Below are 144,179 nucleotides of genomic sequence, written 5' to 3'. Positions count from 1 at the left end.
ACCTATGATGACCCCTTGGTGACCCCATAATGACCTTCCAAAAATTTGGCTCTAAATGTTGAATGTACCCACCAAGTTTCAAGCCCATTCTCTTGGTCGGGCTGACGTCACAAAGGGGAAATAGCTTTCTAAAACTAGTGTGCCCATGTGCAGTTCCCCTTTCTCGAGCTGGTTGCTATGCGGACAATGTTCCCGGATGTCTGACCGAGTGAATTGTTTAGTAATTTGACCTCAGATGACCCCTTGGTGACCCCAGATGACCCCAAAATGACCTTCCAAAAATTTGGCTCTAAATATTGAGGTACCAACCAAGTTTCATGCCCATACGACAGTTTTGTAATTTGACCTCAGATTGACCTTTGACCTCAGTACATAACCTTGAACCCCACCCAAAAAAAAGTAGCCAGAGTTTTTGACCATGACCAACCTATCCTGATAATCTGAAGTCAATCCGCCCATCCATGGCCGAAATACGGAAGACTGGACAGCGCAAAAACAGTATGCCTCGCGGTGGAGGCATAAAAAAAGAGTTGAATTTAAGCACGACTTGTGGACTGCCTACCTTACTCGAGAACTCTAGCTTTGAATTTGCACACGATATTTACGCATTCGATGCTAGAGTGCTTTGTTATCTTTTTTTTCGGTCAGACAGCGGTGCAATTTTTTTGCACCAGTGGCTTAGGCCCTTCGCACTTGATTTATTAGTTTCCTGTTAAAGATTTCGAAAAAAGGGACGAGGTGACTTTTAATTATTAATTATCTTTTATTTTCTTTATTTAGTTTGAACTGTTACAAGCAACTATTGACTCGTTTTGACTAGAGGGGGCATTTAATTATTTCACAACAATATTTGATTTTACAAATAAGTGAAGGTGGAGTTTTGTTCATTCATCATTAGCCTATTGTTGATATTATTTAAGGCAGAAAATGGCAAGTAGAAGTAGTTGAAAGTTATTTTAAAGGAGAAAATCAGAAATAAAAATAAAATAATTATTTTGAGATTTTCAATTTTGGATGCGGGCGGTAAACAGGAAACTAATCCACTGCGAAGGGCCTTATTTATTCTTTTAATGTTGAAATCTGGATGAAGTTATTTTGATGAGTCAACTGTATCTTTTGAGCCCGGGGTACTCAGTACAAATGACCATACGGGGCGTGCAAAACATGAGTAGCATTTTCAGCCTTCTGGTATATCAATGACCCCCTTTTCAAAGCCTATTTTGGTATATGAATGGGTCCTTTTTTCAAAATTTTCTCAATTTTTTTCGGAAAACAGCCCAATTTTCCCTTAAGGCACTTGAAACTTGATTCTGAGTTTAGCGTCCACCGCCCGTGTTATGAATTTTGTGCCGCGTTTGAGATCTGAAAATAATTCATTATTTTGCAAATTACTACTAAACCAGAAAGAAAATTTGTTCTGAAAAATTTTTAAACCCCTTTTTTTGTATTTGAACCCTTCAAAAACTATAGAAAGCCTTGAGAACTATCTATGAATCCATCTAAATATTTTAGCATTAAAAATATACAGTTATTTCAATTATACCTTTGGGATACCAGGGTAGACTAGAAGTGAAATCAACCTAGCCAAAATGTATTTACCAGATTGTTGATGTTGTAAATAATTTAACAAGGAAAGACCTAGTTCTTGACATTATTTATATTGCGACTGGCGATACCCAATTAGAATGAACAAAAGCGCATAAGCATTGGTAAAATGCCGCTGATAATGAAACCTTCAAAATAATGAATAATGAAATAGTTGCCTCATTATGAGCTGAAAAAATGGGACGCTAAACTCAACATCAAGTTTCAATAGCTTAATCTAGCCAAAATTTTCCCAAAATTTTGGGAAAATTTGTAAAAACTAAGACAATTTTGGTTAAATTTGGCCGAAAATTTCGACTTTTGGTATAGGATCAAGGATGGGTCCAAATTTCTTGAAAAATTGGTATATTTATGGGTCCACTTCCAAAATCCCAGCGGTACGTCCCTACCAAAACCAAACTTGAGCTGAGTACCCCCCCCCCCTGGGCTTTTTTGAGCAAGATTTGCTTATTTTGGACAGTCTAAAATTTTGCTGAAGTGTAATTTTTAGTAACATTTTTGATGCAATCGCCTATCAGTATCATTGCTTTACACAGTGTCATGCTTTCGCGAATCAAGACTAGATTTAGAATGCAATCAGGGTTGCAATGGTCTCTAGCCTAGAATGTGGCGTAAGCCAGTCCTTACATAGGTACACCGTATATAACATAGGACTGGCAAGCGAGTCTAGCATGTCTAGTCTAGAGTAGACCTTCAGTAAATCAGTCACCCACCTTGCGAAAGAATGAGAAAATAGGCTTATGTCTGCAATGTTTACATGTCTGATGAATCAGGCGATTTGTGTCAACAACAACACAATGCCATTCACTGCACTATATTTATAACCTGTCATGCCTGTGAGCAGTCATGGCAGTGTCAGTCAGTCAGTACTCGGGGGGGGGGGTGTGATGCATGATGAAGTCTTCTGAATCCGATTCAGTGATTGTCAACCAGTCAACTACGCATAAATGATAAAACTGTCATGGTCTTTACCATACTGCCCTCTTCTCAACAACATAAAAACGAGGAAACACAACACACTAGTCTGTGCTAGTTTAACCTACTCTTTTTAGTATTAGTATTACTTTTGATTTTTAACAAAAAGAACAATAGTAACACAAGCATGGCGTCAATTTCAAATGAAAATGGCAGCTTCCCCTTCGGTAACAAAGCAATGTTGCAAACAGCTTACCCGGACCACACAGAATCCGGAAACTTCGCCATAACTGTCTTTATAACACTTACAAACTCTGTATATTACTTACCGGCGGCATCGTCCACATTTTTGCCGTTTTTTTCCTGATCTACTTTTTGTACTTTCGCTGGTGGGGACGACATTTTGTCTTTTCACGAGGTAACACATGCAATGACATGCGCACATGGACAAAGCATAGACCTCTGCTGGTTTCCGTTTAATTTTGTCAACGTGCAAAAAGATAGACAGAATTGTCAAATAAATAAGCTCAATAAAGGCAGGGCACCTAAACTATTTGGCCAAATATAACATGCGGTTCAGCATTCACATGTTAAATAAGATAATTCCTTATTGTTAACATTTCTACATTTTTTCGCCAAATGTGCTCTAATTTATCATAATCATATAAAACTATAACTGCAAAATATCAATTAAGTACAATATCATGAATATTTTACAAAATTAGTTTATTTTTCCAACTAGCTATAAAAACATATTTGTACTCTAACTACACGTTTAAATTTTACCCAATTTGACACCGCAAAGAGGCGCGGAAGATTGAATAAGCAATATGGGATATTAGCCCGGGATAATTCTTAGAGCATGGGATATTGGGAAGCCCCGGGAAATTCAAATAAGAAAATGATTTGTTCACTATAAATGATAAAATTAACGTTTTAAACGCTTCTATAAACATATCAATGTGTTTTCTAGCCGCCAAACCTTACAATACTGCTTTATATGAGCAGGAAAAAGGTACCGTAAAATGGGATAACTCTGCCACTTTTCATAGTTTTTAAACCACTGCTTCCAAACAAAACCAATTATATTTCCAATTAACTCTTTTTTATGACATTAGGGTTCCCTTCTACACCTTGAAGTTGAAAAAGATTTTTCAATCATTTTGTAAGGGAGTTGTTCAGAAATATTTTGGTGGGGGGGGTTGCTGCACTGGTAAAAAGGGAGGGGCCAAAAAGTGTTGGACCTTAAAGAGGGGGACCAAAAAGTTTTATGTGGTAGGAAGTAGACTATGCCATAGTCTATTTTTGATAAATAAAAGCATGTTATTAATGTTAATCATGATGAAAGCATTCAGTTGAACTCGAAATTATACTGATATTTATTACATCAAAATATAGGCCTATACTAGTATAAAATTGTTATGAAAAAGTTTATATAACTTATTAGTGACAGTAAAAGTAAAGTGTATGTAGGCTTATATTATTGAATGCAACATATCATAATGTCATGATTGTATTGGCACTTCACTGAACAATTCTGATTTTAAAATCTGCCAGTTTATTAATCGCGAAATTCCAGGTTAAAAATAGACTATGGACTTTCAATTTAAAACGGGATTTTGAGCGGGCAAAGTCCCTAACACTCACACTGTCAATCATACTTGTTTATCAATCAAATTTAACCGCAAGCAAATACAATACGCGCTCATGCACTTATTGACGCGTTCATGCAATTACACAACACAGTGGCGGCATACTTGTGTACCATGTACCGTAGTTATTAATGGTAATGATAGGTACCCGGAGGATTTAAACCATAACGAGATCTGGGCGACCAATCACAAGCCATATCCATTTAAAGATGCATTAGGCCTACATCATGGCCAATTTTAGTAGGCCAGAAGTTCCGACAATCTCATCCATAGAAGCTCATAGACAGCCGTGTTAAGCATCTCTGACCGCAATCCAATGTCAGTAGTCCACTTGGGGAGCTAACAAACAGAGGGTGTAGGGTGACTGAAAAGATCAGATGTGAAAATCTATCAATTGTACACACATTAATTAAGTTTTAAGCTTTTTAAAAATACAATATCCAGAGTAGGCCTATATGCAGAATGGGCAAGTGGACTACGGGGTAGACTAGTGTATGGCTGGCACTTTCACACTGAGGGGCATTCGGTGAGAGCAAAATGTAAAAAAATATGGGGTCAATGGGCGAGAGCATGATTTTTGGCATTCGGTGAGAGCAAAATGTAAAAACTATGGGGTCATTGGGTGAGAACATGACCTTTTTTTTAAATGGAATCTTTTGGTGAATGGTGAGAGCCGAAACAGCGCCACAGAAACCTCGAAAATCAAATTTCTAGTTCTAAATGGCTTCAACTTCTTTGTTTTTTCAAAATAAGTCAAAATCAGTGATAAATGAAAGTTGCTGTTCAAATTGGACTTGTAAGGGTCTTTGGGTGACAGATCAAATGGGAAAGGGGTCTTTGGGTGACAGAGCATGCGCATGTGTTCGTAAAAAATATGGGGTCTTGGGTGACAGCGAGGCTGACAAAGGGGGTCTTAACAGCCCTACATACGCGTCACCTCCAAAGTGGGAGTGCCCCCCCGGAGTAGGCCTATTACATTCCATGAAGAAAAAAAAAAAAAATCAAAAAAAATGACCTTCGCTGTAAATGATCAAGTTGTTATTTTTTTTGTGACATTTGACCCTTGCAAAAATATCGATTTTTATTTTTCTGAAAAAATGTAAAAAATGCTCATTTTGTTCAAAAATCAAATTGTTTTAGTAGATTTCAAGGAAATTGGACATGAGCGACTATTATTTCTTCCAAATATATTTCGTAACAAATTGACACCAAATATGACTAAAAACAATATTGCTGTACGGATATAAGACCATTTCAAAAAATATATTTGATCGACCATAGTTACCCCGCTGACCGAAGTTACCCCATTTTAAGGTAGTGGCTGCCGGTTTGAAAAATGGTTAGTCCAGGAGAAATAGTTGGTGTCAAACCATTTTAGCTCCATTTGGTCAAACCACATCATATTATTAATTTATTTGCGTAGCAAATAAATTAATTTTATTATTTGCGTCATGCATAACTCATATTATAGAATGGGAATAGATATAAATAACGTGGGTTAAGGTGGTAGGCCTACTACACCCCCTGATCAATTTTGTGACTAATTTAGCATTTTTCTCAAAAAATAACTACACACTGGTAAAAAACGTTAATGCATATTATAGGGACAAGGAATCCAATTACTTCACTGAAATTTCAGTGATTCAAGACAGGTGGTTCATATGTAGAAATGAGGTACATTCTAGGGGTACCTTTTTGCTTCATTACGATCCGCTTGTCTTGAGTCACTGAAATTCAAGTAGTAACTGGATTCCTTGCCCCTATATAATAATGCATAATTTTTGTTACCAGTGTATTATTATTTTTAAGGGGGTACTACACCCCTCGAAAAATGTGTGTCTATTTTTGCATTTTTCTCAAAAACTAATAACACACTGGTAACAAAAGTACATGTATTATAGGGGCAAGGAATCCAATTACTACACTGGAATTTCAGTGACTCAAGACAAGCGATATTCATTTATGATAAGAAATAAGGTATCGCTATATTTCCTCATTTCCAATCATATATACCGAACCGCTTACCTTGATAACTTTTGTTACCAGTGTGTTATTTTTTGGAGAAAAATGCAAAAATACCTCAGGGGTGTAGTAGGCCTACCACATAATTATTTGAAACTAATTCACACAAGCAAAATGAAAACTCACCTTAGGCCAAGTAAAATAAAAAACATGTTTCACGTCCGGATTTTTGATAAAAAGGAGGAGGGGGCTTTTTATTTTGTATTTTTTATCGCAAAATCGGTGTAAATACCCATAATTAGAGCTGTTTTAGCGTACACAAAAAAATGGAAAAATGAGGCCTCTTTTTATTTGTTGTTCTGAGAGGTAGGCCCCTAGCAGCTCTTATTATCTGAAAACATTCCAAAAGTATTTCTTGTGTATTAGCAAGGGTATAGAAAGCATCTTTTTTTTTCATATTTTTTGAAAAGTTATAACTGTAGGCCCTATTTAAAAAAATAAAAAATATTTGAAGAAACCTCACAAACGGAAGCGGGAGGGGACGTGAAACATGTTTATTTTTTTATTTGGCCTTATTATTATTATTTTTTAAGGGTACTACACCCTCGATAAATTTAATGTCTATTTTTGCATTTTTCTCAAAAACTATACACAGTGGTAACAAAAGTTATGTATATTATAGGGGCAAGGAATCCAATTACTACACTGGAATTTCAGTGACCCAAGACAAGCCGTTTGTTATTTATGATCAGAAATAAGGTACCGCTAGGATGTACCTCGTTTCCTATCATATATACTGAACCGCTTGTCTTGAGTCACTGAAATTTCGGTGTAGTAATTGGATTCCTTGCCTATAAATTAATATACATAACTTTTGTTACCAGTGTGTTACTATAGTTTTTGAGAAAAATGCAAAAATAACCACAAATTTACCACAGGGGTGTAGTACCACCTTAACTTTTTTTAATAAGAAAAAAGTATGCAGCGGCTTCAGAGGACTCACTGGGTCTAAACATTAATGAATCGATACCATTTATCATTTTATTGCGTCATCAGTGCAGTGTCTTCCATGGTTTGCGTCAGCATTTCGAAGGACAGTCAATCAACAAAGAAAGAGAATCCCAAATAATAGATAAAAAATAACGAATAGGCCTACCGTTTTATACTTATGAGATGTTTTTCAACAGGCTTGAGCTTTTGATAGCATTTTTTATATGAACCACAACGGCCTCATCCCAATGGCATAGTTCAATAACCCCAATTAAACACCCCTAGTGCAAAATTTGACCTCAAGTTGCAGAGTATGAGTTTGTGTACCCAAATTTTCAAAAGTCATTCAATGAATGTGCAAATGTATTGGGGTTAAAGAACTGTGCCCTAATAGATGAGAATGTTTTGGATCCCAGTGTTACTAGAATTATTTATCATTTAGTAAACACGATCCCTTAACAAAAATGTTTGCCAAAGTTTGGTACCGCACTTGATATATCAACTCAACCAGAACTATTTTATTTATTGACATACGTCACATCTGAAGTTATCGACTTTCCGAGATTATTTAGGTGGTTCCCACTGTAATTTATAACACCGTTGTGGCAAGAGTAAAATTTTCTTCTATTCAGCAAAATACACGCTGAGAACCAGGAATGACGTTTGGTTACGTGCTTACCATGCTTACAGCGTGCTCTTTTCAGATGGTAATTGTACGTCTTGACCAACACACATCCGTCATGCGGTTCATTCTCTAAACTTTTTACCTAATTTTGTAATATATATGAACATTCTTTTTGAAAATATGGGATGTATTGCGTCTGGAATGGTTCAAATGTCTCCTGAAAACACAAATAAAGGTAAGAAAATGATAAGAAAATAATAGGCCTATATAACTTCAATACAGTGTCATTTATTTTGAACGTTTAATAATTAAAATATTTATGATTTCCAAATCATCATCATTATCTAATATTGTTATGATCATCCATGTTATCATTTATATTTTATTAAATTGTCATTATTTTTATTATGCGTATAATTTTTATTAAATTTAAAAAAGTTTTGTTCTCTCCCTCATCAATTTCCAATATTTTTTAGATTTTTTGCAAACATGACTCTGGAATGCTTTAAGAAAACTTTATACATAAATAAGTTTATTGAGAATAATAATCATTCCCAAATCTGTAGTACTACTAATTTGATTTGATTTGATTTAATCATTTCCAAATCTGTAGTAGGCCTACTAGGGTTTATCCCTCAGAATCTCACATTTGAAACAAAGAAAAGAAAAAGGCCCTCCTCTTGTTATACAGTTGAACATTCATTCTCATACAGCTGACCCACCAAACACAAAACGTATACTGTCGGATTATATAAAGGGTATAAAACGTTTTGATAACATTCAAAAACATTTTTGAAAACTTGCTGTAACACATTATAGCAAAATGTTATTTAAGTGTTGCCAAACGATTTTGCAAATGTTTGCCAACAAATATATTGTACAACAATTATGTTGTTGCAGGGTTTTTCATATTTAACGTTTTGAAAACGTGCATGATATAACTCGATATTTATGTTAAACACGATTACCTAAAAACATGTTTTGAATTGAACATCATCATCATCATCATTAACATTATCATCATCATCATCATCATCATCATCTTCATCATCATCATCATCATCATCAATCAATCATCATCAATCATCATCATCATCGACATCATCATCATCATCATCATCATCATCATCATCATTAACATCATCATCATCATCATCATCATCTTCATCATCATCATCATCATCATCAATCAATCATCATCAATCAATCATCATCATCGACATCATCATCATCATCACCATCATCATCATCATCATCATCGACATCATCATCATTCATCATCATCATCATCATCATCATCATCATCATCATCATCATCATCATCATCATCACCACCACCATCATCATCACCGTGACGATCATCATCATCATCATCATCACCACCATTATTATTATTACATTGTTATTATATTCATATTATTAATCTTACAGTTGAACCAATCCCACTCAAAACTGACAAAGTAACCAAAGCTCGTGCGAAGGAGGAGAGGAAAAGTGCTCTTGCAAAACACCGCAGTATCACATCATCACAAAGCTAAGGTGAGGAAAAAAAGAGTATGTTAATTATAGAATAGGCCTATTTGGGACAATTATTTAAACACTTTGTTAACAAACAAAATGATTGTTTTCTTGTTTCTACTTGAATTTTAGTTGTTGTTTTTTTTTTTTTTTTTGGGGGGTGGGTATTTGTTTTTATGGTAGTTTTATTTAGTTTTATGTAGAGACCAACTTATTGCAGCAAAATCAGTGTTATTTTATATTGCTGGTCGAAGCAGCCAAAAAAAAAATCGATTTTCATTATCTTAATCAATATATTATTGAAAAATGACACTTTGATGTGTTGCAATAGGTCATTCTACAAATCATATTATACTTTGAAAACTTCATTGATTTATTGTTGTTAATGAGTTATGTACGTTTTACAAAAGTGTTGTCGTTTCAGCCCTATTTACAAAATAACCCAAGAACCACAGGACCTACAAAACTACATGTATATCTGTGCATGTGATATTTGAATTCTTCTACACACTCGCTATGAAATGATTAATGCAATTTTTGCCAAAGCTCACTACCTGTCGCAAGATGCTGTGAACTACCAAATCGCAACAGTTTAAAATAGTTGTTAACCTTAAACATGCATGTTAAAAAACAATAGTTAAGAATGGCGGGTGACATGAAAATTTTGAGACCCCTCTCTAAAAATAAAATGTGGTTCTTCGTATTTAATCAAAAAGGATATATATGTTTTTCTTTCCCTTTTCAGTCATTATCAGACCGAGTATTAGCTGAAAAGGAGACTTTATCAACAAGCAGCACAGTAAGATCATCGTGGTCTCGAAGTACAGCTCCAACGCAAATCGACTCACTTTATTCGCAGAACACACATGGTAATTGTCCTTCTTCCATACTGCAGGTTCTAAAGCTTGTCATCACTGAGATTATAGTTTGTTCCGTACTTCCTCCTCATACACTGTCAGCAAAAAGGTTCTAAAAGCCTTAAAGAACCTTTTGTGTCCTCTATATGGAACCCTCAAGAAAAAAGGTTCTTTAAACTGAAAGAACCCTTTTATATTCTTTAAAGGGTTCTTTAAAAAACCCTTTGTGTCCTCTATAATTATGGAACCCTCAAGAAAAAAGGTTCTTTAAACTGAAAGAACCCTTTTATGTTCTTTAAAGGGTTTTGTTTCCTCTATAATTATGGAACCTTCAAGAAAAAGGTTCTTTAAACTAAAAGAACCCTTTTATGTTCTTTAAAGGATTCTTTAAAAAAACCTTCATGTCCTCTATATGGAACCCTCAAGAAAAAAGGTTCTTTAAACTGAAAGAACCCTTTTATGTTCTTTAAAGGGTTTTGTGTCCGAATTATGGAACCCTCAAGAAAAAAGGTTATTTAAACTGAAAGAACCCTTTTATGTTCTTTAAAGGATTCTTTAACCTTTTTTAGAACCGTTTTTAGCTTTTTATACACACTAAAAACTACGGGGTTATATTTTCCGTGGTCATTTTGAATTGACCACGTTTGGGGTTGTTTTGACCCTTCAAGGGGTTGTACTGTTTTAATTTGACCACATTCACGAGGTCATTTTAGCCACGACGAACGTGGTCAAAAACTTAGTGGTCATTTTGCCGATACCGTCGCGCATTGATATCAGTTTCAATCTTCCGCTTTGAAAATCTCAATTCATAAATGAGTTTAAACATGAGCTGCAATTATAGTTTGTTGATTAATAAATAAAACTAATTTTTTTTTTTTATTTACCCAATTTGTCAACTTTATAATGACTTGCATTTCGGAACTATTTGCACACACGGTGTGCATCGGCTCACGTGGTCACATCAGCGCCATATTTGTTCTGATTGTGCAGCTCAGTGGATTGTCGTGTGTGCTTGTCTGCATGATGGAATATGAAAAGTTAGTTGAAAAGTGAGACTGCAAGGATGCATAGACCCTTGTCTATGCACGCAGATTCATTCCAATTTCATGCTGTCGTGGCTGGTGTCTTGGCTGCAGTTGTTATAAGCTTATATCATGTAAGCTTATAATACGTGAACTGTCATAGGCGATGACTGACTGTGTGTGAGTGTGATACACAGATGCATTTTGCAGTTTGCTGTTTATGTAGGCCTAATGCTTTCTCTGTGCAGAAACACACTTATGTCCTGGTGGGACCAGCATGACCATAGGCCTACTAAAAAATCCAAACAACCCCTAAATGTGGTTATTGAGTAACCCTATAAAACAACCCTTTCAAATGGGTCATTTCATTTGACCCCGAAATGAGGTCATTAAGTAACCCAATAAGGCAACCCTTTTGAAGGGGTCATTTCATTTGACCCCGAAATGTGGTAATATTTTGACCCCAATGGGGTTACTATTTGACCCAAATACGTAGTCATTGCAATGACCGCGACCAATGGAGTCAAAATGACCCCGTTAGTGGTATGGTGTTTAGTTGATAACTATGCTGGGGTCAAAAATGACCCCGTTTGGGTCATTTTTTGACCCCGTAGTTTTAAGTGTGTAGAACCTTTTTTGTTCGTTATACAGAACAATAATTGAGAGTTCCATATGACAGATATTTGAACACGTTTTGCTGAGAGCCCGGGGCTGAGAGTATACTTAGGCCTATACGTGATGTACGGTATTTTAAGCAAATATAGTTTTAACGGTCTTCAAACCTATACATGACCTATCTGATACCAATTTCAATAGCTTTCAATGTATATACATCGATGAAATCAATTTTTTTGCCAGGTCCCTTCAAATTTTATTATATTCCATAAAATAATCGCCAGGTCCCTAATTTAATATGGCCAAGACCCTTGCAGAGTTTGTTGTCATCGGTAACCATAGTAACTACCAATCACATCAACAATACACTATTGTTAATACAAAATTTGATTCCTTTGTTTTAAACCACACCTGCAAGTGCGCAATATGTTATTCAATTTCATGCGAGTGATTCAAATAGTGGAGTGAAGTTTTCTTGAAAAGTCAATTAAAGACCCATTCAGTGATCCCAACGCAAGGGTGAAAAAAATAAAATTGTTCAGTCATTCAAATTGTCATTTGGTATTTTTGAAATGAAAAATGGGCAAAAAACAGCAGTATTAACGAAGTTGAAGCCCCATTCAATGATATAGCTAATTTATACTGTCAGTATCAAGGGCGTAAATCGGGTGGGGGACAGGGGACACGTCCCCCTCACTTTTTAAAGTGGGGGGGACACAATATCAAATGTCCCCCCCCCACACTTTTTGGTCCCCACCCCTAAAAAAAAAAAAGAGAGAAAGAGAAAGGAGAAAAGAGAAGAGAAAAGGAGAAAAAAGAAGAGAAAGGTTAAATTGCATGTAATTGAGTGTGCCCATCACTGCCCATGCCTACAAAAACCGCACAGTCGGTTATATATAGGTCTGTGGTTATTTTAGGCGTTGTGTGAAGGTGGGTCCACGGCCCGTAAGCGCAAGCGTGTGAAAATTCCTGCGGGCCCGCCTATATGCAGGGCCTGTCACATTTTATCACCAAAAAAATGATTTCAACATCAATCCATGCATGCTTTAGTAATTTTAAATCTCAAATCTCAAGTAAAATTTTGACAAAATGACTTCAATTGGACCTTCATTTTGTAAAATTTTCCAACGTCTGAAGGGGAACATCCCCTCAGACACCCCCCTACCCCTTGTGTGTATAGGCCTATAAACAAGTGGTCGCTTTCACTTCTACACCCGCAGGCACGGATTCAGGGGGGCAGGTCTTGTAGGCCTATTATATCAGTGGCGACCGCACCTCCCCAAATTTGCAAAAGTGTATACAAAAAGCCTTTCTTACGCTTTTTTGGTCAAAAAAGGTCCAAATTTGGGGAAGAAAGTCCACTTTTACAAAATTGCCCCCCGTAAAAAGTCCAAAGGCTTTGTGGACTGTCATTTCACAAATTTTTGGCTTTTTTAAACTAAAATTTTACACATTAATAGTGCCAAAATGGGCCACCAAATTGCTTCAATTAGGTATTCATTTTGCAAAAGTTTCTTACTTCTGAGGGGGGCACATCCCCCTCAGACACCCCCCTGCGTCGCGCAAGCGCATTGCGATGGCCGCTTTGCGCCCATTTTTTAAATTGTATTTATTGATTTTCCCCCACTGTCAGTGTGTCCCCCCCACTTTCAAAAATGGATTTACGCCCCTGGTCAGTATAGGCTACTCAGTAGGGCCTATGTAAAATGCCTAAATTGTCTTAAATATATACATGGCTTTCGGCTGAACCACTAGCAGTAGCAGGCTATGTTAGCACACCTACGACAATGACAAAGGTACCAAAATCTGAATTTTGATGATTTTTACGATCGTCCGGATGAGCAAATCAATGAATGGGCCTTTAAATTTGAACGTGCTATACATGTTGGCCTATGATATCCTCCGTGCCACAATGTTCTTAGGAAAGGTGAAGGTTTGCATCATACCAAACATATAGCTAAACATTTTAGTGTAGCCACACGGGTAAATCTTTTTATTTAACCTCTCTTTGAGCACCTTGGCAACGTATGCACAGTTTGTTTAATGTAGACAATTAAGACCAAGTCAAGAAATATATTAAGCATCATTATGTTTGCTAAGCACACAATATTTCAATTTACAAAAGTCTCCCATGAACCAAATTTAAAAAAGGTTCATGCTTAAGCCTACTTGCACAGGAATAAATCAGATTTGACAGTCGAAACTGCAACAAGTTTGGGTGTTTTTAGCTTTAAATAATAATGCTTTTACATATTTATTTTACAAACTCACAACTATAAACACCAGCGTTCTATTTTAAATATTTTAGGGGAAAGAAATTTATAATATTGTAAACATGGAAAGAAAGAATAATAGAACCATGCTGGAATTAATTTGTATTAAAAAGTACACAAAAGTTTGTTTTCTTGTTAATGCATTGTTTATAAATTATACAAGTTTTAATTAAAAAAAAGAAAGAAAAAAAAAAAGAAACATAAATGACAAACTGTTGAGAATTGTGTTAATTCAAATTACATATTTAAATGTAACTGTTTTAGCTTCAAGTTTCACGCAGTGTTACGCGCGCATTGGTCTTTGACACTGCAACAAATCTATTGTGCGCCAGAAAAGTATCCATATCACAATTTCAAAACGGAACCATATTCGAATCAATTTGTTTTTGAAATAGATGCACTATCTAATCCTGCATATTATGACACCACATTGAATCCAATGTGACCTCAAGAAGTAAATTTACAAGTAATTGAATAGACGAAGGTCCAGTTTTAAAAGTGACAAACTGCACTGGCCTATACACAAGGCGCAAAAAGATTCCAACAAGCACAACAAAGAGACAACACAGTTTCTTCAATAAAGCTTTCTTTAAAGCAGCTTTATTTCAGTTTTTACTTCTCTTTACTTTTCATAACTTTCATTTTATTTGTCAGTTCTTTTGTTTCAGTTTTCTTTTGTTCCTTTTGTTTTAAACTAAAGGTACGCATAAATTAGCCATTCACCACTCTCAAACCAGATGTCTTGTCTGTGGAGTTTTCAATAGGCCAGTTTGTCACTTTTAAACTGGACCTTCGTCAATCAAATGCTTGTAACTTTGCTTCTTGAAGTCACATTGGATTCAATAGGGTGTCATAATGTCCCGGATTAGATAGTGTATCTATTACAAAAATAAATGTATTCCAATATGGTTCAGTTTTGAAATTGTGATTATTTTCCATGTGTAAGGATACTTTTCTGGCGCAGTATATTTTCATTCTTTAATCATCATGATGTTAATGTTGTCTTTTCAGATCGGAAATGTGTCAACAAAGCCGACGTGTCATCAAAATCTGTCCATTTTGAACATCAGGCTGAAACCAGATCGGACTCTGGGCATTTCAGCGATATTCCTGGTTTAACTGAGGAATGTGAAACAAAAAATGAAAATGTTATTGTTATTGCAAACAATAGAACTTCTGAATCTGATGAATTAAAAAACAATGGAAAAGATATTCTTGTGCGGGACGAGTCCCAAGAAATTGGAAATAAAGGGAATGAAGACCCTCACGATGGCGTAAGCGATGATGAAAATGCTAATGTTCACAAGAAAAACGTTTTTACTCATTTAACAAAAGAGAGGATAGAAGAAGTACAACAAGAACTCGAAAGAACTTCGGATTATACACCTGATGATGGAGATCCACTGTTAAATGATTCGAAACACACAGTTGATGGTGATACTGGCGGTGATGAAAAATCACATGAGTCTAAAGACCAGTAGTAATCATGGTGATTATCAACTGTGAGAGAAATATAACGAAAGATTAAAAGTAGCAACTCACATGAGCAAGAAAATAACTGAGTATTGTATCTGATGCCATGGGTGTATTTCCCGGGGGGCACTCAACTTTGGAAGTGACGGTATGTGTCTGTCAATAGGCCCCCTCTTTTGAAGTCGACTATACCCGATGACCCCCTTAGTTTTTAAAAGTCACACCCGATGACCCCCCTTTTTTTTAGTTGCGGCTACCCAATGACCCCCTTTTTTTTTGGTTGCGGCTACCCAATGACCCCCTTTTTTCTAGACTTTCTAGAATAGCTTCATCAAAATGCCAAAAAATAATGCCGAAACTTTCAAATTTTGCTCAATTTTTTGAAAATTTTGCCGCAACTTTCAAAATTTTGCTCCCATTTTTTTACCCGATGACCCTTTTTTTTAAATCGTATACTCAATGACCCCTTTTTTTCAAAATATTTTACCCAGTGACCCCCATTTTTATTTTGTTTGTACCCAATGACCCCCTTTTTTAAAATAACGCTTTGTTCCTGATATGCACCTACTTCGCGACGCCGGTAGGCACATACCCGTCACTTCTAAAGTTGAGTGCCCCCCCCCAGGTGTATTTATGTGCAGAGCTTCAGGAGAGTTATTGCTCCCCGCTCACCTCAAAAGTCTGTTTATTTCACAAGCTGTATCAAAATGTTTGGTACCCGTCAGTTTTGATATTGATTGAAAGGCCTGTCTCTTCGAAATGTAACATTGGATCCTCTCAATATGGGCATAAAAAATGCCGTTTTTGGACTCTTAAGGAAGGGGTATGAACGTTTGGACAGTATTTATTGTGGGACATCAGAGCACATCAGACATATCGAATTGCATTCTGAATACGAATGTCATTCTGATATCAAATAATTTTGATTTTTTGAAATTCGCAATGTAATAGGCCTACACAATTGATGGCAAATCATTAAAAATTGATATTTTTGATATTTAACAGTACTCGAAGTAAACTTTATATATCTGATGATTTATACTTAACGTGTATGTAGGTGGGATGAAAAGCCGACGATCAATTGAAAATTTTGACATTTGGTATTGAAGATATGGATTTTTTCCCCCAAAACACCAAAAATATTAGGTCTTTTGGGGGGAAAAAATTCCATATCTTCAATATGAAAGGTCAAAATTTTCAATTGATCGTCGGCTTTTCCTCCCAGCTAAATATACTTTAAGAATATATCATTAGATTTATAAAATTTACTTCGAGGACTGTTATATATCAAAAATTTGAAAAATATCAAATTTGTATAATTTGTCATAAAATTTGTATTATATCGTGATCTTCAAAAAATGAAAATTATTTGATATCAGAAAGACATTCTTCGTATTCAGAATGCAATTCGATACGTCTGAGGTGCTCTCATGTTCCATAAAAAATTCTGTAGAAACGCTCATTCCAGATCCCTTAATAACGTTTATATACAAATTAGATGGATCTATGTTGTATGTTGATGTATAACATCTTATCCATAATCACTGGAAACTGATGGGTACCAATCATTTTGATACAGGCATTATTGAGACCAATGCAGCTATAGTTAGAAATGTTCATAATAAACATTTTATAACTTTATTTTTTCGATAGTATTATGCTGATAAATAAAGTATCAAAATTGAAAACCAAGATTGTTGATGCATTTCATTCCCTAGTGTGAAAGAGCAATCAGTGCGTGGAATTTAGAGATGGTCGATGGAACCTAGGACCTCTGCCAAGCTCCCAAACTGGGAGCGTTGTGAACTTTATAGACGCATGAGAATTTCCACACATGAAGTATGTGGTCCAATGTCAGGTGTGTGATTAAAATATTGTGACAAATCCAGAAAAAACAGCGTGAAATTGGGCAAAAATCAATAAAATTGGGTAAATTTTGGCCACAAAAAATCCAGAAAATCTGGTAAAATCCAGACAAATCACACCGCTGCAATGTTGATTTTAAGACGTGGTGTTTTGGATTTGACCCTTGGTGACCTCTAGAGTTCAAGAAAGGTCATACAAGCTTGGTATAAAAAATCAAATTAGGGGGCCTACTCGTCTAATAACAAGGATTAAAAAAATGTATAGTTTGAGATATATACGACCTATCATTGGGAGTTATCCTACAAAAAACCTCATTTTTATGTAACATTTTTGGTTGTGTACAGGGGTAAAAATTTCAACATATCTGTACTTTAATTAGTATTTGGTTTAGATCTTACTTCCCTCTTTGTTTTCGACGTGGTTTAAATACACATATCCACGCTTTATTACACGTGTATTTGCATATAATCTGTAGTATCCGATTCTCAAGTCCGGGCTGCTGTTAATGCCACATAGATAAAGAACAGGAGGTTCAAAGTTCACTTTTTTATTGCACCCTGTACAAATAATGAAAATAAATAACATGAATAAATCATGAATTAAATTAACACACACGATGATAGGGACCGCCTTGGAAAAGTTATTTGACAAGTATTAAAAAATGTATTACTTGTGTTGTATTGTTAAACAGTAGCACCAAGCAGGGTGTAAACCCGGGGGGGCACTCCAACTTTGGAGGTGACGCGTATGTAGGGCTGTTAAGACCCCTTTTTCAGCATCGCTGTCACCCAAAGACCCCATATTTTTTACGAACAGATGCTCTATCACCCGAAGACCCTTATTTTTCCATTTGATCTGTCACCCAAAGACCCTTACATGTTCAATTTGAACAGCAATTTTCATTTATCACTGATTTTGTTACTTATTTTGAAAAAAAAAAAAAAAAAAAAAAAAAATTTGAAGCCATTTAGAACTAAAATTTGATTTTCGAGGTTTCTGTGGCGCTATTTCGGCTCTCACCCAAAGATTCCATTAAAAAAAAAGGTTATGTTCTCACCCATATTTTTTACATTTTGCTCTCACCGAATGCCAAAATCATGCTCTCACCCAATGACCCCATATTTTTTACATTTTGCTCTCACCGAATGCCCCTTAGTGCGGAAGTGCCAGCCCTACACCTATATCCATTTCATATTGAAGTGCCCCCCCGGTGTAAATAACACTTTTCAGTCAGTTCTTGTTCAAAAAGACAACATAAGGCCCCTCACAATTGATTTTGAGTTCACTGTTTTCCTCCCGCTTCCCAATTGAGAATTGCAAAAGATTTTATTATTTGCTTTATATTTGACATTTTCTCTGTTAAATGACATTTTAATTACATTAATTTGATACTTTCTTATGTTGATCATCCGAACTATGATGCTGTACAAACAAAGAACACCCCTGCATTATTATCAATGTATAAAATCAACCACAATTGCAATTATAATTAAATCCGCAGTGCCAAAATTTACTGTTGATATTGGCTGTGACCACTCGTTTCAAAATAAAGAAAATAATAATTAATAATTAAAAGTTACTTCGTGCCTTTTTAAAAATCTTAAACAGCAAACTAAGAATTTAATTTGAAGGGCCTAAAATACACTTTCATTACGTTTTTTTTAAATGTTATTGGTCCTGTGTCACAACCTGGGGTACCTTTGTGTTACATAGTAAAAAAATTAAATGGTTCAAACATTTTACCTACACATCTCATTTGAAGTCGTTCATCCTCCTGAGCATTTTGACACCTTTTTTATGGAAATCGGTTAAACAATGAGAGAGTGCGGGCAAAAACAATCACAAAGTAGGGAGGATGTAACCCCACCTCTTTTTTCCACATTTACAATCATTCTGAGCAAGTATTGGTCTTTTAAATGAACTTCTGTATTTATTTACTTGGTTTAGATGTCTGGGAGTCCATTTATGCAATTTTTTACTAGATTCGAATTTTTAATGAGGGTTTTAAATCAAATTTACGATATGAATCCCTCCCCCTAATCCTCCTCCCCCTAATCCTCAGCCACCCTTGGCACATTTCATGCCAAACGTCATAAGAAAATAATTAAAAACTATTTTAAAACAGGATAAAAACGTGAGTAAACTAGAATAAATTAGCCTCAATTTAAGACCTAATTGAATCTTCTAAGTGAAGAAATACTCAAGAGACAGTGTTTTGAAATCCAAGCTGCACATCAAAATGTAACAAAGCCACCTTTTTGTGTACCCCAGTATATGACACAGGATCTATTATACTTATTCAGCTTATGGAACATCATTAAAGGAGTGTTTCGTGATCCTAGCATCCTCATGACATTTTTCAGTACATATCCACGAAAAAAGCCTATTCCCAAAATTTCAGTTGATTCCGATTTTGCGTTTGCGAGTTATGCATGATTATGTGTATTACACGGCTCCATAGACAATGCGTTGTAATTTCATTCTGGTGCACCAGAACGAAATTCAAATTTCACGATATCTTTGCAAAACGAATTAATCTGGAAGAAATATTTTGTGCATAAACATTATGTAGCCAGAGGTTTCCAGTGATATAAAAATCTCAACTTTTTTTGAGAAAAGTGGGGGGATGAGGCTGTGGATCACGAAATACCCCTTTAATAGATCATACCAGTAATCTGACATACTGGACTGATGCACAAAATATAAAATCTGATTCTGATCAAACATCTCTCATTTAGGAGGATATCTCATCATCTTAAATCACATGGCATATAACCAGTGTTTGGAAGACCACAAAGTGCTTGGAAGACCATAAACCTGGACCACAAATCAATTCTACACTCAAAGAGCAATGTCAGCATATTTCAACTCGCTCAATTCTTGTGTTAAAAGCAAACTTTCCCTTGATTGTGTCTCTTTTGGGGGCAAATGATTGAAAAAATATGTTTCCAATTTTACATGGTGCCCAATGTTATTCACACATTTTGATACCAGGGGCTAAAACTAGAATTACACAGTTTGTAATTAAGGTGGCCCCCACACAAAGGTGTGTAAATAACATTAACAGCTCATTAATATTCAGAAATATGCAAATAACATGACACAAAACTATAGTACATTAGGCCACCATATCCAATCCCCATACAATGTTTGAAGTTGATTGGTCTTTGCAATTAAGCTGCAGAGTGGACTAATGAAAATGTAGCTAAAATATGCAAATCAGCTTATTAATATTCATAAATATGCAACTATCTGGCCACCATATTCAATCACTGTTCAAAGTTTGATATAAAATTGGACGGATTGAGCATGATACCTGAATTTATCGGTCGAGCTAGAGTTTTCAAATACCATGCAAGACAAAGTCGAGCGTGATATTTAAAAACTCTAGCGAGAGTATCTGTCCAATTTTATCATTATTATGTCTTCAGAATCTTTTTTGGTTAAAAGCACAATTTTTAGTAAAAAAAACATGATTTTTAGCTTAAAATTGTGATTTCTGCTCAAAATGTGATTTTGGGTAAAAAATTTGATTTGTGGTAAAAAATGTGATTTCTGGTCAAAAATGTGATTTTTGGTCAAAAATATGATTTTGGGTCAAAAATGTGATTTTGGGTCAAAAATGTGATTTTTGGTCACGGTATGGCAAAAAAATCACACCAAAAGAGACATACATGGTGACTTTTGTATATAAAGTATTTGAACTATGCACTCTATGAAGAGGTTACAGACCGATACACAAATTTATCGGACAGCCGATACACAAATTTATCAGACAGCCAGGTTATGTACAAAGTATAGGATGCAAGATTCTGAAGACAAAATAATGAAGTTGATCGGTTATTGTGTTTAAGCTGTAGAATGGATAAATGAAAATGTAGGCAAAATATGCGAAGCTCATTAATATTCATAAATATGCAAATAACATGACATAAAACTATACAGCACATCAGGCCACCATATTCTATCACCATACCAAGTTTGAAGTTGAGTATGTACAGTAAGTTCAGCAACTTCAAGTGGCACCTGAAGTGATAAATGTGTACAACATTTATACATAAATATGCACCATCTACACATCATAACCAATATGAAACTTACCTATGAAAAATGAAATCAGCATGCTGTACATGACAAGCATGCTGTATTTGTACACATAAGTCATGTGTTATTTTGGCAAAGTTTTATTTGACTACTCCAAGTGATATCACTTGGAAGTGGTTAGTTACATGAGTATCTATGTCTGCATAATATGTGACCATCCAGCACAACTGAGCCCAGATGTCGTCAGTGCCACTATTGAGATATGCTCCATTGAACTTAACAATAAACAATAGGAAACAAAGGATTTATTGACTGTTTTATTGATTTTTCACTACTTAAATGTCAAGTACTATAGACATGATATACATCATTTTAAAGCTAATTTCAAGTAGAATATTTTGGTTGAATATCTCAAAAATGATGATTGGCGACTTCAGGGCTCAGTTGTGCTGGATGGTCACATATTATACACAAATGGCATTTGGCACATTATGAGAAGTGATATAAGTAATACTGCTGAAGTTATGAAAATTTAAATTCACAAAAATCTACTAAAGTCAATATACAATGCATAGTTGCAAAATTTACTGTACAGTTTTCAATATCAAGTATAATGTATTTATTACATTGGTACGTATCTTTTCTTCAAATTGCTACATGAATTGCAAGTTATGATATCTAAATACGTACACATCCCAGCAAACACAAAAACGTTTTAAAACGTTTTAAATAAGTTATATTTTGGCTTTTGGTTTAGGTAAAAACGTTTTAATAACATTAAAATGTCGGGTTATATAAAGGTCATGATAACGTTTTAAAACGTTTTGTATGAAAACACACTACAACAATATTTTTTAATGTTTTCAAAAAATGTTATTGTAAACTATTTTTGCAAACATTTTTGCCAAATATTGTGTCAATACTTAAATAACATTATGTTAAAATATTTGAACCCAGCAAACACAGAAATGTTCTTAAAATGTTTTTTCAAAACCTTTTAATAACATTTAAATGTCGGGTTATATAAAGGACATGAAAACATTTTTAAACGTTATTGAAAATATTTTGGGCAAACATTTTTTTAGCTAAATATTTTTCAACCCCAAAATAACATTCTGTTTAGAATGTTTTGTATCAAGTTTTCAAGAATGTTTTTGGAATGTTATTAAAACGTTTTTATAACCTTTATAACCCGACATTTAAACGTTTTCTGTAAAACATTTTTTGTTTGCTGAGCAGTAGATTATCAAAAATGTTTTTAAGGTTATGAAAACGTTTTATACTCTTAATATACCCTTTATATAACCCGACATTTAAACGTTTTCTGACAACCTTTTATAACCTTTTGCGAATGATGTCGAAAACGTTTTGTGTTTGCTGGGATATTTATAAAAGTCCACATTGCAAAATTACATTGCTATGAATGGGAAACCCCCAGTGGCGGTGCCACAATTTTTTTCGGGGGCGCGGGGCATGGGAGGGGGAGGTGAATTTTGCTGCAAAAATTGTAATTTTTTATAATTTTGGGTTTTTACAAGGGGGGGGGCAAGAGTTCTCATGGGGGGCATTTGCCCATGCCCCCATGGTGCCACCACTGAAAAACCCCACAAGCCTCGGCACACTTTACAAGAATCAGCACAGGAGAATTCATTGACCACTGTGGTCAAAGACATACCTTATAAACCATTAGCCTTGATCAAGTCTTTCTCCTTACTTTTTCTCTATTCATGCTATTCTTAGGACCCATGTTCGAAGTATCATAATACTGTAACTGGATTCCCTCAGATTTTTAGTCAGGTCAGAATTTTTGGCTGGCAACATGAGCTAGGGAGGAAGTATACCTTGTGGGCATGGCATGCATTTTGCTCAAACACTACCCCTGCAGTGCACAGTATGCCTGGGGTAAAGTTTGATAAGAAAGTCCACTATCTGGCAATTCAAATGTCAAATAGATTTTCACAAAGTTATGATGGTAAATAATTATTTTGAAAGAATAGATATTAACTTCAAAACTTTGGAAAGAAATAGTCATTTTTGGAAGATGTGGCAAAGCTTCCATGAATTTTACATTCACTAACTATGGACGCCAAAGGACTTGAAACAAGTCTAATAAACCATTAGCAATATTCAAGGATGAATTTACCTTATATTCAAGGATGCAGCTTTATACATGCGCATAACCCAAACCAGCCTACATAAACATCACAGCCAGGATCTTGTCCCCCAAGTTTTGTACGTATTTAGCAGTACGTTCTGTCGAGAAAAATTTCAAGCTAGCAAGATATTTCTACAAGAACAAAATTATTACACTGCAGGGCTCTCCCTTTACTTTTTGCTAAAATCATGTAAAATCATCCATTTAGGGGTCAAAATTGATTGACTGCAATATGCTTGCAACAAAAAAAAATAATTTGCAAAATTTTCAAGCTTTTGGTGATATTTCAGGGTTATTTAAAATAATAATAATAATATACAGTGTATCGCTTTTTTCATACATTCAATTTCTATGTATAACATTAGTTTAAACATATATGGCACAACTAAAACATAATTATTAGAATACAACTGGTACTACGAAATTATGAGGGGTTAGTGCAACAAAAATATCTACAAATTGGGCATTTTGAGGTGATGAGCAAAAACGTTTACAGATAGCCCAGATGCAGATAGTTTGTTGCTCTAAAACACCAGAGACTCCCTGCATTTAATTTTTTTTTTTTTTAAAATGCAAGAGTGAACAATAGCCCATGAAGTCAAGAACTTCTATAGGCACTTATAAAGACAACCACATGGGCCAATCAGTGGTTCACAGCAGCTTAAGAACAATAAGAGTGAAGGGGTATAGTAACTACCCAGCAAACACAAAAACGTTTTAAATAAGTTATATTTTGGCTTTTGGTTTAGGTAAAAACGTTTTAATAACATTAAAATGTCGGGTTATATAAAGGTCATGATAACATTTTAAAACGTTTTGTATGAAAACACACTACAACAATATTTTTAAATGTTTTCAAAAATGTTATTGTAAACTATTTTTGCAAACATTTTTGCCAAATATTGTGTCAATACTTAAATAACATTATGTTAAAACATTTTAACCCAGCAAACACAAAAATGTTCTTCAAATGTTTTTTCAAAACCTTTTAATAACATTTAAATGTCGGGTTATAATAAAGGTCATGAAAATGTTTTTAAAACGTTATTGAAAAAATTTTGGGCAAACATTTTTCGCAAAATATTTTTTCAACCCCAAAATAACATTCTGTTTAGAATGTTTTGTATCAAGTTTTTCAAGAATGTTTTTTGAATGTTATTAAAATGTTTTTATACCCTTTATATAACCCAACATTTAAACGTTTTTTGTAAAACATTTTTGTTTGCTGAGCAGTAGATTATCATAAAATGTTTTTTAAGGTTATGAAAACGTTTTATAACCTTAATATACCCTTTATATAACCCGACATTTAAATGTTTTCTGACAACCTTTTATAACCTTTTGCGAATGATGTCGAAAACGTTTTGTGTTTGCTGGGTAAGCATCAGACACATGAAATGAGATGCTTATGCACTCTGCTCTTGAAGGATGGTGCGCCATTGTCAGTTACTCTATGGAAGCTTTGCAGATAGCCCTTTCTGCACTAAACAAAATGGTACTTTTGCTCAGGAAGTCTGATTTTGAAATAAATGTATGTAATTTAAATACAAATTTCAATGCAGATAGCGGTTTGTATCCAGAATTATTTTGGTAATATCGCCAAAAATGCATATGGCCCTTTGTTGCACTAAACCCTCAAAATATCACATACATTATATTAATATTGTAAATACTGTTCTACGGCTCAAATTTCTCAAAACTGACAAATCTATATTAAATTGCACATATTCTATTAACAAATGAGTGAACTGGGCTATTCCAATTGAAATCCATACACCCCCTGTGGAAGACATGACCTGAATCTTCCACACAGGGAGTGTCAATTTCAAATGGGGTTACCTGAATGGGTGACTCCATTTGAAAATGACACTCCCTCTGTGGTAGAATAAGGTCATGTCTTCCACAAGGGGTGTATGGATTTCAATAGGAATAGCCCAGTTGAAATCCTTATGTCCTTAATCTCCCACACACACAGTATGAATGGGGTGGTGACTCCATTTGAAATGCACACTCCCTCTGTGATAGATTAAGGTCATGACTTCCATAGGGATATATAGATTTCAACAGGAATATCCCAATAAAGGTTACATAGACTTTATATACCAGGGGTGGCCAATGCAGCAGCCCTTGACAACCAGGGTTGCCAAACCCGCGATTTGGTAGCCCAATTGGGCGACTTTTGAAGATTTTCCCTGCGACTTTTGACAATTTCCTGTCCCATAGAAACCAATGGTTAAGAAAAAATTGGGTGACTTTTCCACATTAGCTCCTGCGACTTCCGATAGTTTCCTGCCCCATAGAAACCAACGGTAAAGAGAAAAATTGGGTGACTTTTCGATTATTTGACCCGCGATTGGGGCTGAAATCTTTTGGCAACCCTGTTGACAACTTCCAATGCAAAAATACGAAGCCTCTCCCAATAAAATTTTCTGACAGGTATTTATGACAAAACCCCAATAGACCTAACGGAATCACCTATTGGTCAATTTTTCTTTCTCAAAATAGGAATCATGTCATATCTGTGACAAGAGTCCCTGCCTCTTTTATGTTTCTTGGATGGGCACCCTTTGCAACTACCCACATTTTTGACACCCTCCACTCCCACATTTTTTTTCATTAAGTACCTTGTTATATCATACCTGCCAACATTGTAAACATAAAAATCTGTACAGGGTGCTCGCGATCCGGGGCGCGCGAAGCACGCGCTCACCCATAACGGCACATGCTTGCCAACCTTTGGAACTAAGGTTGGTGTATAATTAGAGTGAAGCAAGAAGGGAAACAAAACTTTGGAAAACGGAAGTTATATACTTGTTATTCAAGGTTGGGAAAAAAGTTTAAAAAATTTTTTTTTTAATTAAATTTTTTTTTCTAATTTTTTTTTTTTTAATTCAAAGTTTTTGGCAACTTAAGAGAACCACTGGACCTATTCTGAAGTGCTAAGATCATTCACAGGTAATTTGAAAAAAATTTGAAAAAAATATTAACTAGTGTTTACCTCTTCATGTATCGCTCCAGGAAGCCCGCTCAGCCCGCCATGCTACACAAAGCCAAATTCCACCAAGCAATACTGATTATGTCTGCCCTGACTGTCAACGACACTGCCGTTCTCCCGCAAGCAGGGATTGGTCAGCCACCGCAGAAAACATCGAACCCTCAACCAGCTTTGAGAGAAAGGAGATCTGTCGGATACGACGGCTCACACCATCATCATCATCATCATTATAGATGCATTGGTTTTGCATGCATTTATAATATGTGTTACATGAAGAGGTAAATATTGGTTAATGGTTTGCATATTAAAAATAACAAACTGTAATTTGTTTGTAATTTTTTCCAATTTTTTTTAAAAATTAACTGTGAATGATACTAATATGATCGTAGCTTTTTTTTTTTTGCATTTTCAAAAATCGGATTCGTTCCGATTTTTGAGGTCAAAGGTCACAAAAATCGGAACGAATCCGATTAAATCGGAACGGTTGGCAGGCATGTTATATGAGCCCCCAGATTAACAACCCTATGAGATGTGCGCAAAGATGGCCGCATCTCCAATGATACCTACATATGAAATATACTGTAAAAGTGGTAATTTTTGTGCATGTCATTTTTCGCGCTTTTCCAATTTGAAACTAAATTGCTTGTTTTAATTTCGCGATTTGGAGTTTTCTTACATAGACCTGTACATCAAAAGACCATATTTGTGTGTTTTTAGTACGCGAAAATTAATGTACCACAAAAATTTATCCAAAATGCCTTCCAAGACATTTGGCTATTCCAGTTGAAATCCATACACCCCCTACGGAAGACATGCCCTTAATCTTTCAATGAGTGTGAATATCAAATAATATTTACTCTCTTCGAAATCTACACCCACTATGTGGGAGAAAGCTCATGTCTTCTATTGGTGGGTGTATGGATTTCAACTGTAATCGCCCATTCACCATTTGGCTCTCTGATAAAAAGGTTTTGGCTACCCCTGTTATATACAATCATTACAAAATGATTCAAAACAAGAGTCACATATGATATGTTTCTATATACAATCAATACACAAAGATATTGTAATATTCACATGAGGCCCTTGAAAGTTGATTCATGTGATTCCTCCCCGTCATTGGGCAGGAAAAACCTCTAGCCCTATGTATCATTGGCCCCAGCACAAAGCAAAACCTCCTATGTAACCTCTTTGCAGTTTTGTTTTAAACATGTTCAAGGGCCATGATTATATAGGAAGTTTTTACAGTCCAACGACGAATTACATTTTGGTGAGTGATGTACCATTGCTAATCTCATTATTTTTTGAAAATAAATTACCACAATATCGGATTTTTTATAGCAACCAAAAAACACAAAGGCAAGAATATGACAAGTCAACGAGCTGATTTAGTATACTGCAAAAGTCATAATTTTCGCACATGTAATTTTTCAAACTTAGTTGATTTCGAACTAATTTACTTGTTTTTAAAATTTGCAATTTTGAGGTTTTGTACATAGACCTATCCATAAAATAAACATATTGGTACTTTTTTTTAAAAACAAGTTCATTAGGAATGTTGGATGATTCAACTTTTAACATGGTTCTTTTTAAATATTCCAGCAAAAAACTCATCACGCCCTCAACGGTGGTTCCTGTTGCCTATAAAAGGAAGCAGCCAGATGTGATGAGTTGCCAGTCTGATGAAACCACTAGTGTAGTGGTGAAACATCACTAAAATATGCAAGTAATCAGCAACATTTTTTACTGGAATTGTTAAAAAAAACCATGTTAACAACATAATAATAATAAGTGGGATTTATAAAGACGCGCCTTACATTGAAAACACAACCCCAACATATTAGTACGTTTGTATTTACGCGATAGCTGTGTCGAGCGGGAAAATCAATGTTCCATGAAAATATCCACTTTTACAGTTTTGTATTGTTTGAAGGAGGTATTTGTTTACAAGACTACCAAAAGTAGAAAAAAATCTAAAATATGCAAAAAGTTTTCAAAACTGCAAAATGGTAATTATTTCTGCAAAAAGATTTTCTTAAGAGGCATATAAACAAGGGGGGTGACAGGAAACTCACAATCATGGCTCGAAAAAGTGGGGAATTTGGGACGCTCATCCCCAGGAAATGTTGGTGTTTGGAGGGAAATTCTGGTATTTGGAGGGAAATTGCATGCTATAAATTGTGGGAAATTTAGCTTGCTTCCCGGGAAATTTTTTTGAGCCCTGCTCATAATCAACTTTCAAGGGTCCAACATTAAAACCTAATATGCCATCAGTGGCATTCTTCAAATTAAAAGTAAAAAAAAACTGTCCAATGACTTTCAACATGTATATAAAATTTTATATAAATTTCTTTGGGCCAAATATATACAGAGGTTAGTAATAAAAGATTACAAGAGAAAAAATGTTTTTGTACATCTATAACATACCTACATATAAACACTTTACAAAAAGTAATTACCCCCTGTATCATGAGAAAGTAACTCAAAACCATGGTGACTCATTGAATGAAAAGGATGCAGATTCAAAAGCTGCACTAAAGTTAGTATAGACCACTTGACATCATTGTTTATCAACAAAGGCGAGGGTCTGGTCTATTGATATGCTTGAACGAACCGCTACACTGTTCAATGGCTTTCTTGTACTATATGAAATGTGGTGGGCGATTTAAAGTGCATGTGCCCCGAGCGAACTATGATGTGTACGCACACTGCAGGGCAAAGAACAATGGAAATTGCCATAATTTGCTCACTTACATGTCAAATGGTCTATACCGTTACATTCTCTACATGACTGAATTGTCAAGGATGACCAGTGGTGACCAGTGATGACCAGGCACTCTAGCAACAAAAACAACATTATCAATGGGTTTAGGTGCAACATTTTAATCTGCATCTTTTTCATTCAAAGACAAATTTTTTAATATGAAAGAAAAGCGCTGATATAATATAGCCTAACATGTTTTCAAAATGTTTACAGTCCTACAAAAAAAAATCATTATTTTATCCTATTTAGCATGACAAACCTACAATGGTGGGGACACCTCGTCAGTCCGAAACATCAATCCGAACACCCGTCAGTCCGAAAACCAACTGTTACCCTAACCCTAACAGTTTTTCGGACTGACAGGGGTTTGGATTGATGGTGTTTTGGACTGATGGGGATCCGGAGACCCCACAATGGTCCAAGACACTGAACTTATTTCAGAATAAACTTGGAATAGATTCTGACGTATTCCAATTTAGAATATATAGCCTAGAAAACTATGAATAGGATGAAACATTTTTTTCAGATTTCTGAAAAATGTAGTCTGTTTACACAATGGGCTATTCCTGTTGAAATCCATACACCCCCTACGGAAGACATGACCTTAATCTCCCACACAAGGAGCACACACAGGAGTGTGAATTTCAAATGGGGTTTAATACCTGATTGGAAGACCCCATTTGACATCTACACCACCTACAGAGGTGTATGAATTTCAACTGGAATAGCCTAATGAAGACTAATAGCTATACGCCGTAGAAGTAACGTAAAAATCGGATTAACTACCATAGCAATAGATGAATACATATATCGCCCTGCACTACAAGCAGGTTGCACTTACTATCTGTGTCTGTCTGCAATCATAAATTTAATACAATACCACTCTTTTCAAAGATACTACCATAATCTTACAGGTGCGAGTGATCAGCATGACATGAATATGTTATAGAATTACGATCAATGACTTTATCCCTGTTCTTTGACATATATGGTTCAATGCAATTGTACCGTGTGAACGTTGTAGTGCAGGGTTATGTATTCAAAATTGTATTCATCTATTGCTATGGTAGGCGAGCGAGAGCGATCGCTCGACTCAAACGGCAAGGCCTGTATTTGGTAATCACTCCGTCATTGATGGTGATGTTCTACATGTATAAACATACAAAGATCTATTCAGGTATTGGGCTATTCCATTTAAAATCCATACTCCCCCTCTAGAAGATTTTAGAAATAGCTGCCACAGGGGGAGTATGAATTTCAAATGGAATTATCACATTAGCAAGCAGCACCATTTGAAACTCACTCTCCCTCAGGGGAAGATTCAGATTCAGGGTGTATGAAATTCAAATGGAGCTGCCTCAATGTGTTATTATTATAACTCAACGTTTGAGCCCTGTCATGTGAGATAAGGCTCTATACAACAGTCAAATACAGTCTGGTTGCCATGCCATTTTGTGTGCTCCACCCCACTGATGTTGTACATCTTTATTGCACCTCGGTTGTACAGTGTCTGCAGACCAAACGAGTCCCTAAGAAATACCTGTAATAAAAAGAAAATGGACACAACTTGTCAATTATATTCTTGCCCGCGAAAAACAATGTCAATGATTATAAGAGGATGTTGAGGTGAGACAACATTCATAGACTTATGCAAGTAATGGGCTATTCCATTTAAAATCCACACTCCCCCTGTGGAAGATTTTGGAAATAGCTGGGACAGAGGGAGTGTATATTTCAAATGGGATGCTCATTCCGAATGAGCACATTAGGCAGCTCCATTTGAATTTCATATACCCTCTGTATCTGAGAAAGATTCATCTTTCCCTGAGGGAAAATGAGTTTCAAATGGCTCTGCTAATGTGTTAATTCCATTTAACATTCACACTCCCTCTGTGGATGATATTTCCAAAAACTCCCCCTGTGGAAGATTTTGGAAATAGCTGGGACAGAGGGAGTGTATATTTCAAATGGAATGCTCATTCCGAATGAGCACATTAGGCAGCTCCATTTGAATTTCATATACCCTCTGTATCTGAGAAAGATTCATCTTTCCCTGAGGGAAAATGAGTTTCAAATGGCTCTGCTAATGTGTTAATTCCATTTAACATTCACACTCCCTCTGTGGATGATATTTCCAAAAACTTCCACAGGGGTTATATGGATTTTAAATAAAATAGAATAGCCCAATGCTGGTCCAGACAACATGTGTTACACACATGTATGTAATCAAGGTCCGACGTAAGTTTCTGTTTTCTAATGGCCCTCTAGGGCATGAGATTGTAAAGCTACTGGCCCAGCAATACAGTTACTAGTCTAGGTTTCTCAATGTTTTCTGCTGCAAAATCAAGTCTGACACCCAAGTAAATTGCATCGCCCCATTTCGTGACCTAGCATTTTAATATTAGAGCGCTTTGTAGTCGCATTGTTCATCACTGGTCTTCTTTGGGAGGATTGGGGCTTACATAATAATAAGACAATACTCTCGTTTTGAATATGTTTCAGGGTGATCAGTGTAGCCAACCCAATTTACCTATCCCTACGCGCACACTACACGCAATGCGCACTACACATGTCGTGCAGCCATGAAATGTCCGGCACGCGTGGCAGGTTTGCAAAAAAGTTGGCACTGATAGAGTACAAAAGAACTGGAAGTACAATTTATGCAGGCCTTTAAAATTATCACCAGCAGTTATTACCTGTACCTTTTAGCGCTATAATTGATTCCATACATTGGAGTGTTGGGAAAAGGTTAAAGGTCATTGGACCTCAACCACTATCCGAAATAGTAACAGAACTAAGTATTGTTGATCTCTTTCTAACTGCATAGTGTGGAGTCCGTGAGTATATGTCAATTAATAAAAAATACCTGCACAAAAATGATGGTTACTCCAAATAGTTGTGGAACATATGATAATTTAAGACCTCATTTGTTAAAATCTGTTGAGATTTAAAGAGCCTGTGATCGAAAACCTCTAAGGAAGGAAAAAAATCAACAGTTGCACTTATGGAAAGCATGTATGACAATGCTTTGTGTACAAATCAATAGAGCATGCAATGGAGCAAACGGCAACTTTTGATTTTGCATCTTCCGTGTGAGTTTGAATCACTGTGTCTTTATCTCTTGACCGATTTTCGGGCCGATTTTACCAAATGAAGTCTTCAATTGGAGCTAAAAGATGCAGCTGCTGGTTCCAATAATGACATATCGGTCTTTGGTTAGAATATACAGGGGTGACAATAACTGGTACCGTAATTCTTTTACGGTCCGTAGTTTCAATACATACCTCCTGTTTGTGCATCTCAATAACATCTTCATTCTCATTGTAGAAGCCAAAATGACTGTAGTCAGACAATAAGACAAATAGAAAGAAATGTAAATATTTTACCAAGTTTGTTAAATGTTTGTAAAATTGAAGGACACTGTGAAATTAAACATATCAAAAAATAAAAAAAAGTCTCTTGAGTGGTCATAAAGTTGAGCACAAATTAAATAAATAAAAGCAGTACTATTGGTATGGACAAGTGGAGAATAAAGCTACAGTATGCATGCACATATTTTGCGGGTGGGGGGGGGCCTAATGGGGGTGCAATCCCCCGGGCTAAAAGCAGGGACAGCAAAAAAGAAGGGGCGGCTAAAGAAAAAGGGGCGGTGAAAAGAATTATTAAAGATAAAAGGGCGGAAAATTATGAACAAGGTTGAAAAAATTGTGAAACCAATGGAACTATACATACAATTTTTTTGCTTTTGGTCGCTAGCGCCTATAATCTTTTGTTTTTTGCTCTTCAAACCATCGGGAAAAAAATTTAGTCAACCTTTTCGGGCTATTGATGAAGGGGGCGGCAAAATTGACATTTTCTGCAGCCCCAGGTTAGGAGCGGCCACGTTACGGTATGATACACCATATGTTTACAACAAATTGGAATGATGGCAAAAGTAATGAATAAACCAAATAATTTGAAAAGTTAACAAATTCAAACAAACTACATATGTGACCATCCAGCACAACTGAGCCCTGAAGTCGCCAATCATCATTTTTGAGATATTCAACCAAAATATTCTGCTTGAAATTAGCTTTAAAATGATGTATATCATGTCTATAGTACTTGACATTTAAGAAGTGAAAAATCAATAAAACATTCAATAAATCCTTTGTTTATTGTTAAGTTCAATGGAGCATATCTCAATAGTGGCACTGGCAACATCCGGGCTCAGTTGTGGTGGATGGTCACATATGGTAGGTAGTATCATAGCCTAACATGTATCTGCTGTTCTATATGAGCGGCGGTGAGCGTGTCTCAGTGATTGTGAAAATTTCACAAAAGTCCCCTTTTTAGCAACATTCAAATGTCAATGTTGGCTTGATCAAAACCAATTACCACATTTACCTTGATTGCCATGGAGTTATTACCCCGTCATCCGGTCCACCTATCAGGATCAGCTTCTTTATTTTCAGGAAATTATCCTTCCATACTGAAAGTAAAACAAAACAAAGTAAAACAAAATTAAACACTATATGCCAAGATGTCACTTAAAGGTAGTTGCAGTTTTGATCACGACACAAAACAGAACAAAAATTTTGTTGGCCAGGCCAAATCTAGGTGAAGACTGTATAAGTTGTAACATCATACTAGGCTTGTTTGCACTCATTTTAATAAAATTTTCATGCTGATTCTAAATATGTGACACGATCAAGGGGAATGAGTCGGATGTTGCTATTATTGATTTTGAGATATTGGCAAAGAAAGTGTTGAAATTCTTTTGTTTTATATTGTTTTCAGCAATTGAAAAATTGATATAACTTCGCAAAGAAAACTTGTATCAACCTGGGGACGGGTTTTCTGTTTCTGAAAACTCTAAATGTCCTCTTTAGAAACGTGTGTAAAACTCATTTTCAACCAGGGCGACATGTGACTCATTCCCCTTGATCATGTCACATATGGTCATGAAACTGTACAATTCTGAAATTTTAGAAACAAATTGGAACTTGTCGTCTGCAGTCGAGACCCGAAATTAAGAGTTAAGAAATACAAGGGAAATTGGCTATCATGGATATGAAATACATTTTTTCCAGCCTTGAAAAACAAATGAAAAGTGTACATTTCCCTTTAATGTTTACATTATGCAACTTGGACTCACTCCAGAGATGACACATACTATTAGGCCCAAAAAAAAAAAGGTTTGTCTCAAAGCTCGCGCCCGCATTTGTAAATTCGTGAGATTTGGAAAAAAAGAAATGCAGTTCCTTATTGACAGAGGTAATGACCCAACACAGAAACTATAACCAGTTTTATGATTTAAAATATTCATTAAAAAATCATACTTCTCATGTTTGCTTCCATATTGATCAGAGATAATGGGCTATTCCATTTAAAATCCACACTACCCCTGTGGAAGATTTAGCTAAAGTCTTCCACAGAGGGAGTATGAGTTTTGAATAGAATAGAAAATTGAAATACTCACTCCAGTTGTGGAAGATATAGGTGCGGAAGATATAGGTAGCCATAATACAGGGGGAGTATGGGTTTCAAAATGATTAACCCTGACCAATTACATTTGATAAACATACTCCCCCTGTGGAAGATATTTCCCAAGTTTTCCACAGGGGTAGTGTGAATTTCAACTGGAATAGCTGAATGAACAAAACAGGAACTAACTCTTATGTGTGGATTGGTTTCATATCCATAAAACCCCCTGAGCACTACCACCTTTCTAAGAACAACTTTGATTGGTTGAAGACAAGAGATAGTCAGTTGAATAGCCATAAGAATACAGTTTTGAAAATATTTCACCCATTCATTTTAAATGATGGCATTATTCTTACAAGATCACTGATTGGTTCAATAAATGAAACAACATCCATTCTGACCTATCGGCAGGTAGATCATGGGGTTAAAAGATCATATTTCTATTTCTCATGTTTCCTTCTATTTCTAGTGAAATGCAACAAAGCCATAGTGAGTGAATTAAAAAAAAATGCATTTTACATAAACAAAAAACAGTTGCAAGTCTTTCTAATTGTTGCCATTGTTTGTTGAATTCTTAAATGTTGAATTCTTTTGACCATTTTGTACAGGCTGTATCAAAACGAATGGTACCAATCAGTTTTGATGGTTGTTGAAAAGTATACATGTACTTTTTCCAAGTGCAACATAGGGTCATCTTGAAATGACCAATACTCATTGTCATATGACTGTTTAAATCTGAATTTTGATGATTTTTACGATTGTCCAGATGAGCAAATCACTGAATGGGCCTTTAATCAACAAATTATGCGTATCCTATGTTGAATTTTGATGTGGTAGTCATGTCCGTATCACTGGAAATTGGTAAGACAGTAAAAAGGTTGTGGCTGCGTAGGTTTGAATAATGATAAGTAAAAGAGTCCAAGAGCAGAAATATTTGGTGTCAAACCACATTTGTATAGATTTATTTATGTAGCAAAATTAAACACAATTTTCGGTCATAGACCTTTGTCAAGTGATGACCTTTTGCGTGCGGAAAACAAAGGAAGAGGAGAGCACAGAAACGCGTGAGGAGTCGCGCGCGGAGTCGTGCGTGAAACCATAGATTGAAATGCGCGAGGTCTATCGCGACGCAAAGGGGGAAGACACGCAAAAGGTCATTTCAAAATCAAAACTGGAAATTGGTGGTTACCAAACATTTTGATACAGCCTGTATATCATAAATCATCAGCTTTCAAACCATAAAAATAAGATGTCATACACTGTGTTACAGCCACAGACTAATACAGACTATTTTCCAACAGTCAAAGTCTCTATGCATTGTATGCTGTGAATTCTCGCATATTCATGAGAGCTGATCATTCAATCATTTGTCTTTAACAATTACGCCAGCATTGTGTGCCTTCACGTATACGTGATAGAGTGTTGCGTGTCTTTGCGTTTACGTGAAACACCGTAAGAATAGAGGCTGTCAGCCTTTCGCCATCTTGTTGGTACAGATGATCTGTGTGTTCATGCGTTGGACACTACGCGCAGGGCGCAGCTTCGCACGCAGCTGTTATCAAGCATTAACGCGTTGATTTTGCTGGTCACGCATGGAGATCGAACGACCATCACAGCGTGTACCCACAATATGGCGGCATATGACGTCACGCTGACGGCCTCTATACATGGTTTATGCGTAGCAGTTTCACCAGTCGCATTTCACGGAACAGTCGGCCCACATTGACGGGTGATGCTGAGACTTTGAATGTTTGGACTTTTTGTCTGTAATCTCTTGAGTCCATGGTTACTGCATGCTTACCTTTGCTTTGGCTATTAAATGTTTCATTATTTAAAACTGGAAGAAATACATTTTCAGCTAAGTACTCTTTTTTATGATGAGGATCTGTAAAAACAAAAACAAAATCAGAGTGAGAGTGACAGTCTGAGAGGATAATTATAATTATTAATTTTTTTACAATTTAAGAGAAATTTTTGCAAGGGTCACAAAAAGTTCAAAAACTTACTCCATTGGTTACTTTTCTGAATTCAAAGTTGATTTATTTTAGAGTTTCTAAAATGAAGGACTTTTATCTAAAAACAAAAACCAACAAGACTTTTCGGATCTTTTAAACATTCTCATTCAAGAAAATGCACATTAGTTGAATGCAATCTTAACCCAGGGATACTTTAACATTATGACCATAACATAGAGCTGGTCCTGTTGGTGGAGTTTTCTTTGGGGTGTATTGTACCGCCTGCACCCCCTGGCTACAAACCTGGAGACAGATCTTGTCACCAGCGGCATACCTGGCTTGAAATATCGGGACAAAATTGACCACAAGTTCTAATGTGCATCTTACTGGCCTAGTTTTAGGCCACAATTGCCCCCCTAGAAGCATTACAATTGTAATTTCTCACACGCATTTATCAGGTAAAGTCATTTTAGTAATGGGCCAGGACAATTTGACAATTTTCCCCCTTGGCTTGATGGCCCAGTGCACCCCTGCTAATTGTCTAATATTTGTCTAGAATTTGAGATTTTGAATAGTGACAGAATTATGTTTTAGAAAGTTATGAACTGGTAACTTTTACCTGCCCAGCTCAAAAGTTACCAGCCCAAACTGTTTCAGAGCTTTTCACAATTAGGTATAATAGTTTGATTGGTGTAACCCAAGGTAGTAACAGGAGTATTTCGTGATCCTAGCATCCTCTTTTTATGACATTTTTCAGTGCATATCCACGAAAAAAGCTTATTCCCAAAATTTCAGTTGATTCCGATTTTGCGTTTGCGAGTTATGCATGATTGATTATGTGTATTACATTGCTCTACAGACAATGTTGTTTAATTTCGTTCTGGTGTACAAGAACAAAATTCAAATTTCAGAATATTTTTGCAAAACGAATTAATCTGCAAGAATTTTTTTATACGTAAGCATTATGTAGCCCGAGTTTTCCAGTGGTATAAAAAAAAGCTCAACTTTTTTTGAGAAAAGTGGGGGGATGATGCTGTGGATCACGAAATGCCCTTTTAAGTTAAGTGCTGCGTGTCTTTATCCCTCCGGTTTTTAGGCACTGCCGAACTACACGATGACAAGGTAGTCATTTTAGTAAATTGTTTGAATGCATAACACGTCACGGAATGCAGTTATTGTAAAGCGTACTTTTAGCTCTGTCACAAGACCCAGTTATTATACTGTTTCAATAACTTGGATTTGCGTTTGTGTATTCAAAATTTATTACCTGCGATTGGCTTAAACACATCGTGTTTAATCATGAGGTTAAGAATACCAGTTTAACCCCAGGAGAACTACCTGCCGATCTAACATTGCCTCTGATTGGTCAATTACATCATATCTTCACTTTAATCACCAATCAATGGAGCTTTGCAAATAATTAACCCTAATTTTTTGTGTGGTGAAATTATTCTAACAATGTTGCTGATTGGGCCAATTGATAATGAAAACTTCTTTTTGGCCAATCGGCAGGTTGTTCTCTTGGGGTTAAACCTGCTCTACATGTGGAAATATAAGCTACATACCATTCCAATAGTTGCACACTGAAATGTGGTCTTGACCAGTTTGGGTATAACAAACTCTGCAAATCAGACAAAGAAAGATATAGTTAACTCAAAAAAGATGAAAAAAAACCCCATCCACGGTTTCAAAAGAGTCATTTGCATGATACATATGTATGAATGAATCAGTGCCTTGGTTTTTATATTTCAAACTTTCCACACTTTCACGCTGTGAATTTCAAAGCAAATGAAATAGATCAAAAACAGTAAACTGGAAATAATTAACTCTATACCGAATACTGATATGACTTACTTCATGCATGCACAATAGGGCATACCGGTTTGGCACTGTAATAGCACTAAATTTTGCAAGGGGTGGTGATTTGCGAAATTAAATACCGGTATATGCGAAACTGACAATTTTACATAGAAAGTCACAGTAAAACTTCCAGTTTTGCGAAATTTAATGCCTGCAAAAATAGCAGTAATTTAATCAAGTTTCCGCCAAATTTAGACTGTTTTACAGTGTGCATAATGTGTACATCCAGATCAAAAGGATGCACTTGTCGGCTGCTATATGTACATGTCGTCGTTCGGCAGGAAAAACATACGTGTCATTGGCCCCTTAACATGTTTAAAGCAAAACCTCCTAAAGGGTTCACAAAAAATAACCCCCCCCCTAAAATGACAAGACGTTTCTTTGCATAACTTGACATACATTTCGTTGATTTGAAAAATCTAAAAACCTGTGAATAAAGAAATCATTTTCATACCCTCCCAAAGTTCTTTTCTTAAAAAATCTGTTTGTTTTGGCCAAAACAAATCACATTTTCCAAAATTGATGCGTTCAGAAAAAGTTGCACTTTTCCACATCCTATACATTTAATGTACAAAACATTCTCGATATCAATGTTTTGATTGATTTAATGGTGTTTTTGTTTTCTTTAAATTTTATGTATACGATTACCCAGTCACCCATGCAATCATCTTGCAGTATAAAACAATGACTAATTGACATGTACGGGGTTTTTCTAGAAGATTTTATTGAGCCGGTGTTTCAAAAATGGTAAAATCAATTTAGGAGTTACAAAACATTTCTTTGCATAACTTAACATTCATTTTGTTGATTTGAAAAATTTAAAAACCTGTGTATAGAGGCATCGTTTTGCTACCCTACCAAAGTTATCCCTTCTCAAAATATTTTTGTTTTGGTCAAAAAGAATCACATTTTTCAAAAATGATGCTTTAAAAAAGCTGCGCTTTTCAACATCCCATATATGTAATGTACAAAACTTTCTCGGTATTAATGTTACGATTTATTTAATTTTTTTCCTTCACCTTTTTGTCTCTGAACTCTTAGTCACCCATGCAACGATCACGTAGTGCAAAAAATGATTTGTTGAAGCTAATTTTGACATAAATGAGGATGTTGAAAAGTGCAACTTTTTCTGAAAGCATCATTTTAAGAAAACGTGATTATTTTTGGCCAAAACAAAAAGATTTTCAGACGAAAGAATGTTGGGAGGGTAGAAAAATAATTCCTTTATTCACAGGTTTTTAATTTTTTCAAATCCACGAAATGTATGTCAAGTTATGCAAAAAAGTGTTTTGTAATTTTAGGGGGGAGTTATTTTTTGTGAACCCTTTATATGTAACCTGCATGTTGACAGTTTTGTTTTAAACATGTTCAGGGGCCACAAGTACATAGGAGGTTTTTCCTGCCCAACGACGATGTATTTGTCTGATTTTACATAATAGCTAGGAATAAATACCATACTTATTTTAAGCTGAGGTCACTTCAAATCATCCCCAAGTCAAATAGTTTCGGAATGTTTTCGGTATTCCTAAACCATGTGACTTAGGGATGATTTGAAGTGACCTCACTGGAGATGAGTCTGGTATTTATTTCTATTATCCATTCCAACTCCTGTGACACCACATGCATATCGAGGGGTCAGTGACACAAAGTCGTAACTCCATTTTGGCCATTTGAGAAAAAATTATTTTAAAGATAATGGTCCACAATGACTTATGTAGTTAAGTCTAGATGTTTCACAAGCCATTGATTTCAATGGGGTGATAAATGGAGTTACTTCTATGTGTTTACTGGAAAGTGCTCATGTATCTGAAAATTTTGATATCAAAATCTAATTTTTGCAAAGAGTTACGTCTTGTGTTTCACTGACTCCTCGATATTTTCCTGGGTATAGGATTAGGCTTTCAATGCATCCAAACGTTCAGGCAAATTAATGAGGTGACACTGGAGCTGGAATATAGATAGCAGTTCCATAAAAAGAGTGACTGTATGTCGGTCAGTATGGTAATACATATGTTAGATATAACATGTTACAATTAATGTACATAGCAAAATGTCTTTGACAATAACAATTGCAGAGAAAACAACATGCATCAATTGACCCTGATACAAAACTGAAAATTCTATTTGGATCTCCCCACCCCCCCACCCCCAAAAAAAAGATTTTTACAATGATCACAATGAATGAAAAATAAAAACATATTAACTGAAAATAGTAAAGAAATAATGAATAATGAAAATAAAACAAAAACCCACTTACTTGTATACATCTTCTTTTAATTGAGGCAAAAATGGAACATAGCTTGTATCTGCAAAGATAATAAAAACGCAAAATAATTGCTACTCAATTCTATCATGCCTACAGATGTAAAATGAAAAAGAATGGTGATGAAAGTTGCCGAAAACAAAAACTGGATTTTAAGGCTATTCCAGTCATGGTTGAAATCCACACTCCTTCCTGAAGACATGACCTTCAGAATTCAAAATGGAGTTAGGAGTTACCCATTCAGGTAACCCCATTTGAAAGTCACACCCCCTGTGTGGAAGGTTAAGTTCATGTCTTCCATAGAGGTGTATGGCTCTCAAAGTCAAAGTCTGGAGTAGCATGTTAGACATGAAACTATGTACAGATGTTTTTTGTCATTTGTAAAGTGCAGTCACCAATATCAGCACATATGTCAATGTTAATATATTTGTTTGTGCGCAGAGCTCAAATCGTGACTGTTCACTGAAAGCGCTATGCGCTCTGTAAAACAACTGCCTCAATACTTTGAATTCACTGACTGCACAAACAGTAATATACGTTGCATGCATTTCAGTTTGCAGAGCAACAAAATTTTACTGCATTTTTATTTTTTATTTGAGAAATCAACAACAACATATACATTTTCAAATCATATGCATGCATGCATAAACTACACCTAAGTTTTGTAGCAAATTTATGAGATGAAATGAATTCTGCTAAATGAGGATGAGTCTATCTATCTATCTATCTAACCACTAACAGCACTAATTTTCATGTTGGAATAATTTTTGAGTACCCTGTGCACTACCCTAACTACACTACAAGATTCCTATTAGGGCCACCTGCTCAGGTACAATGTCACCAAAGTGCTTGGCTGGTACTGTGCAGTAGAAGAGGAGTACCAGTGTATAAATCAGTGCAGTACCCCTGCTGGTGGGTCCTGTGCATAAGCAGCAGTGGTACTATGTAGGTATTCTGTGTGTACCAATCAGATGGTTTACCTGTGCAGGCAGCCCCAATAGGAATCTTGTAATGTATAACCTTAAACCTAACTGTAATAACTTACAAGGTGCGCAGGGTAAACCAGAATATGACTATTCCAGGTGAAATCCATATGCAGACATGATCTTTATATTCCACAGGGAGTGTGACTTTCAAATAGGATGGAAATCTACACTTCATGTATGGAAGATCAAGGTTATGTCTGCCATCTCGGGCAACTAGAATATTTCATTATGCCTTCATATCTGTCTACTTTGTGTACAACATAAATAATTTGAAAAATGAAATCCTGAACAAAAATATAAATAGTATAAAAAACAAAATTTTGCATCTTTGCTTTTCCTACACCTACAAGAAAAATAGTAGGCTTATAACTTACTTATACACGTTGCATATTGGAACAGGTACTTTACTGGGGGCTATAAAAAAATTTGTGGTATTATACTTAGCATTGACATTGCAACTAAAAATATTCAATATCGGTATGAAAAAGTTCATAAGCTGAAATTATTACAAAACAAATCATGTGCATTCATAAAGGTTTGCATTGGACTATATATTCCATCTGAAATCTACACCCCCTATGGAAGACATGACCTTAAAGGAAATCTGTACCATAAACTAATCAATGGCTAATATAGTTATATACCCCTAAATTAAACATACCAGATGCTCTATATGAATTTCTGAATATTCCTAACAAAGAAAAAGCACTTTTAATCCTTCGTTTCTGCGATTCAAGGGAGCCGCCATGATAGCTGCTTGTGAATCCTTTCTGCCACAAACGGTAGTGTAACCTTTCACACAGACCCACGGCGAGCGTGTGTTGCTGTATGGCATTCGCGACCCCTACATGTACAGCGAATTTTGGTTTTTAGTGCTGTTTTTACTTTTCGTTCTCAAAAGACATTGTTGATCATAAATATTACTTAAAATACATTTTTTTGTTCATCTGTAGTTTTATGGGTAGAAATTGTCGCGTTTCTTTTGAACGCGAATGTTGAATCTGAACTTTGGTAGTATTCGCTTCGTGTCACCAAAGTTCATGAGGGACGAGGCCCGTGGCACGGATTTCGCTGGTTTCAAAATCGGGGTGCCGTTACAGCGTAATAAACATACATCGGGTATCAATATGGCAGCCACCATGGATCGCAAACTCAGCGCTAATCGTCGTAAGGAATTGAGAATTTCTCCTTTATTTGGACGTAAGCTTGGGACTTTTTACTGTTTGTCGTTTTATTATTGCTGCAACTATATAGCCATTGATTAGTTTATGGTACAGATTCCCTTTAATATTCCACAAATGGGAGTGTGAATTTCAAATAGGGTTATGAAATGAATGGGTGACTCCATTTGAAATTTCAACACCCCCTGTGTGGGAGATTAAGGTCATGCCTTCTGTGGTGTATGGGTTTTAACTGGAATAGCATTTCCAACTCCATACACCCCTAGGGAAGACATTACCTTAAACTCACACCCAAGGGGTGTACATGTAGATCTCTGATGGAATCACCCATTCAGGTAACCCCATTTGAAATCCACACTCCCTGTGTGGAAGATTAAGGTCATGTCTTCAATAGAGGGTGTATGGATTTCAACTGGAATAGCCTGCTACAACAACAGTAGACCCGGGCAGTAGACATATCACAACATGCCAAAATACAACATGCCAAAATGCACCATGGGATAGCTACAAAAAAATTTGAAGGTCAAAATTGAATAAAAACAGTTACAGTATCATCTATCAGCTATCATATCATAATGTAAAGTTCAATACAATTATGAACTTGAAGTATACATGTACAGTGACCTTCACTACTTTGTTTGCCTTATAATTGGTGAACGAAATCAGACTCGATCATAACATCATGGATTGATATAGAATTGCGTGCACGCACTTGGTTGCAGCACCTATGATAGTTGCGCGTTGCATAACAGCTGACTGGCACATGTTATGTAAATTTACAGCTGTGTATGTTGGGACTTTGTTGACATGCATAGTCACGCAGTAACAAAAGCCAAATAATTTTCGCCAAGTATCATCTGAACAAAGTATACCATGATGAAATAGGTCAAGGGTCATGATCATTGCTTTGAAACTCTTTGTTCTTAAATAAGCAGATAAGCCTTGCTGGTGATATAAACAATAAACATGGTGGGATCAACATTGTGTTATAAATTTGAAATTGTCAATTGGGAGGCTCAAATATTTGAAAACAAAGGGCAAATTTAATTGTATTTGGGGAGTTGGAGCTTCATTTGAGGCAATTTTTCACTTATTTATGGGGGCCGAACATGGGACAATTATGCGCTACCGGTACTAGGATCTGATACTCTCAGCTATGCCTCTTATAAATGGTAAACTTTGACCTGTTATAAATCCTCAAGAAGATCCTAAGTCCATTTTGTATATTATTTTTTTAAAGTGCACTTACAAACTTCTTGAATTTTAATGCTCTGTGTGCTGCTAGCCATAGGCTTCAAAATAAAAAGTCCTAAGTTCTGAGATCTATTTAATTTCTCAAAATATCAAGAGCTATTACTGAACATGTTCTTCAGGACTGTTATTGAAAATAAAGACGAATTTCATAGTTCTAGTCCAATAAAACATCAGTGTTGATAAAGAAATCTGACAGATTTCGAAACGTCCACAGTAAGTTTGTTTTATTGGACTAGAACTATGAAATTCGTCTTTATTTTTTTTATCAAGAGCTATCTTAAGAACACTGAACCAATACTAGGCTTGTTTGTACTCATTTTAATGCATTTTTCATGCCGATTCCAAATATGGTCATGAAAATGTTCAATTCTGAAATTTGTAATTAAAAAAAATTTGAAACTTGTCGTCTGCAGTCAATACCCGCGTGGAGAGAGTTAAGCAATGACATTTCAAATGAGATGACTTACCTCCAAATTGACCCAATTGAGGGGATGATAGTGATATGAAATTAATGACGTTGTGATTTGTCATGTTGGCTAGCAGAGCTCGGCATAAAATGCCTCCTGTTTGGACAAAAAGAAATAATTAAACATTTTGCTTTTAGTATATAATATTTGCAACAGGACATCGATAGCACTATATAGTTTTCAGATGTGTTGATGCCTAAGGAGATTCTTTGTAAATCTACCAATAAAATTGTTAAAATAAATCATTAAATGTTGTGCCCCCTCCCCATCTCAAAGAGTGGGTTACTCGAGTTTGGTTTGGATATGGGGACCCATAAATATACCAATTTTTAAAGAAATTTGGACCCATCGATATACCAATAAGTCAAACATTTTGGCCAAATTTAACAAAATTGTCATAGTTTTTACAAATTTTACACACAAATTTGAAGAAATTTGAAACATTTTGGCTATATAAATTGACTGTCACTGAGCTTTTCCAATAAAATTGAGAAAGACAAAATGACCCATCCATATACCGAAATTGGCCTAGCTATATAGACAAAGGGGTCATCAGGCCTGGAAAAAATAGGGAACTCAGGAACCTGGTTCCCTGGAAATTTTGTGATTTGGAGGGAAATTGTCAAGTTCTAAATAAAGAAATACATAAGAAATAGTAGGAAATCTCAACTATGTTCCTGGGAAATTGTGCACTTTTTCCAGCCGTGGGGGTCATTGATATAAGGAAAAAAATGCCTTGTTTACGGCACATCCATACAATGTATGTGGCGTGATCAAGCAAAATCAGTCTGAAGTCGGGTATACATGTATTAAATTTTAGTTTAATTTTTACGACTGTATGAAGACTTTGAAAACGTACATTTTGAAATCAAACATTTAGTTCCAAAGATATGAACAATTGAAGTGTTTCCAAAACAATAGACAACATATGAAATGTTTTCCTTTGTTTGTCTATCTGGAAATCAAATTTCCAACCTCCAACCGATTTTGCTTGATCACATGTGGTGTGATCAAGCAAAATCAGTCTGAAGTCGGACATATTCAATTTTCAGTTTCCTATAGGATTGTAAACAGCATTTGCAAAAATCCCCATTGAATTTGGACAATCAGTTCAAAAGATGTGAGCAGTCGAAGAGTTTCCAAAACAGTAGGAAACAAAAGGAAGTATTTCCTTTGTTTGGCTATATCTCAAAATCAATATAATTTCCAACTTCGGACTGATTTTGCTTGCTCACATGGAATTTACGGTTATTTGTACCGAGTAACCCCCCCCCCCCCCCCGGGTGATTCCATTCTTGTTTTACCTTGTGAGTAGCATATCAGGTTGATTCCATCTCCGGATGTTGCCATCACCTTCTCTATGGCATCCCGAAATTTTGGTAGTTGAGACCATAATGGTACAATAAGGCTCTCGGCATCAGTGAAGAGGTCTGGTATGGTTACATTCGTGCCTGGATGAGCCTGAAAATGTGACAAAACACAATACCGGTACAAAAATACTTGATCAAATCAATGTACGATTCTGACATACATTTTCCAAACATTTTCTAGATTCCTCATTCACCCCTGAGATGGGTAATGCAGCCATAGGACACACATAAACTTTATGTAAAAGTGGGTGATGTTGACATTTTGGCAAACATTTCTTGGGCACCACCAGGACAGGTCAAGCAGCACTACAGAATAATGTTATTAAAAATCAGCTCCCTGTCTCCCCCCTCACCCCCAACAGGTACATGTATTCTGCAAATGTTACAATATGGCTTTAAGTTAAGGGAGTACTACACCTCTGCCCAATTTTGTGCATATTTTTGCATTTTTGTTAAAAATTATAGCGCATTGGTGACAATTAAGATATATATGTATATTATAGGGGCAAGGACTACAATTACATGTACTGCACTGGAAATTTTATTTCAGCACAGACAACAGTTGTGAAGTTACAGGCAAAAACTTTCCAATGTGAATTGGCATGCTGAACTGGATAATGAAGATGTAAATGATAGTTACAATAAGTTTATACATATTTTCAATAATGTATATGATGAATGTGTGCCTTTGACAAAATGCAAGAGTAATAATAAAAAAGAACCAAAATTTCCTTGGATAAGTAGAAGTCTTCTCAAAAGTATAAAAACTAAGAATAAGATGTATAAGAGGTATATACAAAAGCCATGTGATGAAACGCTTGAGTCATTCAAAACATATAGAAATAAGTTAAACACGTTAATAAAAAAAAAAAAAAGAGAGTATTATAAAAAGAAATTTGAATCTGTTAAATACAATCTACAAAAACTTGGAAAACAATAAATAGTATTATTGGACGTAACAACAAAAGAAATATGCAAGCTAAATTCAAAAAATGATGAAGGCGAAACGGTGTCAGATCCCCAGAAAATTTCAAATGAATTTAATGAATATTTTGTTAACATCGGACCTAAATTAGCTTCCAAGATTACAACGAATGGCAAGAAGTACTATGATTATTTAAAGAGCCCATTAAGCAGTAGCATGTACATGAAACCAATTGTTAATGAAGACGTTATAAAAATAATACATAAATTTAATCAAAACAAGAGTGCTGGTCACGATACTATTGGTAATTACGTGGTAAAAAGGATTGCAAAGGAAATATCGATTCCGTTAACTATCATATTTAACCTGTCTATTACTGCTGGTGTAGTACCAAATGAGTTAAAGATCGCAAAGGTAATTCCCATTTATAAGAAAGAAAATCCAGAAGTTTTCTCCAACTATCGTCCAGTTTCTGTCCTGCCATGCTTTTCAAAAATACTTGAAAGGCTTGTATTCAACAGATGCATACATTACATTGATAAATATGAAATTCTAAATGATAAGCAATTTGGCTTTAGATCTAAACATTCTACCTATATGGCTATCTTGGAATTTATTGCAAAATTAGTAATGCTGTCGAAAACAATGAGACAACTGTTGGGATTTTCTTAGATTTGTCGAAAGCCTTTGACACTATCGACCATAGTATTTTATTACATAAACTGGAACATTATGGTTTTAGAGGAAACATTTTAAAATGGTTTAAAGATTACTTACATAATAGAAAACAGTATGTGTATTACAATTCTTGTAAATCTGAATATAAAGATATAATATGTGGAGTACCTCAAGGCTCCATCCTAGGCCCATTATTGTTCATTTTGTATGTTAATGATATCATAAATACTTCCACCATTCTAAAATTTGTCTTGTTTGCCGATGATACTACTATAACTTATTCACATAAGGACATTGTGTCCAAATACGATCTTATCAACAATGAATTAAAAGAAGTTAATAATTGGTTTAAGGCTAATAAGCTATCAGTGAATGCAAGCAAGACTAATTATATGGTGCTTGGTACAAATCACAAAACATCACGCCAGATTGTACAATGTTACTAATAATATTATATTAGATAATGTAATCCTGGAAAGGTTGAATAAGACCAAATTTCTTGGAGTGACAATTGATGAGAATCTAACTTGAAATTTCATATTACCAACATCTCAAAGAATATATCTAGAGGTGTTGGTGTAATAAACCAACTGAAACATTTTGTTCCCGAGCGAATAATGTATTCACTATATTGTACTTTAATACTTCCTTACATAAACTACGGTATCTTAGCATGGGGAAATACTTGTCAAAAATATTTGGAAAAGATTTTCAAACTTCAAAAAAAAGCCCTTAGAATGATATCGAATAGTCACTTTTTAAGTCACTCAGCTCCTATTTTCAAGAATTACAATTTGCTTAATGTTTATCAGTACGACGGCAACTTCGTGACCTCTTTTGTTCGATAGAAATTTTTTACGGGTTGGTGAACACGGGTTACGTAACTAAATGTTGAAAATTTGGCCGGCAAACATGTTTTAGCGAAATAGCCCCAGAAATGGGAGACACGGGTCGTTTTTTGCTTAAATTGTGTACCATGATCACGGATAAGATACCAAACATTTGTGCAAAGAACAAAAAGCGAGTAAAAGTTGAATAATATTGAAAATAAAGAAGCTTGAACATGTCCAAAGTGGCCGGAAAATGAGAAAAATTGCATGTCACGATCACCAAAATGGTTATATCTACAACTATGAGCAAGCGCCGGTCTTATGCTTTTCTGTAATGATAGATATTAACTAACTTGAGCTTGTATTAAATTTTCAGCGAAAATGATTGGTGGAACAATCGAGTCGTAGGTTGTAAAGTTACTCTCAAAACGGCCCGTGTCTCAATCGTGCGTGTCCCGTTAGTGACAAGTGTCACTAGCAAAATAGCAGCCGGCCTTGTCATTATATCGAATAATAATCGTCAGAATCGTCCAGTTGACTCCAGTGATATTTCTTTATTCAAGTAAAATACTGCATTGACCTACAAAATATTGAAGTCAATATAAAAAGTAATATCACCTCATTTGACTGAACTTAAAAGCAGTTTTAAAAATATTATTGTTGATCGAGTCCCTGAATGAGAAATAAGGTTGCAAAAGATACGAGTAGGCCTATGTTACAGCAGGTTGTGATGGTCTAGTGGTTGACGCCGTGGTTTGAAGTGCGAGAGGTTGAAGGTTCGAATCCTACAGCATTTCGATTTTTTGCTCTCTTGTTCTGTTAGGCCTATGGTGTAGGCCCGTCAGTATTATGATCAATTAAAATATTTCTATGCAACACGTTTGCAATGTTTTTCTTTATCGTGAGGCCTACATATTAAAAAAATAAGATAGTGTCAGCCATAATTTACTTAATTTCAAACCTGATATTTTGGCATAATATTATTTGTAATTTTATACCGTTCTTACACCATACCCAGACATACATAATTGGAATCAGCGTTTAGTTGTCTAGAGTAACTTTAATTATCTTCAATAGAACACCACAAGCGGTCAAGATAAAAAAAATGCTTTCTTTCATTTTACCTCATTATTTCTGCTTCAAATGATCAGAAACCCTTCCTGAAAGTTGTTTACTAATATCATAAATATTTTCAACAAAAAAAAACCGCTATGGTAGGGTTCGAACTTCCAACCTCACGCACTTCAGGCACGGACTTAGCCACTAGACCATCACAACCTGCTAACTTATTCTCGTACCTTTTGCAATGTTATTTCTAATTCAGTGTCTCGTTCAACAATAATCTTTTATAAACTGTTTGTAAGTTCAGTCAAATGGCTTGAAATTACGTTTTATATTGACTCGATATTTTGTATGACAGGGCAGTATTTTGTATGAATAAATAAATATCACTGTAGTCAACTGGACGATCCTGACAATTATTAATCGATTATATGGACAAGGCCGGCTGTTAATTTTCCTGCTGACACTGGTCACTTATGGTCACGCTTACGATTGCGAGGGAAGCCGTTTTGAAAGCAACTTTCCAACCTACGACTCGATTGTTCCACCAATCATTTTCGCTGAAAATTTAATACAAGCTCAAGTTAGCTAATGTCTATCATTACAGAAAAGCATACGACCGGCGTTGGTAGCATAGTTGCAGATATAACCATTTTGGTGATCGTGACATGCATTTTTTCTCATTTTTAGGCTACTTGGCGCACAATAAACATTCATTTTCTCCACAATAATTGGACTTTTACACGTTACTGTTTGCCTTATCCTCATGTTTCATATCTTATCTATGGGCTCAATATGGAAATGAAGGGATAAACCACTCATGTATTCCATTTTTTGAGGTTTTCTGAAAAACTGTATTTGCCACCTGATTTACAACATTACGTTCACGTAACAGCAAAGGTCACGCCCGGTAAAAATTACGGAAGTGAGCTAAGTTGCTGTCGTACTGTTATGATAGTTATGATCTCGAACTAAGCACTTTCATGTACAGGTATAATACCAATCTGTTACCAAAGGCCTTCAATAGTTATTTCGTTGAGCAGAGGAATCACCTCAGGTATCACACAAGAAACGCTGAAGATTACAATATCTGTCTTACAAAAACAGAGTTTGCTAACAAAACAATAAGAACCGCCGGGCCAAGAAAATGGCATTCGATCGACAGATGCGCCAAAACGGTTACATCAGTAAAACTCTTTAGATCCCAAATTAAAACAAACCTTATGGAAATGTACACTTAATACCTCTTAGTTTTGATTTACTTAGTTTTATTTTTCTCCCTTTTAAAACTATATTCACAAAATGTCAGCTTTCTTTTGCGATATACGTGAGCATATGTTATGAAATCCTAATTTGTCTTACACTTATATTCTGCATGTTCTTTATTCATCATTTTTTTCCTGCTTAGTTCGGTCTACATGAATGTATGAAAGAGGGTGGGGGGGGTGTTTGTATGTATGTAATTGTATTTTATTAGACAAATTAAGAAAGCGTAGGCTAAGGTTAAGGGGTGCTTGTTCAGGCCTTTTTGGCCTTCTGAGCATCTCCTCATTCAAATGTGTTGTTTAGCTGTTATTGTATTGTTGTATTTTGAATGAAATAAAAGGAAAACCAATATTTGATCAATAAATCAATAACTACTTGCCTTGAGTTGCTGAATTTTCAGTGCAGTAGTTGTAGTCCTTGCCCTATAATATGCAGATCTCATCATATCTGTAACCAATGCGCTATAATTTTTGAGAAAAATGCAAAAATAGGCACAAAATTGGCCAGGGGTGTAGTACCCCCTTAAGATGTCGCATAGATTCTTGTGAAACAGCTGCCTCAATATAGTGCAACACAGCTATAAGCTCAAATATATATCTAAGCGGGTCAGTCTTATTTATTTGATTTCTAAAGAATGGTTGCGCATTCACCTTTACGGTAAACCCCCGGGTAAATCACATACAATGTAAGCCTTCACATAAGCCAAGTACACATGAGAATTCATGGGCTTAAGCCTTAGCGGCAGCCATACCAGCCGTGTACTCTGTAGGGAGTGTTTTACATGTACCCAAATTTGTAAATACACACCCATTTTTTGCCCAAATAAATAAATAAATAAAAAGAAACCAACAAACATGCAAAGAATGGAGGAAACAAAGCAACACTTTGAACAAAATAAAGAAGCTATAAATGGGAATATTATAAGATGTAGGCCTAGTATTAATGCATGAATGAGGTCGTGTGCCATGAATTGGGGGCCAAATGCGTTACCCGGTACATACTAAAAAATTGAACAATTCATAAACTGTTCAATCAAAACCCTATAAAACTATATATCACTGTCAAGCTTAGAGTACCAGGAATACACACATACAAACAATTGGTCAATATACAGGGTGCCGCAAATGTCATATAGGGTGGAAAAGCTAAATTTTGGTTCAAAAAGTATAAACTTTTGTTCCTATCTTATTTACTAACGTAAAAACTTTTTCTGCTAAAACCTTTTCAGATGTGCTAATAACATTGTAGGCTTTCAAAAAAAGCAAACATGTATAGTCAAATGCAGCAAACCTTTGACGAGCGCGACTACCGTGATGTTGCAAATTCGGCGCTAACAACGCGTACAGTGCACAGTTCATTCATAAATTTCCACTCAGCAACAACATATCGCCTTAGCAGCCAATCAGAGACAAGTCGTCCAACGCAGTAAATACGCTGATGTATCCTTACAATACTGCGCTCAAATCAAAGGTTTACTGCATTTTAGTATAATGATGAGTTATGTTGCCTTACTGAGATACATGTACAGGGTGTTCAAATGTCGTACATAATTTTTATGATTTTTATAACATTATCAATCAAAACTTTTTTCCTCCAGGCCCTACACAAAAAACAGTGCCATATTTGAATTCCTCATCAAATTTCCATCAAGAAAATGCTAACTTTCACAGCAGTAGGGTAACTCCTTCAAGAAATATGATAGTCAGAACATTTGGGAGCATAAATGAATACCTAGTACAGTAATGTATCTAGGAAAAGTCTAGAAACCAGTAACACAGAATGCAGCACACTTGCAATAAATTAACTTTACTTGGAGCAAAACTAGTCACACTACAAACTAGACAGAAATACCAAAACAATGGTACATAATCCATCTCAATACCTTGCTGGGTTATGAATTTACAGTAAAAAATATATTTGAGAGTCGCCAAAAAACAATATTCTTTATAGGCTACTTTAACACATGCCTCATACGTAGGCTCCTCATCCGTAGGCTCTGCCACCCCTGACTTAACATCCTTTGATTGGCAATATCTCACAAAGTACAAATAGTATGAAAGTTTTACCTTCTACAATTTTAGCCAGATAAATTAGCAAGAAAATAAGACCAAAACCAGTTCAGTACCCCTATCCATTCTTGAGATCTGTGACAAAATGTTTGGGAAAAAATAAAAAATGTAATTAACACATACCTTTTACCTATACCCCAATTCATAGCGCATGACCATGAATTAAAATATTAAATGTGTAAACTAAAATAAATTACTTAAGGCATGGACGTACTAAATAATAAGTACGTCCATGCTTAAGGCAAGTAATTATAGCTTGACGGCGGTGGTGACTGCAGAGAGTTCCAGTGCGATGTAGTCACTCTGCCGCCAGGAATTTTGCAGTGTAGCCCTCACTAACTGAGCTGCTAGCTGCCACAATTAAAACATGGACGTACTAAATAAGTACGTCCATGATTAAAACAACACAGTCAGTGAAATTGAAAAAATCAAAATGGTATAATTTTACTACCTTTGTTATCATATCATTCAAGTCCTGCATCTGAACTGACGAATCAAAAATCCCGTGAACAATAACAACAGGCATATAACCCGTTGAAAAACCGCTGCTCATAATCACCAGCAAAAACACTACAGACAATATTGGTATTGCTGCCGAATTTTGCCCCATTTTCAAGATGTTTGGTAAGCTTAAATTAACTTTGAACAAAGCTCTCTCAGCTCCGCTTTCCTTTTACGCAGTAGTGCTAGCGGAATGTCACATTGTGAACAAAATCTTCATTTTCCTGTTTCAGGATATGGGGAAGTAGTTTATAAATATTAATTTCATTCATCACCGAAACTGATCTTCTCGAACATGGTAATCACATGAACTGATCATGTTTACAATCTGCAACCAGCAAGAAAAAGTTTGTTGACCCCTTTGTTTCTAGAAATCAATAGGTCAAATCAATGTTATTATCATTCTAAATAGGCAAAGATATAAATAATGAGTGCTCAGCTCTACTTTTTTATCATTAAGACAAATCTGAATAAAAACCACTGTCATGTATATTGATTATTGTACGTAAAAGAAAATAGAAGTTATATTTATTGAAATCCAAAATATCAAATCACAACAGCAAGTATAGGGTGTAACAAAATACAAATTTTTAAAAAACATCGGGATTTCCTATGGGATTTTCCCTGTCAGTCACGCATCATGTGCGGGCCCCTATACACATCCCAAATGAAATTATTAATTAAAAAACAAAACAACAACATAAGTGCAAAAAAAATAAAAATAAATAAATAAATAAATAAATAAATAATATTAATAGGCCCGAGTGAGTGAGTGAGATAGTGAGTGAGTGAGTGAGTGAGTGAGTGAGTGAGTGAGTGAGTGAGTCAAGTGAGTGAGTGAGTGAGTGAGTCAAGTGAAGTGAGTGAGTGAGTGAGTGAGTCAAGTGAGTGAGTGAGTGAGTGAGTCAAGTGAGTGGGGTGTGAGTGAGTGAGTGAGTGAGTCAAGTGAGTAAGTGAGTGAGTGAGTGAGTGAGTGAGTGAGTTAGTGAGTGAGTGAGTGAGTGAGTGAGTGTGAGTGAGTGAGTGAGTGAGTGAGTGGTGTGCGAGTGAGTGAGTGAGTGAGTGGGTGGGTGAGTTAGTGAGTCAAGTGAGTGAGTGAGTGAGTGAGTGAGTGAGTGAGTGAGTGAGTGAGTGAGTGAGTGAGTGAGTGAGTGAACAAGTAAGCAAACAAGCAATGTATGTGTGCAGAAACAGCATTCCGTAGGCCTACATATGTGCACAACCATTCCTGTTGGCTTCACCCAAATGACTAATTTACATCTGGTTATAAGTACAAAAGGCTGTGTTCATGTGCCGTTACTCAGCCAAACATTGCAGAGTAGGGCACATCGTCATCATCCCTATATCTTCGTATCAAAAATTGCCGTGATAGTACAGCGACTCCTCGTTTTTCAACAGCTACGCATCGCGATTTTGTTCGAGATAGGCCGAGCGACTCAGGCTAAGGGAGTGTTCAGAAATACTTTGGTGGGGGGGCTGGTAAAAAGGGAGGGGGCCAAAAAAGTTTTGGACCTTAAAAGAGGGGGACCAAAAAGTTTTAGGTGGTAGGAAAGGGGGGTCAAAAAGTTTTCCTCTTCAAAACCCAAAATTTAACATGGGCAAGTTTTCGTTTTCAGTGCTTTTGTTTGAAAAAATGATGGCACTTAGTGTACACATATCTATTAATTAATAACATGAAAGATGATCAGCAACATGCAACATCTGGACTGGACTAAGAAATACTGGCACCTTTTATCATAAAATTTTATATCTCTTCAAAGTAGGCTACAAATCAGTATGATTATGTACCAATCTGATCAAATACAACTAAATCAAGAAAATATTGCAAATAAATTGGATTTTTTACATGTAAACTGCACACTTCAGCATGTTCAGTTTACTATTTCTCATTGCAAAATTATTTTGTACACAAAGGCCCATGGGTAGATTTACCATAGGCAGAGTGGGGACAGGCCCAGGTACCACGGTCTTTGGGGCCAAAACTGATACCTGTGTACATTTGCGTGACCAAATTAATCTCATATTTGACCATTTTAGCATTTTGCATAAATTAGTTCTAATTTCAACAATATTTGACCATTCAAGCTTCAATATGGCCAAATTTTTTGGGTGGTTCACGCGCATTTGTAGAGTACTATCAATATCATAATAGCCACGGATCCAAATTATGCACCTATGAACCTCCAAATAAATCCTCTATTTCATTTATCCCTGTTAAATCAGATAAACACCCTGATTTGGGACAAATCTAAATTAAGTATAAAATTAAAATTTCCTTGTGCTTGTATTTCATGCGCAATTGTCCCACCGGGAATGTTTCAAACATTTGCCTCCCTCAATGGCATATGACCCAGATACCACACCGCTGGAAACAACACTAAGTATGTTTGTTATACGATAATGGGGGGGGGGTCAAAAAAGTTTTGTCTGTCAAAAGAGGGGGTCAAAAAAGTTTAGCAGTCCATCGAGGGGGGGTCAAAAAAGTTTTCGAGTGAAAAATTTGAGGTAGACCAGCCCCCCCTACCAAAGTATTAATGAACACTCCCTAAGCATACCATGACTATCATATGAAGCTACTAGCGGAGTATTCTACACATTATTACGATTTGTGCATGCTCTAGTACCCCCGATATGATGTTTCTATTACAAGAAAATCGATTTGTTTTCAGGTAAAACCAGGGTTTTGTTTCCAGTGCACTCACTCGAAAAGCAGTACACTAATTAGCGGGGCCTTGCAGCTTGCTGTGGATATCTTTTACTGATTTTGAAATCCAATGTAAAAATTTTGATATATTTAATTTTGAGAATTACAATTCTACTTTATAGGTATATAAAGGAACACGTTCAGCCCATTCAGTTAAGTTCCAGGTGCAAGCCCTATAACACAATGCATATGTAAACTTAATTTCTTTATCTGTGTCAATAATAGAATATTGATTTCAATGGAGTATTGAGCTGTAGCCTATGGAAAAAATATTTATAATACAGGGTGTTGACACTGTGTAGGGCCCAGATGTCCTATCTTCACAACGTTAATTTTATCAACAAGGAAAGAGATACGAAAGGCGAACGTCTAGCTTCACCTGAAGCGTCTGAGTATAATACTGCTACAGTTACTGGAACTTGCTGTCTTTAAAAACGGTATTATATATATACAGGGTGTCCCAAAAAAAAGAGGCCCCTCATTGCGCTCTCTTTTTCTCCTATTTCTGAAAAGTTGATTAAATATATTTTGGTATGTAAAGACACCTTTAATCGTTAGCTTTAATAAACCAAAACAATTATTTCAATCGGCTCACAAATTTTCAAGATATGCCCCTTTGAATAAAAGTACCCGTTTTCACTCTGTCCACGGATAGCAAACAGAGTGGTTGGGATGGCTCATGCTGTGGAGTGGCCTGCACGATCACCAGACCTCACACCACTTGATTTTTTTCTTTTGTGGCAAAATCCAAGATCTTCGCAAACGTATTACTGAATGCATCCGGCGCACAAGGATGGTACGCAACGCAATTGATACAATGAGGACCAGGGCTGATACCTGTATTCGCCAAGGAGGCAACATAGAGGGCAGAGCAGCACAGTAAACTCACTTCAGAAAAACCAAAGACAAACCAAACAGCCTTTTAGGACTACCTTTTATCCTAAAAAGAGAAATTACTTATGTTGTAAATAAAAAAAGAAAAGAAAGCAAGAAACAACAAGAAATATAATAAAACAAGAAGGCATAAATAACCAAGAAAAATAAGTAATTGCAAGTAAAGCAAAAGAAGTCCCATTCGGCATCCATTTTACCCACAAATTAATGACACTATTAACAAAATCCATTGCCCATAAACCCACCGGTAAAGCCCATTCCATAAATAAAGTTATTTTATAAAGTTATCATTGAGGAATGTTTGATATTCATGCATGGTATGTGTACTCCTTTTCAATCTTTGAAGTAGCCAAACCTTCTCCGTGGACAGAGTGAAAAACGGGTACATTTCTTTAAAAGAGCATATCTTCAAAAGTTGTGAGCCGATTGATATAATTGTTTTGGTTTAGGCCTATTAAAGCTAACGACTCAAGGTTTCTTTACATACTAAAATATATTTGATCAACTTTTCAGAAATAGGAGAAAAAGAGGGCGCAATGAGGGGCCTCTTTTTTTTGGGACACCCTGTATATGTAGTCCCACTTAATATGCAACCCCGTTAGTTCAAAAATTAATAGGCCTACAGGAAGCCTCCGATACGAGCTCCTCCGATAACTTGCTTACCTCTTCAATCATGTGTGCCAATGTAGCATGCAAATTTTGAGCAGGCTGAAACAGTCCATGAAAGATCACAACGGGTTTGTAACTCAACGTCATTGATGGTAACTCGAGTAACGCGAGATAGAAAACAAGTTTGAGACCGGCCATCCAAATCATACTAGGCCTACCAGTAAAGTTAATATACCGTAAATTAATGGTAAAGAACGTTTTAGTTCTAACATAAATTCACCCCACAGGCCCTAACCGTGGCCCTATCAGATACGATAAGAAACTCAGTGGAACTTGAGCAGGATGCACGGAAGGAAGGTCATTAGTTCAAATCCTCCTCCAGGCACGCTCCAGAAGATATGCACCTAGGCCTACCTGCATCAATGGAGTACAGAAAACCAAACACTTAATATGCATAATTCTCAATTGAACGAATGAATTTCCATGCAAACGCATTCTGTTCCGCATGCATGCATGCATGGATCGAAACTTCAAAGTATTCAACTTTTGACACATCATTATTTTTAATGAAAGAACCGGTTCATGCGAAGTTGATTGTAGATTTTGTCACAAAGAAACCTTAATATGCAATCGACCTGGAAAAATATAGCAAAAGCTTGTCACAACAATGCATGCAGAACTTGGAATCTGGAGTGGAAAATGTCAACAGTGGAGTCCGCAGGTTAAAAAAAATGGCGGGGGGCACATGACTCGATTCCACTGACTGTTCATAAAAAGGTAAAAAAATATTTGCTTACTTTCTTTGAGTTTAATGGCGCCTTCAGCTACTATTATTTGCTTACTTCTACTTGTATTCAATTTTAACTGACTAACAGCAGGGCACCAGGCGATTCCACTTTTGATGGGCTAATCTATTTATACCGTAAGGGGTGTTTGAACACGATATATAGTCTAGTACCGAGATGCATCCAGATATTTCTTCGTCATCCTTAAAGTCCCTAGTACGCAAATTTTGTTGTTCTAAAACAAAATATTGTCCCATGTCCGTGGGAAAGATTATTAAACTTTACATGGGGTCAAATTTTAAACTTCATCATTTCTAATGTATTCTGGTCATAGGATTCAGAAAATGTATAGACAAATAATTTTCGTAATTGACCACTTCGTCGCCATTGGCGGCGTTTGGCTCTGCTTAGTCTGTCCAATTTAGCGGAGCAGAAAACTGAAAGCGAGGCCAAATGATTGAATTACATAGTACTCCCAATTATGCAAAGTTATTTGCTAAGTAACTAGAGGTTATCCGTGTTCTATAAGCTGCATATCCTATCAACGACTGCTATAGACGAATCCAAGTAGCCAAGTCATGGTCAGGATTTGGTCGGACATCTTTGGGTAGCCGCTAGCACCAACCTGGTGTTTTGAGCGTCCAATTGTGCAAATAAAAGCCGCCTAACACCTAGAGAAGATGTAAGGACGAGGAGGGTTAATAGAATAATAGCTAATAATGTATATAATGGAGATAATTCCGCAGGTAATCCCGTCGCATCTAGCCTACATAGTCCTTTTGTTCGCAAGTACATCAATGCATAGTTAATCCGATTATTACGTCACTTCAACAGCGAATATACCATGCTGTGTGGACGTGTTTTGTCGTCGGGAACTGTAAATTGTGTTATTCTTTTGTCTACCTGTGTTTTCGCGGAAGGTGTAAAACGGGTGATGGGATGCAGTTTAAAATTGCCGCCAAGGCCGAATCATTTCACATTTTGAGTGCATTGTAGCCGACGGCTACCCAACTAAAGGCTGCTAGTCAGGTATAGGAATGCGTGAATTTAGATTCGTCTATAGGCCTATACCTTGTTTAGGACTTTCAAAAGAAGTCCCTGCATGTGCAACCATCACTGTTTCAAAATAGCCCGCCAAAGTCATGCAGGTAACTCCGAGGTCGTGCATTGAATTGGTTTGAATGAGGAATTCGCTACTTGCACGGTTCCGCCATTATGCACTATGTGCGGGGAGAGCCTCGAACTGGCAGCATACATGAATGGGAATTGAACTAGTCATAACGTTCTGTGTAAGGTTACATAATTCTTCCTTTCATGTAGGCCTATGCTGCCAGTTCGAGGCTCTCCCCGCACATAGTGCATAATGGCGGAACCGTGCAAGTAGCGAATACTACGGGAACCAGCGCCTTTTGTTAGAAGTCACACATGAGTGAAGTGAATAGGCCTAACCTCTATAAGGACATCTATAACGAGCCAAGTCATGGTCAGGATTCTTTAGATTCTTTTGTGTTGTAGACTGTCATCATTCTTTTGTCTACGTGTAACACACTGTGATAGAATGCAGTTTAAAATACCCTCCAAGGCCGCATCATTTCACATTTTAGGTGAGATAGAGCCAACGGGGACCCAGCTAATGGCTGCTATTGAGGTGTAGGAATACGTGAAATTGGATTCGTCTATAGCTGAGACTTGGTACATTATGTAGTACAAGTAAAATAGAAGTCAGTATAGTTTTAATTTGTTGGAATCCAACAATTAAAACTATAGTTTTGACTTCTATAATTAAATGTATGCGACTAGAACCGGGAACTAGATGTGCAAACCTTAAGGTGGCACGCAGGATCACTCAAATTGAGAAATTTTAGAGATTGTTTTGTTTTGTATCTTTAAAAGTAATGATGATATTCCTTGAAAATTTTGGTAAAAATTGAAAAATTAAAGCCAAATTTTGATACGTTTTGACCGCCATAGGCCTATATTTTTAAAACGAAGAAAAAAATTCAAAAATTTGAGAAAACTTTTTCTAGTTTTGTGTCTTTAGAACAGAAATATGAAATTTTCGTCAATTTAGATATTAAGGTATAGGCCTAAGTTGTTATGGCGGACCCCAAAAAATTGGCATGGAAAATCAATTTTTGTGCTTTTTTTTTTAAACTGCTAATTTTGGCAGAAATCTGCCGTGCTACTTGAATTCAATACGCTGGCGAAGTTACGTAATAATCGGATTAACTACCATAGCAATAGGTGAAAACAATTTTTGAATATACCGCGCTGCACTGATACGTTCACGCGATACCGCTGCATTGAACCATATCATGCTGATCACTTACACCTGTAAGATTAGTATCTCTGAAAAGACCAGTAATTGTATTCAATCTATGATTGCAGACATACACAGAAGATAACCTGCTTGTAGTGCAGCGCGATATGTTCAAAATTGTTTTCACCTATTGCTATGGTAATTAATTCGATTAATTACGTAACTTCGCCAGCGTATTAATACATCATTTCCTTTCTGAATTGTATCGTACTTTTAAAGCCATAATGTGTGATTTGCTTCACAGCGACGCCCTCAATTTTACTCGGATTTATACTTATTGCATAATAATGCCTAATGGTTTACTAAAATACCACGTAAAAGACTAAGCCTGAAGTGCTTTAATAACAGTAAAATTGACTTTTTGTATTAAAACCGGGTCGACCCGGTTTTATTCAGAGTTCAATGATCGAATACTTGCTGACATGTACCGTGGATGTCAGCTTGTATGTACACACGTCGAGTGCGATGCTCCGTGCAGTGAAATGTAATTTTCTTCGTTAGGCCGTGTAAAATTAATATTTTGGTTCTCGTCCCCTCCCTCCTCAATTTCTGGGATTTGTCAGATTTTTTTTTTATTTAGATTTTTCAATTTTTTAGACTTTGGAATGATTTATGAAATCTTCATACATATAAATAAGTTTATTAGAGAACAAGCATCACTTCCAAGTCTTTTGTGGTACTCTAGGGGTTTATCCTCAGAATCTCACATTTGAAAAAAAAAAAAAAAAAGGGCCTCATCGTTTCCTCGAGCACTGTTGGAAAGACCGAAAACTACTGACAATGCTAATTTTACATTGAAAAAAAAAAAAAAAAAAAAACACCTCCCTCCTCATCAATTCATGAAAATCCTCTGGACGAGAACCAAAACATTAATTTTATACGGCCTTATACCTCATTTGTTTGGCTCGAAATTAAAAGGGATAATGTGATCAGTGAAAACAAACAATTAAATACGAATCTATTCTTTATGCAAATCACAATTATTGCTTTAAGTGCTTTTGATACTTATAAAGATATACATATTGTACAATACAAAACAATGTGTAAAATTTCCCAGAGCCCGGTCCCAGAGTGATCCTGCCATGTCCCGATCCCTACACACCGGCACACTCACCTTCACAATCATGTGTTTTAAATCATCCAAGCTGGTAATATTATTATTACCATTAACATCAAGTCCATGTACGATGACAACATGTTTAAATCCATGTATTACAATGACTTGGGCCAAAAGTATCATGTATAGGCCTACTAATGTTGCGGCACCAGGCGCTGGTATCGGTGTCATTTTCACCCAATCCGGGCTCACAAACAATGCACCCACTGCTAGGCCGGATATTTAGAAAGTTTTGCACATAGTCCAGTTTTCCTCTGAGATAAAAGTTTTAAGCATCATTATTCGTGCACTCAAGTTTTAACCAAAGGCATACGCAACGCAACACTTCCGAATATAAACAATTGCTATGTAAACTTAAGTTGAGCAAACTTTCTGTTCTGCTTTCTCAAGTCAGTGCATACGGCTATTTCCGAGCTTTTCTGGTATATCTCCATCGACAGGTACAAACATTGAGTAACTTCCACTCTGCCTGTTGAAACTAATGCTTCCTCTGAAGCTCTCTGATATTACACAATTTCCCCAAGTACCGGTATATATAGTTGTAAAAACTATCTGCCTGCAAAGTATCTTGTACTTCTTCTGTAGTATTATATAGCAAACCTATATATGAATATAATGTAAATTCAATTCAATTCATGTATGCATACCAACTTTAAAGTTCCTTTAGCGCGATCCGGTAAGTAAATAAACTTTCTGAATTCAAACCCAGAATGCATCGTGAATCATGATATTCAGCCATGCCCAATGCTGGCGTAATGCTACCATGCAGCCCATCACCCTTAAGGGTTCATACCACTGAATCCGCATGTGAAGCGGTTTCCGGTAAAAGTTTAGTCCCAACTTTGCATAAAAATTAAAGAAAATCGGTACAATATTAACAATTTTAGTGTTAAAAATCGTGTTTTATTAGACTTTGTGAATCTCTGCAAACGGGAAAATCTGGCCTTATAACGCTAATTTTCTCAAAATGTAAACCTAATGTTATGTCATTTTCAGAATATATTATGCAAAATTTTGCTGATATCAAATATATATTTTAAAGTAAGAGGTAACTCGACTTATGGCCTAAAACACGACCCCTATTTTGTGCACGTGCACGTAAAGTCTATGGAAAGCTATTTTGTGTTATGTAAGCTTGGACTGACTATATGATGAAGCAGTTGAAATTAAATATACAGAGCGCTGACATTCGACATTCTATATGCATGTCCGTATTTTTACCTTATAATGGTAGCAAGAAATTGCCGCACATTTTGATAGTATTCAATTTTCATCAAATAATATTTTCTCGTTGTCTACTGGTATATGAATTTTCACTCTTATTATCTTATTAACATATTTGATATTTGGGACCCCCCCCCCCCCATGATTTGGGATGAACCAAAAATTCAAGTATTTTTTTCCTAGGCCTACGTATGGTAAAACTTGGGATTGATTCATTTTCAATATAACAAGTCTTAATTCCTAATTCCATCTTGAAAATGTATGTGTAATGACAAATCGCCGCAAGACCCCCATCCCGGGGGGCACTCAACTTTGGAAGTGACGGTATGTGCCTTTTTTTTAAGTCGACTATACCCGATGCATCCCCCTCTTTTTTTAGTAGCGGCTACCCAATGACCCCCTTTTTTGGTTGCTGCTACCTAATGACCCCTTTTTTCTAGATTTTCTAAAATAGCATCATCAAAATGCCAAAAAATAATGCCGAAACTTTCAAATTTTGCTCAATTTTTTCAAAAATATCATTGTGCCGAAACTTTCAAAATTTTGCTTAATTTTTTCCAAATTTTCTACCCGATGACCCTTTTTTGAAATCTTATACTGAAATAAATGACCCCCCTTTTTTCAAAATATTATACCCAATGATCCCCTTTTTAATTTTGTTTGTACCCAATGACCCCCTATTTTAAAATAACGCTTTGTACCCGTGCTATGATAATTTAATGATTGAAAAAAGGCACGGTCGTTCACGTTATCATCACCAAAAGTTAATCATCGCCGGGCAGGAAAAACCTCTTGTCCTTTTAGTGTCCCCTGAAACAAATATGCCAACAGCCTAGGAGGAAGTTGCTTTAAACATGTTCATGTTATTGTGAATTCCTTTATGATGATCTCTATACTGTAGTTACTGTCCGTTTTCCTATACACAATACACAGTGCTCTCCCCATTGACGCGTGACCTCCACAAATAGTGTATGTTAGAAGTATAGGCAATTGCCTAGTTAACGTCACTGTGTGAAAAATTACCGGCCAATATATTTAAAGTATTCTCTGAAATTCTAGAAAATATAGTTTTGTAACATGTCCTAAATTTTTAGCTAATTTAGGTGTTTGGAAATATTCGCACTTTTGTGTTTTAGGAAGAATATAAAAAACGACATATAACACCAAAAAATATGAAGAAATTATTTTCAAACCGTGTTAAGCCTGCAACCATTATGCTTCTCATTTTCAAGAATGCTGGTTAACAATAAGCAGACTATTGTTTCATTTCGTAAACAAAGGTCCGCACAGTATTATTACCTTGCGTTTGCTTTCCAACTGAAACTATAATACCAGCTCATTGCTCATTGCACAGGTAAAACAGAAACATGGAGAGTGTGGATTTAGCTAGAGAAGATCTGAATTAGTTGAGCTGTTTTCAATGAGTGTTATCTTGATTTAATAGCTTTTAATGGGGTTTAAGTCCTGCAAAGATCGTGGTGAATTCTACTGTAGACATGACTGCATCATGCCGTGTTGAAAGTAACAACATGCAAGCGAAAAGCAGGTTCCGCACGTTGTTACATTGCAGGTCTGGGAAGACATTGAATAATCCTCTGGGTAAATACAAGTTCAACATGCACTTTCTACCAAGTATTTATGTAGGCCTATACAAAACATGGCAGCTCATGGCCAGGGACCGGGTCGTAATTCGGTTCTGGTTGTATTGAAGCATGAACACAATAATATACTCTGCATTGAATGTGCTGCATAAACATAATCCCTGTGCATTTACTTAGGCCCTAAAATAACACGACATGAAGGTGCTAAAACAATCGAACAATATTAAGGGGGTACTACACCCCTGGTCAATTTTGTACCTATTTTTGCATTTTTCTCAAAATTATAGCACATTGGTGACAAGTAAGATATGTATATTATAGGGGCAAGGACTACAACTACTGCACAGAAAATTCAACAACTCAAGGCAAGTATAGTTATTGATTTATTGATCAAACACTGGTTTTCCCTCATTTATGACTGTAACTCCACAACTGTTATCTGTGCTGATATAAAATTTCCAGTGCAAAAATAAATGCAAAAATAGACACAAAATTGGACAGGGGTGTAGTACCCCCTTAAAGGGCTGTGCAAAAGGTGTAGGCCTACCCGGCATGTACCCCTAGGTGGTGATTCTCAAAGTGGTCTGCCAAAAATTGCTTGGCCCCCCCCCCCCTTGTCCGTGCCAAAAATCTCACCCCCATAGGCGTAGATCCCGGGGGATGGAATATTTTACCGGGGATGATGATCCATACAATCACCCCCCCATGTTGACGCCTGTATGTGGGTTTTTGACCAAATTAACCTCATATTTGGCCATTTTAGGCCAAAAAAGAGCCAATTTCTGTGTGCTTCGCGCACATATTTTCAACTTTTGCACCATTTTTTATAATTTTAACCTAAATATGGCAAATTTTTTCGCGCGCTTCGCGCACATATTATACCACAAGCTTTATTTGGTCGCTAAGAGGTGCTGAATTCACCATACTTCAAGAAATGTTTTCCATCCTCATCCGTCATCCCCAATGTCAAAAAGAAATCTACGCCACAACCCCCGTGACGTGCCAAAAAACCTTTACCCCCGCTCTCTTTACACACTAAGATTTTTGGGAACCCGAATTTAAAACCTTTAATTGTCTTATCGTATAATGCGAGCAGAAAATTTTGCATATTTGAACGTGTTCCTAATGTAAAAGGAACGGGGGTGGGACTGGCTGACCCTATTTGTTGAATGGCCGAGCGGATTTGCCACAATTTTTGGAGCAGCGCCACCCCTCCTTTTAGGGGAAAATATAAAGTAGCGAAGGCTGGTTTCTAAAAGACGCAGATTTATGCGAACAGAAATATTGCCACCATCAGGGTAAGTTGGTGTGGCAGAACACACCGAGGTATCCGTCAAAGGAATCCTGGTCAGGCTTATAAAGACAATAAACAATGAATATTATTATTTGTTAACAAGTTTTATTAAAGTTCTAAGATGCCTCTTACTCTACTACATGAATAACAGTTTATGTCACAAATGGCTTACTATACCTGGCTGAAAGGAATGATTTGATTTTAAAATGCACAGCTGTTTAATTAAACAATTAGCAACAGTGTGTTTTTATCTGCTGTTATGACGCAAATGGCCTACCATACTTTATTATGACGCAAATGGCCTGCCATACAAAGTTATGATTAAACGCATTACATCATTTTACATAAAGTTTCACAATTTACATTACAAAGAATACTTTTTTTATGGTTCATCAAAGCATCCTACACAATGACAAGTAATACATGGTACCTTTTTTTAGGATTCATCAAAGCACCTGACACAAGTAAATACATAAACAAAGGTCACTGCACTATTAACTTCATGCACAAACTATTTAAAATGCCAAACCTCACAACCATTGACTTTTTACCTTACTCCTGAACCTTAATGTCTCTACTACAACTGTACACTATTTCTTTCTACTGGTATCACCTGAGCACCTTTTTACCATGAACTCGCCAATTCTCCAACTATTTTAATCTCACACAATCCTGAACCATACACGACTCTAACATTGTACACAAATGTTAACTCGCAATTTGAGCGCCTCAAACCTCCGCGTCCCTAAACTCTCACAAAAGCTCTCTCACAACTCGCCTAATCTGCAACTCCTTAATGCATAAGACACAAAAGTGCAATTGCCAACATTAATATTACATTTACAATTATTTCAAACAAATGACGTTATGAATGCACACTGCGAGCATTATTTTTGAAACCATATTATGCCTACACACATGTTTAACGAATGTCCTCATGGAAATCTATGTTGCACACAACCTTCGGGAGCTGATGCTGGGAGCCACATCAACACATTCTGCACCACTGCGCAGATTTCCACTTGAAAGACAATCTTTTATATAAAAACAAGCTTTTTAATACAATGACACATTATGGCCACCACAGACTTCAAAAGTGCACGAGGAGTCTGCATAGCTCTAAATAGAAGGCAGTGAAACTTCCGCCAGTAATACGCTGTAGCCACCCGTCAGTGTTACTAGTATCTCTACTTCGGTTTCTTCTGTTTTCTACGTGTCTTTAATGAAATACAACCTGTTTACTCATCAACACACATTTTTGAGTTGGTACACAAATCCCGTGTAATTTTATCCAATGCTCAACTTGACAATTTACAATATACACACAAGTACAATATTTCGTCAATAACTGCGTCACTTATTACATTGAAATGATCTATTTTTATCACACACCAATCATCAGTTTCAATGCTAATTTTGTCAACAATGGCTTGCCATACTCAAGATATAAATACACATCTTTATGAAAATAGCTTACTATACATTTCACAAATTGAGCATTTTACATAAACCAAGGACTTTAATTCACAAAATGCACACAGACATACAATTGGATATTAAGGGGTGCTTTACTGGGCTTAAAGGTAACTACCGGCTAGTAAAGCAAGAAGACCTGAAGTTGACAATTTTACTGTACTTTCCAACTAATTAAAGCAAGAGAGACCCAGAAGCACAAGAGTCTCCACCACAACCATTTAAGGTAAGGGAAGGCCTAAAATATGACACCATCACATATCCAATATATAACACTGATAGATTATGCAAATCTTGAATCAAATGATGCACTACATTATATTTTAATATACACAGAGCATTTAGCCTAAACCAAAATATGATTACGCAATCAGCATGCACAAATCTGGTAAATTATGCAACTACATGTTATTTATAGTCACACAATATTTCAACCTGGCCTAATTTTACGCAAAGTGCACAATATCTGAACCATGCTCACAATCGCAATTATGACGCTTTTGGCGCACCATACTTTAGCCACCAAATGTCAATCAACATGATGAAATAGCTTCAAATATTTATTTACACAAAGTTTGACTTTCTGTACGGGTTCTGTACACAAAATGTCATGACAATTTGCAATCATCTGTGCTGCTTGTTCTGCAAAAACATAATATTTTAACCCAATTTACTTTCCACAAGGTTTTGTCCCAATCCCCGCCATACAATGACCTGAACTTGAACTTTGACCCAATTTCAGATATTTTTGACTCATCAAGACAATGTCCAAAACAAATAAAACCAAAAACATTGCTCAAAACACATCCCAATTTGGCAAACATTTATTTTACTCATCCCCCCCCCCTCAAGAAGCACAAATTGTTTGTTTACATTTAGATATGCATCTCAAAATCATAAACTCACATTAAAAATATACACACAATGTCCATTATGCCGTCGCCTGTCGATCTTGCTTGTCTGTCGTTGTCGCGAAAGTGCACTTTTGAAGTAATTAAAATCCGACATTTTGCTGGCCAGCTTTTTAATTGCGAAATGTCCTTTGCAGAAATACATGCGTTGGAAGAAAATGGCGTCTTCGCTAAATCACTTTAAAATATCATGTCCATTGCGTGCGTCATGAGCTGCCAAAACTCCATTGAAGATATAACTTCAATCCAGGCGATAATATCCACTCAAATATAAAGGGAAAATTGGAATCTTTCTCATGCTACGAAGTGAATGTCGTCACAATTAAAACTCGTCAACTTGGTAAATTTGTATCGTCCATTCGCTGCTGTCAATTTACTTGGTCTTCTCCAATTCCACACGAAAATATTGCCAGTAATTTCCATCTCTTCTAAACTCTCGTCTTTCTTTCAGAAAAGCACACAAAGGTAAATATTATCTGTCCACCCGTCGAAATTGTCTTCATCTTGGTCGTCCTCCACTCCCCCATCCATCAGTACTAAAACTAAAGAGCAGTGCAAACTTCTATTATTAATTTGTCTATTTTAACCAATTCAGTTCCTGTTGAATTGAAGTGTGCACGTGTCACCCCACTATTTAAAAAAGGTAGTAGATCAATGGTTGGTAACTATAGGCCCATCAGCATACTAAGTGTAATCTCAAAGATTCTTGAGAAGTCTGTGCACAATCAACTTTACCAGTATTTAACTGACCATCATCTTCTTTATTCCCATCAATCTGGTTTTAGAGGTACTTACTCTACCGACACTTGCCTTATTCACCTCACTGATCACGTGCGTACACAGATTTCTCAAGGCAATTACACTGGTATGGTGATGTTGGACCTACAGAAAGCCTTTGACACGGTCAACCATGATATTTTGTGCAATAAGCTCCGTGCAATGGGGATTGAATCAGTAGATTGGTTTAGGTCTTACCTAAGTGAGAGACAGCAGATAGTCTGTGTTAATAAATCCAACTCCAAACCTATGGCAATTACATGCGGTGTGCCCCAAGGCAGTGTCCTGGGGCCACTTTTATTTCTCTGCTACGTCAACGACATGCCGATTAGTGTTGACTGTAAGCTTTTACTTTATGCAGACGATAGTGCATTGCTTATTGACGGCAAAGCTCCAAAGGAAATGTCTTCCAAGCTCAGCAAGGAATTGGAGTCTTGTCAACAGTGGCTTATTGACAATAAGCTGTCTCTTCACTTGGGTAAGACCGAGGCCATTCTGTTTGGTTCACACAGGAAATTGAAGAAACAATGTGATTTTAATGTCATGTGCAATAATGAACCTATCCAATCTACCCAATCTGTTAAATATTTGGGTATCACATTAGATCAGTACTTATCAGGTGAATCAATTGCTAATATGGTTCTAAAAAGGCTGGTGCAAGACTCAATTTTTTATTCAGACAAGCTCAGTTTCTTGATCAAAAAACTCGCAAAACTTTAGTGTCTGCTTTGATTCAGTGCTATTTTGATTATTCTTGTTCTTCTTGGTTCTCTGGTCTTTCTAAAAAACTCCAAAATAAACTTCAAGTTATGCAAAATAGAATTGTTAGGTTCATTCTTGGTCTGGACTCACGGACACATGTTGGCCAGACTGAACTTGATAGGCTTGAGTTTTTAAATACTGTTGATAGAGTTAAACAATTGAAGCTTAACCATGCTTTTAAAAATTTTAATAACATGTCTCCAGATTATCTGAGTGACCATTTTATAAAAGTAACTGAAAGACACCGGTATAATACCAGGGATAGCCACCTCAATTTTGTTGTTCCAAAGTTTCATGGGCAAATTGGTAGTACCACCTTCCAATACACTACAGTCAAGGCCTGGAACTGTCTCCCAAGCAATATTAAATCCATCAATGGCTATGCCAACTTCAAAAAAAGTAAAAGCTCATCTTGCTACAAAGGCAAGATCACAAGAAGGGGTAGTTCTAGTACTTGACTGTTTCGTTTGTTTCCTTCTTTTGTCATTGATGTTGTCCCCTTTAAAGGACCCCAATGGAAATAAGCCTCCATGGCTTTTTGGGCTATCCTTGGTCTTATCAACGTGCTCTCTATAAATATGTGCTGTTTATATTCTTATTCTGTTTTTATAAAATGTATTTAAGTATTTTCTATATGTGCCTTTTAAAATGTCAATTGTTGTTGTTGATAAGACTAAATAAATATGAAATGAAATGAAATCACGTCACACGGTCTGCACTCAGTCGGTCGGTCTCTCGGTCTGACAAGTTTCTCAAATCGCCCACCTCAAGACCACGCTAAAATCTTGATCAGCTGACTTTTAACCAATCAGCGTCCGCGATTGCTATATCCTCACAAAGGCGAAGCCGCTTCCTGTACAACAGCTTACAACGTTACCAGTACGCGCTGAATACAATGGATAACTTCTAAAAATAACATAAGTATGGTACAAAAAATACCTTGATGTAGCCGCAAAACACGTGATTATTTGGCTTGCAAAATAATGGAAAAACACGCTATTTATAGAGGGGAAATCCCGTTACACTAATCATATGTTTTCCTATAGGCCTACACCCGTAAATTTTCCTATACACCTATACGTAGGCCTATAGGCTATATAGAAACGGTGCCCAAAATATCTGTGCCAAAATCGCTTGCGCCCCACCCCCCTTTCGACCTGCCAAATTAATTTGCTTCCCCCCTTTGATCTGCCAAAAATGCTTGCCAAAAATCTTTGCCCCCCCATAATTCAGCACCCGGGTAAACATAATTATTGCACCACACTAAGTACTTTCTAATCTCTCTATTTTTTATATATTGTTTTGTTTTTCATCATGATTTTGGTTAATGGTTGTTGGAAAAAATATAATAATATATACCCAAAAAAAAACCATAAAAACAAACCGTACGGTAATAAAACAAACCAGAAAACAAACAATTTTTTTAATTTTTTTTAATTTTGGCTAACTTTTCATGTTTATTCAGATATAAATTATCATTGTTTTCACATGTAGTCATGATTTAAATCCGATTTCAATAAAACATACAAAATATAAAATAGGCAAAAAAAATCAGATCATGTCGCGATGTCGTAGTTTATATGTCATGTTGGATATTATCAGCTGATGCTATTATATCAGGTATAATAGTATCAGTAGTTGCTAATTTGCTAATTATATTAGACATATGAACGGTTTAGTATGTTGATGATTTGATTAAAATAGTTGAAAAAACATAATGAACGCGAATGGGACGATCCATATAATTGACACAGGGGAATATTTTTTTTTTATTGTGACAGACTTTCAAGCCACCCTGTAAATAAGAATGACGTCATATTTATGGAATTCTAAAAGTGAACAAATTCCTAAATATGATTTGCAATGTGGTTTAATTAAGTAAGGAACATCGTATCAAGTAGAACAATAACCTCAATAGGTTTTACCATGTTCTAGAAAGTTGCTTTATTTATAATGTCTGTCTAAAAAATGCATTTCAAGTATTAAGTAAATATTTTGGATCTGAACTTAGAAGTAGAAACACTGAGAATAAACATTTCAATATGGCGACTTCCACAACAAACCAAGATCGTTTTGCACGTAGACACACGCATTGAAATGGTTATTTTTGATTAATGTGTGATACTAGTGTTTTATCAGACAGTGCTTATCTTGTTAAATTCAATAAAATTGATTTTGAGAAAGAAGAAGAATCAAAGGAAATAATAAGCTTACCTCAAAATCAGAAATAGTGAAAAATTGTTTTTGTCACAGAACTGAGACTGGCTGGGAAGTGTCAGTGAGAAGAAGTTTTGATCAAGTTCAAAGTTGAAATTCATTCCCGGAGTTCATTTGTTTTGACAGGAGTGAGGAGGTCTATATTCAACAACAGGCACCAGGTCAGAATTTAGCTGGCCAGCACCATAAACTTTGTTATTAGAAAATGTCAGCAACAACAACATTACCGACACGGACAGTAACAAAAACAGAACAAAAATCTGTGAGTAGATGAAAACTATATGATCATGATGATTATGAATTTAAAATGTACACCAACATGACCTGTCTGGGGTGTCAGTCCGTTGACATCACGGTATATATTGGCTAGCATTCAGAGCACTGATTTATGGGGTGGTGCAATAATAATAATAATCATGATAATTATGTGTACCCCGGGATGGTGAATTCTCAAATTGGTCTGCCAAAAATTGCTTGCGCCCCCCCCCCTATGACTGTGCCAAAAAATTGTTGCACCCCCTTTTAAGTTTTGATGTGCCAAAAAAACCTTTGGCCCAGGGTTCGATTTAGAAAATAAAATTTACACGTATGCACAACTCTGGTTTTTTCCTCAAAATAGGCTGAATAACACAAAATTTTGCATGCACAGAAAAAATTCTACATGCACAGAGCCAAAGTTACATGCATTTGTGCATGTAAAACCCCTCTAAATCGAACCCTGCTTTGGCCCCCCTTTTGATGTGCCAAATCTTTGCCCCCCCCCACCCCATATGTAAGATTATGGGGAACCTAAATTTAAAACCCTAAATTGTCTTATCACAATGCGAGCTCAGCGAGCAGGAAATTTTGCATTATTTTTAGGGCGTAAAAATATAGAAACGGTGCCCAAAATATCTGTGCCAAATCACTTGCCCCCCTACCTTTCGACCTGCCAAAAATCGCTTGACCCACCCTTCGACCTGCCAAAAAATGCTTGGCCCCCCCCTTTTGTTCTGCCAAAAAATATTTGCTCCCCCCTATAATTCCCCACCCGGGTACACATACTGTAATTATTGCACCACCCCCTAAGCTTTATGAGAAGCCTATTTTAGAAAAAAGAAAATTATTTAATTTGTGTACATCGTGGATCATTTTTAAACAATGCTTGTCATAATAACGAGCGTACAACGCTACTCTACGCGCCGCATCCATAAGTACAGCCATGCAAAGTGTACGGTACCGTATGTTCCACGATGTACACGATTAACACAAATTAAATAATTGTGACCCATCACATCAAAACCAACCACTTGGCTTCAGAAATGAAAATGGAAATTTAAACAGTCTAGGATTTGTTTTTTAGCTTTAGAATGACACCTTACGTATTAGTCCGAGGGGGGAGACTCCGAATAATCAGACCCAGAACAAAATATTAATTTCGGACATGATCCTGTTCTGGGTCTGAACTGTTTCCATTCGAAAACTTGATGGCAAATTGGACTAAAGAAGCACATGTTCCTACTTCACAGTTTTTTAATCCCCTATTCATGTAGCCCGAAACATCATGGCCCTAGTTGTTCCTTCCTCACCATAAGGGCAAGGCCAGTGGAAATCGTAGTGACGGAGGTGTGAGTACCTCAGGCTACTATTCATGTTGCATGAATCACTTTATTGTGGACCATCCAAGTTTTGATATTCGAGTATTTGGACAAGCGGAACAGTTTTGACAGGCCTTTTGTCTACCTCTCTGTTTGTAAACAAATGAGGAGGTCGAAAATCGTCCTCCTCGCCGAATACGAAAGTCAACGTAATAGTACGGCACTACTTACATGTACTTTGTTGAAATCAGATGCAGTAAAAATGTTTAATGAGGCACAGTGTCATCGCCCCGATATCTTCATGGCAGAAATCGTCATGGTAGGTTGAATCCACAGCCACGCATGGCCATTTTGTTCCGACCTGTTTAGTAGTTTTGAGACACATAATGGGCCGAGGGACATCCGACTAAGGCTATTGACAATAGCCTGGTGACTGACCTCTGTGTGTGTGAGTGAGCATGGTACGGCATACAAAAATGTACGCCATAAGGTCATCTGCTTTTAGACTGCCTACACGAGTGGCCTATGCTGTGCTATAATTCGGCAGAATTTTTGTCAGTTTTTGAGCTCAATACATGTACGCACGGTTCTTTCTCAATACGCAAGCTAACGACTATGATATCCTTTCAACACATTAAAATGAAAGCAAAAAAATATGGCTTCTTTAGAATAAAAAAATTACGGGAGATATTCATCATTTTCTACGGCGGTATCCAAAGATTTATCATCTGAATATCAAATCGTGCATAGCACATTCACGTGTATCGATCCCGGGTATTGATTTTAGTGTATCTGCTGTACAATGTACCAGGCGATGTCGGTGTGTGAGGCAGAACAAGCTCAAATTTCTTTTTATTTTTTAAAATATTTTCTCATCTTCTTTCATTCATTGTTATCTGAAAATAAAGCCAACCGCGAAGTGGTCGGTTTTGATCTGTGATGGGTCACAATTCTATATAGTGCCCAGGTTATCTTTGATCCACATTCTCAATCCCTCATACCAGAGGCTATTAAAATAAAACTATCCCTATAATTTCTCAAAAGATCATGAATTTTACTTTCTTGAAACATGCCGGCGAAACGAACAATCTTTGTTGCGAGACCGATATGAAACCCGATGATGTGATTCCATTCATTCGACAAGGATAAGGAAGGATGACAAAGTTGTCAATGTCATCCTCGCCGTAACTGCCTTGTACACCTAAGATATGATCAGTTCTAGTCCGAACACATCGCTGTTTGTTTTAACTCATTTCGGGCGGGCTCACGGGTACACGCCTGAGATTACATTACCGGGCAGGAAATACCCTGCCCGGTGCCCAAATTAAAAAAAAAAAAAAAAAAATTTAAGGTTTTTTTTTGCTTTTGTAGTGTCCCTGGACCAAGACCTAAAAAAGAAAAAATTTGCACGATGTTTTGTATTTTTAATATGAAAATTGATACTTTGTTTTCATGTCATACATGTACTCTATTTTAAAATGATATCAAAATGCATTGAATTTGAATTTTCATATTAAAAACACAAAACATTGTGCAATTTTTTTTTTTTTTTTTTTTTGGTCAACCATGAATGATCCTAGCATTTAGGTCTAGATCCAGGGACACTACAAAACCGAAAAAATAAATGACTTAAAAAAAAAAATTTTTTTGTTGCAATTTTGCAATTTTGCAGTTTGTTTCATATTAATTTATAAATTGAGAAACTCATTCACTGATTGATTCATTTCTACTTTCAGCCTAATGTAAGATTAAAACTGAAGAAACCAAAAAGTGACAAGAAGGTGAATTGGAAACAAGGAGTTGTTGACAATGAACACATGGGAAAGAAAAAATCTAAATGTAAGTACATGAAGACTGTAAAATTGTATGCAAATGGATCTAGATTAATGCAATGTATAAAAGTCCTATCTGCGCACTCACAGTACTGGTACATAATATTTTCCTATTCATAAATCAATCATCCATGCTGGTTTTGTGCTGAATTATTGCCATTTACAATAATTCAATTAAGTTGGTACCGGTACTACACCCCTGGCCAATTTTTTGCCTATTTTTGCATTTTTCTCAAAAATTATAGCGCGTTGGTGACAAGTAAGATATGTACATATTATAGGGGCAAGGACTACAACTATTGCACTGGAAATTTAGCAACTCAAGGCAAGTAGTTTTCCCTCATTTTTGACTGTAACTCCACAACTGTTGTCTGTGCTGAAATAAAATATCTTACTTGTCACCAATATGCTATAAGTTTTGAGGAAAATGCAAAAATAGGCACAAAATTTGCCAGGGGTGTAGTACCACCTTAAAGGTGCATTAAACTGCATTAACTTTATTGGCTTGTTGAGAGTGAAATTGTACTAAATGCAAGTAGACTGAGATGTCAATGCATCTAGTACACAAGCCCTGCAGTGGGGTGGGGGTAGTGCATTTAGACGCATCAACACCTAGATACTTTGATCAGCTCGTAATCGGTGGGAATTGTTAGGGTTTTATCACTACCCCAAAAAGTAGACCCACGCTAAGAGTGATATAGTTGACCTGTCTGGTCTATATTTTGCGTGTTAAAGAAAGTAGACAAATTATTGGACTTCAAATGTAACTTGTGGTGATGCTTCTGGAGAGATGTCACAATTTTATTCTAAAAATAAAATATATTGATATTAATCCGCGATGTTATTTATAAGGCCCGCTGATTACGAGCTGATCAAAATAGGCACAGGCACAACGCCTGAGCGTTGATCCACAAGCCTCAGCACACTTTACAGGTTGTCGCTGACCACTACGCCCACATCATTCCACAAACCATTAAACAACCAATCAGGGACTTTGCTGCTTCAAGAGCGCACACCCTCAACATTCCACAAATAACCATCGCAACCAGGATCAGCTCCCCGAGTTTCGTACGGGTTACAACGAGACAAATTAGCAGTGAGTTCCTTGTCCAGGGAATTTCAAGCTAACTCAATTTTTCCATGTGGCGTACTAGGCAGTAGGCACCGCCAGAGTTCGAACCCGCAACCTCTACGCACCAGAGTCGAGCATTTATCGATTGAGCTAACTTGACTGCGTAGTGCATGATACACTATGAATGCCATCCGTGTACTTTTTTAACTGCTTTTCCAATTGGCTTAAGGAGTGCATTCCCTGTATAATGAAGCACTGAATGCAGGGAAATAATGTTTACTTCTAAGAAGATTTAAGCAAAATCACTCAAGATCAGTGGCATGCCTAATTGGGGGCTGGGGGGGCATGGGGCCATTGACCCCTGACAACTCAAAATATTTAAATATACACCCACATAAGCATGTTGATTTTGGTATAAAATAGTGTAGTGTAAGACTGAAATTTGTGCGTTATTTCACACAAAATGAATCCAAGCAATATGCATCAACTTTTACTTGGAAATAGCACAAAGCTGAAGTTTTGCATGCTGCGGGTGCATAAAGCCATATGTGACATGATCAAGGGGAATGAGTCACATGTCGACCATGGTCAAAAATGAGTTTTACATATGTTTCTAAAGAGGACATTTAGAGCTTTCAGAAACTGAAAACCCCATGTTGATATGACTTTTCTTTGGGAAGTTAGGTCAACTTATCAATTGTTGAAAACAATATAAAACAAAAGAATTTTAACACTTTCTTTGCTAATATCACAAAATCAATATTGGCGACATCCGACTCATTTCCCTTGATGGTGTCACATATATCCCTGGAAAATTGGGCCAAACTAATGCCCACTGGGCAATTTCTTTTCTTTGCCACCCCTGACAAAAAGGTTCAGGCACACCACTGTCCAAGATAGCAAATATATCCATAATTTCCCTCCAAATGAAGGTGAACCAAAACCATATCAATAAAAGTGGGACATTTTACCTCTTATGGCTGTAATTCGCTGTTGTAGTGCATGTTAGAATATGACCATTGCTAGGTCAACTGGATCACACTTTCTTTGTTACGAACCATTGATCGAAATGATCACAACACAAAGCCTATGGCATCTCAAAATTAGGAACAGGTGTATGAGCCCAGGCTTGGAGCAGTAACCAGTGGTTACTAACGTTCACTACGACAGCGAATAAGCCCCTGATATTTAAGTATTAAAACATATTCTTAATTCTCCATTTTCATATGTTTTGTCCTAGGTTGTTGTATATATGAGAAACCGCGCATGTTCGGGGAGAGTTCCTCCAGTAGCGAAAGTGACTCGGATGATGACTGCAAGATGTGTCGGCACCAACAGAAAGGCAACTACCACAAACATGATGATGAGGGCGCTACACCAGGGGAAGAAGAGGCGGGTGGATCTAGCAGCCAGCAGTCGTAGCCCACACAAAGAAACATTCAGTAAACACTGTTGTTATAAACAAAGTGTACTTTGCAAACAACTGTTCTTAAAAACGATTGATAAAGATACTGTTCAACTTAAACAAGGCACTACGTCAAATTCTGACATAACTGGTGCTCGCTGATATTTGCCGAACTTCATTTTACTGTATACCAACATGTAATTTAAAATAAGACCATCATACAGTGGACAGAGTGGTCACAGCTTTGGCTTTGACTTTCATGTAGGAGAAGTCAAGATGTTTCCCTTTTGTTTGCACTTCTGTGACTGCAACTTATATCCATGACGATTTTCTGTAGCCAATTTAAAGTAAATTATTATTATTGTATGAGACATCAGAAATTTGTATTGCAATTTTGTCTGACAGTCAGGTAAAGTGTAACCAATCTTTGCCTAAATTTAACATGCAAGGTGAAGAATTTCTAATAGTACTATGATAATTTCAGCTGTGCTTGTAAGGGAACTTTTTGTGGTTTACATGTTTGAACTTGTACCGTATGCAAAACAAATCAAAGTGACCCAAAATACACCTCAATATTCAGGAAATCCACCAAGGTCATGACCTCTGTTACCCTTGGACTTGACCTTGGTGACCTTTAATTTCAAAACACTGTATCCATTGACTATACCATTTTTCACCCTGTGTGATAGTGAAGTCAATATATGTTGAAACAGCTGTTTCGCTCGTGCATCTTTAAGCATTTGTGTGTGTACGCCAGCACTTTCTCTAGCAAACTCTAGTGATTTGAGGCTACACCCAATGAAATGCGCACTGACATCAATGGTGTGGGAAAATCCATCATCTGGTAATCATTGTTAACCCCCTGAGCCCTACCTGCCGATCTAACATTGCCTCTGATTGGTTAATTACATGATATCTTTACTTAAATCACCAATCAGAATGGAGCTTTACAAATAATTCATCCCAATTTTTTTGTGTGGTGAAATTATTGTAACAATGTTGCTGATTGGTCCAATTGATAATGACAATTTCTTTTTGGCCAATCGGCAGTTAGTTTTCATGGGGTTAATGAGGGCCAATTGTTCCATGAAGTGCAAGAGACACACATTCTGGGCCTGGCACTTATTTTTCATAAGGCTTGCGTCTTGACATCTTTCATGTTTATGCATAGATAGGTATGCAACAATGTGCGTATGTATAAGGCACAGGCTGTAGTAGATCAACCCTCATGAATATGCGAGAATTTTCATTGCATACAAAGCACAGGAACATTGTATCTTTGCCTATCTGTACCTTTATGGGTACAACCAGAGAAGATACTTTACCCTGCCCATAATCCTTTGCTCATTTCATCAAATTGCACACTTATTTCTTTGTACAGGTTCCATTTGTTTTCATGTTGAAAATATACTGGCTAAACTTGGGTCTATAGTCATGAAATTAACATAATTTGAAAGATCTGGATGTGCTCTGTTCATGGAGGTACCTTTCATCACTATCTATAGACCCATGTTGCACTAGATAGCAAATCAATGCAGAAAATTGAAATGGAAGCAATGCATTGTGGGAGGTGTAGGGTATCTTCTCTGGGGTACACCTGTCTATTAATAGCCTTAAAGATAAAGCCCTGCCAGAGCAGTTCTGGGGTGAACCAAACCTGCCTGGTTATCAATTGAATCAGTGACAAGCTTATCTCTGTATTTGACATTAATATAATAATAATAACATTAAAATATCAATTAGCACCTGTCAAATTCACAGATAACCTTGTCACAGATTAATTTGATAACCAGGCAGGTTTGGTTCACCCCGGAAGAACTGCTTTGGCAAGGGCTTCCTCTTTTAGAGCACAACTTGTGGTTTGGATACCTAGCCAGAATGAAACTGGTTTTGTCATTTGCCTGAGAGTTTAACCTAGGATACATATATGTCATTTACAAATGTAGCTCATGAAATGTAGATCAGGTGATGAGAAGTTTTTGGATTAGAGCAAGTTTAAAAGTATGTTTTAGGAATGTTTTAATGAATTGTGCAGGGACCAAATGGAGAGTGGTTTTCTGAAACTTCAGTTTACATTTCTGGAATACATGAAATCAAAGTTCAGATGCATAAAGCAGTATTTTTTAAATTTTCTTGATTTGAGATATACATTAGGCAAATATAACTTGTCAATGACTTTGATTTAAACTTTTGATCCAAACACAAGGAATTAATTCCTACCTCGGAATTTTCAGATTGTACTCCATCTTTCATCAGTGAGTGAGTGACTGTATCAGGTCGTGATTTTCTTGACCTTTGACCTGATAACAGACTCGTAGACTCCTGAAAGCTTGAACCGGCCCCCGTCTTTGTTGAGAGATGGTTGGTTGGGGCCGGTTCAAGAGGTAGGAATTAATTCCTTGTGTTTGGATCAAAAATTTAAATCAAAATCATGATTTATACCAACACAGATGAACTTTCATGAACATAACTTGTCAATATGTGACACGATCTGGTCCATGGGGGCCAAAGGCGGCAAATTTGAAACTGAGATATAGGTAAAAATAAGGAGTAAAAAACAATAAAATACATAAGAAAATAGACATCAAAAAACTTCATTATTTCATAACCAAGTATGCTTTTCAGTAAATGAAAGCCAATTGCAAGTATAATGTAATAATTATAGTAACTCAATTTTCAAAAATGCCTCCTTTGGCCCCATGGACCAGATCAGTCACATATGTGACCGTGCAACCTGAATGAGCCGTAAATGTCCTCAATTGTATTCAGAGTTACAGTGTAAAATGGGCATGAAGGTCGTTCTCATAGGTATTTCAATTTGGTGCTACGTGTATCTCATTAAATGAGGTACACGTAGCACCAAATTGAGGTACCAATGAATACGACCTTCATGCCCATTTTACACTGTAACTCGGAATACAATTGAGGACATTTACGGCTCAATCGTGCTGTACGGTCACATATAAAGAACATAATAAGAAAAATGTGCTGCTTTGATAGATTCAAAATATCAATTAAAAGCTAACATTATAGGGTAGATGCCCGGGTAGATGCTTAGTGCAAAAAGTTTGAAAATAGTTTGTATCACCATTTTCTTCTGAACTCTCATGTACTTTCAAGAGCAAAAGTTTTGTAATATATATACCCGTCAGTGGAAGTTGATCACTGTGTCTCTGTTCCCGGGATTGGGGTCAGAAGTTTAGCAGCCTCCACATGATCATGGCCAGACCTTTGACACTGGATGGACACAAGTTTTGGAAAGGCACTCTTCAAATGTTGATTTCAGTGCATGTTATATTCTACTAAATTTATTTATTTATTTATTATTTATGAGATTTAAAAGCATGGTTCCTGTTTAGTGTGCTGTAGGTTCTATATATGCATGCTTTTGATTAATTTTAGACATTTAGCTTTAAGACAACCCTAAAAATCAAAATCTATCAAAAAAATAAAACTTTTACTGAAATTTACTAAATTGTTACCATACAGGAATATGTTCTCACTGTTTAAAAATATGGGTCTACATTGTATGGGCCCCCATAGAACAGTTTTTTTTTATTTGGTGGCCAAATGGTCTCATTCCCAGTGGCAGAAGTCGGTAACCTCCATTCAACAAGATAGCTCAGAGAGGTTAACCTGAAGTATGAGTTCATGTACTAGACACATGCAAATGTCATTCTATGAATGCACAAAACATTGAGGAGGTTGAAGTTTTTTTGTGTGTGGGGTGCTTTTTTGTATTATTGTTTCAAAAAGACAAAATGATATTGAACCTGAAATATCTAAGAAAAAGAGCATAAAAAGGTAATGCCAGCCAGACTCGTCTTGCACAGAGATATTTTGTAATCCAATCATATATTAACCTAACCCGCCAGGGGCTTTTTGATGACAGGAAGGGAAAGAAGGAAGGAATAAAGAGAGAAAACAAAGAAAGAAGTTGTTTGCTCTGGGTGGGATTCGAACCTGAGATCCCTTGCATGCCAAGCACTGGGTCGGTGACACTTTGCCACAGGTTTTGGGCTTCGCTGGCCAGCGGATGCATGCACGAACAGCGCATATCAAGTAGTATTTTGTAGTACTCAGGTGTGTTAGGGTTAAGAGAAATCAAGCACTTACTTCTAAAGTGTACAGTTTAAAACATTTTAAAACCTCAAACAAACATGCTATACATCAGGTTAAAATATCATCTTGAAGAATAGAATGTAACCCATAGCAAGGCCTTGGAAAGTAACTTTCCTAACTTGTGTTGCTAAACTTCATTCCATACAACAGTCGTCTTAGGGCATTTAAATGAAGGCACTTAATTAATGACCACGTGACCAGATGGGCGCTGACATTACAATGAATTAGAATCAACAAATTTTGCACAAAATTGCTCTGCAAAAAGTGGATATTTACGTACTTTTTGTGGTTTGCCTCAAAAGTGAGGGGGGGGGGGCAAACTGTGGGGGAAATAAAAATATTTGAAAAATATATGCCCCCCCCACATTGCGCTGCCACTGGTTATTGTACAGTATATGTATGCCTTGTGTATGGGTGGACGTGTGTAGAATTTAAAGATTTATCAAGATTTTTGCATCATACTTTGAAAATTGTGTCACAAGATTGCTTGATACTTTGACATTTGTATTCCATCAGAAACAATTTTTAATGTACCATTTACTTTCAGTCTAAGAATTCGAGGTATTCACAGCTGTGATTAGCAAGTAAAGTGAGTGTGCTTGATGTTTTCTGAAGGGTTATTAGCTCAAAAACCGTTTGAATTAGTTATAAACTCTAACTCTAAGCTTAACCTTAGCCCTAACCCTAACCTATAAGCTAAGGACCAAATCCCAACCCTTAAGGGGGTACTACACCCCTGCAATAGTTGTAGTCCTTGCCCCTATAATATACATATCTTACGTGTCACTAATGCGCTATAATTTTTGAGAAAAATGCAAAAATAGGCACAAAATTGGGCAGGGGTGTAGTACCGCCTTAACATAACCCTAACCAAAAACCTAACCATAGCTCTAATCCTAACAGTAAGCCTAACACTAATGCCAGCCCTAACCCCAACCACATCCCTGATCCTAACATAAAATGCTCCAAACTCTAACTTGAACCCTTTTGGGACTAATGACCATTGGGACTATTATATATAAATGGGACGTTCCCCTCATAATTAACCCTTTTGGCTTACCTGGTCAACTACAAAATGGACAGTTTGTAAAATGTGATATGCAAGTTTAAAAGTCTTTGGAAAGGCTGCAGATAAATAGTAATCTGGTGCCTCATGGACAATATAAAATAAATTGGTATCACAGTTAAAAAAACAACAACCATGCAATATGTGATGCATTTCATTTTTGTGACCGTCGCATTTATAATAGCGACTTTCAATAACTGCAATGTTAGACTTTGAAGTTTGAAATAAACATGGCTTTGCCTTATTGCAAATTTCTTTTGACTTGCCCTGTATAAATTGATGTTTCTACAGCCTGTCTCAAAAAAAAATTGTGCAAGTAAAAAGCGCCCTCTCTGGCAATTAGAAAATACTGTTGTGAAATAATGTTTACATCAACGTCCAGGGTGTAGTCTTAGCTCTCAAATGCCGTTTGTTCTGTTCAATTTGCTTGTTTTAGTCTCGAGATATGTTTAGTTAAAGACGAAAGGGTAAAATCACAATTGTGCCACTTTTACTAGGGAAGAGGGCTTTACATACGCATCAAGTTTTTTGAGAGTTCCTTCGTGACATGAAAAGAATGCATCAATTACACAAGACACACATTTTTTTACTGTTTTTACTGTTTTATCATGATGCAGGAATGATGATTCTCTTTTTCCACTTAAAGAGATTAAAAGATAAATAAATATTTCACATTCTGTTGTAAAAATGGACTTCACGTTCTGCATGTGCGTGTCAATGATTTTATCATGGTAAATACTGTTTAAGACATGTTAAATGACAAACAAATCTTGTGCACTTATACATGTTATAGGTTAATGAAAGGGTATTACTTGTTGGGAGAGATATTAGACAAAAGAATGCACGCGTGCTGATGTTGATGCGTGTAATGCATGCGCCCCGAAAGGGGGAGTGCATTAGACGCATCAATATCGGCTATCATTGATTTACATGTACAGCTCTCTTCCCTAGTAAAAGTGGCACAATTGTGATTTTACCCTTTCGTTGTTAAATAAACATATCTCGAAATTGGAACAAGCAAATTGAACAGAACAAACGGCAGTTGAGAGCTATAAGACTGCGCCCGTGACGTTGATGTAAGCATCATGTCACAACGGTATTTTCTAATTGCCACAGAGGGCTATTTTCACTTGCACAACTTTTTTGAGACAGGCTGTATATAGTTGAGGAGCCTACATGTACACAGAGCCACATGTTTCAGAGTGGTTCTTGATCAAATTGGAGGTGCCGATTCCGAATCTTTTATGTGTACTTTCAAAAGGTATCAGAAGTAACATTTGACATCAACCTTCCGTACCAAACCCCATCAGATTTTTCCGGCATGCTAAAATGTGAACATTTACCGCCAAAAGACTTGGCCCAATTGTGCACTTTAATTTCGTGCTATTCATATGGCAGATTCACAATGTTAAGTTACTTTTGGGACACGCTGTATAATTATACATTTGACGTTTTTAACTCTCATAACGTCAAATGTCAAATATCTCATGCACGTCGCACATAAGGTCAAATGGCATATATCTCATGCACGTTGCACAGAAGCCAAATTTACAAAATGCACCGATGCAATCAAATTTTTTCTTAAATTACCCCTTTCGGCAAGCCAAATATGAAAATAAGTAAATTGAACAATTTATTAGAATGGGATGAAATTTTGGGTCAAATGTTATTCTTGTACACATTTCTATTGGACTTTGGCTGCATGACTTCTGAAGGGGGCCATGACAGTACAAAAATGCACTTAAATTGTAAATTTAGTATATTTTTGAGATTGCTTATGTTAAGGGGAGTAATTTGAGACAAGTTTCTATGAAATTGGACCATTTTTTAAATTTTGACCTCTTGTGTATGAAATGTGTTACATTTGACCTATTCGACCTTAAGGGTAGACGAGGTATTGTTGGTCGAAACAACCCAAAAATCTATTTTCATTAATATCTAGATCAATATGTTATTGAAAATTAACACCTTTCTATTATTTTATTTATTTATTTATTTATTTGGCTTCATACACTGGTTACAATATCAAATAAGATTTTGATATTTTTGAAATTCGCAATGTAAAACACATTTTATGGCAAATCATTAAAAATTGATATTTTTGATATTTAACAGTACTCGAAATAAACTTTATAAAGCTGATGATTTCTACCTAAAGTGTATGTAGGTGGTATGAAAAGCCGACGATCAATTGAAAATTTTGACCTTTCGTATTGAAGATATGGATTTTTTTTCCCAAAACACAAAAAAAAATTAGGTCTTTTTTGGAAAAAAAATCCATATCTTCCATACGAAAGGTCAAAATTTTCAATTCATCGTCGGCTTTTCCTCCCAGCTACATACACTAACTTTAAGACTATATTATTAAATTTATAAAATTTACTTCGAGGACTGTTATATCTCCAAAATGTGAAAAATATCAAATTTTAATAATTTGTCATAAAATTTGTATTATATCGTGAATTTCATAAAATGAAAATTATTTAATATCAGAAAGACATTCTTCGTATTCAGAATGCAATTCGATAGGTCTGATGTGTTCTCATGTCCCACAAAAACGCTGTCGAAACGCTCAAAACGCTCATTCCAGTTCCCTTAATTTATTGTTGTTAATTAGTTATGTACGTTTTACAAAATTGTTGTTGTTTCAGCCCTCTTTACAACGTAACTCAAGAACCGCAGCACCTATAAAAGTATATCTGTGATATTTGAATTCTTCTACACGCTCGCTATGAATTGAGCAATGCAGTTTTTGCCAAAGCTCACTACCATTCGTAAGATGCTGTGAACTACCAAATCACAACAGTTTAAAATAATTAATAACCTTAAACTCCTGAACTAAGCACCGTAGAAAAATATGAAAATTGATTTTTATTCCGTTTTCTAAGAGAGACACATTACAACATGATGGTATCACATCAGCATTCGTCATCGGCCTGGGGTTATTAAAATACGCAAAAAAAACTTATCCACACACTCTCCGGAAAGAACACCAAGCAAAATGTGAAAGTCAAAAAGAGAGATGGCACAGCTCCTTCAAATGATAAAGAACTTCAGTCTCGAGGAGTGGAAAAGTTTCTTCAGTTTATTGCTCAACAATGACAGTGGTTTGGGGTTGTTAGAACTTCATATACCCCCACCAGCGCAAGAAGATCTCCCCATCTGTCCTGACCCTGCTACTCGTGAAGAGACCGTTAAGGCCATTGCCGCCATGCATGAAAGCCAACAAAGCAGCAGCTAGATTGTGCCATTACAGCCGAGGCCCTTCAGGGAGGTGGTGATCAAGTGGTTGATGTCATTCATGCTTTCTGTTCAGAAGTTTACACTACACTATTTCCACACCGCCAATGGATCACCAACGTTATTATAATATTGCTAAAGAAAGGTGACCTTTCCTTGATGACAACTATAGAGGCATATCACTCATGTCCATAGCTGCTAAAGTCTACAACAATTAAGATCCTTTTAAATCGAATCCGGCCTCATGTAGACACCTTGCTGCCAGCAACCAGGCTGGTTTCAGACCAGGACGCAGCTGCGCACAGCAGACCCATATACTGAGAAGAATTATGGAAGTCCCCTTGACAGTTACCTTAGTTGATTTCAAGAAGGCCTTCGATTCCATCAACAGAACAGTAATGTTCTCAATATTGCGTCACTACGGCATTCCAAGCACTTCAAGGTACTTTACAGTAACTCCAGCAGTGCAGTTATGATTGACGGAGGCATTTCTGAACCCTTCGCTGTAACAACAGTCCTCGTTGTCCTGCAACGAGTCCTGCAAGGCGATGTATTGGCTCCCTTTCTCTTTATTATTCTTGTTGACTACCTTCTGGGAAAGGCGTCTGGACCAGACTCCGGAGTTGTGACCTGCCCTCGTCGATCAAGAAGATATCCGGCCAAATTGCTAAATGATCTGGACTTTGCTGATGATATCACTCTTCTTGAGTCTTCCACCCCACGGGCCCAGTGTCAGCTCTCCAGGACCGCAAATGCCGCAGCAGACCTTGGACATATAATCAGCGCACCAAAACAGTGTATGACCATCAACTGTCAACCCCAGCCTCCTCTCCAAGTGTACGGAAACCCCATTAAGTATGTAACCGACTTCAGGTACCTAGGCTCCATGATGGGGTCGAGTGCTAGTGACCTGAAGAGACGGAACGCTCTTCCTTGGACAATCTGGAGGAAATTAGAGCAACTGTCATGACCATGTGTGTGGAAAACTTTCTACCATCCCAATTTAAACTGAGTCACGTAACCTGCGTCACAGTTTTACACGGCTGTGAGTCGTGGGTTATATGGAAAATAAAATCATCTCATTTGGCACATCCTGCTACCGTATTATGCTGAACATCAAGAGAGCAGACAGAGTACCAAATTCTACCATCTACAATCTGACAGCGCCACTTGTTGAGAAAGTCAGAACTGAAATTTGTAAGGCATATACTCCGCTTGCCTGATGATGAGCCAGTAAAAGAGTATGCATTGTATGTCCCAACTCAAGGCAAGAGGAAACCCGGACGGCAACGAACCTTGTTCTGGAAATACATCCAGTGTCTTTTGGGGCATATGGAACGCATGCTGAGTCAAGGTCAACGATCAGCAATGGCTCAAGACCGGTGTAGCTGGAGGAAACTTGTAGTCGCCTGCTCCGCAGCCGAATAATGATACAAACACTATTGTCATGAGTCATGCTTGAAAAATGCTGACGGCCTCTATTGTTGTATTTCTATTCTATGCCCCGCTACTCGCACATACCTGGTTGGAGTTATAACGAATCCAATTTCACGCATTCCTGCTCCTCAATGGCAGCCATTAGCCGCGACGGGTACCCAACTATCCCACCTAAAATGTGGGATGATGCGGCCTTGAGGGGTATTATAAATTGCATTCTATCACCCGTGTAACACGTAGACAAAAGAATGATGACAGTTTACAACACAAAAGACTCTAACATCGAATTTTAACCGGGTTTTATCCACCCAATTGGGCACTCACAACACCTGTTTGATGCATGCGGGTACTCAAATATGGCCGACCAAATCCTGACCATGACTTGGCTCGTTGGATTCGTCTATATCATGTTAAAAATTCAATACGGCCACCAATAAGTCTTGTGGCGCAATGGATTGACGCGCTGAGCTGAATATACCCACGGCGCCCGGTTGTTTGATGGGCTCATTTATTAGTACAACCACATCTTAGGCTTAAACAGCTAAAAGTGATATCATGCTAATGTATACAGAAGCTTTTGAGCCATTCTCAACTTTAATTTCCCCTCTTAAACAAAAATGATTGACTTTATTGTTTTTTTTAAAGCTTTTTTCGGATATAAAATGTATCTATTAATGACAAAATTGGTGGCGCTATTTAGTTACTTGAAATACTCTTTCAAGCTTTTAATACAAATAATTCCTTTTATTGTTTGATAAAATGTGTTTATAAAAGTTCCTTGTTGCTTGTTTCACCTATTCCAGCTGTTTTAATGGCAATATTAATCACCTAAACCATGCAAATAAAGAAATATGATTTAGGATAAATAGCGCCATCTATAGTTTGCATTTAGTTAATAATGAAGCCAATTCTATATACATCAAACAACCGTGCCGGCGTGGGTTCGAAACCCACCTCTTATGATTTCATATTCGGGAAATGGGGCTGTGCGAATTTATGTATGACGTAGGGAGGAATGTGTTGGTATATTGAATTAACTTTCGATCCAAACACAATTTTTTTATTCATCTCCGAATTTTAAAATGGCTGTTCATCTTTCATCACCACTATCACCAAGAGTGAGACTGATTTTTATCATAAAGTCGTGACTGTTTTTTTTTTTTCGACCGTAGATTCACAGTCTCGCAGACTTCTGGAAGTTTGATGTACCTGTACTGCTTAATTTGTGTTTGCACTAGCCCTTGGCGCGGCGCCTCTTTCAAACTATATTATATTCTTCGGCGCCTCTTTCAAACTATATATATTCATGAAATTTCACATGTAGCTATCTGTGTTGGTATATCGAATTAACTTTTGATCCAAAAACACACACAAAATATATAATATCTCCAAATTTTCAAATGACTCTCCATATTTCATCTGCAAGAGTAAGACTGGGATGTTCTTTGACCGCAAACTTGATCACAGTCTCGTAGACTAATGGAAGATTGAACCTGTTCCCGCCTTTGTTGACCCGGATGACATGACCCTAAATGACCCCAAACTGACTCTTTTGTCTCGCTAGAGTGGTCGTTCTAACCAAATTTCATGAGCCTGCTTGACAATCCATGGCCGGCGATTTGACCTTGGATGACCCCAAAAGTTATTGACCCTGACATTGTTCATTGAACCGACGCGACAATCTATGGCGATTTGAGCCATAGATTGTTTGTCTTGCTTGGTCACTCACACCAAATTTCATGTATCTGCAATAATCTATGGCAATTTGATTCCGGATGACCCCAAATTGACCTTGACATTTTTGACTTACTAGAGTGGTCGTTCCCACCAAATTTCATGAGCCTGCAACAGTATATGGGAATTTGACACCGTATGACTTTATTGACCCCAAACTGACCTTGACATGTTTCATCTCGCTTCGGTGGTCGTTCCCATCAAATTTCGTGAACCTGCGTTATCTGTGGCGATTTGACCCCTGCGAAAATCTATGGCGATTTGAACAGGATGACCTCAAATGAGCCCTAAATGACCTTTAAATTTCGTGTCTCGTTTCGGTTATCGTCTTCTAGTTACACCCACCCAGTCAGCGTCTTTTAGTTACACCCACCCAACAAGCATATGCGTTTGTTACTTAATAATAATATAATAATAATAATAATAATAATAATAATAATAATAATAATAATAATAATAATAATAATAATTTTATTCTTATATAGCACATTACAAACAAATATCAATGCGCTTTACAAAGCATACATAAAAGCATAAACACATGGCAACAATATTTAAATATACAGCATTAAGATACGAACTAACATTTTAAAATTATCAAAGAAAATAAGTTGCTGTATATTGCACATATAGCGGTATAGCGGTAAGAGAGAGAATCTCCAGGATGTGGTCCCCGGGTCGTCATCTACTATTATACAAACTTGCTTTGTCACGGACCAAGTCGCACCTATGATCCACCAAGTTTGAGAGGCATGCGACCTGTCGGTTCCGAGAATAAAGACGTACAGACAGACAGCCACCCACACCGACAGGCAAAGAGATAAACTCGCAGACAATATCGATTATAACTATGAAAATCAGTATGATATATACCATTTTATTCATTTTATTTTATGAGATAGAACAAAAAAATCTAAGTATACTGTACATAGCATCCCTGTAAATGCAAACATCTCTTCAGTTTTCTTCGTAACTTTTTTAAGGGCTCACAGAAAACGTTAAAATGTCGACCAGACGGTTATAAAAGGTTTTCACAACATTTTACAATGTTTTCAAGTTTGTGAGAGCAAAATAATGGTCAAGTATTGTATGGGTACGAAGTCTTGTTCTTAACACTAAATTTGTGACCAAAGCTGGAAATTTTGAAAATTGACTTGCTATCATTACTAACCTGCTCTGAGTCCTCAGGTCTCTTAAATGTTGTGATTTTTTATATCCAGACTTTTGGAAATTGGAATGATGTCTATTTTACCAAACTTTAACCAAAGTTTCCACAAGTTTAAACTGACTTTCAGCACAAAAATTCACTAACCTTGAATGTTCGATGTGTGACACACATCGTCATCATGAGAAGTCCCAAGATGTTGTGATGGACTTGCCCTTTTGTTGACCATTGGCGACTTTCGGTCCAATAAGGGCGTTCTTCCTAGAGTTAGGACTCGTTCTGATGAAGATGTGCTGAAAGTCAGTTTAAACTGTTGGAAATTATTTATTACCAGCACGTATGAACTTCAATTTACATTCGAGTTTAACCAAAGTTAGCCCATACTCATATGCATACGGGCAGAAAAAGTGTTTGCCTAACGTAGCCTCTTTCTGAACAAGTTCGGGCGAGACAAAACGACACATAATAATAATTTTAAAATTAAATTTATAACATTTTCTATTGAGTAATTTTATGTTGTTACTTAAGGGTTGGGGTATGAACGTTTGGACAGTATTTATTTTGGGACATTAGAGCACATCAGACATATTGAATTGCATTCTGAATACGAAGAATGTCATTCTGATATCAAATAATTTTGGTTTTTTGAAATTCGCAATTTAATACACATTTTATGGCAAATCATTAAAAAATTTAATGATATTTTTGATATTTAACAGTACTCGAAGTAAACTTTATAAATCTGATGATTTATACTTAACGTGTATGTAGGTGGGATGAAATGCCGACGATCAATTGAAAATTTTGACCTTTCGTATTGAAGATATGGATTTTTTTCCCAAAACACCAAAAAAAATTAGGTCTTTTTGGGAAAAAAATCCATATCTTCAATATGAAAGGTCAATTCAATTGATCGTCGGCTTTTCCTCCCTGCTACATACACTTTAAGAATATATCATTAGATTTATATAATTTACTTCGAGGACTGTTATATATCAAAAATTTGAAAAATATCAAATTTTTATAATTTTGTCATGAAATTTGTATTATATTGTGATTTTCAAAAATGAAAATTATTTGATATCAGAAAGACATGCTTCGTATTCAGAATGCAATTCGATAGGTCTGAGGTGCTCTCATGTCCCACAAAAAATACTGTCGAAACGCAATAAACGCTCATTTTAGATCCCTTAAGGCACACTGAGATTTAGGTATACCGTAAAGACTCGATAGTTAGCATATGTGCTTACTATCGCATTACGATTCACTACCTGGAGAGAATTGATGAATTCCCTCCTGAGGTTCGTATCTGTCAATAAGTTGACCAGATCACAAGGATGTCATTATAGCTAGAGACAGTATACACAAATAGGTCAATGAGTTATATAAAAATGACTTTGTTATTTGGTTCCCAGGAAGTGAGTTTTGCCTGAGGCAGTTTGTGGTTAAATGTTGATTCCTCACTTCAAGAGTAATAGTAGAAGACTATCCTGTAGAGCTCGTGACCAAATCATAGAACAAAGATTTGAAAGTTATTTTGTGATCTTTGATTGATTCTGAATAAATTTAGCTTGGGCTCACCTCCTGAAACTTCCGGGCATTCCGGGGAGGGGTCAATCAAGGTAACATGGGGGTCAAATTTTCAGAATGCTCTAATTATGTCAAGTAATGTATAAAATTACTCGTATGGTCATGAGGATTCCAAAAATGTATAGTTTGTTATGTGTCAGACCTCTCAAGAGGGCGCTATGACAAAAAATGTTCAAAGGTCAACAACCTTTTTAAATTCTGATCATAGTTAACAACGTCTGATTTTGGTGTCTAATTATATGTTTTCTAGCATGAGAAATACAACTAAGCAAATTAAAAAAATATACAATGAACTTATGACCCTCTTTTGCAACATGGCTGCCAAAAGCACCCATATTGCAATTAGGAGGTCAATGGTTCCTTGTACAGTTTTTTAAATTGTGTAATTATATTTCTCATGCAAGAAAACATATAATTAGACACCAAAATTACCAAAATCAGACGTTGTTAACTATGGTCAGTATTCGAAAAGGTTGTTGACCTTTGAACATTTTTCGTCATAGCGCCCTCTTGAGAGGTCTTTCTAGAGTCTATGAGCAGTCCATGTTGATCGATTTTCCTATCCTCTTGAGGAGGTGTTTACAGAACCTTGAAATATTGAATTATGCTAAATATTTGCGACTTCGGAATGCCACAAAGGCATGTTCGAACGTCAATACAGAAAGTTTTACCTGATTTCACAGCCTCGTAGACTACTATTTCTATTTCTCACGTGTTTAATATTTTGTCACTCTAAAAAAGTTCCATTTTTAGGCGCAAAGACGTCTAGAGATACCATCCTTACATGTCTATATTCGATATCCATATTAATGGAAGCCATATTTTTACATTTTAACGAGTTAACGCCAGTTTTGGTACAAATTTGTACAAAAGTTGTTTGTCAGGTTGACCTTATTAGACCATCAGAAGATCATTGCCTCAATATTCTTTAGGTCACCCGTAAGTCCCACACCCAATAATCAATGCTACCAGGTTTGAGTTCACTAGTAGGGATAATTTCCGAAATTGGAATGGCTTCTATTTTACGAAATTTTAACCAAAGTTTGCACATACTCATACGTGGTCTCTTTCTGAACAAGTTCTGGCGACACACATAATTACATAATTATATTTTATAATTACACCGATTACATTTTCTACTGAATAATGTCATGTTGTTACAAGGCACGCTATGAGATTTAATAAATGTATAATTATTGCTATCAGCAATAAGGTAAAAATAATTTAGACTACGGCGTTTCATTGTGGTACCTTTCTTTAGGATATCACGGCGTATTCAAGTCTCATCGTACCACCACCATCCATAGGATCATACATTTTAGTTGGATCGGTCTGTTTGCTGAATGCCACTTCATACCGACAATAATTCACGAAATGCTCACAATTATTAGTCTTAACGTTGTAACCTGGTCGGGTATCCATGAATTTCTGGATTCGTTTGTTTACCTCATCTCTTTTTGCTGGCTTGAAGTACATCGCGTCGTCAGAGTTGTTGATTCTTGCTCTTGAGGTTGCGATTGTTTTGTACATGTCGCTCTGTATTATCTTTACTTTATCCGCCTTCTTTTTGCCGCTGGGGTTCTAAACATCGGTGAAATTGACGACAATATCATTTCCGATGTACAACGCCCAGTGCTGGTAGATGCTTAACCATCGATCCATCTCAATTCGATCTCCATAAACGGGGGAAAGCGTTTTGCCCGGGCGTACCCATTCCGATACCACACCTAATTTAGAAGATAAAAAAGCAAGAAGAAGGAAGAAAGGAAAAGAACGCGAAAGGAAGAAGGGAGAAGTTGAGTGAGAAAAAGAAAAGAAAAGAAAAGAAAAAGAGAGTCCGGGATGTGAGCGAGAGAAAAGACGGGGAAAAGGAAATAGAAAAGAAAAAGAAATAAGAAAGGAAGCGAATAAAAAGAATCAAATAAGCGGAATAGTTCTTAGATTGTTTTACGGGTTGTGTAAAACAATTTTGTGTGCACTGCTTGTGTAGGGTGAATAAACAAAGTACATGTTGCCCAAATGTGGGATGTGTTGTGACCCTTCCCTTTGTGCATGTTTACGTTGTACACATTGAATGGTATTGGTATATAAACGACATGTGTTGATTTTTTTTTTTTAAATTGATCTCTGCCCACAAAGAAACAATATTGCTCCAAAAACAATAGCGATCAAGCTTAAACTAGCCCCCGATAGTGAGCAGGGCCTGAAGAATGAGGGAAATTGAAGGGGTAAAATAATGAAAGGTTACGCATTCACCTTGCGTTTTTGCCCTGCGGGGCCATTGTATAATTGGAACTCCATTAGTTGCAATTCCTCACTATGGGAATTTCTGGCCTCAGCCATACCGGGCTTGTGGCCTTCATGGGTTTTTTTTTTTTGATACCGGCCCTCAGCCCGTCAGGGCTTAAAACATCAATGCCGCAAGCCCTGTATGGCTGAGGCCGGAAACTCTCATAATGAGGACTTGCAAGGTGAATGCGTAACCTTTCATTATTTTTCCCCCTTCACTTTCCCTCATTCGTCAGGTCCTGCCCTCTATTGGGGGCTAATTTATAGCTTGATCGCTATTGTTTTTGGAGCAATTAATGGAGTTCCTATATATAATGGCCCCGCAGGGCATGAAAGCAAGAGTAACCTTAATGTAACGTTGAACAACAGAGGGCGTCAATGTGTAGGCAATTCCAATAGAGAAAATAACAACCTGTATATAGTAGGTACTGTGTGCCTACATACCTTAGGCAAACAGCACATATTGCAAACGTTTGACAAACGCAGTTTGCAAACGTTTATCAAACGTTTATAGCCAAACGGTTTATAAACGAATAAGGAGCAAATGTCATGGATCAAATTGTTTGTCAAATGTTTTATTTTAATCATCTTTTATTTGTTTTACAAATTTTATTTTAGTAACATTTTTGGTCAAAAATGTGATTTATGGTAAAAAAAAATATGAATTTTGGTGAAAATATGATTTTATTTTATGTCAAAAATATAATTCTTGGTCAAAAAAATGTGATTTTTAGTCAAACTCAAAATATGATTTTTAGTCAAAAATGTGACTTTTGGTCAAAAATGTGATTTATAGTCAAAATTTTTGTTTGATGAAACTTTACAAACATCAGTTTGATGATTTTCTTGACAAAACGTAAGATAACTGTTTTAAAAAAGTTACTATTAAACAAATTATTAACAAAACGTATTTATTAAAAGTTTGCCAAACATTTGTTTAATTCATTTAATAAACATTGCTAATAAAACGTTTGTCAAACAATTGCCGATCACAATGTTTGTTAAACATTTATAGTCAAACGGTTTATAAACGGATTAAGGAGCCAAACGTTAAACATTTTCGTAAACGTTTGTGATCGCTAAATGTTTGTCAAACGTTTGGCGAAAACGGCAATGTACGTGTGAATTTCAACATAACTACCAAATATAAAGTTGATATCTCTTGGAAAATTTTACAAGAGCAAAATGAAAATTAGGGATTTTACTGTAGAAACCTATTGTGGGTCTCATTCCTCCATGGCCATTTTTAACTACCTACCTACCCCGGGTAAGGTGCTTGGGTAAAAAAATATTACTGCAGTGAGTGCATAGGGAAAGTCGTTAGGGCGTAAACATGCGCGATTTTTATGCCAAATGAAAAACCTTTTTGGGTTGGTACAACTCCCTTCGTAGAACTAAGGTTATAATATAGCCCCGGGGGAGTCACTCCCATTGAGGCCTGTACACCATCCGCGATAATCAACTTTTGAAAAGCACCCTAAACAAGGATTTAACCCTTGGCTAATACCCTAAACAGGGATTTTATTCCTTGCTTCAATTTTCTTTTCCTAAATTTCATTTCCGCGTATTAGCAATTGCAATTTTGCTACCCTTTTTTCCAATATTTCATATTTTTGACACCCAAAACGCTTTACGCGCGTATCGTGCTTACCCACGAAAAACTACCCTTTTTACGCGTTTTCATTATCGCGGATGGTGTACAGGCCACAATGGGAGTGACCCCCCCCCCGGAATATAGCTACCAACGGAAGAGCAATTTATATGAAAGTCATTTTTTAAATTATTTAAAAACATGAAACCATGTTGATTTGTCTGTTAATGTATATAGATATTAATGCAATTAAACATAAATGCTAATTATGCCATCAGTTAGGCTAAACAAAAAAAATGTTGTCTCAAAGCCCGCGCGCGCGTTCGCGTCCATGTCAGCTGAAACACTGAAAATTAATTTTTTATTTTTTCAAAAAGTTTTTTTTAATAGTTTTTTGCCGTAATATTATGAAATTCTGAGACAATTTGGAAGAAAAGTTACTTGATTCGATACTCGTTTGTTTAGGTATAAAACAATTGATGTTTGTACCTCAATTGTGTTTAATCAACCACAATTTCATACTGTGTACATTTGAACACTCGAAAATGACATCTTAGTTCAGAATTTTGTTTTAAAAAAATCTATAAAAAAAAATCTAAAAAAAACACCTCATTCCGAGGTTTCGTTTCGTTTTTGAAACTGCCATGGACTTTGAGACATACACGCTGTATCAAAATGATTGGTATATAATGTTGATTTGGAAGAGGCGGGATTTTCAAACAAACATCAAAATTGATGGGTACCAATCATTTTGATACACCCTGTAACATTATTTTTTTTAGCCTTATCCCTTTATTGTGACCAGATCGAGTATTACAGTTCAGATCAAAAATTTACTGCACTCTGCTTCCCAGCAGCAAACACGAATTTTTTTTCCGACATTATTCGCAAAGGATTAGAAAGGTTACTAAAAAAACCTTTTTATAACATTCAAAAACATTCTTTTAACTAACTGCAAAATATTCTAACATAATGTTATGTAAGTGATAACGAAATATTTTGCAAAAAATGCTTGCCAAAATATTTTACAATAACATTTTGAATCAAGTTTGGTTTGTGATTGTCAAATCCAAGGATACTCACATAAATTTTGGCTGATGGCTTCTTCAGAATGACCACTGGGGATCCACTTTACGTGAGTATCCTTGGATTTAAACAAAACTTGATTTAAACTTTCAATCCTACAAATGCATCTATTTCATGAATAACATTTTGACAAAAGTGGTGTTGTATAGTGTATTTTTATACCAAACGTTTTAAACGTTTCCATGACCTTCATGTTATTTTAATGTTATTTTAAAAACCTAAAAATATAACCCGTAAAAAATGTTTTGTGCTTGCTAGGAATTACTACGTGTCTCCTCTAACTTACCTTTATGCCCCAATTTCAAGTCCGTTGTTCTGCTTGTCCATGCTGGTCTAGCCATATTGCTATAATACCATAAAAGAGAGAAAGAGAAAATGATTACAACCATGCTTTTATTTTTATGTTTATCCACATCGTCGTCTGCTACCGTTTCTTTCGCCTTTTCGAATTCGACAGCATAACTGGGAACGGTTTTTGGTAGTGGTTCCTGTCCTCGCTTTTCTAAGGTCCAGGGTTCGAAACCCCGCTCCCAATGTGGCTTTATAATGTACTTTGTTTCCAGTCCATACTCGCTCTCGCAGGTTTTCTCCGGACACTATATTAAAGATGTTAATAATTATGCTGAGGAGAGGAACCGAGTCGGACGGGGAGCTGGGAAGAGACAGCTTTTAAATTACTTACCTGTATAGGAACGTCTTAAATGAATTCACAAAGAATTATTTCAAATTAGGTCAGGCGACCACCGTACATTTCCAATAGTTTTGTATTTTAAACCGAATTTATCGTCATGCAAATGCATATCAAATAGGCCTAGTGTGTCTAATGCTGACGTGTTAATGCAAATATGGGAAAATCCCACTCACGCAATGTTCCCGGCATTGTTGACATCGCCAACTCGTCATGTGACAACCCAGATCAATAAACCAGTCACCATCAGTTTGAAAAAGACACAGAGTCGTCGTGTCGAAAGCTCATGTAAGCGAACAAATTTAGTTGTGTGCAACGTTTTTTAAACTCTACCAATTAATTATTTTATGTTAAGCCTTCCAATATCTCAAATTGTGGTAAAAAAAAGTCAAATTTTGATATCTTTTGACCCATATTTTAAAACCGAGGAAAAAATTCTACAATTTGAGAAAAAGGTTAGTAATATTCTGTCTTAAAAACATAAATGAAGTTTTCATCGATTTGGAAATAAATTGGTGGACGAAAACAAATTGCCATGGAAAATCAAATTTGGCGCTTTTCTCAAAAACTGCTCATTTTTCAGAAATATGCTTGGATTCATCATTTCCTTTATGAAAATGTAGGCCTATGATTGTATGTACTTATCTTCATTTTTTAAAGATACAATACAAAACAATGTCTAAAAATTTCCCACTTAGACTGACCCTGCGTGCACCTTTAAAAGAAGAATAACATTAGCATGGTGTATTTTGTGGAAGATGGAACGTCTGAGCAGTGGAGCAAGTTCCAAATTAGTTTGCAAAAGTGAAATTATTCCACACTAATTGTGTGACCATTCTCTGTGATTGTGAATCCTTGGTGTTGTGTTTTCCCCTCGATAACCTATTATAGGTTATCGAGGGAAAATCAACTTAAAGCTTTTCAGTGCTACCTCCTGCTTCATGATGATATGCCAAATATTAAGCATATTATCCAATTGTGTAAGGAATCGTCAGGTGAGATTCCTTTCGACACATCCTTTGTCAACAGAGGAGGAACCTGCTATATTAATAGGCCTACCATTCTCGAACTAGAAGGCAATGCTCTTTTCATAGCCTATCAATCAATGGCAACATACTGCAGTTACTGTCCGTTTTCCTATACACAATACACAGTGCTCTCACCATTGACGCGTGACCTCTACAAATGATGTATGTTGGAAGAATGGGCACTTGACTAGTTAACATCACTGTGTGAAAAATAACCAGCAAATATTTAACTTATTCTCCAAACTTCTAGCAAATATATTTCTCTAACATGACCTAAAATTACAGCTAGGTTAGATGTTCAGAAATAGTCGCACTTTCGTAAAATATGAGTGAGGGCAAGGCATAGCTAGCTCATAGCTAGCCAACTCCCCGTGTTAATTGAATGGAGATTTGACCGAAAAAATTGAGCTATATTGGTAACGGACCGCTCAGTTCTGAAGGATGCCACAAAAAAACGGTGCAAGCTACATTTAAATTATTCTACGAAATTCTAGAAAATATAGTTTTGTAACATGTCCTAAATTTTTAGCTAATTTAGGTGTTTGGAAATAGTCGCACTTTTGTGTTTTTGGAAGGATATGTAAACGACAGATAACACCAAAAATATGAAGAAATTATTTCCAAACCGTGTTAAGTCAACAATCATTATGTTGCTCATTTTCAAGAATGCTGGTTAACAAAAAGCAAGTCATTGTCTCATTTCGTGAACAAAGCTCCACATACCATTGTTTCCTTCCGTTTCCTTTATAATCGGTTACCCAACTGAAGCTATAATACCAGCTTTATTGCGATGTCGCACATGTAAAACAGACACTTGTGCACAACCAGAGAAGATCCGATTTAATCAGTTGAGCTGTTTCAATGAGTGTTATCTTGGTTTAATAGCTTTCAATGGGGTTTAAGTCCTGCAAAGGTCGAGATGAATTCTACTGTAGACATGACTGCATCATGAAAGAAGACAATAACGTCCAGCCCCTCCTAAGGTATATGTAACCTCGGATTACGCTAGGATATGATCCCGGGTATATGGTGAAGGCAATATCCATGCTGATATCCATAAAGATGATATATCCAATGTAGTTGAGATAAAATTAAAAAAAAATAAAAATAACTTAAATACAGAGCAAGATTGGACTTACGATTACGAATCTGGTTTCAACGTCTACTGGATAAGTCGAGTTCTCAGAATTAATTCATTGAACCAAATTTGAAAACCGCCTGAAGAGTAAGAAATGATAACTATCAATATTTGAAACCTTAGTGCAAAGGTCTCTCACGCGCAGACTGCAAATGATTGTTTACACATGGTGCACACAGTCAATAAAATATTGCGATTGCACGAATAAAACAGTCCATTTTAAAAATAACATTATTATATTGCAAGTCTGATATGAAAATATGCCATTTGTTTCAATTGTTGTGTAAAAACCCGCTATGTCGAAAGCAGCTGCAGTAGTACGTGCTGTAAACAAGTCATATATTTCGCAATTCAAAGTGGAAAATACCGATGCAGTCATTCCCATCAAAAATAATTGCAATATTTAAGTCCAGATTTGCCAAAATCCAATTAATTTCAAATGTTTGATTTTAATATTAAATATGAAGGTGATTATGATAATAATATGGTACGCACACTCCCCCCTCCTCATGTCAAACCGAAAAAGTTCATTTTTTTCAAAAGCAAAATCCCTCAATCAGCCCTCTTTTGATGGAAAATTCACGAAACGGGCCCACTTTTTTTCTGTAAAAACGTTTGAATCAGCTGGCCCTTTTTGAATACATTTTATTCATTTTATTTTATGAGGTAAGAACAAAAATTCCAAGTATACTGTACATAGCATCCCAGTAAATACAAATATCTCTTCAGTTTTCTTCGTAACTTTTTAAGGGCTCACAGAGAACGTTAAAATGTCGACCAGGCGGTTATAAAAAAAAGGAAGGTTTTTATTACAAACTCTAATGGTGACCCGGAGGTCAAATTGCTAGAATTGTACATTAAACACACCTAAACAGACACAATGCAATTTGCAGGCAGCAGCTTAATCAGCGTCAATATTGCAACATTGAAACAAACAACTATACAAACATCAAACCAAACCCAACCCCATCCCCCAGTAGGCAATGAGGACAAAGTGCCTTGCCCAAGGACACAACACGTTGGCACGAGCGGGGCTCGAACTCGCAACCTATGGATTATGACTCGGGCGTCTTATCCATTCGGCCACACGTGCTCCCAAAAAGGTTTTCACATCATTTTACAATGTTTTCAAGTTTGTGAGAGCACAATAATGGTCATATGTTGTACGAAGTCTTGTTCTTAACACTAAATTTGTGACCAGATCTGATCACTCAGGCCAAAGTTGGGAATTTTTAAAATTGACTTGCTATCATTACTAAACTCAACCAATAAAGTATCGAAACGATTATAGATGGTCAGATATATCGGGAACTGAAATATATAGCAAAAACGTATTTAATGTATATAAAGCGCAGTTTTCTCCTGCGCATTTTGATACCTCTTTTGTTGCTCTACGATATCATTTGGTCGAGGTATGGGCGCTTGAGTGGCTTCAAGTCGGATTTTGAAAGTTGCACTTAGCTCCTATTCAAGCCAAATGCGTTTGTTGTGTACACACACACCCCCACACACAAAATCAAGATAAAGGACACCGATGTGCTCTGTTTATTTAACCATGAACTTTACTTTATTTTACTCCTTCGACTTCCAACTTCAATACTTGCTACCCTTTACTTATCTCTGACTTATCTCATGAACTATTTCTGCTAACATCCCAATACTTGGTGTGCACACCATCACACATATTCATTTGAATTTGGCGGACAAAAGCAATGGTCATTTATTGGTCACAGTACAACGTATTTGGCTTGAAAAGGAGCTAAGTGCAACTTTCAAAATCCGACTTGAAGCCACTCAAGCGCCCATAACTCGACCAAATGATATCGTAGAGCAACAAAAGAGGTATCAAAATGCGCAGCAGAAAACTGTGCTTTATATACATTAAATACGTTTTTGCTATATATTTCAGTTCCCGATATATCTGACCATCTATAATCGTTTCGATACTTTATTGGTTGAGTTTATAAACCTGCTCAGTACTTAAACTTGAAAAATGTTGAATCCTCAGGTCTCTTAAATACTTGGTTGTAATGTTGTGAACATTTTTTATGTCAATTTTCTTATGTTTTTTATTGTTTTTTCTCCTCACTTTTTGCCTATATCTCAGTTTCATTATTGCCGACTTTAGCCTGATTGGATCAGATCTGCATCTGGTCACATTTGATGATTTGTCTTCCGTTTCCCCTTTAAATCAAAAAACAACTATAGGCCTGTACATCTCAAACGAACAAAACTATTTATATATTTTCTAAAAGCTTATATTTCAAGGAATCCTGGGGTGAAATGATGTTGGTATATACTTTGGTATAAATGAGATGAGTAAAACATCCCAATTGGTGACAATTAATTCCTATTCAAATCGGAGGAATTACAATTTGAACACTAGATGACCCGTGACCTCGGATGGTATCTGCTTGTTTTTTACATACTAGTATCTTCACGCAACCAAATTTAGTAACAGCAAGTATTTGCCCAATCGAGCCATTTCTGGAAATTTCATAAAAATTGTGCAGATGACCCTGTGACCTTTGACCAACCTTGGATATGATCTCTTTCTTCCGGATGACAAAATTAGATTTTAAGTATTCTTGCATCTTATTCGACCTTCAGATGACCCTTGACCTCAACATCCTTTACGTCACCGCAAGTCCCCCAAACAATGATCATTGGTACCAGGTTTGAGTTAACTAGCAGTGCTACTTTTGGAAATTGGAATGATGTCTATTTTACTAAACTTTAATTTTAGCACATACTCATATACATACGAACAGAAAAAGTGTTTGCCTAACGTAGCCTCTTTCTGAACAAGTTCGGGCGAGACAACAAGACACATAATAATAATTCAAAAATTAAATTCATAACATTTTCTATTGAGTAATTTTATGTTGTTACTTAAGGCACACTGGGATTTAGGTATACCGTAAAGACTCGATAGTTATGTGCTTACTATTGAGCGCTTTTGAAAACATGAAATTGTAAAGTCCGGCGCCTTACCAAATGCGCTAGTGGGGCCTGAGATGAGACACACATTTGCAAGTGTACTTGTTCGTATATAACTATGTGTATCGGTTTTAATAGCGCACGGTTGTTTGATGTGGTCATTTATTAATTTTTCTAACAAAACATTATATAATTGTCAATTCTAGACCTAAATAATACCAACAGCTATCGTACTAATAAACTGTATATACACATTATAATTTGTGGCAATTTTTAACATATACTTTCGTTTCTATATCAAATTATTCATTGTTTTCTGGTTTTTTTTTGTGGTAATTTTTATTCTATAAACAGTACATCTGTGTGCAAATTGATGGCGCTATTTTATTTTAAATTCTAATTAGTCAAATAATATGAGTTAAATCTTACATTTTATGATAAAAAGTGTTTTGAAAATTTCCTTGTCATTTGGTAGTGTTTTTGCTGATGTTCTAATACCAGTATACAAGTGTCAACCCCTTGTAAAGATGCAAACAAGATTTAAGATAAATTGCGCCATCAATGTTCAGCTTTTCTTAAAAATAACTCTGTTTTATATGCCATCAAACAACCGTGAGCGCTCGATAGTAAGCCATCATGCAGTTATTGTTAACTACATGTATGCACACAACACAATAAGCAATTGAACCCTACTGGTAGCGCCGTGTTGTAGCTATTGAGGACGAACTAGTTAGTATCATATATCAAAAAGTATAAAAGCTATGATTTTAGTACTTTTTCTCTGTTTCAAATACTTATTCTTTTCCAAATATCTGAATCTTCAACCCGGTACAAGCTTTAATAACGGGGGAACATACATTTTTATTAAAAAGAAATCCTACTATCTATCCAAACTCGCCGTGTTATTCCAATGCACATTTTACTTCACCGGGCAGCCATTTTTTGATCGTATTTTGAATATTGGCGTCATAAAACCGTCATAGGTACAAATTTAGTACTTTCTGTCAATCAATAATAGCTTATTCTCTACATGTCAATCTTTAAATAATTGGCATAGTCCTTATAATAACGGTACTCCGCCTTGATGAGTAAATGACAGCAAATAGCTGCAAACCAGTGAAAAATATCCCAAAACTCGATCAGTGGGGCTCCGTTATCGATTATCGATTGGATTAGTCGTCCGTAGCGGACAATTCGGTCGCTCATTGGATCAATATTATCAGGTGGTAATAAATTTGCATTGGACAATAGATTACTATATAATGGTTTAGTACGGCGGGGTTATGGCTGGAAAGGTCACGGTGAATTCGCCGTGGACGTAAGTGCACTATGCACATATGCTAACTATTGATTTTTAACGGTATTCATTCATATTCATTTATTTTCCATCATGAAAACACAATAAAATTACAAATAAATACAGCAAACAATAGATGGGAGCTGGTGCAGCTAAAAGCATAGTAATGAATGACAATTGTATAGGGGAGCAGCAATGCTCAATAAAACACATAACCAATTCCTGCAACCTTACATCTTGCATCTGCGGAGTCTCACAACGCTATGCGTCGAAAGCATGGGGATAGTTACATTAAGGGGTCTGGTCATTTTCAAGCAATATGAGGGAAAATGCAAGGAATCTAAAATGTTTACTATGAGTTTTTGCCTAAAAAATTATCAAAAGGTGCAAAATTAATGGCGGAAATAAGAGGGAAGTCTTTGGATTAATATTTCGCATTCAATTTTAGCAGATAGGAAATCCTTTGAATAGGCTTGTACACGTAGCGATGTATTTCAGCCCACGCACTTTTAGGAGGGAAGTCATTTCGAGCAGTCCGTGTTGATCAATTTTCCTATCCTTTTGAGGAGCTGTTTACAGAACCTTGAAATATTGAATTATGCTAGATATTTGCGACTTCGGAATTCACGAAGGCATGTTCGAACCTCGTCAATACAGAACATTTTACCTGATTTCGCAGCCTCGTAGAGACTTAGACTACTATTTCTCACTTGTTTAATATTTTGTGACTCTAAATCCAACAAAGTTCCATTTTTAGGCGAAAAGACGTCTAGAGATACCATCCTTACATGTCTATATTCGATTTCTGGTAATACAATAAACCAATTTTGAAATATCAATTTTTTGATACCATATTTTTACATTTTAACGAGTTAACGCCAGTTTTGGTACAAATTTGTCAGTTTTACCGAAGTTGCTTGTCAGGTTGACCTCATTCGACCATCAGAAGATTATTGACTTCAATATCCTTTAGGTCATCCGTAAGTCCCTCACCCAATAATCAATACTACCAGGTTTGAGTACACCAGTAGTGCCATACTTTCCGAAATTGGACTGGCATCTATTTATATTGTAACGAAAGTTAGCACATACTCATACTAACGGACAAAAAAGTTAACCTGTAGTCTCTTTCTGAACAAGTTCTGGCGACACACATTACATAATTATATTTTATAATTACACCGATTACATTTTCTACTGGATAATGTCATGTTGTTACAAGGCACGCTATGAGATTTAATAAATGTATAATTATTGCTATCAGCAATAAAGTAAAACTAATTTAGACTACGGCGTATTCAAGTTTCATTATTGTAGCACCTTTCTTAGGATACCACGGCGTATTCAAGTCTCATCGTACCACCACCGTTGTTAGGATTGTAGAGGGTTACAGCTGGATCGGCCTGTTTGCTGAATGCCACTTCATACCGACAATAGTTCACGAAATGCTCACAATTGTTAGTTTTAACGTTGTAACCTGGTCGGGTATCCATGAATTTCTGGATTCGTTTGTTGACCTCATCTCTATTTGCTGGCTTGAAGTATTTCGCGTCATCCGCGTTGTTGATTCTTGCTGATGAGGTGGCGATTGTTTTGTTCATGTCGCTCTGGATTATCTTCACTTTATCCGCTTTCTTTTTGCCGCTGGGGTTCTCAACATCGGTGAAATTGACGACAATGTCATTTCCAATGTACAACGCCCAGTGTTGGTAGACACCTAGCCAACGATTCATCTCAATTCGATCTCCATAAACCGGTGAAAGCTTTTTGCCCGAGCTTACCCATTCTGATACCACACCTAATTTGGAAAATAAAGAAAGCAAGAAGAATAAAGCAAAAGGAAGAATGAAACAGAAAAGGAAGCGAATAACAATAATCAAACACGCAGAATAGTTCTTAGGTTGTCGTTGTACGACTGGGTTCGGTAGAAGAAATTTGGGTCAATTATAGGGCCTAGACAATTTTGTGTGCACTGCTTGTACAGAGTGACAAAAACAAAGTTCATGTTGCCCAAATGTGACCTGCCACAACGAAATGACTATAAAGTCGCAAGTAGGTAGTGTTGCGAGTCGTACTTGACTCAAGGTCAAAATCACCTTTTACCCAAATTCACACGAATGCACACCACAAATACACTGTTTGATTAAGCTAACAAAAGCTAAGTCTTTAATTGAAAACAGAGTATGATTGGTACATATAATAACAATATCGCATATACAATAAAATCACACAATGACAGGTTTACTCTATCAGTACTTAACCAGCTGTCTTCTTGTTGGTGATCCTAGAGTTCTTGTAATGTTCTGGACGACTGATGTAATATATCCTTATTCACTTGTCCTGCGAAAATCAGCAAAATCCAGTGTACACTTGCGTAACTTATAAATATCCTTGCGTATGAAATCCTCACACAAAAATGGCGTTGCTTTCTCCAAACCGTTATCTCCTTGCGCTGCTTTCTCCAAACTTAACTCCTTGCGCTGCTTTCTCCAAACTTGGTGCTATTCCCAGCTTTCACACAATATCTTCAGGAAGCAGGACTGCGATGCAGTTGTCCCCACTTATGCACATATCAAATGCAACCCCGGCCCCTGGGGACCCGGGGATGGTCCGGGACTTGACATCATGTGACCCGGGATTTGACTCGAAATGTGTCCCGGGGAGCCGGTGTTGGCGGGACTGGTATAAGACTTGACGTCAGCCAAACCCCGGGAAATTGGGCTGGGATTTACCTGGGGAGGCCGGGATTATGTTGTAACTTACCCGGGGTTTTCCAACCAGTAAAATGGGCCGTGAACATGGCCGTGGTTTGCAAGTAAGGATGCCCACATTTATGGGCCGGTGAATCCTATCACTTGGCCGTACTTGAGCCGTGGATGTATATTAATAATCCACTGAGTCGTCACATTAATGTTACTCATATATATAAATCCATTCCAAAAACAAAATCTTGGCTATTGTTTCCATATTTTGCAGTAGGCTATGTATCTGCTATAAAGTTTAGCATGTTTAACCAGACCACACTGGCTTCTTGACATGCACGTGAAAACTGCTAATTGCTATATGCTTATTTATCTAAATGTATTGGTTTCTATTTTTTTACGTTAGTTTTTAACCACCAGCCGAGAGTAAAGTTTTAAATTGTTAGGCCTACACTCAAAAACAACACTGACCGTGATAATAAAAGAATCCATGATACTTTTGTGACATCTGCAATCGACTGCTACATGGCCATAATACTTAATAGAAGGCTATCCAGGTAGTGTACAAGTCATGTTCTTTATAAATTCTAGAGCTGTTTTTTTTTCTTCTTTAAAAAAACAATTATAGGTGTATGATATAAAAATTGAATTCAATGTCTTGTGTTAATATACAGATTTTCAAAACTGCATTATATTTTCATGTTGGAGGGTTTAACAATATCATTATTCCCAAATAGTTGAAAAGAATGTTTTGAATAATATCCGCCCATGGCAACCTCGTGAAACAAAATATTAATAACTAGTGCGCCAAAAGTTTGATAGATGGTCATTTGATTTTAAACAAGATACAAGGTAGGCCTATTTGGATGGGGTATGGGCCTTTACAGAATAGCCTCATTATAATTGAAGTTGCATTTTGGATTGACATCAAAAAAATCATATATAGGCCTATAATATAATGTTTATGCAAAGATCGAACATTCGCCACTCCCGTATCCTGGACAGATATAAATGCAGTGATTTGTTTCGTTCATATCTTTGATGTTTGTAAACATATAGACCTACATGTAGGCCCTATATCAATATGATATTCCTACAAGCATGCATATTGAAGACATACCTGCCGAATTTTGAGCCCGCATGACAAGATTGCCGCGATATTGAAACCATATTAAGATCCAGGCCTATATCCAATGCTCAGGGCCGGGAACTTGGACCGAGGAATACCCGGGGTTTGCATCGGTTTGCATAGGATATTCGCCCCGGGGGGCCGGGGAGTGGCTGAGAGTTTTGCCCGGGTGGGTCCGGGACTGGCCAGGTGTTTACCCGGGACTTGAACTTTTAAACCCAAAATCCACGGCCCACGACCCGGCCATCCCCGGGTCCCCAGGGGCCGGGGTTGCATTTGATATGTGCATTATATTGACAGTTACGTTGAATCAAAACACCAGACTTCAGCAAGTCGACAGAAGAATATATATTCCTTTCTTGGAAGAAGTACGTTCTTTGACGTATTCTAGATCTTATCCGACAACACTGGCAAATAGTAGTACTTTGACTACGTAAAATATTTGCAATTTCCTTTCTTTGAAGTAATTGGACTGTAAGCATGTTAGCTAGCTAGCCCAGATCAACACTATAAACTGTCTCAATAATAAAGGCTATTGCAGCCTGTCAGATATGTATCCAGATGATTATTGAAACCTTTTCCATAAAGTCCGACACAATCCGCAGTAGACCCTATGTCTTACTTTGGTCCATTTTCGTAGCTCCGAAATAATAACCATAATTTCAGTCAAAGCTGAACTTGTAGCCTTGTAGGAATCATCCATGGCCACACTTTGTAATACTCTCTGAGTACCCAGCTTAATTATAATTGCTCTCATTTTTGAGAGGTAACTACACCAACCACATATTACAATCACATCGATACAGGTCTGCCTAGAATTATTACCAGCAAGATGTTTTAAAGGAAACCATTTGGGATTTCCCAAAGTTTACATTACATCACTTCCTGTGGGTTTTTCCCACTATTTCAGTTCACTTTGCTATCTCAGGGGATGTTCCCCTTGGCATAAATAGTCTTCATAAATGATGATGTCATTTCCATTATAGGGGATTTCCAGAAAAGTCATAATAAACAAACTGTTGCATGATTATACAGGTAACTTCCCCTATTTCATGAAATACAATTATACAGGGTACATCACAGTAGTTTCGGTTTGAGACATCCTGGCTGACTGAGTTGATTTTTTTTGTTTGCTGCACACTTAGAGTTTGTTCAAGCTAGAACTATTTCTGTATGTTCTTTGTGAATAACGGAGTAGTGCCTTTCGAATCTACCTACTGCGACTACGCTCATTTCGTGGTAGAAGGTCAACTAATGTACAACCAAATCAAAAGTTGATATCTCTTGGAATAATTTTACAAGAGCAAAATGAAAATTGTGGATCTTACTGTAAACCTATCCCCGGCTATATGATCATTTTTTCATGAGCGGCCCTCTCCCGGGTGCTGGGCTAGAACTTTATATCACTAAAATGAGCGCAAAGGGTGGATCTACGATTAGCTTAAGTCGTTTGGGCGTAAATATGCCCATTTTTTATGCCGGATGATAGGGTTATGAAAGCATTAAAAATATATATTTCTGTTAATGTGTATTAGATATTAATGTAGATAAACATAAATGTATGCTAATTGTGCCCCTTTCCCTTCATTGTTACCAGAGTGTTTTTACTCAGATGAGATGTTTACTATACCAACTCCGCCTACCTCACAGGTCTTCTAACTTACCGTAATTCCCCAATTGCAAGTCCGTTGTTCTGCTTGTATAGGCTGGTCTCGCCATATTGCTGTTGATAGAATAAAAGAGAGAAAGAGAAAAAGAAAATAATTCCAACGATGTCTTTATTTTGATAATGTTTAGATCCAAAAAAATTTCGGGTTCCCCCCTCAAAATGCCCATTTGAGCTATCGGCTCACCTAGTTACTAGATTGACTATTTAATTGTAAGTAATGGTACATTACAACGCACATAGTTTGTAATATATTTTATTAAACTTCTTGGAAAAGGGACAAAACATGGTAAAACCGACAAAACACGGAAAGCCACAAGAAAACAAAGAAACCAACGAACACAACACGGAAAGTGACATTTGATAAAAACGGAATTTTAAAAGTACAGCTCAACTTACCGTACTTTGCCTAACCAGACAGTCCATGCCAAAATTGTTACTACACCTTTACATTTCATCTCTTTTTGATGTCTGTCATTTTGAACATCACACTTGAAAGATGTATGCTATGTAGAAACTTTATTTTGCAATTTCATAATTTGCATATTATTAGCATATTTGCAAGAAAAAACATGAAAATCAATAAATACCTATATTTTTCACAATTTCAATATTTTATTAGAAATTAAGCATGTAGGCCGTTTGTTATGACTTGATGAATGAAGCTGTTAAACAGATTTTGATATTTTTGCTTATTTTTCCTTTTTGCCCCAAAATGTGTAAAAATCAACATTTTTGGATGACCTATATTTTCTTTGAATATTTATCAAATTTCTTAATTTAGGTATAATACAGTGCAGAAAAAGATGTCAACAAAATCTGTTAAAACAGATTTCCAATAAATTGTACCATTTTCCAATTTGGGTTAAATTTTCATGCGCGGGATATTTGAAACATAAAATGAAAACATGTCCATTGCACTTTTTCCTCGAGATGTACTATAATATCAAGGTTACGGATATATTATAATCCCTTCTTATCTTCACTGATCCATCAGATACCTATTGTTATGAATGATCAATGAAAAGGTTCAGAACTGAGCTACTAATGGTCTGTCAAGTATCTATAGTTATTTTCATGACTGTGTCAACTCAAAAATCATGCAAGGTCGAATGTAGGAAAAGTATGATCAGTTGAGCTGTAGAAAACGGAAAACGTATGGCTCTACTTTATATTTATATGCATTTGGTTTCCAGTCCAGGCGCTCTCACAGCTTTTCTCTGACACAATAAATTATAAAGTATTAACAATTTGCCAGCGAAGCGTTACGTGTTGTACTCCGATTATCACCTTGTCCACTGGATCACGCTTTTGAGTTCTGCACCACGATCGAAATGATCGCAACACAAAGTCTATGGCATTAGCATGTACTACCAATTCCAAAAGGTGCGTGATCCAGTTATAGGTCTGTCACACTACGACGGACTGGATCAACGTACATCACCGAATACAAAAATATTTTATTCGGTGGAAAAATCACCAGTCCGGCAGAAGATTCGGTGGGATTTTGGGTCCGATTCCCGTTCGTCTCTCTATGCGTTGTGGCCGCTAATAATCCTGCAGGCGTCTTATATCCGATCGTTCAACGTCCGACAAATGACCGGATTTGGGGGTCCGATTCTCGTTCGTTTCTATATGCGTTGTGGCCGCTAATAATCCTGCAGGCGTCTTATATTCGATCGTTCAACGTCCGACAAATGACCGGAATTGGGGGTCAACGTCCGACAAATGTGCGGATTTGGGGTCCGATTCCCGTTCGTCTCTCTATGCGTTGTGGTCGCTAATAATCCTGCAGGCGTTTTATATTCAATCGTTCAACGTCCGACAAATGACCGGCGAATCCGTGGCATGTGGCACCAACAGGGACGTCCACCCTATCAGAAAAGTGGGGAGGAGAGGGTGTTTGAAAGGGTTTTGACCCCTTAGAGGCAGTGACGTAGCAAGCACTTTTTCAGAGGGTGAAAAAAGTGGGGAAAGAAAACTTTTAAGGGGGAAAACTTTGACGAAAATGGTCAAATATTGGCTAATAAGTACAAAAGGGCTACAAATCTGATATATCAGGGTAACCAGCGTCCGGGGCAATAGAGGTGAGAAACCTTTGGACAATGAAGGCCCAATTGAAGCCATTTGTCATTTTTTGGATCAATTTTAGCACTATTATTGGATACTATTTTAGTTTGAAACAGCCGCAAATTGGTACTGGTGAAACGAAAGCCTAATTGAAGCCATTGAAAAGTTTTCACCATTATTGTATAATATAAACAATTGTTTTAAAAATAACACGTGGATGTCCATAGCAGAAGCAAAAAGGAAGACTTGCCCATTCCAATTGAAGCCATTTGCATGGGGACTGTAGGGCCTATTTACATTATTAGGCCTAGTTTAGTTTCAAAAATGGAAATTTGGAAAATTGTTTTTGGTGCATCATTTTTACACTATTATTGCCTTAAACAAAAAACAAAGAAGGCCCGAACTGAATTTGCAAAATTTAAAATGTTACACTGACACTTAGATATAAGACTTCAGACTCGTAATTTCATGTAAAGCATGCATGGATTGATATGTTAAAGTCAGTAATAGACCTAAGTCCGTCTTAAATACTAGTACTGACTTTGGTGACAAAATGTCACGGGCCCTACATATCGACGGGCCGGCAGTAATTTTCACAGGCTTTTGGGCCAAGGAACCACATTTAAGCACTGCCTATAATAATCACAGGCCTATACTTAGGCTTACTATGTACTATCCTGGGCCTACTCAATAACGTACAATTTAACCTTTTCCATGTTTTCTCTTCTTTTGTCTTTCTTGTCAATCACTAAGAATTTGATATTGCGTCCTCTACCCTTCAGAAAGTGCCCCTCCCTCAATACTACTTACATGCATAGGCCTACTAAATTAGGTGCAATTTAACTTTTCTCTTCTCTTCTCTCTTCAATTTTTCTCACTTTCTTTTCTTTTTTCTCTCCTTTCCCCCTTTTTTCTACTTGTCAGTGAATAAAGTACTGGGGGAAATATGATATTGCGTCACACACCCTTCAGAAAGCCCCCCCCCCCTGATTGATGCACATGTTCGCCATAGGCCTACATCCGGCACAAGCGCCTGCGAAACCTTGCAAATACCTGCGGTATATAAACGAAAGAATAACGAACAAACCCAGGGTATTATACAGAACAGTACGAACACACATCGGACAACTTCCGAACATGTGTATTCGGCACACTCCGTTTCAAGTTTTGTGCATGCACAAAACTTGAAACGTATTGTCGACGGACTAAACAAACATCACCTAACACGAAACGCATTTGGCGGATAATAGCAGGACATATGAAGAACATAAAACGAACATTGACGAACACTAACGGATTTGCTAAAATACCATCCGTTTCTTATACGGAAGACCGATCCGGTGTAGTGTGACACTAACACGGTCTGGGTCAACGTACATCACCGAATGCAAAAATATGCTATCCGGTGATGAAGACCTCACAGGAACGTATTTGCAACGAACACGGGCCGAGTGCAACGAACAAAGAACGAACATGAACGAAAGGAGAGCGAACAAACTCCGGCCATATGCAGCACCATACGAACACACATCGGATAAATACCGAACATGTGTATTCGGTACACCCCGTTTCAAGTTTTGTGCATGCACAAAACTTGCCGACGGACTTAACGAACATCACCTAACACGAAACGCATTTGGCGGATGATAGCAGGACATATAAAGAACATAAAACGATCATTGACGAACAACAACGGATTTACTAAAATATCATCCGTTTCTTGTACGGAAGACCTATTCGGTGTAGTGTGACAGGCGCATTACCAGGGAGTTATGTAACCACTCTGGCGAATTAGCCTGAGAAGATAAGCTGGACAGGGAGCTGGGAAGAGTCAGAGACAGTTTACTATGACATAACATTAAGGGATCTAGAATGAGCGTTTATTGCGTTTCGACAGTATTTTTTGAGGGACATGAGAGCACCTCAGACCTATCGAATTGCATTCTAAATACGAAGCATGTCTTTCTGATATCAAATAATTTTCATTTTTGAAAATCACAATATAATACAAATTTTATGACAAATTATAAAAATTAAATATTTTTCAAATTTTTGATATATAACAGCGCTCGAAATAAGACGCGTCCTTGCGTCAAATACCCGTGAAAATAGCACGGACCCGCAAATTTCCTACGGTACGGGTCTGCGTGACCCGTAAAAATGGAACCAACCGAAGAGCAGAAAGTCCTAGTTTTGTTGTTCCACTGGAAAATCTGATTCACATAATACGTACAGCTCCTTGAGTACGCTTTCATTTTAGTTTACCATCAAGTTTTCAACCCGGATCGCCGTAGCTAATTCTCTCTCTTGAAATTTCAAAGGCAAGGGTCCGTGGACTCTTGGATTTTTGTTCTTATTTTGAGGCCTGTATATAACAGTCCTCGAAGTAATTATATAAATCTAATGATATATTCTTAAAGTGTATGTAGCTGGGAGGAAAAGCCGACGGTCAATTGAAAATTTTGACCTTTCATATTGAAGATATGGATTTTTTCCCAAAAGACCTATTTTTTTTTGGTGTTTTGGGGAAAAAATCCATATCTCCAATACGAAAGGTCAACATTTTCGATTGATCGTCGGCTTTTCATCCCACCTACATACACTTTAAGTATAAATCATCAGATTTGTAAAGTTTACTTCGAGTACTGTTAAATATCAAAAATATCAATTTTAATGATTTGCCATAAAATGTGTATTAAATTGCGAATTTCAAAAATCAAAATTATTTCATATCAGAAGGACATTCTTCGTATTCAGAATGCAATTCGATATGTCTGATGTGCTCTAATGTCCCAAAATAAATACTGTCCAAACGTTCATACCCCAGCCCTTAAAAAGGTGTCAAAATCTGAATTTATTAATTTTACGATCCTCTGGATGAGCAAATCACTGAATAGGCCTCCAAATTACTTACCTGTAATAATGAACTTATTAAAGTGAAGAGCGCAAATGAACTCACAAAGAAATGCAAATTATATAAAATTCGACCAGGCGATCACCGTATATTTCTAATATTTTTTTCTTCTGCTGAATTTATCGTCATGCAAATTGCCTATAAACATGATAAATAGTGTGTCTGGGAAAATCCCACTCACGTAATGTTGAACAATAAGGTCACGAACAGTTCCATTACGTTAATACATATATGTGACCCGGCAGCACAAATGAGCCGTAAATTCCCTAAATTGTATTCTGAGTTACGGTGTAAAATGTGTACGAAGGTCATATTCATCGGTAACTTAAGCTGGCCCGACATCCGTCTCATTTCAATAGTCAAAAACTAATCAATAATCCTATTGTTGAAGTGGATAATAAGCTTCTACCTTAGATGGCTATAGAACTTGTAATAGCTCTGGTCTTTGTTTGCTTATATTGCTAAATCCTGTTCAAGTGGTGGGTTACCAGGCATTGTATTTTGTACAGGTATGCATAACCAACAATTAACAATGAGAGAACTTTCTTAAACCTCGATGATTTGAAATGACCGCCAATTATGACTGTTTGATATTTATTGCCAACAATGTGGAAAAAGAGACACATGTAAAAACGTAAACCGCTATAATTTTGTTGAAGGAGCAAAGTTTAACAAACCATAACCCCGCTTCTGGATATCGTTTGAAGTCAAATGATATACCATTTTAAGTTTATGGTGTTTATTTTTTAAACACGAAATAAAACAAAATTGACCGGGGGAGGAATTTACGGCTCATTCGCCGTGGACGGTCATACGTACGTTTTAGTATAAATATGGCGTTGGAACAGCTCGATCATGCATTACGTCACGTGTAACGTGTAAAGTCATTAATAAGTAATAATTGTCATTTTTCATATCATGTCAAATTGAAACAAGATTGTTTTTCTCCTATGGCCTACATTTAAAAGTTTTCATTTCAGTAGAAAAGTTAGATTCAAATTTTCTAGTAGGCAAGTGTTACCAACAGATGTAACCCTTGGTCTTCTGCTTCTTATGGCCTTGTTGATCAAAGAAAATACTGACCATGTCACGTTTCAATACGGGATTATGGAAACAATAACCACTGGTGAAGATAATTACAATTTTGATTGATCAATTATCATATGTTTTGACCTCTCCATATTCACGAAAAAAAAGACTAATTAAATGAGGGCCGAAAACATGAAAATAAAAAAATTAAGATTTTTTAATGGGCTACCCTCCCATTTGGTACATTATGGTTAAAAAACATCTGATGAAAAAAATATACGTTTTGAACAAATTTTAGAGGCCCCTTACAGAAATGTTGTGTGTGAAGTCAGTGTGATTTTTGAGGTGAATCTTTTACTCTTTGTTTTTACTTTCAAAAACTCAGATGGATGCCACAATGTCACATATTTTGGACATGACAAATTTCTTTTTATAATCATGGATATCTGTAAGAATAAAGTTAAAGATTCGTCAAAAAGCACACACAACTGAAACTCCTTGTTGGGGGAGTGCAGCTTTTAAACACATGTGCTTTTATTCCTGTTACTTGTTTGAATTATTCATTACTATAAATATTCAGTTGACCACTTGCACACCTGAAACCAATTACTGATTCAATAAAATTGAATTGAATTGAATTGATCTGATTCTAACCATTAAGAAATGCAGATACAAACTAAATTCAGAGCAAGGCCTAAAAAAATGTTCAGTTTGCCACTCCAGTTCAATTGCCTGGTAGTATAATGCCACAGTACACAATATATAGCAAACATAAGATTTTTTTTTCAAATGGCTAACTACTCACTGGCTGTTGAATATACTGCTGTCACCCCATTTTTCCCTTTTTACAAATTTTTTATTGATTAGATTATTTTATCCCGAATTTTCTTTGACAATTATGTTACAAATTCAAATAACTCTCTGATGACACAAGTTTTTAAGGAAATATTTCAGATAAATATATTACTTTTTAGTATTTTGTTGAAATTAGTTGAAACCACCAATGACTTTATGTACAAAATTAGAATGCTCGGTAGGGACCTCTAAAATTGATTCAAAACGTATAATATTTTTCATGCGATGTTTTTTAACCATAATGTACCAAATGAGAGGGTAGCCCATTAAACAATCTATTAAAAAAAATCAGATTCACCCTAATGGAATAGAATTTAAGGCAATAGAATTTTGTTGCAACTTTCAAATCTTGAGTTATTTTCATTTATATGTACGTTGCGACATCAATATTGGGACCATTGCAACAAATAAGGTGTAACAATGCCCATAAATAAATTCTGCTTCGAATGCATATCGAAAATTTAGCATACGATCAACCGTTTTGGAATAATGGCCATTCATGATTAAAGAAAGTGTGAGAAAGAGCAAAGATTGAACTTACGAATGTGGTTACAACGTCTACTGGATAAGTCGAGTTCTCGGTATCAATGAATGGTTTTTTATGTCGAAATAAGTGTTCAAACACTGGCTGAAGAGTTACTATACTGTAACTAAACCAACGTTTAAAAATATCTAAAGCCTTACTTCTACAATAAATGATATTTTAAAATATCAGTTTGAAACCTTAGTGCGTAGGTCTCTCACACGCCGACTGCATATAGTTGTGCACACTTAAGTCAATAAAATATGGTGATTGCATGAACAAAACATTCCGTTCTAAAAATAACATTATTATATTGCAAGGCTGATATGATAATACCATTTGTTTCAATTGTTGTGGGAAACCCCGCCATATCGTCAGCTGTAGGGGTTATGTAAACAAATCGTTTATTTCACAATTCAAAGTGGAAAATCCCATTGCCATAAAAAATTAATCTATATAATTTTATGGAGGCATTTTGTGAAATAAAAAGTCAATGTTGACTTGTGACCCCATACATTATTTCTTAGCATTTCTCTATGATCACATACGCATATGCCTAACCTTTTGTGTTTTAAACAACACATGTAAAAATTATATCGCACACTTGATTACGTAACAGCATTAGCATAAAATCAATGGTCTACAGTCACTGGCTGAAATGTGTCGTTTTTATTTATGGAAATAAGAGGCTGAAATGAGTTATGGCATTAACGCATCAACATCAGCTATCATCAGCTTAACATATCTCGAGATTAAAACAAGTAAATTGAACAGAACAAATTAACGGTATGTTAAATTTAAATTTAATTGCATGTAATATGAAGGTATTAATTCTGGTATTTTGGTCTAAATACAGTTGTTTAGCAAGATACGGCTTTTGAAAGGATTGGATACATATATTATGCTCCATACAACCCCCCCCCATGTTGACGCCTGAATATGGGTTTCGGATCAAATTAACCTCATATTTGCCCATTTTAACCCCAAAAGTGCAAATTTTCGCGCGCTTCGCGAGCATTTATTCCGCTTTTGCACCATATTTCACCAGTTTAGCTTCAAAATAGCAAAATATATATATTGACCTTAGCTAGTGCCAATGGGGTCCTCAATGATTTTAAGTTCAAGGTCATTCAGGGGGTAAAACATGGTTGATTTCTTAAAATCCCTTTAAAATTCACCATTTGCTGCTTATTAAGTGCTGTGATCATCAGAATAATAATAAAAAGGACACTAGCATTGTGTGTATAATATATTGCAATCAGATTTGTGTTCAACATTGAGGAAGGGTCTGTTTTGGGTTCTATTAGGGGGTAAAATGATTAAGTTTGTCCAATTTGGACAACGATGTAAAATATGATGGAGGTCATTTCAAGATCATTCGAGGTCATTTTAAGGTCACCAGAGGTCAAGCGAAGGTCAAAATGGGTCAAATTCAAAAGTTTGTTTAATTTGAATGAAAATTAGTATATGATCTTGATGTGATTCAAAATATGATGGAGGTCATTTCAAGGTCATTAGAGTCATTTCAAGGTCACGGCTAGACTTCGTGTTCTTATAAGGCCGCAATAATATCTAGTTATTTTTCTTCTTTCTGTCAACATTTGACATAATTTGCTCTAGCTCCTTCATTAGACCGATTGTTACCAAACGTGGGGCATAAGCTCTACTACCCTAGCCTTTACATTTGTCATGACCCATTAATTTTGCGGTCAAATGTCACGCAAGAATAATGTAGACTAAAAATGCGATTTTTACCCAAAATATTTTTTCTCCTACAGATTACATGGTACAGTAATGAGATTTGTACATTGACCTTGGTTATAGCCGGGGCCTACGGGGTCCTCACATATTTGGGATCAAAGGTCATTAAGGGTGTATTTTTGGCACATAACCAAATACCTTCAAAATGATTCTTATGGTACAGATGTGCGACTGACACATACAGCCTGTCTCAAAAAAATGTGTGCAAGTGAAAAGCGCCCTCTTTGGCAATTAGAAAATACCGTTGTGACATGATGCTTACATCAGCGTAAAGGGCGCAGTCTTAGCTCTCAAATGCCGTTTGTTCTGTTCAATTTGCTTGTTTTAATCTCGAGATATGTTTAGTTTGGAAAGTGTTTCTTTATATGATCAACGGAATTACTGCAGGGCTTGTTAATAAACCTTAGAAAGCCTATTTAAGGTTGGTCTTAAACCTTGAATTATAGAAACTTTTGGGCCTCATAACTGCTAAATTGTTGGTCTAAAGTATTTGAAAGTATACAAATTTAGAATGGCAAAGACTTTTTTTTTTACTTTACATTACATTACCTTACCTTACATTACATTACATTATACCTTTAATGCATTTATTTAGTGTACGTATTCCCTACGGGCAACATAGCGTTGCATTACATTGCACTGTATTGCATTGCATTGCATTGCATTGCATTGCATTGCATTGCATTGCATTGCATTGCATTGCATTACTTACATTACATAACATTACATTACACTACATTGCATTGCATTGCATTGCATTGCATTACATTACATTATACCTTACATTAATGCATATTTTACTGAGCGTATTATATAACCGATTCTGACAAAAAATGCACTTTTTACCAAATACGAATTTCACATTAGGCCAAAAAATTAAAAGGTTTGTCTCAAAGCTCACGAGTGGTTTGAAAACAAATGCGAAATGAGATTTTTTTTTCATTCCTGACTTGGTATTTTAATGGTATATTTGAGAAAAAAAAAGGCTGATTTTCGCCGAATTCTTCTGGAATAACTAAAAACAAAATTGAAATAAAAAAATTTCCGCATTGCTTTTTTTTTCAAATCGCACGATTTTGCAAATGCGCGCGAAAGTTTTTAAACAAACCTTTTTTTTTGGCCTTATCATTTCTTGAAAAATAGTTATCCCCTCTTTGTTCTGGGAAAATGGAATCATCTAGAGCAGTGCGACTTGAAGTAAACAGAAAATTGTAAAATTTATCCTGCAACTATTTTTACAACCTGTTTAGGCTTTTGTTGTTTGCAACTTACAACTAACAGATGTGGAATTTACATTATGTAAACACTGAATGATGGTTGCAAACATATTACCAAATTTGTCGGAACACTTCTTATGGAACCCCTTGTATAACAACATGGTAGCGATATAAATTAGCATTAAGTTCAGCTAATATCCGTGAATTTTCTACTACATGACCTTTGAAATTTAAGGCCAAATCTCTACAGCTACATAATGTAATACATGTGAAACAATTTATCCTGATGCTACCCCGATACTACTATCGGAACCTATTATAGACATTTCATACACTCTTAGATAGCGAGAACCAATCAGAGCAAGCGTTAGAAAAATCCAAACCATGCATTGATTGTGTCTAATTGCACTCCGCGTACTACGCGCAGTGCTTTCGCACGCGTTCGCGTCTCGTAGGCTTGATTCATTTTTCGGGCGGGTTGATGCATTTATATTTTGTTCTATTTTCCAATATTTTAAGTGATAATTTTGTTATAAAATATCAAATGTTTTTTCTTCTCGTGTATGAAATAAGTTTCGGGGCTCGTGCATTAGACGCATCAACACCAGCGCGCGTGCATTATTTTGTCTAATTTCTCTTCCAACAAGTAATAAATATAATATTGTATATAGACACTATCCCGCTGCTGGTATCTGATGCCACAGGCTGTATCATAATGATTGGTACCCATCAGTTTCCAGTGATTATGAACTAGACTTCCACATCAAAATGCAGCATAAGGTTTACCTATTTTGTTAATTAATGTCATAAACAGTCATTATAGCAATAAATCATGACAATTTCAAGAGAACGCAATAATGCCTTTGGACGAAATAGGATCAAAACTGGTTGGTCCCAATCAATTTGCTACAGCTTGTAATCCCAAAACCAAAAAATAGTTTGCTATGCATATAGTTTCATTGGAGTATCGTTATCGTGTTGTTTCTTTGTTTCTACTGCCTGTGATTGGTTATCATTCTTTGATTCTCGCTTCTTATCTGCATACCATCGCCAAAGAGCACCGCACTTCTGTACCACGTAAGCTAATACTTCTGAAACTGTTATAACGCTGCCTCCTAAAAATAACCCAAGATTTCCTCCAATATCACCTGTACAATATTATTGGGAACAAGATTACAAAATCAGGATTAGAAACACGGGCAAATATAGGTCTAAATTGCTAATGACATGCGCGTTTTCATTGTTCTAGGAATATCATAACAAAATACCACTACTGTTATAACATAACTTTATTTCATGCGAATTATTAATGTATATTATGTCTTCAGTTCAGTTTTAGGAAGAACAATTTTAAGCCGATAACAAGGTAAAGTGAAAGAAACCCCACTGGCTATTTTGGCCGTTTAACTTGTTTAACGTAGAACTCTATGGGGGCTTTATTGAACTGACCAACACAATGTGATTGATTCCATTTAGGTTTAAGTTGGGACATGTGTAAACATTACAAATATACCAGCAAATGCGGTTTGAAAAACATTAGCCAATGTTATATTTATATTATAAGATTCGTTTTAAAAACAAAAAGTATTTGGAAAGTAAATTTATACTTCTACGCTACTCAAATTTGGTACACTCACCGGAGCGCTTTCACGGGGTCAACCGGCGTCTTTAGCGGATGTTATTGCTCTGAAGATTGTTGTTGCTAGTGATGTAGTACTAGGACACCTCCGATGACGTCACAGATGTTAATGACGTCAAACTTGAAGATGTTGTGCCGCCCCCTTGGTTCCGGGGGGTTAGAGGTTGTCCCAGACAGGGTCGATGTCCAACCCTTTGTCACGGTTCAGTCTGGGTCTTTTTGTTCTGATATGCATTGCTGCGCAGATCTCTTGTCTCCCCAAAGGACAAAACTGAACAAGAAAAGCAATCTGGTGCCGTGTACAGCATCCCTTGCAAAGACTGTGACTCCCTATATATTGGTGAGTCTGGACGCAAGCTCGAAAAGAGGCTAACAGAACATAAATCTAAAGCGGCCAGTTCCAAGTCAGCGATCAAGGAACACGTCGACAAGAGCAAAGGACACCAGCTTGACTGGGAGAACGTAAAAGTGTTAGAAAGGGAGTCCAAGGACTGCCCTCGCAGGCTCTTGGAAGCAATCCATATCAGAACAAAAAGACCCAGACTGAACCGTGACAAAGGGATGGACATCGACCCTGTCTGGGACAACCTCCTGACCCCCCGGAACCAAGGGGGCGGCACAACATCTTCAAGTTTGACGTCATCAACATCTGTGACGTCATCGGAAGTGTCCTAGTACTACATCACTAGCAACAACAATCTTCAGAGCAATAACATCCGCTGAAGACGCCGGTTGACCCGGTGAAAGCGCTCCGGTGAGTGTACCAAATTTGAGTAGCGTAGAAGTATAAATTTGCTTTCTATTTACGTTTACCGCTACGTATGAATATACATCATTATAAATAGTATTTGAAATATGAATATTTGATAGAAATTAATTAATGTGCAATAAATGCATACTTATCAAGCCTGCAACGGTCACTGCTTTGTTCTCTGTATAGGACTCGAAATTCATCTCTTTATAGTAAATGTCTACTATAACGTTGTTCATTCTGAAAGAGAAGAGAATGGGAAAGACAGATTTAACTTTTTATTACATAAGACTAGGTCTGCACTATTCACCGTAGAAGGAGTACCGTAACAGGATTGATTAACATAGCAATTGGTTTCCACTATTTTGAATGTATTGCCCTGCACTAGACGTCACGCCGTTCCTCTGTATTGCTCATACATTATCAAAGACCTGGAATGTAATACTATAGAATTTTTCATATCATGCTGATCACTCACACCTGCATACATACATACGTGATGAGTGCATCCCGCTTATAGTGCAGGGCAATATATTTAAAAAAATAGTGTAAACCCATTGCTATGGTAATTAATCCTGTTACATCACCATTTCTACGGCGAATTACCCTTTGGATGATTAGTGCAATAACCTTGCCCTAAGTGCACAAGACGATAGTACCGCCGCGCCGGGGCTCGAATTCGCAATCATCCTATTGCCAGGTAGAGCCTGTACCGCTGCGCCACCGTTTCCCCGTACGCTACAGAATTTTAGGGCTGCTGCAGAATTTTTATGCATTATGTCTTCGATATTTAATCAATTCCCATAATATATATCCAATAAGTTTTAACATTTAACGAATGTTTGATGACGTAAAATCTTCATATTTCCACCAGTTATTCGACATAACATATAATTGATTTTCCGTCGACACACATTCGTTAGAAGATAAAATTAATTAAAATATATTAAATAACGAATACTTAACAACTATTCTATGTAAATATTATTCAGAGTCTATATGGCCCTTTATGGTAGAATACTCAATACTCACGCACGGCCGCTCCATTAAGGCAACGTGATGGATTGTGGGTAAAAAAAGGCGACGCCATTAGAGGCCAGAAGGATTCAGGCTAATAAGGCAACGTGAAGGATTGTGGGTAAAAAAGGCGCCGCCATTAAAGGCCAGAAGGATTTAGGCTAATAAGGCAACGTGAAGGATTGTGGGTAAGTAAGGCGCCGCTATTAGAGGCCAGAAGGATTCAGGCTAATAAGGCAACGTGAAGGATTGTAGGTAAAAAAGGCGCCGCCATTAGAGGCCAGAAGGATTCAGGCTACCTTTATGCTGCATAATTACCGAGTGTATTCCGCACTTCGATTGAACCAATCTGTCTCTTTTGCAACGCTCAGATTAGGCACAGCTCCATAGGATATCCAGGTCGAATACTCGGTGTAATTGCATGAAACTGGACACGAGCACGTCCCCAAAGAACCGGCTTTGAACTTGTCTGTAAATGATAATAATTATCATCATTAATTAACTCAAAATGGAAATGAAAATGCGTAAGGAAGGTGAAGGACTATGCGTATAAACTATATCGTTCTTTTTTAAATGATGCTGGTCTACAACATTTCTATTGTCAATGATTTTGTTCCTTTTGTTAAAACGCCATTTCTTGTATTTAGATTAGCAAACCTCAACGCTTCTTTATTCATTTTTGTTATGTAACACCCTTTAATTATTGATATTCATATAATGTTATTCACAAGATATTACTCGCTTGAGGATCTCCCGCCTCAGAAGGGGTGCCGGCCGCGTAATTTTTTTCTGCAACCATAATGTGACGCAAAATTCTATTAAATCCTTACCCTAACCCTAACCCTAACACTAACCCTAACCCCCTAACTTACCCTAACCCTAACCCTAACACTAACCGTAACCCTAACCCTAACACTAACCCTAACCCTCACCGTAACCCTCACCCTCACCCTAGCCCTAACCCTCTCCTATGTGTTCCTATGGGTTATACAATTTTTGCGTCCCGTTATGGTTGCCGAAAAAAAAATTAAACGTGCCGACCTGCCGGGAGGAACGCCATTCTCTATCACCAGGAAACCCCAGTTACGCATCTGATCTTTTTCCCTAGCGACAAGGAACTCCGTCCAGCAGGAAAGTCGAATTCGTAAACCTTGCTATATACGCCAGAGGTCGCGCGCCAATATTGGCTATAATGGACATATTTGTGACCAGCTACAACGAAATGGGTATAAAGTCACAAGTTGGTAGTGTCGAGACATACTGGCTGCTGAGTTGATGTACTTTGTTTGCCGGGCATCTATACAAGCCAGTAGTATATCCTTCGCGGATAGCCCATTGTGCCCCCCATTCACAAAGGATACACAGACATACTTTTGAAATTACCAACTTGCTACTATACGCTCATTTCGTGGTTACAGGTTATATGAGCTTGCTGATTAATTAACGAAGCAACAAAATCTGAATGTGGCTTTAAGGACACTTACCAATTACACCCTTAACACAGTCTGTCATTTCCAATGGGGTACAAACTTCGGCATTACCTGGATAGCTGTTGTAATAAAGTTCGTGTAAATGATATAAATAGTATGGATAATAGGTTCTTGGTATTCATTTCAACATGTTCAAACAAAGGTGAGGACTTTCTTTTTGTGTTGTGTTAGTATACTACGCTGAATAGTTATGTATGGAAACTGCCGAAAAATACACACAGGGGTCACTAAAAGAGTAAGTTGAACAGAGGGAGAATATATAGATTTATTTGTGGAATAGGGTTTTGAATGAATACCAAAACATAGCTTAAGTAATCATGATTAAAATAATCTTACACCAAAACGGTCGGTAAGATAAATCCACTAACCTATAAGGTCTACAGTGACATTCGTTGAGTATATGGGTCAGCCTGCACTCAGTAAAGCACCCGCTTATTGTGTACTTATTGTAGAATTGTAGTTTTTTACTTCGGTCACATTTGCCCCATGGAGGCTCCAAGTTAAAGAACTAAAATATAAACACATTGTATATATATAATTGAAGACTGTAGTTTGTTTGTTTGTTTGTTTGAACGATCGCTCCGCGTGTGGATGAAGGACAAAATAGAAAAAAAACCGAGTTTTGAGAAAACTGGACTGAACGTTTTGAAATGTATCTGCAGATCACTAGTTTAGACTAAAACTTGCAGAAATGACGTGATACCATGCACTATTCTTCTTTTTACCATTTTTACAGCTATAAATTTATAATAACACTTATATGTGACACCAGTATATACTTCCAACAAGCTCTTATTTCCAACTGTAAGTATTTTATAGTTACTCTTCGAATGCTCACTGGCTCTAGATATTTTGAGAAAATATCTCAAAACTTGAACTTAAAATCCTATGGTTAGCATTCATAGCATTAAGGCGTGTCTTCTATACATGTACATACCTCTTCTTTCCTTATCGCCATGAATGCATAATATCCCGGCGGCACAGCTGACCCTAGTGAGTCCATAAGGGGTGGATCTGCCTGATCATGGACAAGAATCTTGAGGCCTGCCTGCATGTGACCACTCATTGACATTTTCTCCGTATATTCTTCCTGCAAAGATGAAAACCGGTTCAGTTATAATTTTTCTAGACACAGTTCTTTAACCCCAATATACCTGTACAGTCATAGAATGACCTTTAGATGTGATGGGTACTAAAACTCGTACTTTATCAGTTAAGGTCATATTGGCAGCTCTCAGTGTTGAATGGGGTGAATGAACTGTGCCATCTACAACGAGACCATATAAAGATGCTCATCAGTATACACTACAAGATTCACATTTGTGTCACCTGCCTAGATACACCATCGCCAATGTACCTGACTTGTACATAAGATGATAAGAGTACCTACACAGTATCACTGCTGCTACTGAACAGGACCCACCAGCAGTGGTGTACTGCATTGGTACTACACTGGTATTGCACTGATACTCCCCTAGTATTGCACAGTACCAGTCAATTACCTTGGCGATGCGACGGTATATATGTGCAAGCGGTTAGCGGTACGAAATTGTACGAAATTTGGCGACGATTTTTGTCATTAGTTCGCCTTAAAGGTAACACAATACTGAAAAACATTTTGTGATAGAAAAAAAAATAGAAATCTTTAAGGTTGAGCGTTGCTGTAAATAAAAAAAAATACGTTGCTCTTAACATGTATTGCGTTACAATAAAAGCACCTTCATGAAGTAATATGTATCTTTAATAAGTCCAGCATTATCTGTAACCACTCACCCGACATTGCCCTTATGAACTCTCACTCTTCTGGGCGAATTAACAAATAATTATATGTGACCTGTTACCACGAAATGAGCGTTAAGTCGCAAGTTGGTAGTTTCGAAACGACCTGGCTACTACGTTGGTGTTCTTTGTTTCTCACGCACCTGTTCAAGCAAGAAGTATGTCTGTATGTCCTTTGTGAATGGTGGCACAATGGGCCATTCACGAAGGACATACTATTGGCTTGTACAGGTGCGCGGCAAACAAAGAGCATCAATTCAGTCAACCAAGGTGTCTAGACACTACCAACTTGCAACTTTATACTCATTTCGTTGTAGTAGGTCACATATGATAAACCATTCCTACCTGTTGGATGTCTATAACCAATTTCAAGCCATTTTCAGAGCCAGGATGATCGTTTGTTAAGATGGGCAATTCGTTGCCATGGTTGTCTTTTCCACTATTGAACGTCCAACAGTTCCCATATGACGTAAATATATGAGTGAAATTCTATCATGAAGAGAAATGTAAATTAAGTATCTTAATTAGAATATGTTATAAACAAAGTCTTTATGAGTTCAATAATCGTATTAAAGCCACAATGTACGATCTTTTTTAACAAATCTGCCACCGACCACATCCCAATAGAAAATCATGTCATTAACTGGCTGAACTGGGTGGAGTCAAAGCTACTTGAGAAAGATGGAAACCAGCAAACAAGACTCATTAGAGAAGCAATTTGGATTAGAAGGTGGGGGGGGGGGGGGGACAAAACAGTCGATCTGGACATCGGTAGCTACTCTATTGATCACGTATAGACGAATCCAATTTCACGCATTCCTGCTCCTCAATGGCAGCCATTAGCCGCGACGGGTACCCAACTATCCCACTTAAAATGTGGGATGATGCGGACTTGAAGTAGGTATTATAAACTGCACTCTATCACCCGTGTAACACGTAGACAAAAGAATGATGACAGTTTACAACACAAAAGAATCTAACATCGAATTTTAAGCGGGTTTAATCCACCCAATTGGGTACTCACAACACCTGTTTGGTGCATGCGGGTACTCAAATATGGCCGACCAAATTGGATTCGTCTATACGAGTATTCCCGCAGGGAAAAGTGGATCCAAATGGTCTTTGTGAAGAAGCCATCAGCCAAGATGCGAAAGTCTAAAACAGTGAGTAATTTTGGAAATGGAAAATAACAGAGCAATCCTCATCAACGTATGCAATATAGACAAGGCTATACAAAAAAATAAGGTACACATTTGTCCAAATAATGAAATAAGGCAAACGCAACGGGGCGGTGGGGGTTTGTATAAAGTTTTTTATGATAAAAATACACGGCGATTTGGTTCCAACATTTAATCACCGGTAATATTTACACCAATCAAGTATTCTAGCACAGATGAAACTATGACAAATAATCACAAAAGGTATGATAGCATACCCCACTAAAGAGTGGGGTTTTCACTCTTTTTTGAAAACGGCTACAATATTTATATCATTTTTCACCCTGATGTGCCATTGACGTTAACGCGTTACGCAGCTATTTCGCTCTCGTATCTATGTGACGTCTTTAAGCGCGTTCGTGTGTACGCCAGCGCTTTGAGCGACGAAATCTAGCGATTGGAGGCTGCCAATGAAATGCGCACTGACGTCACTGCCACATCACGGTGAAAAATCTTATACATGATATGTACTTGAAATTTCAAGGATGGGCGAGATAGTGTTGTGAACAAATTTCTATCCTGTCATCTGGGACGTGTGGGTTCGAATCCTGGAGAAAATTGTCAAGGTCTTACCTCCTTATGACAGTCTCTGCCACGCCATTTACACTCCAGTAACGTCTTGTCATCCAAGACAAAGCCAGTGCGTTTCACAAACTCCGGGTAATTGAATGTTTGGTTAGGAGAGGACATGTAGTCTTGGTAGTCAAATGTTTCCTCATCAAACATGGGGAACATGGCGCTATCCATGGTATTGTGATTATACATGTAGTATTCCGCAAAGGTTGCATAGCGAACCATTGGCATGTCTTTGTCTTGCAACTGTGATGCTCGATACCTGGGAAAATATAGTTGAAACTGGATGAGTTTAGTTCATATTGAGTGTACTTGTATAAAATGCAATTATACTGATTTTCACATCTGATTTTTTCAATGACCGTACTCTTTCTGTTTGCTAGTTCCCGATATTAAATTAAATATTAAATTTTCAGAACTTTCCGGTTCAAAATCTTCTTTAAAAAATCTTCTTTAAAAAGATCTTAAAACGAAGTATCAAAAAGTATAGTTTGACTTATTAACAAAGTGCTATAAATTTGCAGGTCAAAGGTCAACCACTATAATGATTCTATGTAACCTAGACACTATGCACCATTATACTAAAATGCAGTAAACCTTTGACGAGCGCGTATTCTAAGGATACATCGCGTATTTACTGCGTTGCACGCACTTGTCTCTGATTGGCTGCTAAGGCGATATGTTGTTGCTGAGTGGAAATTTATGAATGAACTGTGCGCCGTACGCGTTGTTAGCGCCGAATTTGCAACATCACGGAAGTCGCGCTCGTCAAAGGTTTGCTGCATTTGAGTATAGGCTCCATATCGATGCAAAACTATACTTTTTAGTTCATTATGTCAAGCTAAACTCCTCAACAAAAGTTTGGAAAGTTTTTTCATGCATCATGTTCATATCGTGTTGCATATCAATGGATAGCTACTTTATTCCCAATTACAATGACACCACATTTTGAAACAAAAGTCCTTTTTACGGCTGTGTACACGTCTTGTGAATGTAGTGGGGTCTCAAACAGAATATGTTAAAACTACGGAACCCTAATATTTCCAACACTTAACATCCTAAATGACACGTAATCAAGAAGAAATTTGCTTTTAACAAACATTACGCGCGGATTTTGTTTTATTGACGTCGTACCACCCTACACTAGTACAAGTTATTAGCTTTGATTAGATTTCAACGATTTGCATATTTGCGTGTGGCATGGTCCATAAAAACTTCGAAATATTATGTAAGTACACTACCGTTACGTGATTATATATTTTTGAAAACGATTATTTATCCTTTTTCAAAAATGTCTTGATAAAATGATCAATTTGTAGAAAATTTTATAAACATGTCTTGACAATATGAGAATTCAATGTATTTTGGTATCTGAAAGGTAGCCAATTGGCTACCTTTTGTCTTGCTCCCAAAAAGTAGCCAATTGGACAGACAATTGGTTACTTTCAAATATCAAAAAGGTAGCCAATTGGCTACCTTTTCAGATGTAAGAAAAAAGGTAGCCAATTGGCTACCTTTCAGATATGAAAAAATCAGCCAATTGGCTGCCTTTTGTCTTGCTCCCAAAAAGTAGCCAATTGGACAGACAATTGGTTACTTTCAAATATCAAAAAGGTAGCCAATTGGCTACCTTTTCAGATGTAAGGCAAAAGGCAGCGAATTGGCTACCTTTCAGACATCAAAATAATTAAAATCACACATTTGTCAAGACATGTTTGGTAAATTCTCAGTTAATAAAATGACAGATTTGTAAAGACATTTTGGTAGATTTTACCTAAATTTGCAATATTTTGTCAAGACATTTTTGAAAAAGGGAAAATAATCGTTTTCAAAAATATATTTAAAAAAATGCATTTGGGAAGACCTGGGTTGACTCTACTAGAGTCCCAAACCAGAGTTGAGTTCCTCTCAACTATTTGATTTTCGGCCGAAAATACGATGGACACCGCCTATGACTAGAATCGATTTTGTGCTAAAGTCTTGTTTTAAACTTTGGTGCATAGAAAATCTCTGGTACAACACAGAAGTTTTAAAATGTCAGACACCACCAACGTCCAGAATTGGTTTGGTGATAAAACCGTGTTTTAAACTTTAACCTCATAGACTAGTTCTGGTACAATTCACAATCTGTCAGAAATGACTTGTTAAAATAGTTCTATAGGAGCCAAAGGGAGTATTTTTCTATAGTCCGACGCTGCTTTAATTCGATTGTTCTTTTGGCCAAAGGTTCCCTAGCCAGGATTTTGGAAAAAGATTCTCTAATCCGACACAAATAAAAACAGAGTTTCTTTATTCCGACGGTTCTTTATTCCGAAGGTCCTTTAGTCCAAATTTAACGCTTAAAATTCATCATCCCTGGAACTTGTGTTTGTACTCTACGCTTACATGTTGAATTCATTATTTTGCCGTTTTATTCTGTATATTAATTGCTGCTATAAACATAGGAATCAACTTAACCATATCAATCTTCTTGAAATGTTGAGTGGCAATGACTAAGTGACAATGCTCATGCAATAATCATGTGAAATGAGGTCCGTGCAATACTACGCCGCAATTGCCGTGCGGTGCGGCGTAGTATGAACGGACCTTATATCTAGTACAATTCACAATCTGTCAGAAATGACTTGTTAAAATAGTTCTATAGGAGCCAAATGGAGTATTTTTCTGTAGTCCCACGCTGCTGTAATTCGATTGTTCTTTAGTCCGAAGGTTCTCCAGTCCGATTTTGTTTTTTAAAAAGGTTTTCTAATCCGACACAAATGAAAATAAAGGTTCTTATTTATTGCTGTTATAAACATAAAAATCAACTTAACCATATCAATCTTCTTAAAATGTTGAGTGGCAATGACTAAGTGACAATGCTCATGCAATAATCATGTGAAATGAGGTCCGTGCAATACTACGCCGCAATTGCCGTGCGGTGCGGTGCGTTGCCGATATATTGATTACTTATGCCACAACTCAACGCAACTCGTCGCATTTCCAAGTTAAAATGTATTTAACTTTATTGCGATATCACATTTGCAGTACGATGCAGTGCGTCAACGCACCGCACCGCAAAGCAATTGCGGCGTAGTATGAATGGACCTTTAGACGATCTTTAGCTTGTTTTCTTTGTTGAAAGGAATTCAACCATGTTACACAGTGGTTCATATGAAATTAACAACTCTGCATGCGACGCTGGGACCCTCGCGATATAAAAATACACCCGGACGTGTGGGTGTTTCGTACGTACTTTGTTATGAACCACAGTGTAACATCATTGTTTTAACTTTTAATATTAGGTAAGTCGTGAAAATGAGGAAGTCGTAGCCATATTACAATTTACCATATGTCTTCCACGGTTGTTTGATGTGATCATTTATTAAATTTTATAACAAAACATCATATAATGTTCAATTCTAGATCTGGACAATACCGACAACTATCAGCCTAATATGTACATATATATCTCCAGCTCTTTTTAACATAGATTTTTGTTTCTTTTCCAACTTATTCATCATATTCTGGTTTGTTTTGTGTGCAGATTGAGGGCGCTATTTACATATATTTTAAATTTCCTGTAGCCAAATAATATAAGTTATTCCTAACAGTTCATGATTAAAATTTTTTGAAAATTTCCTTGTTGTTTGTAACACTTTTTCTGATGATTTAATGCGATTATACCAGTGCCATCCCCTTTGTAAAGATGAAAACATGATTTAGAATAAATAGCGCCATCAGTGTTTACCTTTTCTTAAAAATGACGTAGTTTTACATGCTATCAAACTATTTACTATTTCTTTCCCTTTTACCACCTCAAGCGAATTGGAAAAGGGTTTTATTAACTTCTTTTATTACATTTTCTGGGAAGTTTAATATGTATAGTCTGTCTCGTCTCTGTTTTAGGCTATGGCGCGATTCGAATCTGCCACTGCAAAATCTAATAATTATGGTGTTACTCTCAACTTGAGACGAGACAGACTAGAGATATGTAAGTTGCGAGTAGAGCAAACTCATCCGCATACGTTGATATACGTACTTAACTTTAACAACAATTCTGAAGGGGAAATTTTATGCCTTTTATTGTCTTATTTTACAGGCCTAAACTTCAATAGATAATATAAATAATAGTGCTGAAAGTGGATAGCCTTGACGTACATCTTCTCTAAAGGAAATAATATTATACGAAACCATTTTGAACAATGCAACTTTCTCTTCATTTTCTATCTTTTATTCTTTTTTTTCACACTTCTTTCAATATCTATGCATTGCTTTTAATTATGAAATTAAAATTTCTAAACTCTTCTTCTTTCTTTAACTTCCTCGTTATATGTCTTGTCTTTCTCTCTTTCAGTTTTCTTTTATTCTGTATTATTTACCTCTTTCTTTGAACTTATTTGTATCTTTCTTACTTGTTTCCCTTGTTTCTGCCATTTCTTTTCTTTCTCTCTTGTCCTAATTATTGGTTTTGTATCGTATCTTTATTCTCAGTGTATTTTCTCCTTTTCTCCGAAACTTTTTTCCTTGTCTCTATACATTGCTACATTAATCTCCTCTAATTTGAGTGCGTATTATAACAGTTACATTTTCTTGTTATCATAAATACCAAAATAAAAATACATATAACAAAGCCAAAAACAAGTTTGTTTAAACATAGAACTACGAAGGGATGGGGTGTACCAAACCCCAAAGTTTTTTCATCCGTCATAAAACAAATGCGCGTCTTTACGCCCGAACGACTTAAGCTAATTGCGCTTGTTATAGTGATACAATTTTTACCCCAGCAACTTACCCGTGGTAGAAACGACCATCAAAACTGTATAAAGGGGGTTTGGTGATGCCCAACATAGGTTTCTACAGTAAAAACCATGATTTTCATTTCACTCTTGTAAAATTATTCCAAGAGACTTGACTTTTTACTTGTTAGTTAGTTTGAAATATGCATTTCCTTTCATATTTAGGAGAACATTTGGTGAAAATTGCAAGTTCGTAGAAATTTTAACCGAAACTCAATTTTGCCTATACTTTTGTATGTAGCCAGAATTTCCCAATTTTGTAAGGGTGCGCTCTCATTATGACGTCATAGTGACATTATGTGGCGAATGTACTTATTTTGGTATCACTGGATAGAGGAGACCCAAAGCTATACATTAGTACCAAACACAGCCATCTAGTTCATTATTGTGCATAGACCTTTCGTTTTGCTATTAAACGTTGCTCCTCTTGGGTCACACTTCGGTTCAACGTTTATACATAGTAATATTCCTAATCATAGTATTCTAGTTAATACATCTGCTCTGTTTCGTTGTTCCAATAGTGCCCACTATTAAGCATTACCAGAATACAAACAGTAATTTATAAGTAAGTATAGTTTATATCCATACGTATACACCCCCTATGGAATACATGACCTACACAGGGCGGTATGAATTTCAAATAGGGCTACCTGAACGTGTTATTCCATTTAAAATTCACACTCCCTGTGTGGGAGATTATGGTCATGTCTTCCATAGGGGGTGTATGGATATCAAAAGCAATAGCCCATTCTGACGCAAACTTAGACAAAGAGGAGGAAGTATTGTGCAAATAGACACTTATTTCAACAATCAAATCAAACGTTGATTTTTCTTCACTTTATATGGCCATATTTGGTCAATAGTGGAGGTACTAGAGATCACATGTTAAAGGTGTAAATACCATCATGGGATGATTTTCTAATTTGATATAGTTAATTCCATTTAAACAAGTTGCTATTCTGTTCAAACCTTTGTTTTGATTAGAATAAAAACAACTTCATTTGTTCAGCACTTTTGTTTTACATTTTATGTAGTTTGAATCCAATAAAAGTTGCTATTGTATTCTATTGTAGCACTTTGAGGAAACTATGAAGATTTTAGTCTCGATACAATATAAAAGACAAAGTTGTTATGGTTTGCTTGGAAGCGAAATCTGATATACTTGGAGGATTAGGAGGTATGAACAGCAAGTTCAAGTATTGGACAGCAAGTTTTTGCGGAACATGAGAGCACATCAGATATATCTAATTGCAATCTGAATTCGAAGAATATCCTTTTGATATCAAATAATTTTGATTTCTTTCTTTAATTCACAATATAATACACATTCTATGGCAAATGATTAAAAATTGATATTTAACAGTCCACGAAGTAAACTTCAAATCTAATGATATGCAATTATCAATTGATAATTTTGACCTTTCGTATTGAAGATATGGATCCCCCCAAAAAAAACACCAAAAAAGTAAGTCTTTTTGGAAGAAAATGTATATCTTCAATATAAAAGGTGCTGTCGAAATATTTATGCCACACCCCTTAAGACAGGATTTGAGATCTTGTCGCCATTTGACTGCCAAATAAGGTTGAAATTAAAATAAATGACTTTTGAATGAAGGGAAAAGTGGAAAGAAAATTGGTTGTATAATGTCCTAAGTTACTGAAATTAGTAAATAATAATGGGTAACGGTAACATATAACACGGTAATGGGTAACGAGATGTCATCATATTTTCGAGTCAATATTGTGGTTGTACAAAAGCATGACAAGCACGTTATAATTAACATGGAGAGGAAATTAATTATTTGGCGACAGAGTAGGCTATATCAAAAAAGTGAACAAAAAACTGGTTACTAACAGGCGACTGTCAATATTAAGTGAAGTCATGGGTAAGCTCGCTACTTGAGAAAGTGGTAGTATTGTTCTTAAGGGCTGGGGTATGAACGTTTGGATAGTATTTATTGTGGGACATTAGAGCACATCAGACATATCGAATTGCATTCTGAATACGAAGAATGTCATTCTGATATCAAATAATTTTGATTTTTTGAAATTTGCAATTTAATACACATTTTATGGCAAATCATTAAAAATTTATATTTTTGATATTTAACAGTACTTGAAGTAAACTTTATAAATCTGATGACTTATACTTAAAGTGTATGTAGGTGGGATGAAAAGCCGACGATCAATTGAACATTTTGACCTTTCGTATTGAAGATATGGATTTTTTCCAAAACACACACAAAAATTAGGTCTTTTGGGAAAAAAAATCCATATCTTCAATATGAAAGGTCAAAATTTTCAATTGACCGTCGGCTTTTCCTCCCCTGCTACATACACTTTAAGAATATGTCATTAGATTTATATAATTTACTCCGAGGACTGTTATATATCAAAAATTTGAAAAATATCAATTTTTATAATTTGTCATAAAATTTGTATTATATTGTGATTTTCAAAAATGAAAATTATTTGATATCAGAAAGACATGCTTCGTATTCAGAATGCAATTCGATAGGTCTGAGGTGCTCTCATGTCCCACAAAAAAATACTGTCGAAACGCAATAAACGCTCATTTTAGACCCTTAAAGTATCCCAAGAAACGTACGTTTGTCAGTGGCGTAGATTTCTTTTTGACATTGGGGGATGGGGTTGGAAAAATGTATTGAAGTATAGTAAATCAAGCACCTTTTGGTGACAGAATAAATTAATGGTACAATTTTGCCATATTGAAGCTAAATTGATGAAATATGGTGCAAAAGTGGGATAAAATAGCCAAATATAAGGTTAATTTGGTCAGAAACCCACATACAGGCGTCAACATTGCGGGGGGTGAAATGATTGTATGGACCACCCCTGACAATGTATTGGGGGATTTAGCCCCCCCCCCACCCACACACACACACACACACACACCCGGATCTACGCCTATGGCGTTTGTGCGTAGATGATATGAACGTAGAATTCTCCCGTCGGCAGTCATTTTGTTTTTTTTGTTTTGTTTTTAAACCCTTTCCTTAACATGTTTGTGAAGGTTGGTATAAAGTCGCACGTTGGTAGTAGACATCTGACTGAGTTGATGTTCTTTGTGAATGGCCCATTGTGCCCCCATTCACAAAGGACATACAGGCATACTTCTGGGTTGAACAGGTGCATGTGAAACAAATAAAACCAACGTAGTAGCCAGGGCGTATAGAAACGACCAATTTGCGACTTTACGCTCATTTCGTGGTAGCAGGTCACAAATACTAAATCCATATGATTTGGAAGGTTCCATTTTAGCAAAGGGATATAGTAATATTGTTTCAAACTACAAAATTGATTGGCTACAATCATGACAAGTAGAATGTTCCTCAGCATGCATATGATGTCATCGTGTGACAAAAATGTATTTAAAATGCTGAAATGACAATTGCAATCACTTATATGCGCATCCATTCGGTAGGAGGTACTTCTTGAACAGGTATGTTTATGATTTTTGTTTTAAGTTGCAGACACTAAAACTGTGCCAAGTTTGCTACGAAATGAATGATGGCAATTTTCACTATGCTATTTGCTATGCTATTTGCCTCATAAAAATGTATGAATTTGTAATAAAAAGTATTAGATCGCATAATATAAAAATAATATTAACATAGTTAAGAATATTAATTCAGATTTCACCCAAAATAAGACTAATGACTTTTTCAATAAAATCATTCGGTATATGTGAGGAACTGAAGAGGGAAGGAGAGGGCATGGCAGATGGGGGAGGACAGTGTAAGAAAGGAGAGCAGAAAAAGAGAAAAAGGAATAAATAAATAATTGGAATAATAATTATTATAGAAACTAAACTAAAGCACAAGGCAGCCATTCGATGAATCCAAATTCATGCGTTACGTAAATAAAACGCCCAGTCAGGTATATTTTACACCTGCCCAAGTCACCCGCCCAATTATTGAAAATGGGACATAGTACAAATTTATGAATATTGATAGGCAACATTTCCAAAATTTCCAATACGTCAGCGATAATGGTCGCCCCTATTATTCGAAAGATTGCAGATTATGATCGCTCTTTTTTTATCCATGTTGAACAGAATCTAGTTGCTGATTTTCTGGCTGAAAACGTACATGATGGCTTCGGTGAGTACTAATTATTTTTAGAGATTGTACAGGATTCCAATACTATTCCGTATATAAACTACAAGAATATATAGACAGGCCTTTTTATTTGAGGCGAGCGATATCGCTCTCGCTTGCCACCGCGCGCCGAAGTTCGATGCAATTCTAAGTTTAATTTTTATTGCGCTACAAAATAGCAATTTTACATTATAGTACAGGACGCTATGGATTTGGGATTGTTTTATTCCTACATTAGTGGAACCAATGTTTTTTTGGCAACCTTATACCTGATATGATAAAAATTTGATTGGTTCCATGGCTATGAAAAAGGCCTAAGGCCGAAAGCTCGCCCAATTTTATATACTTCACGGTAGTTTCCTACTTTTTACTTTTGTATCCATTTTTTCTATGCCCCCTGTGGTTAAAAAATAGTCCCTCATGTTGTCCCTCAATACACTAGAGGAAGTTTTGGATGAGAAAACGGACATTTTGATGAGAAACGACCAAAATGGTGAGAGTTTAAATTTTCTCATTATTTTGGATGAGAAACTTCCTGGTGTGTGTGTCAATCATTATTGTCTTATTAAAACTGGTGAGAATTGTTAATCCCCGCTGACCTCAAAATAATCATTATTATTTTCTCATCCAAAAGAATGAGAAAATTAAATTCTTTCCATTTTGGCCGTTTCTCACCAAAATGTCCGTTTTCTCATCCAAAACTTCATCTAGTGATAGTCCCTCCTTTCCCTAGTTACGCGACACGGACCAATCACGGACCTGCCGGCCTAGAGAAGCTTGATTGTCAGGATCATGAGACGCGAACCAGTTTTTAATTTCTCATTTTTATTATTATAAGATTGATTGATTACAATTCAATGTACATTAAAGTTAACATTGTGCTTCAGTATATAATACAACGTCTTAGTGCAGCTACGGTTTTCTGCTATGGCCAAAATGTGGTGCTAGCCATAGGCTTCAACATAAAAAAGTTCAGTTTTGAGATAATTTCTCAAAAATATCAAGAGCTATCTTACGAACCACTGAACCAATACTAGGCTTGTTTGTACTCATTTTGATGCATTTTTCATGCCGATTCCAAATATGGTCATGAAAATGAACAATTCTGAATTTTTTTAAGTTTTGATTTTTTTATGAAACTTGTCGTCTGCAGTCGACACCCGCGTGGAGAGTGTTATAACCGAAGGAGCAAACGACGAGCTAAAATCATATACTAGTCCTAGGCCACATAACTGACAAATCAAAAAGTGTTTACAGGCATAAGATTATTCAAGTTATTAATCGTGTTTTGTTTTGTTTTGTTGCTTCACTCAGGCTGACGCTGACGATGTACCGGTATGATTTTCGCTTTTTTTGTCATTATACATGTATAAATATATTGATGATAGTGATAAAGATGTTGTTGCTGTTATTGCTGTTGTTGTTGTTGATGATGATGATAATGATGATGATGATGATGATGATGATGATGATAGTGATGATGATGATGATGATCGATGATGGTGATGATGATGAGAATGATGAAGATGATGATGATGATGATGATGATGATAATATAATGATATAATGTTCAATTCTAGACCTGAATAATACCAACAGCTATCACACTAATAAATTGTATATGCGCGTTTATTTTCAGCAATTTTTAACATAGATTTTCGTTTCTATATCAAATAATTCATCTTTTTCTGCTATTTTATTGTAAATTTAATTCTATAAACTGTACATTTGTGTGCAAATTGAGGGCGCTAATTACACCTAACATTTCATGATAAAAAAAATCACCTGTCATTTGTTAGTCTGCTTGCTGATGTTCTAATACCATTTTACAAGTGCCTTCCTCTTGTAAAGATGCAAACAAAGTTTTAGATAAATAGCGCCATCATTGTTCAACTTTTCTTAAAAATGACTCAGTTTTACATGCCATCAAACAACTGTGTTTACCAGAGGTCCTGGGTTCAATTCCTGGGTTCAATTCCCGGGCGGGATCACTTTTTCTATTTCCTCATTTAATCATTGCTCGACGGCGAAACTGAAAAAATTGCATCACAATTCTAATATTTGTTTGGTTAATCAATACTTATTCTTTTGTATTTGTATAGATATGTTTCAGCGAGCTTGACCAGGCTATACGAGATATCGTTAAACAAGTTGAGGAACGCGGCAGTCCCAAACAACAAAATAAACGGATGAAAGCCGGAACCGCTAAGTTGTTGATGATCGCTGATTTCCTTGACAAGGTCGCAAGAGACACTGGTACCGGGAAGATAGTCGGTGGTTCGGTGGGTATTGCTAGTGGTATTTTGGCAGTCGTCGCCATAGCGGCAGCGCCATTTACAGGAGGAGCATCAATAGCAGCAGCAGCTGCAACAATAGGAGGACTTGCGGGTGGAGTAACATCCTTGACGTCATCCTTGATTCAATCGGGGTGGGACGAAACAAAGACTAAAGAAGTCCAGGAAACCATGGATGATATTACAGAAATAAGTAAAGAAGTCCAAATGCTCTTGAAGAAATTTAACGACGCAACTCAGAAGGTCAAACGTTTCCTTGATACCAAAGCTGGGGAGAAATGCCTAACATATTGGTTTGGTAGGTGGGGTAAAGCGGTAGGTAAAGGGGTCAGTAACACTGGATCGGCTTTAAATGCAGCAGCAAAAGCACTGAAGCTAACTGGCAGGATGTCTGTGTTAAGAGCAATACAATTGGCTCATCTAGCTAGTCCAGCGTGCGTTCAAAGATTCACTCAAAGTGCGGCAGTGAGTAAGGTGTGGGGTAAAATTGCCATACCTAAATTCTCTAAATTTCTTGGTAGCATGCAGCTGGCAAAGTTTGGTTCTAAATCACTAGGGGCCCTGGGTGGGGTGCTTGGGATAGGTTGTGGTATTTGGGATATTATGGAGGGGGCAGAAAATATCCAAAACGGTAGTCAGAACGCAAGAAAAATAAGGGATGACGTGAAAAAAGTGAACAAAGACATTGACACACTCTATACTGCTTTCGATGCAGTGTCTGATTATGTCAGTAAAATTGAAAACTAGATGTCAGAAAACGCACAAAATAGTAAGAAAATGAAAACGGGAATAGAATAGGCTAAAGAAGGAAAGAAAGAAGCTAATCAGGAAATGTAAGCTAAAAAAAGCTATAATAAGATCAGATAATTTAAATAAAAAAGCTACTAAACTGAGGACAAAATTAAATAAATAACATGAAAACGGGAAATCACAAGCTAAGCAGCAAATAAAAAAAAGAAGCCAACAGGGAAATGTAAGAAAGGACAGATTTAGACAACAACGGGAACGGGATTGAATAAATAAAAAAAAACATGGTAACGGAAAATCGCAAGCTTAAAAATTAAAAAAAAATGGAACAAAATTGGCCTATGTCGAAGAAACTAAAAAGAAAGAAAGAAACGTAGACTTAAAAACGGTCAGGCTCAAATAAATAAAATTTACCTTTTCAATGATTCTACCTGTTCAGTAATTCCTCCCGTTTTAGTGAACGCTCCATTTACTTACCTAGCGGGGACCCGCGCGCAGGACATAATCTATGTACTCAGATCCAAAATGTGTAGATTCAAAGTAAATCATTATCACACCACCATGCGCCAAACATAAATTCGGCAGCCCGATTTCCCTTAACATGCTTAAGATGGCGTAGTGCTTCAGCTAGCGGTGTTTGTGCTCAAATATTAAGATAAATAAAACCCGCACTCACACAAGTATGGGTTTCATACGTGAGGTCCCAATGCTCATTGTACTTCCCCCATGTGCATTATTTTACTGTTTTGGGGAAGGGAGAAATAGTGAAATCTTTCGCTTTGACCTAATATTTGTCATAACTCATTAACTGTCGCACATATGGATATATAAATATCTTATTAAACTGTATTATCTAAACAAAATAACAAAAACTGGAAAAATCCGAAAGAAGAAAGTGAAGAAGAAACAACATGGTACTCTGTGTTCCACAGAGTGAAAAAGTCAATCCTCCTCGGAGTGACTCTTCGGGTCAATCGAAAAGATTGACATTTCAATCTACCAAGAGTGAAAATCACATATTTTTCTCCATACGAGTAAAATTTTCACTCTGCAAAGAGTGAAATTTCAATCTTTTTAGAGTGAAATGTTCAATCTTTTCACAGAGTGTTCCCTCAGCACAATCTCTCTTGATTGAAGTGTGTTTAAATTCAATAAACATAAATAAACTTCAATCGAGAGAGATTGTGCTGAGGGAACACTCTGTGAAAAGATTGAAAATTTCACTCTTTGCAGAGTGAAAATGTTACTCGTATGGAGGAAAATGTGTGATGTTCACTCTTGGTAGATTGAAATGTCAATCTTTTCGATTGACCCGAAGAGTCACTCCGAGGAGGATTGCCTTTTTCACTCTTTAGAATTAAGAGAGTACTTTGCACGATGAGACTCGAACCCACATCTTGTTTATAGGTCCTGATTTAACACTTAAACTTGCCAGCCTTTTCATATAAGTTTTCACTTCTTTCACATAATCCATGAGTATGTTTTAAACAAATTAATTCTCGCTATTCACAATAAGGGCGCCGCCAGCGGTTTGCGATGTACTCGTGATGTATCATGGGAAAAGGTCGACATCCAAGTCCGCGCAATACGAATATTACCATGCTATTAAATAGTAACACGTAACAATATTTTTTTAGTCTGTCAAAATAAAGGTGTTACACGCGAATCGATACTCAATAATACTTAATAATGTGATTTGAAATATGCACAATTAATTTTTTCTCTATCGATTTGCGTGTAATACCGTTATATTGACAAACTAAAAAATATTGTCACGTGTTCCTATGTAATAGCATTGTGAATAGCGAGAATTGAGTAGGGCAAAACATAATTGGTACCTTCTTTTACTGTCTGTATTATGGTCTTATGTATCTTTTTTTTATTTTTTTTATTTTTTATTTTTTTATTTTATTTATAACAATAGGCTAGAAAGCCTGGACAAACCCAATAGTGAAACCACTAAATTAAAGGGATGCCCATTACATCAGTATTTTTAGTTAAATGGCTCAAATATGGCTCCTCCCAGCCGATCTTGAAATGTATGATACGGCAGTGCAGTAGTAGTAGACATAATAGTTTTAAACATAAGTATATTTGACAAACGCGTATTGCGAAACTATTAAGAAATGTTAATTTTTGCAAGAATAATTGTATGTCATTATCTAAACACTGGTTTCATCTATATGTTCGTCAACCAAGTTTAAGTATTACTTACTATACCTCTTTTATAAATAAAACAAATGCAGTGCCAATGAGGCATTTCAATGTTGAGCTCTCCATGTTCTAGTATACATAAAAGTAAATTGAAAACCACATGGTCATTATGCAAATATAAATGCACACTATGACGCAGTGTAGAATGTTTTTTTAATAAGTTAGGGATCGTTCACAAAGACTTGTAACAGGGGGGCCTGATGCAAAAGAAAAATTCACATATTGAGCGTCAACCCCATAGAAAATAGTGTAAACTCATGTCCTAAGACTAGAGACAAATTTAAGGTGATACTTTTATAGGCCTTCCTTCATCAGAGGGATAAAAAATTTCAGAGCACTTTTTGCATTAGCCCCCTCCCAATTTACAAGTATTCATGAACAGTCCCTTATGGTGACAAAGTATTACAAATGTGTAAGATGACATTGACTTGGTTTATCAATTTAGAACTCTTTAATACGGACTGGTCAATATTTATGCCAGTGAGAGTTTTAAGGAGGAATCCAATTTTTAGGGAGAAAAATGGAGAAAAAAATGGAGAAAAGGGGGAAATCAAAGGGGGATCCGGAAACTTTTTGTCAAAAATCCCACTCCCCAATGGCGTAAATATTGAACAGTCCCTTAAAGAGCAGTTTAAATGTTACAACCGTAAACTCTATGGAATCTAAATCGTATTGTTATGACCCTAATAAAATATGACACCTTTAGTTATAATTTTACCAAGCCTTTAAGCTTATCGTTGTTTCATTTGGTGTTTTGATTGAATTGAACTCTACATACTTAGCGATTCAATCATGATTCAACAACTCTTCCTATACAGGAAGTTGTTAATCGGTGATGAATCCACTGTCCAGTAGCGTACGCGAACGCAAGGTTACGCGTACGCGTTACGCATGAGCGCGTAAAATTCGTCATGCCTGGAACGTATGCGTAAACATGAACTCTCTCATGTTGGCGGTAGCATGGGGTCGGTAGCATAAATATTATCGCTTTATTCTTTAGTTTATTGCCGATATCAAAAGAAAAATACCGCGATCTTCTTGTAAGGTTGAGTGGCAATGACAAACGGACATCATTGTTGTTAATCGGTGATGGACATCATTGTTGTTAATCGGTGATGAACAACGGTGAAACATGATTGAATCCCTAATTCACTCGCGTCCGGTGCGTCTTCGTGGTTCGCTCGGGCGAAGTAAACCACGCAAATGACGCGGATGCATCGTTGTTAAACGGTGATAAACAACGG

At 36.5% G+C, this 144,179-nt stretch overlaps 6 protein-coding genes and 1 long non-coding RNA gene across 10 annotated transcripts in view; 2 read left to right on the top strand and 5 right to left on the bottom strand.

Annotated features, from left to right (window-relative positions):
* The window catches only part of LOC140138789 (protein SET-like), a 21,109-nt gene extending 18,107 nt beyond the window's left edge, over positions 1 to 3,002 (bottom strand). Inside the window, exon 1 of the mRNA XM_072160559.1 lies at positions 2,850 to 3,002. Within this exon, the coding sequence (XP_072016660.1) occupies positions 2,850 to 2,922 (73 nt within the window). The 5' untranslated portion in view covers positions 2,923 to 3,002. The remainder of the gene's footprint in view (positions 1 to 2,849) is intronic.
* Positions 3,003 to 28,406: 25,404 nt separating this feature from the next.
* Positions 28,407 to 62,397, bottom strand: LOC140138787 (lysosomal thioesterase PPT2-A-like). Of its 4 annotated transcripts, none has more exons than XM_072160556.1 (9): positions 61,891 to 62,397; positions 46,068 to 46,224; positions 44,764 to 44,859; positions 42,236 to 42,275; positions 38,318 to 38,373; positions 36,599 to 36,682; positions 33,718 to 33,802; positions 32,616 to 32,670; positions 28,407 to 30,871 (listed from the first exon to the last, which is right to left on the bottom strand). In XM_072160556.1, the coding sequence occupies exons 1-9, from the start codon at positions 62,062 to 62,064 to the stop codon at positions 30,728 to 30,730; spliced, it is 891 nt and encodes a 296-aa protein (XP_072016657.1). In that variant the 5' UTR covers positions 62,065 to 62,397; the 3' UTR covers positions 28,407 to 30,727. The 4 variants fall into 4 exon arrangements, with proteins under 4 accessions (XP_072016657.1, XP_072016656.1, XP_072016659.1 ...); XM_072160555.1 differs by lacking the exon at positions 42,236 to 42,275 and adding an exon at positions 40,870 to 40,918 and having other exon boundaries at positions 61,891 to 62,395; XM_072160558.1 differs by lacking the exons at positions 42,236 to 42,275; positions 61,891 to 62,397 and adding exons at positions 40,870 to 40,918; positions 57,726 to 57,930.
* A 9,641-nt stretch (positions 62,398 to 72,038) lies between these two features.
* On the top strand, positions 72,039 to 80,742 carry LOC140138786 (uncharacterized). The gene is made up of 3 exons (XM_072160554.1): positions 72,039 to 72,414; positions 75,466 to 75,568; positions 77,874 to 80,742. Exons 1-3 carry the CDS (start codon positions 72,358 to 72,360, stop codon positions 78,053 to 78,055), a joined length of 342 nt encoding a protein of 113 aa, XP_072016655.1. The 5' UTR covers positions 72,039 to 72,357; the 3' UTR covers positions 78,056 to 80,742.
* Positions 80,743 to 86,938: 6,196 nt separating this feature from the next.
* On the top strand, positions 86,939 to 87,436 carry LOC140139212 (uncharacterized). The gene has a single exon (XM_072160993.1). It carries the CDS (start codon positions 86,939 to 86,941, stop codon positions 87,434 to 87,436), a length of 498 nt encoding a protein of 165 aa, XP_072017094.1.
* Positions 87,437 to 91,870: 4,434 nt separating this feature from the next.
* On the bottom strand, positions 91,871 to 98,180 carry LOC140138785 (uncharacterized). The gene is made up of 3 exons (XR_011857061.1): positions 98,041 to 98,180; positions 97,645 to 97,703; positions 91,871 to 94,119 (listed from the first exon to the last, which is right to left on the bottom strand). It is a non-coding gene; the product is annotated as an uncharacterized lncRNA (long non-coding RNA).
* Positions 98,181 to 103,075: 4,895 nt separating this feature from the next.
* Positions 103,076 to 117,571, bottom strand: LOC140138784 (phospholipase A and acyltransferase 2-like). Its single transcript, XM_072160553.1, has 3 exons — positions 117,356 to 117,571; positions 109,945 to 110,003; positions 103,076 to 106,247 (listed from the first exon to the last, which is right to left on the bottom strand). The coding sequence occupies exons 2-3, from the start codon at positions 109,997 to 109,999 to the stop codon at positions 105,775 to 105,777; spliced, it is 528 nt and encodes a 175-aa protein (XP_072016654.1). The 5' UTR covers positions 110,000 to 110,003; positions 117,356 to 117,571; the 3' UTR covers positions 103,076 to 105,774.
* Positions 117,572 to 121,257: 3,686 nt separating this feature from the next.
* Positions 121,258 to 133,611, bottom strand: LOC140139211 (acid-sensing ion channel 1B-like). Its single transcript, XM_072160992.1, has 9 exons — positions 133,556 to 133,611; positions 128,782 to 129,043; positions 127,337 to 127,480; positions 126,150 to 126,302; positions 125,581 to 125,720; positions 125,207 to 125,271; positions 124,041 to 124,191; positions 122,854 to 122,945; positions 121,258 to 121,463 (listed from the first exon to the last, which is right to left on the bottom strand). Exons 1-9 carry the CDS (start codon positions 133,609 to 133,611, stop codon positions 121,258 to 121,260), a joined length of 1,269 nt encoding a protein of 422 aa, XP_072017093.1.
* Positions 133,612 to 144,179: the final 10,568 nt, after the last annotated feature.

This window comes from Amphiura filiformis, chromosome 18 (genome assembly GCF_039555335.1).
Source record: "Amphiura filiformis chromosome 18, Afil_fr2py, whole genome shotgun sequence".
In the NCBI taxonomy this organism is placed as follows: domain Eukaryota; kingdom Metazoa; phylum Echinodermata; class Ophiuroidea; order Amphilepidida; family Amphiuridae; genus Amphiura; species Amphiura filiformis.
Note: the sequence above shows the minus strand (reverse complement) of the source record. Positions and strands in the feature narration are given on the sequence as shown.

What these genes read in the sequence shown, in the direction of transcription:
- LOC140139211 (XM_072160992.1), bottom strand. Translation starts at nt 133,611, where the DNA reads ATGTTGGGCATCACCAAACCCCCTTTATACAGTTTTGATGGTCGTTTC. An exon ending in TGGCGATAAGGAAAGAAGAG is followed by an intron (nt 125,721 to 126,149) that starts GTATGTACATGT and finishes TTTATATTTTAG; the next exon opens with TTCTTTAACTTGGAGCCTCC. An exon ending in CGAAGTGCGGAATACACTCG is followed by an intron (nt 122,946 to 124,040) that starts GTAATTATGCAG and finishes CTTCTCTTTCAG; the next exon opens with AATGAACAACGTTATAGTAG.
- LOC140139212 (XM_072160993.1), top strand. Translation starts at nt 86,939, where the DNA reads ATGATTGACGGAGGCATTTCTGAACCCTTCGCTGTAACAACAGTCCTC.
- LOC140138784 (XM_072160553.1), bottom strand. Translation starts at nt 109,999, where the DNA reads ATGGCGAGACCAGCCTATACAAGCAGAACAACGGACTTGCAATTGGGG. An exon ending in CTTGCAATTGGGGAATTACG is followed by an intron (nt 106,248 to 109,944) that starts GTAAGTTAGAAG and finishes TTTCCAAATTAG; the next exon opens with GTGTGGTATCAGAATGGGTA.
- LOC140138786 (XM_072160554.1), top strand. Translation starts at nt 72,358, where the DNA reads ATGTCAGCAACAACAACATTACCGACACGGACAGTAACAAAAACAGAA. An exon ending in CAAAAACAGAACAAAAATCT is followed by an intron (nt 72,415 to 75,465) that starts GTGAGTAGATGA and finishes TTCTACTTTCAG; the next exon opens with CCTAATGTAAGATTAAAACT. An exon ending in GGGAAAGAAAAAATCTAAAT is followed by an intron (nt 75,569 to 77,873) that starts GTAAGTACATGA and finishes GTTTTGTCCTAG; the next exon opens with GTTGTTGTATATATGAGAAA.
- LOC140138787 (XM_072160555.1), bottom strand. Translation starts at nt 62,064, where the DNA reads ATGACACCGATACCAGCGCCTGGTGCCGCAACATTAGTAGGCCTATAC. An exon ending in TAAAACACATGATTGTGAAG is followed by an intron (nt 46,225 to 61,890) that starts GTGAGTGTGCCG and finishes TCACATTTTCAG; the next exon opens with GCTCATCCAGGCACGAATGT. An exon ending in TTGAGATGCACAAACAGGAG is followed by an intron (nt 30,872 to 32,615) that starts GTATGTATTGAA and finishes TTTTTATTACAG; the next exon opens with GTATTTCTTAGGGACTCGTT.